Source organism: Physcomitrium patens, chromosome 14, assembly GCF_059467195.1.
Source record: "Physcomitrium patens ecotype Gransden chromosome 14, ASM5946719v1, whole genome shotgun sequence".
In the NCBI taxonomy this organism is placed as follows: domain Eukaryota; kingdom Viridiplantae; phylum Streptophyta; class Bryopsida; order Funariales; family Funariaceae; genus Physcomitrium; species Physcomitrium patens.
Genome location: NC_143423.1, coordinates 12,815,392 through 12,940,732, shown reverse-complemented (window position 1 = coordinate 12,940,732; position 125,341 = coordinate 12,815,392). Strand labels below are relative to the sequence as shown.

The window sequence follows — 125,341 nt, the reverse complement described above, 5'->3', positions numbered from 1 at the left end:
ATAAGATCAAATAGAAAAATTACAAGGTTAAATAACTAGTAAACTGATTAATTATCTAACATGTCATCTTAATTTTATACAATTATATTTATTCTTAGAAGTAAAGTCTACTATGTGTAAAGTATATCTTGCTTTACAATACCTCTTTTATATATTCTTATACAAATTCTAATGCTACATAAAAAAGTATGAGTTGCAAAACTTCTTCCTGGAAACAAAAGGATCATGTACATTGAGTGCTGTTGTGTATGTCAACAAAAAAGAAAGAGTTTGAAAAGTGGGGATAGACAGGCAGCCCCTGATCAAAATTCAGCACCCCATGTCTGTGAATGTGTATCAGTGCGGACCCAATCTGGAATGGCTTCTCAGTTCCCAACCTGCCCGCCCCCCTGGTTCCCCTACGTTCCCTCCCTCCGTTCCCAGAAATCCGATCAGCGGTTGCGATTGCATCTAAGCGGCATGTGCCATCCGACGGCGCACAATTGCGGAGCCAGTCGATTGAATAGAGAGGTTTTTGCGAAACAATTCTACGAGGGGGTGAAGCGCACTATTATTAATTGGAGATTCTGTGTAAGTTGGGGAGGAGGGGATAGTAGTAGTAGCAGTATATTTATATTTATATATTATTGGGGGGTGATGGCCAGCGAACGATAGTTGGGATAAGACTTTGCCACAACATGGATAGGACACTCCAGGCTTATAGCTATTCCAAGCCCCCCCTCCCACTTCCTTCTTTCCATATGAACGAACGAACGAATTAATTAATGGATGGTATAGACTATTCGTTCGTTCCAGTTCATTCATTCATTCGAATGGTGGTGAATGCCCATATTATTCGTCGACCCGCCGCGTACTTGGTACCACAGGTAGGCATTCCCAACGCCTCTCAGCCAGCCCACGTGGCAATCACCCGCCCCACCGCCCCAAGGCAGGGAGGAAGGTACCCTCCTCTTCTCATTACCCCCTCGCCTCCTTACTGAAATACAGCTATGGGTTCCCTATCTATCACCGTCCGATGGAACTTCCTACCCATGACCGCGCCACTGTGCGGATTCGGAAGCACCACCCGGCGACGAACGAAAGTCGGGTGGAGGGGACGGAGAGAGGACGGACAGTGGACGAGACGTCGTCGGTTCGAAGGGGAGGGAGGGAGCGTGGAGGAGCAGTGCAGAGAGTAGAGTAGAGTAGTATTATATAGAAGGGAAAGGGTGCGCGACGCAATGTAGTTGATGCTGCTGCTACCTCCACTGCTGATTGATGGTGAAGGGGGCAGGAAGAGACAGAGAGAGATTGATTGCAGAGGTTGTGCATATCCCTAAGCGGAAGTAAAGGGGATAGAAGCCTGCCTTCCTTAAGCATAAGAATCCATCGATCTTATCTGGAGCGTCCAGGAGGAGGAGGAGGCGGAGGAGGAGCAGAAGGAGCCGGTGCTGCCCAGTGCTGGAACTTCTACCGCTGGCATCATCGTCGCCTTCCCCGACCCGACTCGACCCGGCTCGACTCATCTCATCTCATCGCCATCCTCCTGCTCTGGGAAGTTTGACGATCGGGCGAGTTGCCCGCTAGAAAAGTGCTAGTAGTAGTAATAGTACTACTACTGTCTCTCCGGGTCTCGCTTGTCTAGTACTACGACTACTTCTACCCTTTACTCGGTTGGTGTTCATCTCCACTAGGGAAGGGCTCACAAGTAATCTGGGCGTCGAGGTGTAGGTGGGTTCTACTCCAGTCCTGCCTGATTGGTTCGCTGTTGTTGTCATCGCCCTCGGTTGTGGTAGTGAAGGGAAGCGAAGGAAAGGACAGGTAACAGGAAAGTGCAGCCCCCTTAGAACTGGGTTGGGGTTGTGTCATTGTGAGAGTGAGAGAGGGAGAGAGTGGCAAGAGGCACTGAACCAAAGCCTTGTGGGGTTTGTGTGGGGGTGTCGATCGACGTCTAGGGGTGTGCCGAGAGTGGGATCGGGGTGGTAGTGGTGAGACATTGCCGTTGAGGAGCTGCTTTTATGTGAAGGTTGCAGCTAGCAAGTGGGAAGTGTAGAGGTAGAGAGTGAAGAAAATGGCTACCGAGAGAGAGAAAGATCACGAGCGCATCAGAGCAGTTTGTGCACAGGTGCCTCTCATTGATGCGCATGCACACAATGTCGTGGCAATGGATTCCACTCTACCCTTCCTGCAGTGTTTCTCTGAAGCCCGCGGCCACGAAGCTCTCTCCTCGGTGCCGCACAGCCTCTCTTTCCAGGTTCGCTACCTCCACCGGCGCCCCGGTCGTGTCCTCTCAAGGCCTCAATTTTTGTTTACGTTAGGCGCCTTGAAAGCTGCGAAGAACCTTTTCTGTTCAATACCTTCCTGTGTTGCGATCATCGCAGGGCTCATCGCTTCCTCCCATGTTCAGATTCTAAGAGCTATTTTTACACTCTCATGGTAATGAATCTAATTTCAATTAGATACTACGGATGCGGGATAAATTCTACATCTTTGTGTTGGATTCTGTTCACAACGCCTGCCTCACACTAGGATCTGATCCCTGACACAGTCTCATGCAGCGAGCTACAGCCCCGAGAAATCGGATTGTTCATTGCAAGAATTATAAGAAAATGGTGGATTATCGACATTACGTCTTCCGATCTGTAGTTGTTGAATCTCCGGGAGTGGCTATTTGGTGGAGAGTATTTCCCCTTTGTAAGATTGGGCATGGCTTCTGGTATCTCTCAGAAGCATTGTCAATACGATGTGCACGTCGGTTGATTCGATAGCGCATTGAGTTCCCTTTGTCTGTATTTGCAGAGGAGCTTGAAAGACCTTGCGGAGCTTTACAGTTGTGAGCCTACCCTAGTGGCCATCGAGCATTACCGGAAAACCGAAGGACTAGCAGCAATCAGTGAAAAATGCTTCGACGCTGCCAACATTGAGTTTGTGCTTCTGGACGATGGCCTCACAATGGACAAAATGGTTAGCCTGGGTTGGCATCGCAAGTACATTCCTGGTGTCCACCGCGTTCTTCGAATTGAGACCGTTGCTGAGGCCATCCTCAACCAGGCAATCTCCCTTTCCACTTTCTCCTATCTTTCGTGCCACAGCTTAAATGCTTTCCTCCACAAAGTCTTTCCTCAACATGGTTCTCCCTTGATTGCCGTGTAGTCTGACAGTCTTTTGTGTGGACTGTGGTTGCGAGCAGGGCATTCAGGGTAATGTGAGATGGACCTTGGAGAGCTTCGAGCACCGATTCAGCTCGACTTTAGAATCATATCCTTAAGTATGCTTCGTACCGTTAACAAGATAATACAAGTTGTAGTATCTTCCGTATTGGGGTTATTTCATACCTCACTAACCTTCATTCTTACTCTGCTACCCTAATTCAACCACATGTGAAAATACCTTAACTTTAATGATGTCCTCACACTCTCTTCTAAGGTGGTCGCCTTCAAGAGTATTGCCGCATACCGCAGTGGGCTGCGCATCAATCCTTACGTGTCAGCTCAGGAATCCGAGAATGGACTCTTTGATAACTTACGTAAGTGATCGGGGTCGGCGGTTAGAACGCTGCTTCATTTTCGACCTATGGTGTCGTCCGCCCTGCTGTGCAAAGAATGATTTTTGTAGTAACTTCTCGATCACAGAGTTTTAGCTAATGGAGGAATTTGTGCTTTGGACACGGTTGAACTGGTAACAGGTGCTGGAAGCCCCGTCCGGGTTTCAAACAAGGCTTTGATCGACTTCATCTTTACACGAGCCCTCGAGGTAGCCACTACTCGAGACGTGCCGCTACAGATTCATACGGGGTGCGTGACCCGCTTTTGCATTGGCTGTCTGTCTTCTCAGCGAAACTAAGTAATGCCGCATTTGAATTGAACGATATGGTTTTGGGTAGTGGAGGAACGTCTTGCTGTTTTAAATTTACTTATCTCGTGTGTGAACTGAGCATGTTGCTCATGTTTTGAATCCCAGGTTTGGTGACAAGGACTTGCAGCTAGAGCTTGCCAATCCGTTGCACTTACGTGCTGTGCTGGAGTGCCCGCACTACGCCAATGCTCGCGTTGTGCTTTTGCATGGCTCCTATCCGTTCATGCGAGAAGCTTCATATCTCGCCAGCGTTTACCCTCAGGTGCATTTGGACTTCGGGCTGGTGGTGCCGAAGTTGAGCGTTCGTGGAATGAGGTGCGCTGTTAGCGACCTCATGGACTTGGCTCCTGTTAATAAGGTAATCTGTGTACACGATGGATCTGTGTCTTACAAATCCGTTTTTTCTCTCCTTCTTTTATCTCTTTGCATCATTTTCCCTGTCGTTGCATCAGATTTGTTCATCATGCTTGTTTGGCTTCGTCGACTTCAGATTATGTTCAGCACGGATGGGTACGCTTTCCCGGAGACTTTCTTCCTAGGTGCCAAGTGGTCGCGAGAGATTTTGGCTCGCGTCCTGATTGAGGCTTATGACAACGGAGACATGCCAATCAACGAAGCCCTTGCTGCCGCAGATGGAATTCTGGGACGCAATGCGTTGGACTTTTACAAGTTGGAGGGCAAGGGTGGATTCTCAGCCTCGACCGACAGCTTGAGTAAGTTGAACCAGCAAGCCACGCTGCAAGGTTTAGGAAGTGCAAGCTTGGTGTCAATGGAACGCACTCCATTTGCACCGAGGTTACCGCCATCTCTCCGCACGCTTCCCCAAGGGAAGTCTATGAAGGATTCGCAATCCCTTCTTGCGAGTCCCAGAGCTCTCAAAGTGGACGTTCTGGACGAGAAGGTGATCGACCCAGTGGCTGTGGAAGAGAAGGATGTTCATGAGGGCGTTGCGGTGAAGCACGTGCGGTTGCTGTTCTCAGATGGTTCGGGTCAACGACGTTGTAGAGTGGTTCCTGTGAAAAGGTATGAGGGAGTGGTGATGGACCATGGTCTGGGCATCACCCAAGCGTGCATGGCGATGACATCGTTTAGCGATACGCCTGCGCCGAATAGTGGATTGTCAGCCATCGGCGAGATCCGTTTGATGCCCGACATCTCGACAAGGCGCAGATTGCCTTGGTATGGTTCTGCTCCTTTCGCCTTTGTTATCGATCGATTCTCCTCGTAGCTTTTGTAATTGAAGAGGCTCCTCCACCAGATACGGGGAAAAACTCCAAGCTAGCTTATAATCTGTTGGATTTGTTTTTTATTTTTATCACAGCTTCTGGTAAATGAGGCACTGCAAAAGTATTGTGTCATCTCTACCCTATCTGCTTGTGACCGTTGCATATTTGCGAGATTTGATTCCTGAGAAAGGTTTGTGCTGCTTCTGCCAGGTTTCCAGAGCACGAGATTGCGCTGGTGGACATGCACAGCAAGCCTGGTGTGGCGTGGCAGTATTGTCCTCGCAGCACTCTCCGCAGCGTGACACAAACCTTAGAGAAAGAATTCGGTCTGGTGAGTTGCGTGATGATATTTTAACATCCTACGTTTCGTTTTGGGTGTTTCTCGAAGTCACGTGAAATGGGTTTTGATTGCTGTAAGTGATTGGTATTACAGACGCTGCGAGCTGGTTTCGAGAGCGAGTTCTACCTTCTGAAACGGGCCGAGGGGTACGCTCTTTACACCCATATGAGTTTGTTTTTGGTGTGAGCTGACTTTCTCTGGCTTCTGGTTCTTGTGTGGGATTGCGAGAGTGAGAAAGACGACTTTCAGTCTGATATTGTTGTTGTTCCTGATGCCCTTCACAGAGAGAAGAAATGGCAGGGAGTGGATGCAACTCCATACTGCTCATCCGCAGGCTTCAATGCTGCGTCGCCCATCCTTTCCGAAATCACAAGCACGCTATCAGCCCTGGGTATTCAGATTGAGCAAATGCATTGTGAGTCTGGAGGCGGCCAATTCGAGCTAGCTGTGGGTCATTTCCCATGTCTCGAGGCTGCTGACAAGCTTCTCTTGCTCCGGGAGACTGTTAGCGCCATCGCTGATAAGAACGGTCTCCGTGCTAGCTTCTTGCCTAAGTGAGTATCAATTCCCTTCCGGCGTCTTTCTCTTCAGTTTCCTTGGTGCGGCATTTCGAGCAGTTTTACTGAAGCTTGTCTCTGTGCAGATATTTCCCCAAAGGAGCAGGAGTCGGGTCACATGTGCATCTCAGTATATGGCAAGGCGATCAAAACGTGCTCATGGGCAAAGGCTCGGGTTCAAAGCACGGCATGTCGAAGCAGGGGCAAGAGTTCATGGCTGGAGTCTTGGACCACCTTTCAGCGATCTTTGCTATGACTTGTACAATTCCAAACAGGTCAGATACTCCTTTCGTTTGTTGCTTGAATCCTTGTCAGCTACATGGCAACGGTACTCGAGTCTGGTGTTGAATCGTGTTGTTTTGTGTGATTTACAGTTACTCCCGTATTCAGCCCAACACATGGAGCGGTGCCTTCAAGTGCTGGGGACGTGACAACCGAGAGGCGCCCTTGCGTACGGCTAGTCCACCCGGGTGTGATGCTGATATGGTTAGCAATTTTGAGTTGAAGAGCTTTGATGGATGCGCTAACCCACATTTGGGATTAGCCGCAATTATCGCCGCTGGAATGGACGGCCTCCGCAAGCACCATCAGCTCCCAGAGCCAACTGGTGAGTCCTTTTCGAGTTGGGTCTCGTAGTTGTAGTTGTTTGTAACATTAGACCTATAATTGGCTAACCCGATCCCATGATGATGGTTGCAGAGGTAAATCCGGCAGAGTTGGAGGATGGCAAAATCGAAGCCCTGCCCAGTTCTTTAGTTCAAGCAGTGGAAGCCCTTGAAGGCGACTCTGTTTTGCGCGAAGTTCTCGGAGAGCCGTTGGTGAAGGCCGTCATTGCAATCCGCAAGGTGCGTGTCTTTCAATCCCTCCCTCTGTAATTTCCAAGCGTGTGTTTCTGTGAAACAATCTTATTCAGTCGAGTTGGTCATGCAGGCGGAGGTGGAATATTACAAAGACAAGGTCGATGCTGAGGAGATGCTCGTCGAGCGTTATTGAGGGATCATCTACGCATCCACAGGTGTGTATGATGAATCGCAAGTTTCTTCTTATTCTTGTGATTCTAAAAAACTGTGCGGCATATTTTATGTTAAACAGCACGTCGAGGTAAGGTTTGTTAAAGATCGGTGTGCGTGATTGAGGCATTTACCGTAATTGTATCAAGATAGATTACTCAACCCTCTTGCTATGGCATAGGTTGCGTCACTGCATGCTAAAAACAGAAGCAGGAATCGAGACGTGTGTGCTATTTTGTTTGATTTTATAACGAATTAAAATATACTCCAGCAGTTCAACCCTCACATTTTGAAACTAGGTTGTTCATCTTAGGTCTTCACAACGAAGCAGATCCATTATCTGAATGAATTCTTTTGATAGTTTTGATTTACTTACATGGTGTTTGTTTGTTTGTTCAGAGTACCAACGACCAAGAAGAGGACCCACAATTATTGCGCTCCCATGCTTGCTTGTGTCGGCAACGACCACATAAGGTCTCCAGTGAACAATGTCAGACGGATCGAAAAAAATATATTTATGTCAGACATGAACTAGTTTGTGATGCTGGCAATCAATTTTCGCACAAAACTCTCAAAGCTCCGCTGCTTTCTTTGAAATTGGTGGCAGGCTCATACTGCCGGAAGTAAATAGTTACGATGCATTGGGTGGGGTCAGTATTGGGCGTGGATTTGCTTGTGCAATGCACAAACCTCGTAGTGACTCAAAGATCATCGTTGTAATCCTGCATCTAGATGATATTACTTTTTAGTGTTTATGTTCCTCACAGCGTCCAGGTTCTGCTGTTTATTGAATAGGTTATATATGTAACCTGCGTCTCCACAGAACCAAATCAATGGCGGGTCCTTTTTTTCTCTGGTATCTCTCAAGACCTCAGCAGCCTGAGAGCTTCAGCGGCTTCAGGGATTCATATCTTCCGTTTTCTTCATGAAGCGTGCACTCCGTTTGTCTCAAAATAATCCATTTTCAAGCTTTGCATGCACTGCAGTTTCGTTGTTGTCATCTTGTGTTTGGGGAGAGTAGTTTTGTTGCTATTTTCTTTTGGTTTGAGTATTATTTCCATTGTTGTAAAGAAACCAAAAGAAAATAATACTCAAACCAAAATATTTTACAGAATTTTATAGAATTCAGGTCTTTTGGTTTGAGTCAAGCTTTTATAGAATTTAGGTCTTCAGTTCCTTTAGGAGTTGCGTAGACTGAGCAGAGTCCTTGTTTTTACTGGGGTAGAGGCATGCAACTTACTGGGTTTGTTTCTACTGGGTTATAATTATTGTGCTGGCTCCTATGTAACTCTCAATTCAATCAATTTCTTGTTATAGGATGTTTAGTTTTTTCTGAATTAAGCACAACTTCTTGTCATCCTTGATTGTACATGACCATGACAACCATCCTGGTTTTGCTCTTCAAGCTGGATTGTGCCTTGGTTTACCTCAGAACCATCCCTTACAGTTACACTTTCAGAGTCGTTTGGTTGAAAAATTGTGCAGTTTTTGCTTTGATGATGTGGAATTCTCTGTACGAGCTGCCTAGCTTTATGGACCAGCCCTGGTTTTGCCAAGAATATTATACTTAATCATCCCATGACAAGGCAATTAATCAATCAATTTATTAATTTTTCATCAATCGGATCAGCCACAAAAATTTCCACCTCCTTGCAAGGTAGGCAAAATATTGGCTCTCAATGTTCATTGTTATCAAGCCTTTTGACTAAAATTGTTTCAATAGTATAAACAAATGTTGTGGTTAGTCTTACAACCGTATCCCAGTTAGAATTTTAATGATCCCTGATTCTTCTAAATTTGACGGATTCCTTGTAGCTTTAGCATGAACATTTGCATCTTTCATGTTGATCACTACATGCTTATCTCGCATTAGGCCTCTTTAGAGCTGACCGTCTTTCTTAGAAATATACCTGGTTTTATACAATTTGTATCAGTTGCCATCTTATTGTACACCTTGACCCTAAGCCTAATGTCAATTTGTTTTCTTCTATAAACCCACAAAAAACACAATGTTAAAATGGAAAAATGGCTTCTTTCTAGTATTGCATTGAATGTTCCATTGTGTGCAATATAAACATTTAATCTCCACAAATTATAAAACTCTTTAACAAGGCATTTACTTCCCTCCCTTCTAATATACCTGTGGTTCAAGATTTTCATTCAATTGTATTTCTCTAGTCAACTAATTATGCTTTACTATTATCAATTGGTGGTTGCAAGGTATCAATGTGCAGTTTGTTGCATGGTTTTCTCTTGTATTTAATATTAGTGCGTGTTTGAGTTTATTTATGGTAATATTAATATGCTTATGTAGCAATTTGATTTGAGGTGCTTTAATTTTACAATATTAGTTTAATACAATGTGGTTCTATGTTTCATTTTGGTGTCACTCTGCACATTTTTTTGGAATTTGTTGTGGTGCTTTGTTGCTTGATATTGCAATATTGGATTTGTAATGAAGTTGGTTTGGTTGTGCTTGATTTAGTATTTCATAATTTAATTTCTATTAGTAGTCATTATTGATTGTTGACTTTGGTAGTCAAAATTGGTGTACAACCTTAAAGTAATAAAATAATAAAATAAATATTTATAGAATTAAAGTTCATACTTTCAATTTTAACACCTCAACTTTTTTCAATAAAATCAGAAGTGAAGACTTTACAAAGGCATATTTTTTTTGTTGTAACACTTTTAGTATATGTAAAAATAAAGCTATTTTTTCTTGACACATATATTCTGTTGTTTCAAAATCAAGATATTATGTGAATTTTTTTTTAATGTTCTTTACTTTGTTAGTATTAAAAATAATATTTGACTAAGTAAACAAATTATTAATTTTAGTTAGTTAACCTTTTTTTAACAAGAAGTTGTGGATCTCTTTTATTAGGTGATTAATCTCTTATTAAGTAATTGAGCTTTCTGCAGTAGAAGAATATTTTTAAAAATTAAAAGAAATACTATATAAATAAAAGAAGACTCGAATTTATCTTCCTTTATTTGGTAATTATATGTTCAAATTATTGATTTTATTATAATTAATTCAACTTTAATATTAGTTTTATGTTTACCTTGATAAAATTAAAAAATATCATATATTAACTTATTTTTAATAGTATTTATTTTAAAAATGTAATAGGATTAAAGATATAAGTATAATATATTAATTAATAAATAGTAACATGGTAGCAAGTCTCTCATTCATGTAGATGCTGCTTTATTTAGAGTTGCACAACCAATGACCTCTAACAAAGTTTTGCATAACTTCTAACATTGTGGATATATTTTGTGACACTACCATTATTTTATATTATATTATATTATTGTTGTGTAAGAAGAACAAGACAACATTTTTGTAACTTTAGAAAGACAGAGTATGTGGATAAAGTAGCAATAATATTAGAAGAATTAAAAAAATAGCTATTGAGTAATGATCCTTCTTTGATTTGGTCTTGTATTGCAAAATTAGTTATAATGTTGAAACTATTGCTACATGTTTATTTTTTCTTCTTTATTCTTGTAATAACCCTAAGATTGGTGCTACTTCAAGAGACATCTTGCTTATTTAAAGTATTTGCTTATATGAAGTTTGAGCTATAAGTAATGTATACATAGTATATTAATGCCAATTTATATAATAAAATAGCACACTTCTTCATATAGATCTCTATCCTGTATTTTTTTAAAAAATTGTATTTCATGTTTAGATAGTGCAATAAATACACAATTTAAATACTTTTTACATGATATTATAACTCTAAAATAATGATTTAGTAAATCACATTCTTAAATTTTTTAAAATTTAAGCATTCTACATTAAAAAATACAATAATTTTAATTTTAAAAAAAGTAACTAATGTATTTTTAAAATTATAAAAACTTTGATGTGAAATTTTTTAGTGGTCACTAATGAAAGATTTAAAGACCAGTAAAAAATTTCACATCAAAGTTCACTGGCGAAACCATCTCAGTTTGTTAGCCTTTGTTGTGTTGATGTATCAGGTTTAGATATTAGAAGAATATATGTTAACTCTCATTATTAGAAAAAATAATGATGACATTTGACATATACAAAAGACATCTCAATTTGATATCTCAATTTTTTCATAATATAGTTTAATATCAATAGACAATGAAGTTTATTTTTAATATATAATTTACTTATTTCAACAACCTACAACTAACAGTGAGTATTAAGATCATACTTAGAAAATTGATCTTCACAAGGGTAACCCTTACAATCTTCTAAGTAGGTACTCGTTTTAAGTTTGAGAAAGTAATAAGATCAGCATATAATTATCTACCTTAACAATTTTAAATTGATTGGTGCATGTTGGTTGGAATAAAAAAATTGTGCTTAGTAATGAAGTCAGAGAACCTTTGTAGCTATGCTGAGACACTTAAGATTACAATATCTTACTTTGATCACAATAACTAATGGTGTAATTTCAGAATTATTCGAGATGTTGCATTAATTTGAGATCAAATTTTCAATTTAATATGTAGAAGTGTTGACGTCAATGGTCGTCTGGGTATGTATGTCAGTTCTCTTCATCAGATCAACAAAGAAACGATCTATTTTTCCAAACTATTCACAAACAAAACTCTTCCTACCAAACGATTGGCAAACAAGTTTTCCTAAATAGTGCCAACATCGATAAAAGCAACTAACAATACATGGACCAGCTACATCACGCACAAAATCGTACAGATTTCAGTAGGGCATTATCTTTCTCTCGTTGCATGGAGAGACTTCAAAATAGTTTATTTTAACGTCGTTGTAACTGTTTCTTGAAATTGTATACGCATCACTCTGTAGAGCTTCATTCTCGTTGATTTTTACCTGGAAGCAAAGTATGAGATAGATGAAGCGGTGGTTGAAAGACTGTCCACTCTATCGAAATGAAATGTGTCATTGATAGTCGAGGATGAAGTGAGAAATGTGACAAACGAACAGTTCTGCACAATAGCAAAGGGACGGAGACTTGTTTAAAGGAAAATGTTGCTTGTGTGGTGTTGTAATTGATTTGTGTCGACTGTACAAACTGAGCTGGTTTTGCCAATAGTGAGTTTACTGCTTTTCTATAAGAGATGGGATTTGTAGCAAAATGTCCACATCTTTCAATGAATGGCGTGGACAATCAATGTATAAACTATCTCATGGTTGCTGCTGCACATCGGCGAAGGAATGTGAAGAAGTGGTGGATGTGTCGAAGATGAAAGATTAGAATCAGCCATCGGGGCAGCTGAAGGATTCCGGGAACAGGTACCGAAATGCGAAGCTGAAAGGGGAAACTGAAAAAGTCGCAGGATTGTTGAAGATTCGGCGTCGATAGCGTTGTTGGGTGCACTCATATACAGCCGCGGCCTGCGGCGCGGGAAGAAACTGGGTCACCCACTGGGGCACCACATCGTCTTCGACGAACTCACGAGCGTAATTGTACAGGAGCTTGGGTAGCAGGACTCGGCCTTTAGATGTCAGACCCACCGTCGCACGCGCGTAGTCTCGCAATGCGCAATCGAGCTGGTCATGAACGTGCTCTGCTGTATATATTCGCACCATCGGGGAAGAGTGGCCACCGCAAGACAGCGCGAAGTTTACTTTCGGATCAGGCTTGCCGATCCCATACTCACTTTGTTCCTCGGTTAGCTTTTTGCTGTGAAGTGCCATGATCAATGCCTGCGACAATTTGGACGCACAAAAACGCAGGGTTAGGGATACATTCTGAGGATTGGCTTGAAGTCACCCACTCTATTAGTATTACTGCTTCGAATACCGTACGACTATGTTGGACTAACAGCAAAGGAAACTTGGACTCACAAACTGCGGTCGGTGGAGCATAATCCTGGCCTTGAGAAGATGGCACTCAATGGCGGCAGCATTGAACCAATGGCCTCCGACGCAGTATGCTGCTTTCTGCATGAGGGTGAAGAACTTAAGATCGCTTCTGGGAATTCCGTATGCGAGAAAAGCCTGCTCATATTTTGAACACGACTCGTATTAGACAATTGCGGTCAGTGTGTGACAACACTGCGTGGGAAAAATAACTCTACCGCAGGAACGAACTAGAGGCAACCGGGTGGATGCAGTGCTAGTTAACTTACATGCATGAGTAGGGCATTGTAAAGATTGATCCAGAACGCGAGTTTCTGCTCGTGTGTCATTGCCGAGGGGTTGACTTGAGATAATTGTTCCACCAGTATTCTGCACGACAATCCAATTTTTAGTGGGCATAGGTTCATTTAGGGTTGGGCAAAGCCTCCGATCGCGATGGCTTACAGATGCTCTCTGAGAAGACGAGGAACTCACCTGAATCTTCCAAGACTCTGCGCGACGCATTCAAGCTGGTCCATCCCTACGGTCAGCCATAACACCTCGTAAGCATTGGCGTATGGCCCAATGTCAGCCCAGGGAAGCTTCCCCGAGACTTTGTATGGATCCGGAGTGCTGTCGCATCCGATCAATTCCGCAAAAAGTCCAGTGTCCAAGCTTGGACTTCGGGCTCCTGATGGAACGAAGGAATCGGACTGGGAAGAGTTGGATGAAGAGGGGGAGAGACGGTCGGTGCGACAGGACGAGGCAGGCCAATCTTGGGATCCATGAGATTGGGAACTGGGCCCTGCTAAGTGGCAGTAGATGTTAGCCATGCAGCGCACCATCTCCTCCGACAGCCTGTTTGCGTACGATATGATCTCTAGTTTCTCTGCTTTGCTTTGACGAGGAGACTCCTTGCAGGAACTCCGCGGTGATTCCTGCTTGAGAAGCACACACACCCCATCAGCCATGCACCCTCTGGTGTAAACACCGATATAAATCTTCATAGCTAGCCATAAGCTATTTGAGTGAAGACACTCACCAACGAAGCATCGCTTTGGTTCGAGATGCTGGGAGGGGACGCTGCAGTAGGCGCGTTGTCTAGAGGAGATCGAGGAGATTGCGATTGTTCAGGTAGCCTCATTCTCCAGATTCGCCGTAGTTTTCTGATTCTTACGTCGTCGGTGAGAACCTGTATTCAGCACTCAGTAGTTCAGGTACGCAGCGGATCGGTTATGCTGACAGGGGACATCGGCACGAATCGGTTGGAATAGGAACTCCATGAGGAGCAGATTCCTACGAAATCTGTGCACGCAGAAGTAGTGTAAGGCTTCCCGACGAGCTAGACTTACCTCGTCAATTCTGGAGGGACAGTCGCGAGGCAGAGAAACAGAAGCAGCCTCTGTGTCAAACGCCGGCTTGACAGATCGTTCCTCGGAGAAGGACGAGAAGTTCCAGAAGGCGAGGCGCTTGGCGGAGGGGAACAACTTCACAGGATTCAATGACTTTCGTACAACTGGGTGATCTGGCTGGCCAGTGGGAGTGACGGGTGTGGTGTTCTGCGGCTCTTCCCCTGGTGTGAACGGAGACAACGATGCAGAAGAAGTTGGATTGGATGACGCAGACTCAGACGACGGGGCACTGGCACCCTCGTCTTGAGATGTACGCGGGTTCTTCTCGGCTGTGGAAGGACTAGCTGTCTGTGATCGATCCTGTGTGAAAGAACCATCAGAAATGTTTTTACTCATCACGAATGCAGCGAGGTGAAGATTCATGATTGCATAGCATAGGCCCAACGTGAACGTTCGGACGTGCCTACCTTTTTCGAGAAGGGTAAGAAGGACATTTGTGACTGCCCGTCGAGGGGGCTCCACAACAACCGAAGAGCTTGTCGCGGGGATTTAGGAGGAGTGCGAAATTGCTGGCTGGATTCTTGAGAGGGTTTACGCAAGAGATCTTTCAGGGTAGCACGTGCAGGAGAATTTGAGCATCGGGAACTGCATGTGACAAACCGTGATGGCACTTTCGAAGGGACCGGACATTGGGGGGAATCATAACTGGATCGTTGATGTGCAAGCGATAAGGCAGGTAGTGATTTGGCATCTTCGACTGGCGAAGGCACGTCGGAAGGGGAATTCAATGTCTGGTGCACCACTGCGCGCTCAGTCCTCTCGTGCGCCAGATCCGATTGAAGTGCGGACGCCTGCATTTCAAGTCTCAGAACTGCGACCTCCAGCATTGCGATGTCCGTGAGCAACTGCTGGACCTACACAATGAAAAGGAACATCATCATGAGCAATAGCTTGTCCGTGGACCTTCCTTTGGCTCGAGCTTAAGGGATCTGATCACACCGCTGGTGGGCAGTGGGCGAGTAGTCCCGAACTTGCAATCACATCCACACTAAGAGGGAGGTCGAGGAACTTACATTGCTGGGAAGGTGGTGCAAGTCAGGATTGGGCAATTGGGTGCTGGACAAATTCGAAAGTGCTCTCTCCAGGGCACTGTGAAGCTCAACTTCTTTGTCTAGCTGCTTGTGCAACTCGACCACCTGTGTTGCAAGAGCAAAACTGAATCATACATGCGCACTTGCAGTGATCATCAGAAAAATCACATTGGTCCAGGATACCTCCAAGAAAGTGGATGGATAGTAGATTAAAGGTGGAATGAGAGGCGCTTACCTCATTTTCGAGTTCGAGTCGATGGACGAATCTCATGAAGGTGGGACTATGGACAAGCTTGCGCAGCGCCGCGTCGCCAATTTCTTCTTCGGAAGATCGTGCACCATTCATGTATTCCCGAACAAGGCACTGTTCCGCCGGAGTAAGAGCATTTTTTTTATCCTCCAGTACTTGCTCTTTGGAAGAAAGCCTAACAAATCCAACACAAGCCCACGGTTGAAGAATCATCTCGTAGGTGCGTACAACCGAAAGCCTACAATCAGGAAACAATTCCACTCGCACTAAGATCTGAACATTCACGTACAAGTTCAAACTCTACGACCCAATCAACCTCTTTCGAATCAGAAGGTCTAGGGAGGTAATTCAGTACAGTGCATGTTCGGATCCCTTCCCTGTATAAGCAGGGAATACTCAGAAAGACTCCCAAATCATCTGCGCCACTGTTGCTAACGGCATTGAGTTCGTGTGAGTGAAAGCAAGGGTCAAAATCTCACATACCCCGCAGACTTCCCTAGTCCTGCAGGTCTGCTGTAGAGATCACCCGCAGGATGAACTGACGCAACTACAGATTTCGAGGGTACTCGACCGTGTAGGAGCAAATCGAGTGCCGTTTTCATGACTTCTGCTTCAGTTTCTGTCAAAAATCACCGAAACCCCCTGACATCCGTTGAGCCACATTAAATTTCCCGAGACAATCGAATTTCGAAAATTTTCGTTGTTCTTTTTCAGTGAACATCACTAGGATATCCTTTGAGAACGTGCTAGTCAAGACTAGAATGTGGAAGAGGTGCTCGCCTGCGATAGCACAAACCATACACTGAGCTCCAACCATGCATTGTCCTGAGATCCCAACCCGATCGCAACTCTAATTCTAATACCTCCACCACCGCTCACTCTACTGCCTGACCACAGCAGATCCTCGATGAATGTGACCAGCTCGCCGACACACCCCGCAAACCCAGTCCCGAACACCTCTCGCGATTCTCTACACCGGAATCTTAGCCCTATCCCAAGACCAGTTGAGAGAGGAATCCCCTTCCGTCTTCATGGAACGATGAAGTCGGAGAGCGACGCGGCACGTCGACGTCACCTGCAAGATCCGCCCATCACAGCATTTCTGGACGTGCTCGTTAGGCCTCCACATATACCCCATCTTACGAAGGGAAACCAGCACCCAAAGTACACAGTCCCAACACCCTGTCACCAGTCTCGATGGCTCCATGGACTTCCACTAGCCCCCAAATCGACAAATTCTGGTCTCTGCAGTGCGGAACGCAGTATTGATCAGAGCGAATCGACCCGCCATTGTAAGAGCGCGGCATTCGAGTCGAAGTGGCCTACTCCCAGCATTCTCCAATCTTAGTCTGTTGCGCCATTTATTCCGGAAAGGCGAGGGGCAATCTTTCGCCGTGCCATTCTGGTATGGCTCTGACACGCCGTAAGGTACTTTAGATAGACGGGAGACGGGGATGGCAGGGTATGTAAATACGAGGACCGAGTTTGGCGGTGGCGCGGATATGGAGGTTCTGACAGATTAGATAAACTGCATGGAGGATTTCGACGTCGGGGGGTAACTAATTACGGGGGAGAGGGGGCGTTGCAGTCAATCTTAACAGAATTTGGGTGGCAGTAAACTTTTGGGTACACTCGATTCATCGGAGTTGGCGTCAATCAGTTGCCGTTTCTGCTTCACATTCAAGGCCCGAGCGGCGGCGGGCTATAAGCTAGCTTCTGCTACTCGTACACACTGCACACCAACTGCTCTCAAATCACCATTTGTAAGTTATAGAAAAATTTCGTATAGTCTTTTTTGTTGTGGCCCGTCGCAAGCTCATCAATCAGCGTTGATGCCCGATTGCTTCAACTGAACTGTCGACTGTGACTGCAGACTGGCCATTGAAGGCGGCCAATATTGGTACACAATTTTTCTGTTATTCTTGTTGTATTCGCATGTAATAAAACTTCTCGAATTTTTCCTCTTGGATATTTTGGGGAAACACTACGTCCTATAATAAGCCAAGCAACCGAAAAATAAACAGAAAATAGCCTGTTGCAGCCTTAACCGCAGTTTTATTGATTTCTCTTTAACCTTTTTCCTTTTCAATTTTCCTCTTCTAAAATCCTATTTTTTCTTTTCCTCCTGCTTATTTAATTTTTTTTATCTTCCCCTTTCCCTTGTAGTATAAATAGAACGGACGGTTTGCGAGCAATTATTCTAGCAATGCCTTTCGGGTGAAATTTCATTTTTCGAGATCTTCTTTTAGGCGATGAATTACTGAAGTCAAGGCAGGTCAGGCGCACAACACCTGCGTGGACGAATCGGTGATACGGAAAACAACGGGCGACGTGACCACCGGAACACTCTCTGCTCAACACCGCTCCGCTGCAGCAACTATTCTGAGTGTGATAGGGTTGAGGAAGGATGAAAGGACTGTGTATCAAAGAAACACTGTATGTTGCAAAATTCGACAACCTAGGGAACGGTACAACAAATGACACTAAAAGGAAAAGTGGGAGGGGGGGGGGGGGAGACGGCTTTTAGAGCCGGCGCAGCAGCCAAGACGGTCACCTACCAGGGCATCGAAAAGAGCTCCGGCCCTTGGCTTGGCCACTAGTGCTACGCCCCAACTGTACCGAAGGACATTAAAGGGGAAGTGGGCAGGGGCCATCAAAGGAGCAGGCACTAAAACGATGCTGTGCAGCCTCCACTTGAGCTTGGACCCGATCTCGCCGATCTCCTCGTGGTTTGGCGTCGTCAAGGTTCAGTCTACTCCTGCGCATTGCCGTTGGCCTCTCTCTCTGGCAATCGGAGTAGCTCGTTCGATAGCTTGCTCCCTGCCCCTCCTCTTGGTTGCATGCGTTCCCCACGCCCCCGCGTCTGGCCAAAACCACCTCGATCGCCATCGCCATCTCGCTCTCTCTCTCCTTGTCTCGTCGCGACGATGACGACCACGTCGATCCCTAAAAGCTAAAAAGTAATTTTTCACTTCTCGACTTGTTGGGTGTGGATGATTGATCCTTTGTCCGTTCATATCTCTATATACATACATTTCATGTGGAGATCATCACGTAAAGGAAGGCAAGTATTTTGAGTATGAGGTGAAGGATGAAGATGTGAATATCTACATGATGTTGAGAATAATTCCTTTCTACTTACTATTATTTGAATGGGAATGCATTGTGAAAAGACTCTTTTAGGAGTATTCATTTTATAAACAATCTTAGAGTTTTCTCTACATTCAACTCACTCAAAAAAATTATTTTTCAAAAAAATAATAAAGATTCAATCAATGTAGTAGTAGTGGAATCTACACATTTCTTAAATTTGAACTAAGATTATCTACTCAGCTATTTTAACCCCATAAGCTTATATAAGATTAAGACTAATTTACAACCTTCAAAATAGATGAAAATTGTCCATATTTTGGGTGAGGACCCAAAGATCATTTAACATGATCTTCATCATTGCAAAGGCTTAGTAGTGAAAAATTTGTACAAAATTGAAATAATGATATACTTCCCTTAGCCTTACAATGTCAATAAAACTTTGTCTTTGTTACATTAAAACTTATAAATAACGTGTTAAAATATAATCTTCTAAGTTTAACTATACCACATTATAAAAAAGAAATTATATTCTAATATATAAGTTTAAATATTCATAATTATTTTTAAGCATTTTTTTCTTAAAAAAAGAAACAAAGAAAGATTTAAGGTGGCTATTGAGATTTGATTGCACTCTTTTAAAATAGTCAGTTACAATAATCAAAAGCAGAGTTGTTTCTATGTCAAAAATTTTAGAATATTGTAACTAGGAAATTGGCACTTCCATGCACTAAATTTGGAATTTAAGACAATCTTATGCTATGTAAAAGAATACATAAAACTCAAATGAATCAAAATTTTACCTTGTCTGCCATAACTTCTTTAACCTTTCAGAAGGTATTAAGGAAAAGAACTCAAAAAAGTTATATGAATAATTGAGAAATAAATCAAAGAGAGATAACAAAGTAAAAATAAGAAAGTAAATATATTTAATAAGAAACTAGAATGACTATTGCAAAAGACTACAAAGCTAGAGACTCTTGAAATTGGATTTGAAGCAAAAAAAGAGTTGATAAAAGTGAAGAAGGCTTTATTCTTGCCTCTATATATAGTATCTACCTAAAAGCTATGTAGCGACATTCTATATGACTTCCAATAAGTACCCAATTTGTAAGATACTTATCTAACTTATAACATAAGTTTCCTATATGTACCACATAATTAGCTTATTTTACAACCTATTGACATATGCGACACGTGGCTAACTTGTTGGTTAAATTTTTAACCTACTAATCACCTTTAAATATGTATAAAGATGAAAATGCATCTATAAAGCTTCTAGAAAGCTTTTCCATAAGTTATTATCAAATTAATTTATTTCTATTTATTTCTATTTATTCATATTATCTAAATAAATATTAAAATAAATGTGTCCATGATATTACTTCTTTTTCTAGGGACAAGTTTTACAAAAAGCGATGATCACATATTGATGAAGTCTATAATACAACAAATTATATTTGCCACATATTTTGATTGTTGTTCCCTTTGAAGGTAGTTAATAGATCTTCTCAACCACCAATAATGTCCCATTCTATGGTGAAAAACTAACCTTATTATTTAATCATTTTTGAGGCCTTCATAACTTCTTTGAAATAAAACATTGATTACACCATCAAGTGTCGTTTCTACTTCTAATAAAATCATCAAACATTAAAAGTCTCTTCTAAGGTTGTGATACCAAATGCATTGTATCTTGCCATCTATTCAAGAAACAACATCTTATTCTTGAAGGTATTTATCTCAATTACATCATTTTGAAGGTTGTAACAATTGTAATATCTCATTTGGTAAGTCAGCAAATGATAGTTCTTGAATTAAATCTATTTATTATAGATTTTTTGTTTTTATCTTACTGGCATTATTAAAGTACAAAAAAATTATAATAAAGGATAAAATATAGGATGTAATCTTCATTAAGCATCTTTTTTTTTTATAGCAAGAAATTGCATAATTCTTCATCTTGGTTCTAATAAATGTCATTGACAATTTTTTTTAATCTTCTCTACAATATTTGCAAGATTCATTATTGGCTTTCTTGTGCATTCACTAATATTATTTTTATGCCAATAAATAAGATAATCCAATTTATTTTTGTACTACCTTGAATCTAAGATTTCTTCTACCTTGAATTCTTGATAATTATCTACTTCTATAGAAGGCAAGGATATTTTTCTTCTTCTTGGGATATTTATTGTCTTATATGGCTAAAAAAGAAATATATGAAATATGAGATGCATCTTCATTGACTTCAATAGCTATAATTGATAAGTAATTGGATTGATTTGTTCACAAATAGAAAAAGGTCCAAACCTTCAATAATCCAACTTATCAAAAAGATAAATAGTCTTCATATTATAATAAAATATCCATACCTTATTATTCATGTTAACTTGAGATTATTCCTTAAAATAGGCATTTGTATTGATCTCTTATCAAAGACATGAATCAAAAAGAAAGAAAATTCAATACACTCTCATATCTCTTGAAAAGATTAGAAATATACTTAAAGATAGTAATATATTGAACTAGAATAGCTGTTTCCAAAGACATAGAGATTACAAAGTCTTAAAAGTAGACTAAAGACTAAAAATACATTGAAAAGAATGAAGAAGGCTTTATTCTTACATTTATATATACTATCTAATTGGAAGTTATATAGTAATGTTCTATATGACCTTTAATAAGTATTGACTTTGTAAGATACATGTCTTAACTTATAAGGCAAGTTTTTTATATATACACCACGTAGTTAACTTATTCCACAAGCTATCAATACATGTGACATGTGGCTAATTAGTTGATCAAGTTTTTTTAACCTACCAACCAATTGCAAATATATATAAAATTAAAGCCATGAATATGAAGCTTCTAGAAAGCTTTTTCAAAACATGTTATAAAATCAATTTACTTTTATCTATTTCTATATAATTATATAAGTAATTATTAAAATAAATATGTATGTCTATGATATTATTTTTTTTTCTAAAGACGAGTTTTATAAGGAATAATAATCATATGTTGAAAAAAATCTAAGATGTAACAAATTGTATTTGTCACATATTCTAATATTTATTCTCTTTATTCTTGACACCTGTTTTTCTTGTTGCATTCAAGCTTCAATATACCAAAGCAATTGAATTAATAGAGGTGGATTCGAACACGGGGAAAGACTAGTTATATGAATTGGATCTGTTAGTGTCACAATTGACTGTACTCTGGCTATCTGAAATCAATTATCAAATTACAAAATACCAAAGCTTACTACTTCCATCTTGATTCAATACATAATCCATTCTATGACTATCAATTCAACAATACTTCTCTCAATCACAATTCTTCATAAGTAAATAATAAAAACAAAGAAAACAAAGAGGTAGCACCAATCTTATCCCGGCTTACGACTCTCACAGTCTGGCTCTCGGCTTACTTTTCTCAACCTATTTATCCTACTAAAAAGATGATTCGTCGGCCCGTGAATTCCAAAGGTTATGACCATTTGAATTCTTAACCATTTATTCTACTAATAACCTACTATTACCAATTAAACTGCCTAATCATAAGTCTAATTCTCAAGGTTGTCAATAACCAACCAGTAACTTATCACAAAATTTATTTACCTATTCTACATAGTCCCACTCCTAATTATGCAGCATCCTCGTAAATATTATTTAGCCTCAACTTATAAAGACATAGCAGCATTGACTTCTTCAGTTAATGGCGTTGGCTTACCACCCTTTGAATTAGTGACCTTCTCCTCTGCTACATCTTTGTCGTCTGCCTCAGTATTCAAGGATTCTCCATCCAAACGTGCCATCAAATCTTCATTGAACAAATCCAATTCCCGTAACTAAGACTCACGTCAAGCAATTTGGTTGTCACGCTCTTCCAACATCTTTTGTCATTCTTCTGTCGATTTCAAAGGTATCTCCGAAGGTGTTATCATTGAAATTGGCGTATTAGTCCACACTAAATTATTGGCCTCCTTCGCTAATGTGGCTAGTTTAATCTGTAACATCGCAACTTCTACTTGCAGCTACTTTTGCCGTTCCTTCCAATCGGTCTCCATTCTTACTTTCTCACATACCATGTTCGCCATCTTCTCCTTAACCACAAAAGAAAATATGATGCTTGTCAAGAGCCCCCCTCTTACTTCTTACTATGGTCCAATCAATTAGATTGACTCTTCCTTTTGTAACAGAAAACTCGTCCCGGGTTTATGTATAATAAAATTTAAGCCGATTGCCATTGATCCATGTCATAAATTTAGTATCCATAAAATCTTTCAATTGTACTGAACCATTTGGAAATCCTTCAATAACTTGATATGGCCCATGCCATCGAACTTGAAATTTTCTTGAAATTTTTTTAAATCGACTATCATAAAGAAGTACCAAATCAGTTGGTATAAAAGCCTTTGGTCTAAGCTTACTATCATAATAAGTCTTCCTTCATTTTTGTGTAGTTTCCATTATCATTAATACATTGGCTCTAGTTTCATCTAATTTTTCCAATTCTTCTAAACAGTGTTGTAATGAATCCTGATCTCTCAATCTAATATCTATAGCAATTTGTAAACTTTGGACTTCCAATTCAATAGGTAATATTGCTTTCTGGCCATAAATCAATTGGAAAGGGGTAGCATTGGTAGTAACTTTATATGCATTATGGTATGCCCATAAAGCTGTGAACAACTTAGTGTCCCAATCTGTTTCTACTCCTGAAATTATTTTTGTTAAGATTTTACATAAAATTCCATTAGTCTTTTCCATTTGTCCATTGGCTCTAGGGTGATACGGTGTATTCTTTTGATATTTTATCTCGTATTTAGCTGTGAGTGCTTCGATTTTACTATTTATAAAATGAGTTCCTCGATGACTAACCAATTCTCGTGGACAACCGAACCGTGTAATAATATTTTCATACAAAAAAGTTACTACTATACTTGTACTATCGATTTTTGTAGCTATGGCTTCAGTCCATTTTGTTATGTAATCCGTTGCTACTAGTATATATTGTTTTTGTCCATTTCTCAAGGCTGGTGCAATTGGTCCTACAAAATCAATTCTCCATTTTTTAAAAGGCACTTGAGCTAGAATTGATACCAATAGCATTGCTGAAATTGCAGTAGGTCGACCCGTTCTCTGACATGGATCACAATGACAGACGAATTGGTGGGCATCTGCCAACATTATTGACCAGCAATAACTAGTTTGTAAAGCTTTACGAGCCATGCTGTCCCCCATAAAATGTCCACCACAACTGTCCAAGTGGCAACCTTCTAATATAGTATGTACTTCAATCTGATAAATATAGCATTGCAAAACTCCATCCTTGCCTTGTTTATATAAGGTTCACCAATCATCGTATAAGGTACACATTTTAATATTAAGCAACGTTTAAGCTTTTCATTAAAATTGGGTGGGAAGGTTTCAAATGTCAACTATTGAATTATTTCACTATACTCCGGAGTAATTATATCTACCGCAAACAGTTCTGCAACGGGTAGTGCATCGTTAATGGGTTCATTATCTAATATATTGGATAACCGAGATAAATGGTCCACATTGAAATGTCATTTTTATGGTCTTATCTAAATAGTAAAGTCAAATTCTTGCAAGAGTAGAACCCATCATGTAATACCACTACTCAATTGAGGCTTATTAATCATATATTTTAAAGCATCATGGTCGACATGGAAAAAAAATTTATAACCAAGAAGATAATGTCGAAACTTTTATATGGAATAAATCATCTCCAATGCTTCTCATTCGGTTGTTGTATAATTTCTTTCAGCTACTACCAATTGACGACTCACATAATAAATAGGGTGATCAAAATCCCAATCATCTTTTTAGCTTTACACAGAACCAATCGCGACATTAGGTGCATCCACATAAACTTGGAATGGTTTTGTCCAACAAGGTGCTATCAATATTGGTACTGAAACCAATTTTTGTTTCAATGTTTCGAATGCAATTGTACATTCTTTTGTCCAAAATGGATTGGTCCCATCGGTTAGTAGTTTCTTCAAGAAACTTGTCAAGGAAAGACATATAACTACAAATAGATAGATAAATCGCCGATAATAACTAACATGGCCAACAAATGCTTGAACACCCATAACAGTATCTGGTCACTTTAATTCTATTATAATTTTTATTTTATCCACATCTATAACAATGCCTGCCATCGAAACTATATGACCCAATAGTTTACCAGAAGGCACACCAAATTGGTACTTTTCTGAATTTAAAGAAATTCCATATTTGGCACATTGATTCAAATATTGATCAAAACACTCTAAATGCCTGACTCTCGTACTAAATGTGTAAAAATCATCTAAAAATATTTCCATTAAAATTTGTAGATAATCCTAGAATGCTTGTGTCATTATCCTTTGAAATGTAGTTGGTGCATTACAAAGCCCAAACGGCATAACCTTATAGGTAAAGGTCCCCCAATCCGTAGTAAAAGTAGTTTTTAACTGGTCTTCTTTTGCAATCTTAACTTGATTATAACCAGAGAATCCATCAAAAAATGAATAACATTCATGAACAATGACAACATCCAATATACTATCCATAAATGGTAAAGGAAAATAATCCTTCTTAGTAGCCGCATTTAATTTTCAAAAATCTTGACAGATGCAAACTTTTTTATTTTTTTTTGGTACCATAACTATTAGTGAAACCCATACACTGAAAAGAACTGGATAGATGAATCCAACCTCCAAGAATTTATCTAGTTCTTCTTTTACTATAAGTGAGTATTTTAGATTAAGTCGATGTTGTCTTTGGCATACTCATGTAGCATTCTCCTCCAATATAATTCAATGCTCACAAACTTCAGCTGGAATTTCTTTCAAATCTACATATGACCATGCAAAAGTGATTTTATGTCATAAAAAGTAATCCATCCAAATTTCTTTCTCCTTTTCTTTTATACCATCATAAATTTGAATGATTTGGAGAGCCTCTCTTGTACCTAAATTAATTGGTTGACATCATAAAATTTCAGGAGTCCCTAGACTGATGTTCTACTCAATTCCAAAATCTTTCATAAAATCCAACACATTAGAACTTTCCAACTCCAGTTCCATAGCACTAACGTGATTAACATCCTATCTATTCATCCAATATGCAATCATATGATCAGAATCGTCAATAATATCTAGAGGAACTAAGTACTTTCCTGGTCCCCTACACTGGTAGTTTATTCTAATATACTCGACAACTTACCTTGTATTAGCATAAATTGGGTCAAGTGCACCAATTTCTTCTTCTGTAGACTCATCTTCACAATTTGACATGAATTATGAACTGACAACTTGAGTTTTTCTATAATATTGGACAAGGTACATTTGAAGCACAATTTTATCATTACCTTTCTCAATTGTCAATGTACCACGACCTCAATCATTTCGTGTTTTAGCTTGATACAACCACGGTCGTCCCAATAAAATTGGGTATGACAATATAGAGCTTCGTAATTAGAAAATAATATAATCAATTTTGTAGGTAATCCCCGTAATTACTATATCAATACTTTGTAAAATATCCATTGGTTTAACTCGACTAGAGTTAGCTATTCTCAAAACTACTGTAGTAAGTAATAAGTGATCCAAACCCAACTCATCTATTGTAGCAACATTCATAAGATTTACACTAGATCCTTCGTCTATTTGCACTCCCAATAGTAATATTCCATCAATTGAGACATCAATCGTTGGTGCACCTGGATCGGGATTCAAACTTACTTCTCAGATTTCTTTATTTTGAGATTTGCGACAAATTAATGAGAAATTTAAGATAGTTCGGCACTTAGGTGCTATCGCCAATAGTTGCTTCATTAAAATCATGGGTTTTATGGTGCCCAAATCTTTTAGAATATCATATGGTTCTGTATTAGTGGTAATTCTCAATGTCCGTTTCTTCTTCCCATTCCTAGATATCGACGCAAGTAAATTGATTTTCTCTATATTGGAAATTGATAAAGCTATTGGAACTGAATTTGATGGAGCTTGTAAAATCGTTTCTTTCAATGAGTAAGATTGTTCTTCCAATTGGACTGATATTGGTTCCTTGGAATTCATGCCTCTTAGAAGATCTTTCAATGGAAAGGACGTTTTCCGAAACTGTGTAGAGGATGGAATAGCTCGACACAAAACCGAAGCCTCCGTAATTGGTACTTCATTAGGGTGCACAACCGATTCAGATCTTATACTGAGTAAGGGGCCTATGACAGGACTTGGATTGGATGTCTCTGTAATTGGATCCAATTGGCCCTTCGCTTTAGGATCACCCAAATATTGAATTGGTTCTTTCTTTTTTTGCTAATTTCTTGTATGGACAGCTTGGACTACTTCTACCATATGAATTGGTGAATCTTGAGGATCTTGATTTATCTCATCCATTGTTCCTTGGCTTTGGATCTATTGATCTCGATTATTCAAATTGAACGGAGCATTACATTACTGATAAGTATGTCTTGACTGCTTGCAATTCGCACATATTGGCACATAATCATCACTAGCTCCAGGATTGGGACATTCACTGGCATAATGACTAATCTGTCTGTAATGGAAACAACGAAGTAGTCTTCTTGTACCTCCATCTGGCATATTAGGTGTCTCTACAGATATATACCTACTAAGCTTGTTCCATGTAGGGTTAGAAGATGATCTTGGTTGTCCCATTGGTACAGAAGGTACTTGATTCGATGATGTCAGTAGAACATATTGTTGATATCTCTACTGCTCTTTTCCATAGTTCTGGGATTTGATGCAGACCCTTGATTAAAATTGGAATTTTAAAAGTTATTAAATACTCAATTTTATTGATTAGATCGATTTCTATTCCATCCATACATATTTTCCATTTGAACTTGATTCACTTCCCATTGAGTCGATGGAATCATGGTCTAATTATTGAATTGTTGTTGCCTTTGTAAATGCCAGTAATTTTGGGTAGGGTGCTTTCCTCCATAAAATATACATTGAACACCCGTTTTTCTGGGTGATGGACATTCCGTATCAAAATGACCTTGTTCCTTACAATTATTATACCATACATCAGATCTCGTATTACAAGGCTTATGTTGTTTCTCCTTGTCTTTAGCCAAATTCACGACCAATTCTTCCATTTTCTTTGTTAGATTTAATAACAAGGCTTTATTTGGATCTTTAATAATCGTATTTGTGAACAACTCCGATTGTTGATAGATTGGCGATGTAAAATAAGGTGTCATCGTTATTGGCGCTATTGCTTGGAGTGGTGTAGCATTAATTAGTTTTTGCAACATAACATTCTTCACATTGGAGGCAGCCATTTGTGGATAATTATCCATCGACACATTTTCCAGTTGTATTTGTTGGCTTCCTGAACTTGGAATCATCGTGGCTCCCACTGTTAACAATTGGTCATAATGACATTCTTCCTATACCTTTGCTCGTATTAACGCTGCCTCTACCATAGCTGGTCGAGCCTCTTTTACAAACATTTTCAATTCTAGTGGATGCAAACCATTGATTAATATCGACAATATAAATGCATCAAGCATTTGATTATTTGACCATTTACGAAGTATATCCGTGATCAGGCCATAATAGGACTCTACAGATCCCTCCGCAAACATCTTGCTATTCATAAAACTTTCTCGAAGCCAATCTTCAAATCTAATTGGTCTAAAATGGATTAGGAAGGCATTCCTCAAGGCCTTCCAATTGAAAAATCTATCCATTGGTTGCCGAATATACCATTCAAAAGCTATATCTTTTAAAGTTGCTAGCAACCATCTCAATCAAATGTCTTCAGTTCTACCATTATTAGCTACATAGACTGTCAAAAATTGAGATACATGGTAATCGGGATCAGAGCCCGGCCAATCATTAAAAGTAGGTAATGGTGCCACATTTGTAGTTTGGTCTCCTACTGCTCCCATTTGTATTGCAATTGGTACTTTTGGCACTCCTGCGGCCATTGGTGTTATCACTAGTCTCCTTACTATTTGAATCTAAATTTTTCTTCCTTTGGTTTTTCTTAGACTTACAATTCCTTTTTGTTGTTCCTATAGAATATTTCTTATGTGTAATCGCTCTTATCTTTCTTTCGCTTGTCGATTAATACTTTGATAATCCTCTCCTTCAAGATTATTACTCATAATCTTTCATTTTTCTCATACAATCAATTTCTAACATTTCATATCGTTATCATTTCCCCGACAGTGGCGCCAAAATGTTGTTCTCGATGCATTCAAGCTTCGATATACCAAAGCAATTGAACTAATAGAGGTGGGTTTGAACATGGGAAAAGACTGGTTATATGAATTGGGTCTATTAGTGTCACAATTGACTATACTCTGGCTATCTGAAATCAATTATCAAACTATAAAACACCAAGGCTTACTACTTCCGTCTTGATTCAATACATAATCCATTCTATGACTATCAATTCAACAATACTTCTCTCAATCACAATTCTTCATAAGTAAATAATAAAAGCAAAGAAAATAAAGAGGTAGCACCAAGCTTACCTCGGCTTACAAATCTCACAGTCTGGCTCTTGGCTTACTTTTCTCAACCTATTTATCCTACCAAAAAAATGATCCGTCGGCCAGCGGATTCCAAAGGTTATGATCCTTTGAATTCTTAACCATTTATTCTACTAACAATATACTATTACCAACTAAACTGCCTAACCATAAGTCTAATTCTCAAGGTTGTCAATAACCAACCAGTAACTTACCACAAAGTTTATTTACCTATTCTACAAGGCCTTTATAACTTCTTTCAAATAAAACATTTGAAATATTATCAAAAAAATTTCTTACTTCTATTAAAATCACCAAACATTAGGAGTCTCTTTTAAGGTTGTGATATCAAACTTGTTGTATCTTGCCATCTATTCAAGGAAAAATATATCAATCTTGAAAATTTTTATGTCAATTAAGTCGTCATGAAGGTTATAAAAATTGTAATATCTCATTTGATAAGTCAAAATTAATATTTTTTGAGTTAAATTTGTTGGTTATTAGCTTTCTATTTATTTAAAGCTACAAATACATAGAAGTTAGAAATAAGAATAGAAGGTAGAATGCTATTTTTTTTTAGTTTTTTTAGTTTTTTTAGTTTTTTTTTTTTTTTTTTTAAAACAAAGATTTTTTATTCTTTATTTTGATTTTGATAGATGTCGTTAATGAAAAACCTCAACCTTCTTTGATATACTTACAAGATTCTTTGTTGACTCCTATATACATATACAAATATTACATCTGTATCAATGAACAAGATATTTCAACCTATTTTGGTGCCATTTTGAATCTAAGACTTCTTCTACCTTGAATTCTTAATTATTATCCACTTCTATAGGATGAGGTGGTATTTGAATTTTTCTTGAGATATTAATTATTTAATATGGTTTAAAAAGAGGTATATAAAATATAAAATGGTTCTTCATAGACTCTAGTAGATGTAAACAATAAGCAATAAGATTGGCTTGTTCACAAATAGGTAATAGTCGAAACCTATAATAATACAATTTTTTATAAGAGCGGCTAATTTTGATATTGTGAAAAAATAATTATACCTTATTACCAACTTAGAATTTAGGTTATTCTTTAAAATAGGCATTCACATTGGTTTTTTGTCATTCTTAAGTTTCCTTTAATTATGCCTTCATTGTAGTTTATAGTTCAAATAAAAAATTTGTCAAATCTTTTGACACAAAATTATCAATTTTTGAGAAGTCAAAAGCATCAAATCCTAGATGGTAACCATAATTAATAAAAAAATATGTTTTTTGTATAGAATAATATATCATATTATTATAACTAAACTTTATTAATAAAAAAAGAGTTTTTTAATCATCTTATTATTAATTGATGGTATACCTTAAATACTACTCCAAAATTTGATTTATATATATATTGTTTGTCTAATTATTTGACAATAAAAAGACAAAGATAGATTTATATTACTTTTAGAATCTTAAAAAGGATTTTTCAAAATCTTGATATAAATTGAGTCTCTTTATGTAGTATAATATCTTTGGATAATCTAAAATAGTAGTAGATGTTATCAAGTAAAAACTTAGTTATTTTTTCACCTATAATAGATTTTGTACATGATATAAAATGTGCCATTTTGTTAAAACAACCTACTATCACAAATATAGAATCATACAAATCTAAGACTAAAAAATCCATGATAAAATCCATAAAAATAAAAAACCATAGTTGTTCCAGAATAAGTAATGGCTGAAGAAGTCCAAAAGATCTGTAAAAAAGAGTTTTTGATCTTGAAAAAATGTCACATGATTGTGCAAAGTTTTTAACTGCCTTCTACATTTAAGGCCACCAAAAATCATTAGATATTAGCTCCAAAGTCTTGTTATATCAAAAAATTTTGATTGTTGGAAAGTTGTAATAAGCTTAAAAAATATATAATCATACTTTATCTTCTAAAATATATAATTGTTCTTAAAATAATCAAATATTTTTTAACTTAAAATTAAAAGTTTAATGAGATTTAAAAAAAATATTCTTAATATCATGAATAAGAAGATCAAAGGACATATTTGATTAAACTTATTTGAAAAAGTTTGAATCAACAATCAATGTTGCTTTCATTTTTTAAAGATGAAAATGTTCTAGCTTTAAGAAAATTATTCTTTCTTAATCAAAAGCTACATCTCCTTACTTTAGAGCAAGATAAGAACTTTTAGAAAAGAAGTTTGATAAACTTTATTATTTTTTGGATTGATAAGTAATCTAAAAATCAAATCTTGATAAAGACATGATCCAATGGGCTTGATGAAAATTCAAAATATGTTGACATGAGGTATTCAAGGTTCTTTTGATTCATTTATATGATGATTAGATTCAAAGTGCCTTCTATATAATAACATCATTCTTAAAATGAATCTATAATTGTAAGAAGTTTTTTTTGTTGTGGATCTTGTAGTTAATCTTCATTGATAAATAATTTCTTAGAATGAAAAACTACCAAGTGGAACTTGTTATCTAATCCTATTTGTGGCAAAATTGTATCCATAGAAAAATCTGATAGATTTATTTTTATGAAGAATATCTTGAAAAAATTGATCCAATACAAGATTGGTTCAAAAATAAATGTTGTCTTCAAAGGCTTCAAAAAATACTTCAATTTCTTTATTCCACTTAATTTTGTCTTCACATGTTAGATATATAAGATGAATTTCAATTTGAAAAAATTTCTCAATGAAGATCTAATAATATTTAATAAATTCTAAAAAATATTGGACATCTTTAATTATTTTTGAGATCTTCCAATCCATAATAGTCTGGACCCTCTTAAAATCTATCATAAGACCATTATTTGAAATCGTGTATTCTAAGAAGTCAACTTAAGCAATATAAAATATACACTTTTCCATCTTTATACATAATTCTATATCTCTTAGATTTTATAATACATGATAAATATGAACTTTCTACTTTTTGTGTTTTTAGAATAGATTAAGATTTTGTCTAAATAATAGATGATAAAATCATCAAAAAACTCACAAAATACATCATTCATTAGATGTTAAAAAGTAGTTGGTGCATTCTTGAGTCTAAAAGGCATGATATTATATTTAATATATCAATACTTGATTCAAAATATATTTTTTTATTCATTTTATTCTTTAATGCATATCAGATTATATGTTTTTTATAGATCTATTTTTCTATAGATCTTTACTTGATTTAGTTGATTAAAAAGTCCTACTATCAAAAGTAGAAGATACCTATTTTTGATGGTGATCTTCTTGAGTCCTTGATAGTTTATACACATCCATATAGATTTATCTTTTTTCTTTACAAATAAGATAGCAACCTTATCTAGAGATTTAAAATGACATATGAAGTTTTTAGCCAAATTTTCATTAATATACTCTTTAAATGCAACCAATTCATTTTATATGCTATAGGCTATAAATTGGTCCAAATGGTGATTGATTTCTTTCTTCAAGATCATTAAAACAATCATAGGAACAATACTTTGGACGAATATTTGTATATATATTTTTAGAAATATCTTGATAATCTTGATTTTAGCTTAAAATGCTACTTGAAATATTTTTTCTATCAACAATAGGTGTGGCATATATAACAAAAATTGACCTTACTTTTATAGCATGCATGAAAGCTATCACACCTATAAATATTAGTCTTCTGGGTTTTTACTTACTTAACAAAATCTTAGGCTAAATTTAAAAAATAAATTAAGGTTGTAAGAAATCTAGTTTATTTGAAGGTTATACTTTTTTAGCTATAATAATTCTAAAATAATTAGATTAGAAGGAGATCTAATCAAATTAAATATTCCTAAATTATTAATACCATTAGTTGCTACATTCAAAAGAACAGTTTTATATGTAACATCTCTAAGAGACAACAACTATCTATAATTTCTATATATACAAGTTTGATAATCTTAATTAAAGATGTTTCTAATTTTTTAACAAAGACTTTGTCTATTAAATAGACAAAGACTTTTGAATCTAATAAAGTTAAGTGAAACATGACTAGTCTATTTGAAGATTCTAAGACCCTTTTAATCTACAACAATATAAAATTTCATCACAAAGTAGGATAAAATAGACTAGAATAAAATTGAATAGAATTAAATAGAATAGTACAAGAAAGACAAAAATAAGCAAATGGAAATAAAACAAAACTGAACAAAACTGAACAAAACTGAACAAAAAGATGAAAATCAAATTTTACTAAGAAAAAAGGTCTAAAATCATATTTGACCAGATACCACCAATGGCCTTAGCCAGTTCTATTTATATTTTATTCTACCACCTTAGACTTTCTAGAATGTTCCTAAATGATAGATCCCACTTAGATAACTATCTTAAATTCTTTCTAAAAGATTTTATGGTAGATTCCATTCAAATAATCCTTTTAAGCTTTTTTTAGAAGGTTCTATGATAAATTCTACCTAGATAATTGTCCTAAATTCTTCCTAGAATATTCTATAATGGATCCTATATAGTCCAATAATCTAGCTCCAATTCTAAAAACTTTTATAACTTCTCAAATATGGTTTCAATTATCTATCTTTATGTATCATCACTAGAAATATCTTATTTATGCCTTGTTATAATTAATTTTCTTCTACTAATACGGAACGTCATTATTTTGCTCCCAATAGTATCTCCAAATTGTCTCTTAATAATGACTGAGGTTCTATGTAGGTTATTACTTTGCATCATGGATAGGATAATCTTTTTAAAGAACTTCGTATTAAAATTGTAGATGTCTATTGTGACGATGAAGGTAGCAATGCTCCAAAATACTTCCCATTTTATATTCTTATTGGTCATCAACTATAACTAGTAGTAGTAGTAATTGGTATCAATCCAAAAAGTGCTTTGGTTCGGTATAAAATTCCCTTAATTGCAAAATATGGAAGACTGCATAAACTCAAATATGTAGTAGAAGCTTAAAACAATATGTGACATTAGAAATTATTGCAGAAATGTGAAAAGGTCCAAGCCACTGAAGTGCCAGTTTATAGATTTGATTTGATGTAGTAAGTAGCAAGTTAGCATTGGAGAGTAATACATGATCATCTTTCCAAAACATCTTGTTCTGTCGTTGGTTATTTGTATACTATTAATATCAATTTTGTGTGATGTGGAGGTGATGCTGTGCTTCTTGTAAGGCTGTTGTAAGTTGTTATATGAACTCTTCTATTCTTGAGTTGTTAGTGTTAATGGATGATGGAAAGTTGTTGGTGTAATTGAATACTAACTGGTGTTAAGAAAAAATGGTGAATAACTATTAGTTGCTTGAATACTATTATTATAAGAAAACTCCAAGGGCATCAAATATTTATCCCAATTATTATGATGAACTACTACAAATGTCCACAACATATCTTTTAAGGTTTTGTTTATCCATCTGACTATAAATATGGTAAGTCGTGTGCCTAGTAGCTTAAACAAGGCTTATCAAAAACTTTTTGTGAAGCATGAATCTCAATCTAAGACAATGACACAATGTAATCCATAGTGACAAAAGACAATATCAAAGAAGATTTGTACAAGCATTGGGGCATGAATATCCAAATGCATTGTAGCCAAGGAAAGTTTTGAGAGTCAATCCACAAAGATGGCAACCATGATATGATTATGAGGCATTTGCAACAAATATGTAATGAAATCCATATTTACTTGCTTCCAATATGCCATAGGTAGTAGAATTAGTTGCAATAGTCTAAAAAATGATGCATTGTGTACTTTATTACATTGATATGACTCGCAAGAATGCACAAAAGTTTAAACATCATGATTCAAACTTGTCCTAAACCATGTCTTTGAGATCCGTTCTAGAATCTTCTCTTATCGTACATGTCTAGATATTGAAATGCCATGTTCCTCTTAGAGTATGCGATTCTAGATTATAACATTGTTAAGTACATAAATCTGCTTCTTGAAATAGAACAAGCCATTATTAAGACAATAATCTTAATATTGTATATTATCCACCTTCAGCCAATTGCTAATAACTTTGAAATAAGCATCTTAATGCATAACGTTCTTCTATTCTACTTCTTTTGAATAAATTTGAAATGATACTACTAATGGTAGCAACTTCCATCTTGACTTTTAATTTGACCTTCAAGTCTGGCCTCTACGATAAGCTTTCTAGCACATTATGTTGTTGTCCTTGCTTATACTCAAGCTGGATATCAAAAGCTACAATTGTTCTTTCCGATAATAATATTATGATTTCATATTTTTTAGATGCAAATAGTATAGCAAGGATTGATGGTTAGTCTCACCAAGTACTAGTTTTGCCAATAAATAGTATTGCCACATCTTTGTGGCATGTACAATTGTTAATTGTTCTTCATCATGTACAGAGTAATTGTGTTCTATCCTTCTAAGCTTATATGATTTATATGCCATAGGTTGAAGGTCCTTATCAAAGTCTTGTTGAAGGATTTCTTCAATAATAAAATCGGAAGTATCAATGCCAAGTATATAAAGAAAATTGAGATCATACAGATGTAATATTAGAGTAGTAATAAATACCTCCTTCAACCTATCAAAGGCGCTTTGCTGCTCTAATTTCTATTCAAATGGGCTATCCTTCTCTAATAGATTTATCAATGAGGTAGCAATGTATGCAAATCACTAAACAAAATGGCGATAATATCCAACAAGGCTTAAAAATAAGCAAACTTTAGAAGCAATCTAAGAGGTTGGCCAATCCTCCAAAACTTTCACCTTATCTTGCTCTATATGAATGCCTTTGAAAGACACCATATTTCCCAAAAAAATAACTTTTGACTTTCAAAGTTCAAATTTTGATTGCTTATAATAAAAGTGACTATCTTGTAGCCGACGTAGTACTTCTTATAGGTGTTGTTCATGATCCTCAGGGATTTTACTATATATGAGAATATCATCAATGAAGACAACTATATACTTTTTTAAAAGATCCCAAAACAATATGTTCATATTATCCATGAAAGAGGCTAAAGCATTGGTGAAGCCAAAAGGTAAAATAAGCCATTCAAAATGTCCATAGCGTATATAAAATACCATCTTTTCTATATCCTCTTTTATAATAGGTATCTGCCAATAGCCACTCCAAATTTCCAATTTGTTAAAGATGGTCACACTTCAAAGTTGATTAAGAAGATCATCCACGCATGGAAGTGGATATGCATTCTTAATGGTTTGTTTGTTGATGCATCAATAGTTGATGCAAAGTCAAAGTCTACTATCCTTCTAGACTGCAAAGAATACAAGTATTCTTTATGGTGATGAGCTTTCTCAAATGAAACCATTTCCTAAGATTTTATCTAATGTCTTTTTTAGCTCTTTAAGTTTATTTGGTGCTAGGTGATAAATTGCCAACTTATTAATTTGGCTCTAGGCAAAAGTTCTATTTGAAAAGAGGCACCACAAACAAGACACATGCTACTAAGTAGATTGGTTAGAAAAACATCTCGATATTCTCGTATGAGTTATTCTATTAATTCTACTCTTTTGGCGGTCTTTTCCTCCATTGATGCAAGATTTGGAACCACTATATATATATTGATTGCTTATGCTATATTTTTCTCTTCATAAAAATCATCTCTATAAGTAAGTCTTTAATTACAATTTTTCTTTTCTTTTCTTCACTTAATGCAAAGATACAAAGAATCACCTTGCGTCCACCCTCTTTGAAGGAGATTGTCCTTGCTATCCAACAAACTTACTTATTTTCTACCTCTAGCTATAGCATACCAAGAATAACATCATATCTTAGCTTTGTTACCTTGAACCTCTCTCTTAAGACATAGGTATCATTCAATCTCAAGGTTTTTTCTTCATATGTCTCATTCAATATATTTTTTCAATCATCTCTAAGGTATATACTTCCTTCTTTAATTGCCTTAGTTTTAATTCTAAGTCGGTTGGTAATTTCAATTGACATGTAATCTTTTGTAGCACCACAATCTAAAAGCACTCAACATGGTTATCATTTTAATAGTCCCATTAGATGCATCAGTTGATTCTTTTTGTAGTTTTTCAAGGCCATGCCATTTGACTCTAAAAAATAGTAGCTATATCTAATTTTGGCTCTCAATGCCTTTATAAGGGATCCTCATTTCCTTGCTTTATCTCATTATTGATTTGGTGTGTCTTGAGATTGTAAACTAGCCTTGTTTGTCTTTTCAAGTCATATGTATAAGTAGAGTTTCAACTTTAAAAATATTCTTAATAAAGATCCGATAGTAATTTACAAAGTCCAAAAAATATTACACATCTCTTATTATTCTTAGAACCTTCTAATCCATAATAGATTGAATATTCTTAGGATCCATTATTAGCCATTTGTTAAAAATGATGTATTCTAAGAAATCAACTTGAATAGTGTAAAATATATACTTTTTTTATCTTGGTATGTAATCTTGTATCTTTAAGTTTTTGTAATATACAAAAAATATAAAATTCATATTCTTCTATGTTCTTAGAATAGATTAAAATATCATCTAAATAGCATATGACAAAATTATCAAGAAATTCACAAAAAATATCATTTGAAAGATGTTAATAAATAGCTAGTGTATTTGTGAGTCCAAAAGGCATGACATTAAATTCAAAATATCAATATCTAATTCAAAAAACAATCTTTCATTCATTTCTTTTTTTGATGTGATATCATAATATAAGACAACTAATAGGTAAAAAGAGTGAAGAAATTATTATATTATAGAAGATCTTTTTTCAAATATTGTAGCAAATTATCTTTAAAAATAGATAATAGTCCAAAAGAAAGTAAAACTAAAGCTATAAATATTATTTTTTTTTTCAAAGTAGGCTTCTATTTACTTTGTAAGGACATGAATAAGGCAAAAGAAGATAGATCAAAAAAATAAAGGATATAAGCATATATAGGAATTGATTTGAATAAAAATTAACTCAAAAAGATAACATTTGATATTGAAAGAGGATCAATTATTAACTTGGATCAAAATCAGATCCCAAGGCACAAAATAGAGCACCTATGGTAACTTTGAAATTCTTTTGTAAATCCAAAAGTAGAGTTTGAGAGAAAACTTGATAAGATTTTTTTGGGCATTGATTTTGACTGATTTGAATGAATAATAACTTTGTAAGAGCTTTGCAAAATTACAATTGTTTTGGGTGATTCTAAAATTTGTGAAATAAAAGAAGTATTACGTTTTATAGAATTTCATGAGTTTGATAGTAGATCTACAATTCAAATTTTTAGAACTTATGTAAATAGTTGTCTAAAGTGTATGCTGTAAGTTTGAGCTTGATCTAATGGTTGAATTGAAGATTATTGAATTTCAAGTAGGTTGAGGTCTTAGAAATTAGACTTTGAGGGGTAATTAGGATTTTTAAGATCTTCAGCAATTTTTTGGTTGGATTGGAGTCAAATTTGTATGTGAGGGTAGACTTGATTTGCTACACATATGTAAAATTTGAAAATAATTAAATATTTTGAAAAAGAGATATTGGCATTGGAAGTTTAATATTCAGATTGGAATAGGAGGCCAATCAACACCCAAGTAGATTTTAGGATTTTTTTTCCATTTGATAAGTATAATTAGCTTCAAATTTTGTATGTTTGTTGTTAACTTAGTATATAAAATTTTAAATAAAATCAATAGTTTAATCAATAGATATTGAGGTTTTAAATTATGTTAGGATTAAATTGAATTGATTAGATTTTAATAAGGAATTGATTTAGGATTAGAATTAAATTAAGATTTAAGATTTTATTTAGGATTTATTTAAGATTTTAGATTTTGGATTTAAGGTTTTTTTAGAATTTAAAGTTTGGCCTAGGGTTTGATTGAAGTCCATTAGGATTTTAATTAAAGTTAAATTAGGATTTAGTTGAGATTTATTTAAGATAAATTTGTGATTATTTTAATATTTTTTTAGGATTTCTTAGAAATTCTTTTAAGATTAATTATAGATTTTTTTTAAATACCTTTAAGATTTCTTATTGTTTCTTTTGTAATTTCTTTAAGGTTTTTTTTGAATTTGATTAAAGCTTATATAGAATTTTTAAGATTTAATTAGAGTTTATTTAATATTCTATTAGAAATAGGATTTTGTTATTTCAATTTCTATTCTACCTTCTACAACCAAGTACTCAATGCATTCTTGAGCAAGATTTCATGTAATACAACAACGAACTAGGTTGTATGTTATTTATAGATCTATTTTTATCTAGATCTTTTCTTGAATTAATGAAGAAGTCTTGAAATTAGAAATAAAGAATATATACTATAGATGGTAATCTTGTTAAATCTTCAAATAGTCTATGCACATCTATAAAGATTAATTGTTTTTCTTTACAAATAAGATAAAAGCTTTTGCTAGAAATTTTAAATGGCATATGAAGTTCTCACTTAAGTTTTTATCAATATATTCTTTTATTATAGCCAATTTGTTCTATAATAAGTTAGATATTGGTCCGAATGGTGGTTGAATTTCTTCTTAAAGATCAATTGAACAATCATAAGATATATGCTGAAAAAAAATATTTTCCTTTTCTTTTAAAAGTATTCTAAAAATCCTAATATTGGCTAAAAATACCACTTGATGTCATGGATATATTCCTATTGTAATCATTATCTAAGTAGATAGAATTAAGTTAAAATAGATTAATTTTATAATACTTTCTAAAAAAGCTTTCTAGAAGTTTCATAGATGCTGTTTTGACTTTATATATGTTTGTAGTTTATTGATAGGTTAGAAACTTGATCAACAAGCTATCCATGTGCCACATGTATTGATAGCTTGCAAAATAAGCTTAACTATGTGGTGACGATATAAAAAACTTTCCTTAAAAAGTCAAAATATGTCTCATACAAAGTCAACACGTTTTTGGAGGTCCTATAGAACATCGCCACATACATCTTAAATAGATAGTATATATTGAGGCAAGAGTAAAGCTTTCTTTACTCTTCTCAATTCCTTTCTTGCTTTTAGTCTAGACTAAAGAGTCTCTAATTTCTTTGTCTTTTGGCAATAGCCATTCAAATTTTCTTTTAATATACATACTACTTTATTTTTATTTTGTCACTTTTCTTTTTACACAGATTTTCTAAGTTTATACATCTTCTTGTAGTTCATGTCTTTGACAGATTGACAAGAATGTATTTACAATATTCAAGCTTTGTCTTCTCTTGATTAAGAATAGACTACCTCTTTTTCTTGATAAGACATAAGTGTATTAGAAGTTGAAGATTATTCTCTTCTAAAGTAATATTATTCTTAGTATCATCTTTGTTCTCAAGTTCTCTCTTCTATTTGTCTTGAGTGATATTAGACATTTTTTTTTCTAAGTGTCATCATAATAAAGCTTTTTGAAATGAAAAAGTACAATGGTATAAATACAAGAGCAATTAAAAAAGTTGATGCTTGTAATACATCAACTGAATTTATCGCTACTTGGAGCAATAAAAATAGCAAGAAGTGAAGATACAAACATCATTGAAATTACTTCAACATCTACATTGGATCACATCCTTTCTCCTATAGTAGAACATTCTTCCAATGTTAGAAAATCTAGAGTTGCTTTAGTTAAGAAGTTTGATGGTACAAGATCTAAGTTTAGATGATTTATCAATTAAGTACAACTTGTGATTGAACTTCAATCTCAAAACTATCCAATTTTGAGATCAAAAGTTTGATTCTTTAATATACTTCTTTCAAGTTTAGTATTTTCATGGTTTTTATCTTTTTTTGAACAACAAGATCTAATATTGAATAATTTCGAGGCTTTTTTGATAGAGTTTTGATCTATGTATGGAGAATATGATGCAATTTGTGTTGCAACCAATAAAATTTGTATCTTGCAACAAACTCATTAATTAGTGATATCATATGCTTCACGATTTTGACAACTAGCGAGTGTTGTGAAGTGGAATGATGCTACTCTTATTAGCCAATTTCTCTATGGATTACAATATGAAGTAAAGAAATTGATGCTCAACTTACTTAATCCTCAGACATTGAATCAAGCAATTGATTTTGCTATAAAGTGTGACCATTGGCTTTTTGAGTTTTAATCTAAGAATGGGATAAAAAAAACCTTCATGCTATTATAATTCAATGACAACACTAACAACACTGACAACCTCTCAATCTAATCCTATGAAAGTAGAAGATATGCAAATTGATATGGTACGTTTTAAATCTCTTATTGAACAAAAAAAGACTTGTGGTTGTCAAAAAAGACTATGTGTCAAGGACAAAGACTCGATGAGGGAAAATATACACAAAAAGGCTATCTCGATATAATAAGTCAAAATATAAACAAGTAGGTATATTAAAAGGAAACTGGAATGGCTATTGCCACAAGACAAGAAACTAAAGACTCTTGAACCTGGACTAGAAGCAAGAAAAGAGTTGACAAGAGTGAAGAAGCCTTCACTCTTGTCTCTATATATACTATCTAACTAGGGGCTACGTGGCGACGTTCTATAGGACCTCCAATATGTGTTGACTTTGTAGGACACATGCCTTGACTTACAAGGCAAGTTTTTCTACGTGTGGGCTACATAGTTAGCTTGATCTTCAAGCTAACAACATGTATGGCACATGGCCAACTTGTTGACCATGTTTCTAATCCAAAAAGTCAATTAAAGACACCTATGAAGTCAAAGTAGCATCTAAGAAGTTTCTTGGAAGCTTCCATATTAAATATTATAGAATTAACTTATTTTTATCTACTTTTACTTACTTCTACCTATTTCTATATGTAATTATTAGCTTACATGATTATGGCCGTGACATTATCCCTCCTTCTAGAGACGAGTTCCACGAGGAGCAGTCATCATATGTTGAGGAAATCTATGATGCGACGAATTGTATTCGCCACATATTCTGATCTTTGTTCTCTTCAAAGATGATTTATAGGGCCTCTCAACCATCGGTAGTGTGCCATACCAGGGCGGGAAGACCACCCAGTTATTTGATCATTGTTGAGGCCTTCGTAACTTCCTTCGAATAGAATATTTGGAACACCATCAGGAGTTGTTCCTACCTCTAGCAAAATCACCAAACATCGGGAGTCCCTTCCCAAATCGTGATACCAAACGCATGGTATCTCACCATCTATTCGAGGAAGAACATGTCGTTCTTGAAGATCTTCATCTCGATTGCGTCGTCTTTAAGGTTGTGACAATCGTAATGTCTCGTCCGACAGGTCAGCAAACGAAGGTTCTTGAGTTGAATCCGCTGGTTGTTGGCTCTCCATCTAATTAGCATCACAAATGTAAAGAAATTACAAACAAGGATAGGAAATTGAATGTTATCTTGCCTCAATCTTGTCTCTTTTATAACAGAGATTTTCATCTTGATTTTGATGGATGTCGTTGATGAAAAACTTTGACTTTAGCTGATGCATTTGTTAGATTCCTGGATGGCTCCCATGTGCATTCACTAATATCATATCCGCGCCAATGAACAAGATATTCCAGCTTATTTCGGCGCCGCCTTGAGTCTAGTATCTCTTCGACCTCAAATTCTTCATTATTATCTACTTCTGTAGGAGGCGATGGCATTTGTCTTCTTCCTTGTATATCCACTATCTTATATGGTTCAAGAAGAGACACGTGGAATACAGGATGGATCTTCATTAACTCCGGTAGATGTAACCGATATGCAACTGGGTTGATCTATTCAAAAACAGAAAAGGGGCCAAGCCTACGATAGTCCAACTTGTCACAAGGTCGAGTAGTCTTGATATTACGACGAAGTAGCCATATCTTATCACCCACGTTGAGTTGTGGTTGCTCCTTACGATATAGATCTACGTTTACCTTTTGTCGTTCTTGAGCTTCCTTCAATTGCGTCTTCATTATTGCATGTAACTCTGACAACCGATTTTTCATATCTTCTGTTGCAGGATTATCAACTTTTGAAAAATCAAAAGTAATAAGTCGTGGATGATAGCCATAATTGGCAAAGAAAGGTGTTTGTTGCGTGGAAGAATGTACCGTATTATTATAAGCAAACTCTGCCAATGGCAGAAAGGTTGTCCAATCATCTTGTTGGTAGTTGATAGTACACCTTAAATATTGCTCCAAGACTTGGTTTACGCGCTCTGTTTGTCCATCAGTTTGAGGATGGAAAGCCGAAGATAGCTTTATGTCCACTTTTAAAATCTTGAAAAGGGTCCTCCAGAATCTTGACACAAATTGAGTTCGCCTATCCGATATGATATCTTTAGGTAATCCATGATAGCGATAGATATTATCGATGAAAAGCTTAGCTGTTTCTTCACCTGTGATAGATTTTGTACATGGCACAAAATGTGCCATCTTGGTGAAACGATCTACTATCACAAATATAGAATCATAAGATCTTGAGCTTGGAAGATCTGTGATGAAATCCATAGAAACAGGAGACCATGGTTGTTCTGGTATAGGTAATGGTTGAAGGAGTCCGTAAGGTCGATGATGAGGAATTTTTGATCTTGAACAAATATCACAAGATTGTACAAGTTCTTTGACTGACTTCTACATTTGTGGCCACCAAAAATCTCTTGATATGAGTTCCAAAGTCTTATTATATCCAAAGTACCCTGTTGCTAGAAAGTCATGACGTGCTTGAAGAACACGTAAACGTGCTTCTCCTTCTGGAACATATAGGCGTCCTTCAAAATATAATAGATTATTCTTGAACTCGAACTTAGAAGGATCATGAGACTTGAAAGAATTATTATCGATATCATGAACAAGAGGGTCTGAGGACATACTGGAGTGGATTTGCTTGAGAAAAGTTGAATCAACAGTCAGTGTTGATTTCATTGCTCGGAGATGAAATTGCTCCGATTTCAAGAGGACCGTTCTTTGTTGCTCAAAAGCTACATCTCCTTCTTTTGGTACAAAATAAGAACGTCTAGATAGGGCATTGGACAAACCTTGTTGTTTTTCTGGCCGATAAGTGATAATGAACTCGAATCTTGACAAAGACATACTCCAACGAGCTTGACGACGATTCAATACGCGTGCTGACATGAAATACTCGAGGTTCTTGTGATCTGTATACACAGTGACTGGACTAGAAGCGTCTTCTAGATAATGACACCATTCTTGAAAGGAATCCACAATTGCAAGAAGTTCTTTATCGTGGATCTCATAATTGATCTCGGCTGCTGAGAATTTTCTTGAATGAAAAGCTATCGGATGAAGTTTGTCATCTGATCCCATTTGTGATAAAACTGCACCCAAGGCAAAATCTGATGCATCTGTTTCCATAAAAAATGCCTTGGAAAAGTCAACACGATATAAGACTAGTGCAGAGACAAACGATGTCTTCAAGGCTTCAAATGCTACTTCCGCTTCTTGATTCCATTGGAATTTATCTTTACTAGTCAAGCGTGTAAGTGGAGCTGCAACTCGTGAGAAATCTTTGATGAAGATCTAATAGTAATTGGCAAATCCCAAGAAACATTGAACATCTCTTACTGTCCTTGGAATCTTCCAATCCATGATTATTTGGACTTTCTTAGAATCCATCATGAGACCATCATTTGAAATGATGTATCCTAAAAAGTCAACTTGAGTAGTGTGAAATACACACTTTTCCATCTTGGCGTACAATCCTGCATCTCTAAGTTTTTGTAATACTTGACGAACATGTATTTCAGGTTCTTCGACGTTCTTAGAATAGATCAGGATATCGTCTAGATAGCAGACGACAAAATTGTCTAAGAATTCACGAAATACATCATTCATGAGATGTTGAAAAGCAGCTGGTGCATTTGTGAGTCCAAAGGGCATGACATTATATTCAAAATATCCATACCTGGTTAGAAACGCAGTCTTCCATTCATCTCCTTCTTTGATCCGTACTAGATTATATGCTCCTCTTAGATCTATTTTTGTATAGATCTTAGCTTGATTCAACTGGTCAAGGAGTTCTGATATCAAAGGTAATGGATACCTGTTCTTGATTGTGATCTTGTTGAGTCCTCGATAATCAACACACATTCGTAAAGATCCATCTTTTTTCTTTATGAATAGAATTGGAGCTCCTGCTGGAGATTTTGAATGGCGTATGAAATTCTTTGCTAAATTCTCGTCAATATATGTCTTGAGTTCAGCCAACTCATCTTACGATAAACTGTAAATTGGTCCAAATGGTGGCTGAGTTCCTTCCTTGAGGTCGATTGAATAATCATATGGGCGATGCTCAAGAAAAATATCTGCATTCTTTTTCTCAAAAACGTCTTGATACTTCTGATATTGACTTGGAATGCCACTTGAAGTCTTTACGTTTTCAGAAATAGGTGCAGCATAAATAGCAAAAGTTGATCCTTCTTTTGCTGAGTGTATAAATACTTTTGCACCTATCAGTACGGGTTTTACTATACTAGACTTATAATTTTTTACTTGATTGGTAGAACTATTAATAACGCTCTGGAAAAAGTCAAGTTTACGTAAATTCCAATCTATTCGAGGGTTATATTTTTCTAGCAAGGTAAACCTAAAATAACTGGATTAGACGGGGATTTAATTATGTTAAAAGCTATGTAGCTATCATGACCGTCTATTGTTACTTTTATAGGATGAGTTTCATGAGTGACATCTCCAGAAGACAAGGGATGACCATCTATGACTTCTACATGTACTGGTTTAGGTTTCTGTATAAAAGGTATTTTACGACTTGTAACAAATTATTCATCTAAAAAACATGCTGAGGCTTCCGAATCTAATAAAGCAGAGGCTTTGTAATTCTTAGGTCCTAAATATAAGTCTATTATAAAACAAGAAGAGGGTTCTGAGGAGAGGATAGGACCTTCATTAGGAATTGTACAAGGTTCCAGCTGCACGGTCCCTATTGTAGCTGGACGAATCCGTTTTCCGACATGTTGTCTTCTTTGACCGCCGTACCCCTCATTTTATAGTTGCGTCGTTTCTTTGAACAATGTTGAGCAGTGTGCTTAGGTTCTCCGCAATATAAACATAATCCTTCTTGACGACGACGAATCTTTTCTTGCTCAGTTAGGGGTTTAAAACGTACCGCGTCAATTTGCATGTCTTCTACTTCCGAATGTACGTTTGGCAAAGATGTTGATGTTGCCATTGAGTAATAACGTTGAGGTTCCCGTGAATGATTTTCGGATCGAAATTCGAAAAGTCGATTATCACATTTTATCGCAAAATCGATTGCTTGACTCAAAGTTTGAGGATCAGGTAAGTTGAGCATCAATTTCTTTACTTCGTATTGCAATCCATAAAGAAATTGACTAATGAGTGCAACATCATCCCACTTGATGTCAATTACAAGTTGTCGAAATTGTGAAGCATATACTGTTACAGAGCGATTTTCTTGTCGCAGAATTCGGATCTTATTTGTTGCAATACAAGTTGCATCGTGTTCACGATACATAGATCGAAACTCCACCAAAAAAGCTTCCAAATTTTCCAATATTGGATTTCGTTGTTTAAGAAAAGACGAAAACCACGATAATGCAGAATCAGAAAATAGAGTGCCAATAAACTTGACTTGTGATCCTGGAGTTGGATAGCTTTGCAGTTGAAGTTCAATTGCTAATTGTACTTGATTGATGAACCCTCAAAACTTTGAACTCGTACCATCAAATTTCTCGGGTAAGGCAATTCTTGGTTCTCTAGTACTTATAGGGTGTTGTACAATTGGGGAAGGAACGTGATTTGTTGTAGATGTTGAAGCAGCTCCGATCATCTCTATATCTCCACTTTCTGCTATTCTTGTTCTTTCATGTGTTGGTGAATTGAGTTGATGCATCGCAAGCATTAACTCCCTCATTTGCTCTTGCATTTGTGCCATTGCATTCTTCATTTCAACAAGTTCTGCCATAATGACACTAAGAAGAAAAATTTGTTTGATATTGCTCAAGACAAAAGAAAAGAAAGACTTGATAACAAAGAAGATACTAAGAACAATATCAGTTTAGAAGTGGGTAATCCGCAAACTTCTAATACGCTTATGTCTTGTCAAGAGAAAGGGGTAATCCACTCTTACTCAAGAAAAACAAAGCTCTAATATTGTAAGTGCACTCTTGTCAATCTGTCAAGGACAAAGACTCGATGAGGAAAAATATACACAAAAGGCTATCTCGATATAATAAGTCAAAATATAAACAAGTAGGTATATTAAAAGGAAACTGGAATGGCTATTGCCACAAGACAAGAAACTAAAGACTCTTGAACCTGGACTAGAAGCAAGAAAAGAGTTGACAAGAGTGAAGAAGCCTTCACTCTTGTCTCTATATATACTATCTAACTAGGGGCTACGTGGCGACGTTCTATAGGACCTCCAATATGTGTTGACTTTGTAGGACACATGCCTTGACTTACAAGGCAAGTTTTTCTACGTGTGGGCTACATAGTTAGCTTGATCTTCAAGCTAACAACATGTGTGGCACATGGCCAACTTGTTGACCATGTTTCTAATCCAAAAAGTCAATTAAAGACACCTATGAAGTCAAAGTAGCATCTAGGAAGTTTCTAGGAAGCTTTCATATTAAATATTATAGAATTAACTTATTTTTATCTACTTTTACTTACTTCTACCTATTTCTATATGTAATTATTAGCTTACATGATTATGGCCGTGACACTGTGTTTACATTATGGAAAAGCTAAGCACACAATTCAATATTGTCCAAAGAAATGATGCTACTACAAAATGAGGAGTATGACTATCAAAGATAAGAAAATGTCAAAAAATGAATTTATTCAACCACAATAAGGATCGTACAGCTAAAATCTTATGCAAATAAAGGTCCTATCTTCTCTTTGGAACTCTCTTCTTGTTTTACAATAGATATACATTTAAGACCTAATCATCACAAAGCCTTTACCTTGATAGATTCAGGAACCTTATTTTATTTCTTAGATAAAGAATTTGTTAAAAGCCATAGAATATTATTAGTACAAAAAACTAATCCATATATTTAGAATTCATAGATGGCCATCCATTATCTTTTGGAGATATTATTCATAAAACACTTCCTATAAATATAATAATAAATGGTCATAATAATTACATAATTTTTAATATAATTAGGTCTCTATCTAATTTAGTCATTTTAGATTTATCATGGTTAAAAAAGTATAATCGTCTAATAGATTGGATTTTTTATAAACTTGAATTTCTTCAAAGCATTATTAAGAGTTTTGTAAAAAGCCATGAGTCTAATGTAGCCAAACTCATATTTGTAGGTGCAAAAGCTTTCTTACATGTTGCAAAAAAATGATTATCTTTTGTTATTTATGCCACACCTATTTTTAATGATGGAAAGATTTCAAGTGGCATTTCAAGTCAATATCAAGATTTTAAAGATATTTTTGAGAAAAAAAATATAGATATTCTCTCGGAGCATTGTCCATATGATTGTTCAATTGACCTTAAAAAAGGAAGTTAGCTATTATTTGGTCCAATCTACAATTTATTACAAAATGAGTTGACTGAACTCAAAAAATACATTGATGAGAACTTGGCCAAGAATTTCATACATCATTTAAAATCTCCTATTAGAGCTCGTATCTTATTTATGAAGAAAAAAGATGTTTCACTACAAATGTGTATAGATTATTAAGTTCTCAATAAGATTATTAAAAAAAATAGGTAATCTTTATTCTTGATATCTAAACTTCTTCATCAACTAAATCAAGCTAAGATCTATACAAAAATAGATATATGAAGAACATATAATTTGGTCTGCATTAAAAAAAAAAGATGAATAAAATAGTGTATTTTGAATAAAGTATGGTTAGATTGAATATAATGTTATGCCTTTTAGTCTCAAAAATACACTAGCTTGTTTTCAACATCTTATAAATGATATTTTTTGTAAGTTTTTAGATAATTTTATTGTTTGTTACTTAGATAACATTTTAATCTATTCTAAGAACATAAAAGAGCATAAATTTCATATTTATTATGTATTACAAAAACTTAGAGATACAAGATTGTATACTAAGTTGAAAAAGTATGTATTCTATACTACTCAAGTTGACTTCTTAGGATATATCATTTCTAATGAAGAATATTTGATGGATCTGAAGAAGGTTCAAACTATTATAAATTAGAAGATTCCAAGAACAGGTAGAGATATGCAATGTTTTTTGAGCTTTTCCAATTACTATTGGATCTTCATTACGAATTTTTCTCAAGTTGCCTCTTTTTTTACATGTCTTACATGCAAAAACAAACTTAATTGGAGTAAAGAAGCTAAAGCATCTTTTAAAGCCTTGAAGTTGACATTTATTTCTATACCAATCTTATATCATGTTGACTTTTTAAAGGTATTTTTTATAGAAATGCATACATCAAATTTTGCTATGGGTGCTATTTTATTACAAAGAGGAGAAGATGACAAGTTCCACCTAGTAGTTTTCTATTCCAAGAAATTCTCAATAATCCGGATTAACTATGAGATCTACGATAAAGAACTTCTTGCTATTATGGATTCTTTTTAAGAATAGTGTCATTATCTAGAAGGCGCTTTCAATCTAGTCAACATATATATGGATTACAAGAACCTCAAGTATTTCCTATGAGCACGTATTTTGAATCGTCGCCAAGCTCATTGGAATATGTCTTTATTAAGATTTGAGTTCAATATCACTTTTTGGCCAAGAAAACAAGGTTTGTTTGATGCCCTTTTTAAATATTCTTATCTTATACCTAAAGGAAGAGATGTAGGTTTTGATCAATAAAAGATAATTTTATTGAAGCTAGAAGAATTTCATCTTCGAGCAATGAAATCAATATTAATTGTTGATTCAACTTTTTTCAAACAAATTCAATTAATTTTGTCCTTTGATCTTCTTTTTCATAATATGAAGAATATTTCTTCTAAATCTCGTGACTTTTTTAAGTCCGAGTTCAAGAAAAACCTATTTTATTTTGAAAGACGCCTATATATTTTAGAAGGAGAAGCAAGCTTAGATGTTTTTCAAGCATGTCACGACTTTTTAGCAATAAGATATTTTAGATACAACAAGGTCAAAGAAAGCTTTGTATCCACCTTTAGAATCTAGGTGGATTCTAAAGATTGATATAAAGCTTTCTATGACCTTTCATCTTCAAAGTGATGGATAGACAAAGCATATAAATCAAGTTTTGGAGCAATACTTAAGGTGTACTATCAATTGACAACAAGACAATTGAAGAACCCTCTTGCCATTGGCAGAGTTTGCATATAATAATATAATACATTCTTCTATACAACAAATACTTTTTTTTGCCAATTATGGTTACCATCTATGATTTGATACTTTTGACTTTTCAAAAGTTGATGTTCGTGCAGCAAAAACTTTGGCAAATTGTTTATCTCAAATAAATGCAACAATGAAGATGCAATTAAAGGAAGCTCAAAAATGTCAAAAGATCATTCTGGATGCCTATCAAAAGAAATAACCACAATTCAATGTAAGTGATAAGGTATGGTTACTTCATTGTAATATCAAGACTACTTGTCTTTGTGATAAGTTGGACTATTACAGACTTGAATCTTTTTTTATTTGTAGATAAATCAATCTAGTTGCTAATCAATTACATCTACTGGAATCAATGAAGATCCATCATGTCTTCCACGTATCTCTTCTTGAACCATACAAGATTGTGAACATACGAAGAAGAAAACAAGCTCCACCTCCTTCTATAATAGTAGACAATAATGAAGAATTTGAAGTAGAAGAAGTTCTAGACTTAAAGGGGTGTTGAAATAAATTAGAATATCTTGTCTATTGGCATGGATATGATATTAATAAATGTACATGAAAGCCAATAAAGAATCTTACAAATGCAGCAAAGATGGTGGAGGCTTTTTATCAAGAACATACATCAAAATTAAGATGAAAGATAGCAAACCTTTGCTATAAATGAAATACAATTAAAAAAAGATTGCATTCTATCTTCTATCTTTGTTTGTAGTTTTTGTATAATTGTGACATCAAGGAGATAGAAACTAACAACTAACGGACTCAATTCAAGAGCCATCATTTGTTAACTTATCAAACGAGATATTACAATTATCACAACCTTCAAGACAATGTAATAGGGATGAAGATCTTCAAGAATAACATATTTTTCCTTGAAAAGATGGCAAGACATAACACGTTTGATGTCACGATTGTAAAAAGACTCTCAATGTTTGGTGATTTTATTGGAGGTAAACATGAGACATGATAGTATTGCAAATTTTTAATTGAAGGAAGTTATGAAGGTTTTTACAATGATCAAATCAAAGGGTAGTCTTCTTGCCATAAAATGGGACATTACCAATAGTTGAAAGGACCTATTAATTAGCTTTGAAGAGAACAAATATCAGAGTACATGGCAAATATAATTTCTTACATCTTAGACTACTTCAATATATAATCAACGCTCCTTGTAGAACTTGTTTCTAGAAGAGAGGGCAATGTCACGGATATATACCTATTGTAATCATTACTTAGATAAGTAGAATTAGATAAAAGTAGATTAATTTCATAATACCTTGTAGAGAAGCTTCTTAGATGTTATTTTGACTTTACATATCTTTGTAGTTGATTAACAAATTAGAAACTTGGTCAATAAGCTATCCATGTACCACATGTATTGGTAGCTCGCAGAACAAGCTAACTATGTAGCAACCATATAGAAAATTTGACTTGCAAGTCAAGATACATGTCATGCAAAGTCAACACATTTTTGGAGGTCCTATAGAATGTTGCCACATAGATCCTAGATAGATAGTATATGTAAAGGCAAGAGTGAAGCCTTCTTCACTCTTGTCGATTCTTTTCTTCTCCTCGTCTAGATTCAAGAGTCTTTAATTTCTTTGTCTTTTGGTAATATCTATTCAAGTTTCTTTTTAATATACATACTATTTTATTTCTATTTTGTCACTTTTTTTTGACATAGATTTCCCAAGTTTATGTATCTTCTTCTAGTTCATGTCCTTAATACTTAATGTCTTTTTACTATCAAAAATAGATGTGGCATAAATAGCAAAAGATGATCGTTCTTGTTTTGCATGCATAAAAGCTTTTATACCTACTAGTAAGGTTTTGAATATACTAGAATTATATATTTCTACTTGACCAAAGGAATTTTAGATTAAATTACAAAAAAAATTAAAGTTACAAAAAATCTAATCTATTTGAGGATTATGATTTTTTAATCATGATATCCCTAAATAATTAGAATAAAGTGAGATCTTATTATATTAAGTATCATTATACTATTATAATCTTTAACTGTTACATCTTAAAGAATAATCTCTTCAGTAGCATCTCCAAAAGACAACAAACAACCATCTATGACTTCTATATTTATGGATTTAATCTTTTTGATTAAAAATATTTCTTATTTTTTGACAAAGTCTTCATCTATAAAATAAATTAAGGCTTTTGAATCTAATAAAGTAAAGACTTTGTGATTTTTAGGTCCTAAACACATATCTATTGTAAAAAAAGGTAGGAGATTTGAGGAGAGAATAGGACCATTACTAGATGTTGCACATGATTCCAATTGCACAATCTCTATTGTACTTGAAGAAACTTGTTTTTTAACACGTTGTCTTCTTTGGCAATTGTGCTCTTCATTTTGTATTTATATTACTTCTTTAAACAATATTGAGTAATGCACTTAAGTTCTCCATAATATAAACTCAAATCCTTTTAACAACATCAATTCTTTTCTTACTTAATAAGAGATTTAAAATATATTATATCAATTTGCATTGATTTTAGCCTTTATGAATAAATTTTTGAAAACTTAAGAATTGCTATCATTATTTGACTTGTTTCTTTTTAGCCAAATTTTTATTTTTGGCACCTTTCAAAGAATGAAGTACAATTCATAATCAACCATATCAATCAACTTCCCTCAAGATCTTTCATACATCCACATCTAAGGATTTTCAAATTCTCCTAGCTCTGATTCTTGTAGCCTCAAATACATATCATCATAAAAGATGTGTCAATCATTGAAAATAATTATTACATCAACAAAGACATATAATGATACAAGATAATATTTAAAGAACTTAGGTTGTTGCATCAAGCAAACATTTTTCCATTCATAATTCAAACCTTGTAGTACTTAAATTCCACTCATTGCCAATTCAATCCTTATCACATATATATTTAACCTTTATACTCTATCAATGGAAAAAACCCTCTTTCTTCAAAGAAAAAGATGTCCTCATATACATACATGGCTATGTTGGTGTAGCCAATTATCTTGTCATAAACTCTGATTTCCACAAAATCACAAGCTTCATAATCTTAGTAGACAAAATTGCTTCTTGTAGTGTAGTTGACTTAAAAATACCGCCATCAGTAGTCCACTTGTTCTTTGTGGAGTCATAGACTTCTACACTTGCTTTTGCATTTTGGTTTTGAAGGTGGTCTACAACAATGATGGTGTACTGTTTGGTTGGTTTGTCAACTACTAGGTGTACAAGGTTGAAGTTACGCACGTGAGAAGGAAGAGGAAGCTTTTTCCATATTTGAGTGAGTGGATCGCACACATATAGCTGTAAATCCTGCATGGCAGCAACCTATTTGCACAGACGCAAATAAAGAGGGCTTGTCAGCAACCGAGAGCCAAGACTTAATTCAGAATCTACATGTATGAACATTAACTAAAATCCAACATATGCCAAACAACACCAATAAGTACAAGAAATCGTCTTCTTTGATAAGAAAAATAACACATGAACAATAGTAACAAAAAATGCAACAAATAGAACGCATCGTCACTTATGTTTCTCAAGGTGATCATTCTTGTTGCTTGATTAGTGTATGGATACTAACCCGGTAGTCTCTGCTTGCCATGGAAACAGGACGCTTACAATATATTAATCTTCCATTTCCAGCAATTGGAACATTGTAATGCAGAGGAAGGAAATAAAATTGACTCGAATATCGTACCCCCTCCACGGGCCAAAAACACCACAAACTTTTTCGTTCCGTCTCAACTATCAAAGCAAACTTGCGAGGCTAACATGCATGCCAATGTGAACATCCTTCATGTTTACGCACCTAAGTTACAAGAGATAAAATCCATTCCAAGTCAAGTGTTAATAACTGACATCAATATAGCAAGCATAATGGGAAGACATGAGCTTAAAAAGACCAATATATGAGGACTTACGTGATGCAATAGAGCCAAAAGCGATTTGAAACCTAGCTGAGGTAATTGAAGACCGCCAATGCTTTAAAAAAAACACGCAACTGGAAAATTTGATGGAGAGCTAGCTGCGCAAACACAAATTCTTAAATAGTCGGTGGTAATTTATGCCAAAGAGTGCTGTCCATTTCGACCTTCACATGTACACATACACGGTCGCACCACAAGTCCTCGTCCTTGACGACAAGTTTCTGTAGGTGATACCTCTCAAGCTGAACAACTTCATCTTCCCGCTTAGGTGGATCATTGGAATCCAAAGAGTCCACAAGAGTGGCTTCAATCTTACTGAGGGAATTTTGAAGCACAAATTCCATAACATTCTTGATTGAATCTGCTACATTTTGCCTTTTACATGTAAGCATAGACACACTCGGCATCCACTTCCAGCATTCTTCTTGTGTTGTGTATCGTCTGTAAGCAATTCCAAAACAAATTTAGTACCTCTTTGAAATTTTGTCTTGTTATCTGGGTAATTCTGTCTACCTCTTCCTCCGCTTTGGCCAAATCCACGTATTTTGGTGCCATGTCTCTTGACACGATTGGCCTTAGAGACGATGAGCATAAGTTCCAATGATAACCCTATTCGACACTATGATGACTAACCAACTTATGATTCCGTTGCATTCTTTGCTACTTCCAACCCTTGAATCAACACTAAAGCACAATGTAGAAAAGCACATGCAATTGCAATGTTCTCAATAATAATACACAAAAGAATCCATTTGATTGGGGACCCAACTAATTCTGTTGGTTACATTTATTTTTATTATTTTCAAAAAAGAAAAAGAAAAAGAATAAAAAAAAGCATCATTCAAGCATGTGATTTCTGATTGTCCAGCTCTACGCATGTAACTAAACCCTAAGAAACAATGCATAATGAAAACATGTCTCAAAAATTAATGCTCATTATATGATGATTCAAAATCAGGTCACGAGAGCAGAAGGCACACATGTTCAATGGCATCTATCGCATTGATAAAAGTATCAAGATGTTCCTTCGACAGAGGCTTGTACCTGGTTATCAAGTGGAACTCTTCCAAGACCTGCTTCGTTAATTTGGCTTGAATACTTGGAAACGTACAATCCCAGCATAAAAAGAGGCTTGTTCACAGCTGCACTCGTTCCACAAGCAACTACATGCTACAATCACAATCGAGCAGCTAAAAATATGTAGTGACACTAATTGCTACACAATGAAGACAGTACTCTTGACGTGGTAGCAGACCACACCTTTGACATTCATGCTGCACAAATGAGACACATTCTCTTGAATTGAGGTATATCTCTCTCTAGAAAGAAGTCTCTACAAGGCCTAGCATGATATTTAAACAAATTCATCAAAAGAATGCATACTTCAACAAAAACAACTTTATCTTCTACCGCTCTTCACAAATTAGTTCTTCGGACGTGTAACCCTTCCTCCATTAAAACCTCTAGACACAAGCTTCTTCACAATTCATTGAGGATTTCTTCTCCCGCTCAATCCTCACAATTAAGCCCGTAATGGTATCCTTCACCTCAATTCTGCGACCAACAATCGACATCTCGCATGCGAGGTCTGACAAACCTCTTGATGAATATTCATTCACAACCCAACTAAATGCACTACTTTAAAATCAGCCAAAATTCACATCCACCTCCAACCGCCCGCCACTCAACAACACACGATCGTAGGTATGAGAATCGCGATGGCTTGCGCTGTAAAATGGAGTACCCACCATCCCCATTTATTCGAACCCAAAATCTGCCAGCAAGACAACGATTCGCTCCAATTGAGCTTATCACATACCACAAAATTACTTCCAACCGAAAGGCATTTAGTGACGACAGGGTCATTGTGGAGGGCCATGAAACCCTAAAGCGCCATTATTACATCAGGAATAGTTTTATAAAATCCCGATTAAACTAATGGGTCAGCTCCGTGTTGGACAATTTGCAATTCACGTTCAAATTGGAGGGGAGGTTGTCTTTGATTTTTAATGTATTCTCTGGCCTCTTGTGTTGTTAAGTGACAGAGTCCACCTTGATCACGGTTCAAGAGCATCCAAATTTTGAGGCAATACAATTGTAAGTCAGTTGGACATTGAAACCTCGTCTGTTGAAGACTACTTCGTTTGTGGTTCAATTGCAAGCCTCTGAGCATTTCTTTCAACGTATTTTTTTGATGCCATACACCTTGGATACAGAACTTAAATGGGTTGAGCTGATCAGCTGCAGTAGTTGGAAAACCTCCTATGGCAATACAGTGCTTCCAAATCCAGAATTGTAGTATCAACACCACCTTCTAGTGTCCAAAGCCCTCAACGAAATGACTGAGACAAACTTTAGCAAAATCTATATCGAAAAGGCCTCGGATTCTTCTGCATGTTGTACAGAACAGTAGCGTCCAATTGGTATCCAAGTGGTTGAAGGGATTTCGACCCTCGATTGCCTATTTTCAGTAATTGGCCTGGCTCACCAATTTAGATTCCACAAGAGAATCTGACATAGTTTTATACAGCCACGCCAATAATGTATGGTGAAGTTTCGTACGAATCTAGCTTATCTTAACAAACCCAACGTGCAAAATTTCAACCATTTCTTCCGTATTGCAGCGAAAGCAGAAGATGAATCCTTCTCTTAAATTTGCTGCCGGAAAGGTACCGAAATCCTCTCACGGTGTCGCCAAGGCCACTGCATCTTCAACTCCACCTCTGGGTTAGTTCCATGCTTTCTCGACAGCCTCTTCAGAAAGGTCGCACAGCGTAGCGCGTCCACAACGTCAACAACACCGATGTTTCGGTACCTATTCACAACGACGTATGTTTATGAAACCACTGTCTGGATCGGCAATGTATCGAATCTGAACCCAGTTCCAGGTGTCAGCGAAGCTATCCGAGTAGCAAGCACTAGCTGGAGCACTCTTCGAAATCTTGCAGAACATTGCAGCGCTGCACAAAAACTTCCTACCAAAATCGAGAGGGAAAAGGCTTTTTCTACTACCTATTGTTTCTGGGTTCGGATTTGTCATTCCTCTCGGTGCGTCGCGACGGGTTCTCCTCTCGTGATCACAAGATTGGAGCGACGAAACTCATCGCTTTTGCAGCTTCTTCGTGAATGCGTGTGTTATGTGGGGTGCCAGAAAACAGCATCAAGGTGGGATTGTGCATTGTGGGTACGATCTGTCTACGATTCCGTCGCCTCGCCTCGTTCAATTCCTTCGCTCTCAGCGCCGCGTTTTTGTAATCCTCCTCGCGCGACGGATGTCGGTGATTCTGCGGCTGTCGGTGCTTGCCTGTCGATAGAAGCCATTTACAGGGTTTTGATTATGGACTGACTTGCTCCATTGTTCATTTTACACATCAATGCGAGGTAATTAACGTTTCGATTAGAATACTTTATTGTATACTCCCCCATATTAATTCACTGTCTAGTATAAAATCATCTAATTTCAATTTATTACTGAATGTGCTGTCTACCATAGAAGAGTCGGTAGAATCACTGCGACCACTCTTGGTTGCCAAATGTTATACCTTTCAAGCACAAAAATATTTAATTACACCGTGTTTCTACCAAAGTATACAGTGTTACAGTTCGGACCCGTGAGGATCTCAAATTAATTCGGAACAAAGTACCTAAAGATGTAAGATATAAATATAAAATCGCACAAGCCAGTGCCTTCTTAGCTCACGCTAAACATTGCACAACAACACACATAACACATTGGGAAGGTTAAAAATGTTACACATATGTAATGAATATAAGTCAATTTACATATTATTTTATTTTAACTATTCATCTAATAACATGAAATCATTCATCCTAGAACACAGTGACACCCATGTTTCATTCATTCAGTAACGCATGAATGAAGGGGGAGTGAAGAAGAAGAAGCAGCAGCAGGGGAGAAAGAAGGGCGTGTAGGTTTTGGCGATAGAGATCAGATGCTGCTCCTGGCTATGGTGGACCATTCATGGCTGCCATTGCGCTCTTCCTGCGCTCTTGCCGCAGCTCCGCCCCCCGTCCTGCTGCCGAGCGCTTCGGAAGCTGGGCTGTCGATGGAGCTCGGCACGTGCACACACTTGGTGTGTTGACAACTAGAGGCTGCAGCAAAGCTGCATCGGAGCCTTGTCTTGAATCCTCAGTGGTATTCGTAAAAGGACTAGGGTCTGTTGGCTATGGAGTTTGTGGAGTCCGTGGACTTAGAAATGGATTGCCCAAGGGGATCGGGGATGGGGGTTCGAAGTCGAAGAGTGAAGAAGTGCGGAGGTTTTTGTGTAGGGGTACTGCAAGTGCCGCGCTTGCATGGGGAGGGAAAGGCGTGGGGAATGGAGGCGTTGGGGCAGTGTCAGGGAAAATTGGTGGAGTGTTGCAGGGGGGGAACGTTAAGGAGCCGTCGGTGGTTGCGAAATCGCTCAGGTGTTACTATGAGATTTCCAAGTTCCGGTTGAGTACGTTGGTGGTAACCACGGCAGGGTTAGGGTTTGTGGTTGGAAGTGGGGATGTGGTGGATTGGGTGGGATTCGCCTGGACGTCTGTTGGAACCATGATGGCTGCGTGCTCTGCGAACGCATTCAACCAGATTATGGAAGTCGTGAATGACTCGCGCATGAAGAGGACCATGCGCAGGCCGTTGCCCTCCGGGCGCATGAGTTTGCCTCATGCGGTGGCCTTCGCGGTGACCATGGGGGTGGCTGGAGTCGCGACACTGGCGTACCAGACGAATACATTAACAGCTGAGCTTGGAGCTGCTAATCTTTTGTTGTATACTTTGGTTTACACACCTTTGAAGCAAATTCACTGGATCAACACGTGGGTTGGGGCAGTTGTTGGGGCCATTCCTCCTCTCATGGGTTGGGCCGCTGCCACAGGGCAAATTGATGCAGGGGGTTGGATCTTAGGCGCAGCTTTATATTTTTGGCAGATTCCTCATTTTATGGCCTTGGCATTTCTTTGTCGTCAAGATTACGCCGCTGGTAGATACAAAATGCTATCTCTCGGAGACTTATCCGGCCGTCGAACCGCTCGTGCGGCATTACGCAATTGTATATACCTCGCTCCACTGGGATTTTTAGCGCAAGACTACAATGTGGTTTCCAGTCATTTTGGGATACAGAATTTGGTGCTCAGCGGTATCTTTGGGGCTTCCGCAGCTTCATTTTACTTTAATCCGACCTCCGTTACAGCCCGCAAAATGTTCCGAGTAAGTCTTCTGTATTTACCAATATTCATGGGTGCCATGATCTATCAGCGCATTCCGAACTCTAATTTGAAGCGTCAGGAGTTGTCCGAGAATGATAGAGCTGTGAAGCATCAGAAACAATTGGTGTATGCAGACCTGAAAGGTATCGGGAAAGACATGAAACAGCCATGGTCGCTTATGCCTCCCATTGCTTCTCTCTCTGCTGCTCCTTTTCCCTTTCTTCCAGCTCCCGAGGATAGGACTTTCCAACAGGCCTGACAACATGTTTGAGACATTGTGAACACACTCACTGCTATGGGATACACTCGCCAAATCGAAGTTGAACCTCTACGCTTCTCTTGATCATCTGATCTCTCAACACTACGACGATTAGCAGTTATACATTTGCTCACGTAAGGGGAATGTGACTGGACAGCAAGAGGTGGCGCTTGTGCGTGCGTCGAGGCAACCATCCAATATAGTTTGTCAACTCTCGTTTCTCAAGTTATTCTTCGTTTTCTTTTTCAAAATCTATCTAAGTTATGTCTGCCAACCCTTGACCCGATTGGTCCTCTGGTTCGGTGCTCGGGAATTGAGGTTACTTGGAAGTTCAGCTTACCAGAAATAGAATATTAGGTGTGCGCAAGGATTATCTTAGTTGTGAGACCACTGGAAGCTAGGCGTCATGGATATCCTTTGAAGAAAGATTGATGGAGTGTTTTTATCCAGGTAACGTCTAAATTGCAGTAAGATGCGAACTGCAGTACTTCTAGGTTTCTGGAGAGTTTTGCAAGTTTGAGGAGTGTTTACTGAAGCGCATTTTGCATCGACTTGTTCAATACTGATGCGTTGTTGAATAAAAGCAGACATAGTTTGCAATAGCATTTGTTGCCGTGTGGTAACGCCACAAGTTTTAGCAACAAAATTTCACTCTTTGTTCGATGGCCTTCTGCAGTGCATACATGCCCGCAGGTTTACAAATTAGATGATCAGCAGCTGTGTGGCCTTCTTTAGGGAAAGCACCAAGTCGAGGCGGCTTCTCCTTCCTCATTCTTGGCAAGGTGCTTATTTGTTTGGGATCTACTCACACAGAACTCGATCAACGGAATGGATATAAGGATGAAGATTTACATGGCTCACAAGTTTTGAACCATCCCTCATTGTCTCTCGATCGTTTTGTCTGCATCTTGTTTGGAAAGAATTCTAGTTACAGATGCAGACTCGACATTTGACCCAAATAATCAACTCCTTCCAGAAAACTTGGTGTTGGTAAACGCAGAAGTTTTCCTGTGAATTCTTCTGCTGTTCTCTGCAAGGACTTCAAGAAGTCATCTTCTTTTGGTGTTGATTTTACTCATATTTGGGAAGTGAATGTTTCAGAAAGTTTATTTTTAATCTTGATGGAACCATTATATATATATATACAAAATATTGTTGGCATAGAAAGGAATTTTCAATTGCTACGGAGTGACTGGTGGAGCAAAACAAGGGTCTGAATTATTGTTGCTTACATGCTTCAATTATTTGTGGTTGATTGTGAGTTTAAGCAAAAAACTGTTAAATCTTTTTTTTCACATGAAGCCATCTAAACTTGAAGAATTTGAAACAGAATAATGAGTCCAACATCGGAATTGAGTTTAAAACTCGATGCCAATCTACAAACATTCTAAACATTAAAGTTGAAAAGTTTGATGGTGTATTGTACAATCTAGAAGAGTATGTGAATAAGCGTAAAGACTTGTAAATGGACTTGTTGACATGTTTCGACTTAACCATCTGACGAAAAGTAATGTCTGCAATCTTGATGTATCTACAAGGGAGTTAAATATTAAATTGACTTCAACATTTACTAGCATATATGCATAGAACACACATGTGTATAATACGAGCTAGGTGAATCTAATTATGTAAATATTAGATGAAAAATCATAGAAATAGAATACCATTTAATCAGTAGCATCTAGAGATGACTTTTAAATATATTTAATCTCTATCGTGTTAGTCGTTTGGGCATAGAGCTTCAACTAATGATTGTTAAACATAAGTTTTAATTTTCAAGAAAACGTCATTGAAAAATATAAAATAATAACATATGCACTGTAAGGTGTAAAAAAGATATCAGGGAAGCATGTGTAGATTGACAAAAGAAGATATATCTTATGTTGAAATATATAGTCCAGTAGCATTATGCTATTATCACTATTTTCAGGTGATAAGCATGTAAATATGCCAGGCTTTTACTAGATTGACCCACTTCTCTTAAGCAACTGGTGTACATTCGCTACATGTTCGTGTGTTCGTGTGTGTGCTGGATAATGACGACGTTTTTGTTCTGTTTCGTAGCCACATCTTGTAGGGATGTGGGTGAGACTGAGGAATTCTACCAGTTGCAGGTGGGCGTGGTGACTCAGCCAAGCACAGTAAAACACCATTCCTCGCAGAAAACACCCTCTCCCTCCGATCCCTGCAACCCCATGGATCCCTGCAATCCTTGCCTACTTGCAAAGCATTACAAAAAAAAGAGAAAAAAAAGAACATGACAAAATCAGAGGGGCAGAAACTGTGGATGTGCTGCTATTGGCCTCCTAGACAAGATCTCATTCCCCTCGCAGGCAAAACGACAAGTTTCGACGACGCTTTTGGGCTAGTGGCCCTGCGGACGGCGAGTAAAATTTGATGCCGGAGATTGCCTTGCCCTATCGATTGATTCCTCGTCCTGATGGGATCGAAAAGTTAGCAAGCCGAACATTGTTGAGAATCGAGCTTTCCGGAGGAAAGTGTCCCAAGTTACCGATCTGGGTCAGGATGCTTTCGGCATATGGTTGGTGACGGCACGAGCTTAATTCATGAACCTGGTCAACCCATCCAGCGAGGACCGGTTGAACGTGCAAAAAGAAAATGTGAATCGAGAATTGCTGGTTCTTCTCAAATTTCTGTTCTTATCTGAGCATAGTCTCAACAGGGTTGTGCGCCCGTTGATGAATTCGCATAGCTTATTGAAAGAGCTGCACGATTCTGCAACAGTATGTTTCCTTGAGCTTGAATCAACATTCATGAAGACGTTTTGAAGTGGGTGGGTGTTTTTAATTCCGTGTTTGAAGCAGAAGGATTACCCATGAGTTTATCTAAATTTAGTCGGGGCGAAGGATGCAAGGTCGCATAGCAAAAATAGGTGTGAAATCAAAATAAAATCGATGAGTCCGATTTCCCATTTGTGTCTGAGAAAAATGGATTCCTGTACTTGCACGGCATCGCAGAGCTGGTGCGCATCACCTCTAGGTTCCTCGCAGCGCAAGTGGATCCGCGTCGAATGCCTTTTGAACCTCCTTCCCTCTCCCCGAGCAGATCACGCCTTTCGCCCCATGTGTAATTAATAATGGCCCACAGTTGCAGAATCTCTCGCGCACCGCTTTCCTTTCTCGCTCATTCTGCTGCAATTTGCTCTATTTGTACTCTCGTATTCTGCACTCCCTACTTTAGCAGAGCAGTCCACATCTTCATTGTCTTGTAGCGCTCCGTCTAGATCGTCGCTGTTTAGCTGTTCGTTCAGCACATTTCGTCTGCAGAACTAGCTCGGGGAGCATTGCGGGTGGATCTTACAACAGCAGCAGCACTTGTTACTGACGTAGGGAGCATCGAGCTTTGTTAATTGAAACCTCTGAAGTCCTCCGTTGTTTCACTGTTGACACATTCTGACTACTCCGCCCCCGTAGCTCACCGCAAGCCGCATCCCCAATATATTCCTCACGTTTTCTTCAAAGTACTACATGCTTGGGCAATATGCATTTCTTTGGCTGGACATTGTGAAAATTTTCACGTTCGAGGGCGCATCTCCTTGGCTTGATTAACGATGAGATTTGTGTAGAATGTGGCCACGCGAGTTGTGAAGAAGCCAACCGGTGAGTTTTGTTTCTCGCAGAAATGCTGTAGCATAAGCTATTGCAGGAGTTTACGCATCATCACATTCTTTGGCAGTAGCAGTCGGTTGCTCCGTGAGGGGGCAGATTAAGCGATCGAGAATGGCAGCTCCCGCCGCAGCTATGAGCTTGTTGCCCAGTCACAGCCCAGCGAGACTGCATCGAAGCAATGTGGTGCCATGCTCTTTGATGTCAACCCCAAGAAGCATGAGAGCCACACCCTTGGGCAACTGCGCACTATCCGTGCCGTTCCCTGCCGCCATGAAACCGAGAAGCACGAAATTCTCCACAAGTCGAAACTCGAGCGATTCGGCCGAGAGTGACAGCGTGGCGGAGAACTTCAGCGAGAACGACGAAGACTACGCAGACTCCACAATCGTTGAAGCTGTGGAAGTCAGGAGTGGTCCCGAGGGCTGCACTATCAAGATGCGCAACGGCGATGTGCTCAAGTGCGTGCACAACTCGAACGAGGCAGGAACGCTCCCCGTTTACGATCCGCACCCGGCCATCGTCTTACACCTCAACGACAGCTCCAACCTTCTCCTCCCCATCATCGTCCTCGAATTCCCAAGCGCAATGCTCTCCGACGCCATCCGAAACGTCGAGCCCACGCGCCCAACGGTGTATCAAGTCATGAGCAACATCCTGGAGGTGTCGGGATACAAAGCCAAGCTTGTCCGCGTGACGAAACGCGTCAACGAGACGTATTTCGCGAGGGTGCATCTCGTCAAAGAGGGAGATGACAGTGCTCCTCCCATGAGCCTCGACATTCGCCCCTCCGACGCAATCAACCTCGCAGTCCGGTGCAAAATCCCCATCCAGGTAACGCAACTTGTTCTAATCTCCTCTCTGAATCGCTCCCTCCCTCGCTGCAGTTCGTGCTGTGCTTCACATGTTCCGGGATAGAATTCCCATACTGTCCTGTGCATGCAGGTGAGTAAGAATCTCGCAATGGGAGATGGGGTCCGGGTTGTCACCGATGTCGAGAAGCTCCCCTCCACCATCACCACTAAGGACGGGCTAGTCATCACCGACTTGGACACGCCGCTTCCTGGGCCCTGCCTAGACGCCGAGGAGTTTGTAATGGTGCGGGACATGCACATCGCCGCTGTGGAGGAGAGGTTCATAGATGCGGGCAAGCTGCGCGATGAGCTCGAGCAGTTCAGGAAAGCGGCGAGCAGCGAGAGTTTGGAGCAGAACAAGCAAACGGCAGAGACTGAATGGCCCCCCCATCGATCAGAACCCCCCCAATCCCCTGTCTAGCTTCTTCTTCTTCTTCTCCTTCTTCTTCCTCCTCCTCTTCTTCTCGTGTTCCACAATTGCACACTCGCTCACCTCATGGCTCTGGATTCCGCTTCGATTCTGATGCGGCACTGTGTACCCAACTCGCGCAACCGTCACCGACAAGGACCCTACTAACTCCTCGTCACGTCATCGAAGTGCCGCTACTGCTCCCATTTCGGCATTCGATCCACTGTTCTGCACCTGTTGCAGCAGCTCACGTTGTTGTTGCAAATCCCTCACACATGTATCATATATATATATATATATATATACAGCTGAAGAAAAATAGATAGAAAGTTGGTTAGTTTGATAGACAGATTGATAGATGGATAGATATTGACACATTAATGTTGTGCAGAGAAGAGCACATTCATTTTAACGCAGTTATGAATCAGCATTTGATTGACATTCTATTAGTTAGTTAGATTGAATTATTCCACATCGACGGGGTCTTGCAGCTAACGCAAGAGCGCCGATTGCTGATCGCTACTAATCCGCCGACATTTCCACAAGGAAACCAAAGAAATATCAACATAAACTGGTTCTGAATTTGAATCTTAACTCCGGTGTCTCCGACGGAGAAGCCTCACCGACACGATTTTAAAATCCTTCTTGGAATAAAAAAGTGATTTTTAGCAACTTTTTTTACACCATTTTTTCCATGACGAAGTGCACCATGTATGCGTGCAAGGTGCAAATATGTTCATTTATTTTTTTGGAATTTTCGCAGATGTTTTGCAGCAAATAATTTAGATGTTTTTTTAGATACATCATTTCGACTAGTCACCAACTACTATGTGTAAAATTATGAAATAATACATAAATTTATTTGATAGACTTACAGCAAAAACTATCATGGTTTTTCAGTTTATTGAATAGACGAGTATCTTCTTAACAGCTTGTAGACTAATTATAGAATAATTATTATATGATTCTTTTTCATTGATTTTAATATTTAAGTATTGTGAATGTTTTAAATTTTTGAGAATTTCATTACATTAATAACTTTCAGAAATGGATATAATTTTTTTAATAAAGTATTAAACTGTTAATATTATTCTTTGTTTAATATATATATTCAAAATTATATTAATTTATTTATGATATGAAAATAATTTCTGATGAATTTTTATTTTGAAATTTGAAAAATCAATATACTAATTCTACTGAAATATGTAATTAAATTTATCAAAGTAAACCTTACATTTTTTTTAAACATATTGCATGTCAAAAGTCTTCTTACCAATTGACATATTTCAATAATTAGGAGTATGATTTAAATTTTAATCATAAAAAAAATAAACTTGTTAAAAGTAAACTAAGAGGTCTGAAGAATCAAGTAGTTACTGCTAAGATACAACAAGTTCTATAAAACAAAATAGCAAGACTTAGAAAAAGAAATCTACAAAAATAAAATAAAATAAAATAAAAAATGGCAGCAATTTTGTCGTTGCATATAATACTTGAAAGGCTAAAGATTTGTAGTCAATGCTTCTAACATCTAGCCATCTTAGGTATTAAAAGAAATTCTTTATAAGATTCCTAACAAAATGTGTTTGTCATGCTAATAAACAGGCTTTGAAAGAGATATTTATAACATTATTTATTTTTAGGATTTATAATCAAAACTATTAGGAGGTTATTACAAATATTAAAATATTCTAGAAGTTTGTATATATAGTACATGTCATAATTTTAAATTAGATCAAACTATTACTAAATGATAATTATTAAAAAAAAAATTCAAATGTAATATTCTTATAATTAACTAAATAGATTTAATTTTAATGATAATTTTTTGTTAAATTTTTGATATGAAAAAATAGAATAAATTACTAGAAAAAAATTATAATTGAGTTTGTAAAGTAAAAGTTTTAAAACACACACACACACACACACACACACACACATATATATATATATATATATATATAAGGTATTGTACCACATTGTTTTGTTATTGCCACCACAATCTACTATCCACTAAATGTCATAACAGTTTTTACTATTGCCACCACAATCCACTATCTACTATATGCCATCTATATCCTTTGTCAATATTAAATAAAAAAGCATATTTATTTATATTTTAATCTTAAAAATAAAAATATTTCTTTGAGTTTTTTTTTTAAATTTTTAAATTTTTATATTTATTATTATAAATAAATAAATATTTATATATGTATGTATTGGAAATATTAAAAATAGACTAATTAAAATAACAATAAACTAAAAATTAAAAAAATATTTTGAATGAACAGAGAATTGTAGTGTCAATAGCAAAAATTATGATAGCATATAGTGGATGACAAATTGAGGAAACATTAGCAATATTCCATACATACATGTATATAAAATATACTTTTATTATTGAGTAATTAATATAATTGAGTCTAAATAGTATTTATCTTGTAGGATTTAAATACATTGTAAAATTTGTGTCATTTTAGAATGAAATGATTATGAAAATAAGAATTTTTAAAACTTTGCATAAAAAATTTAGAAAATTTATAAAAAATAAATAAATTAAAGAGCTGTGTAGTTCAATTCTAACTCCAATCTCAAAATATATAGTTCAGTAGGCCATCTTATTTAATTTAAAAACTAATATTAGGACTTTTAAATATATCAAAGTACCTAAAATATATATATAAAGATGGCAAACTTTTTAATTTGGCTACATATTATCTTTCAACAAAATTCTAAGCTTATATGATTAAAAAAACATAACAAATGAAATAAGAACAACAATTTGTTTCAACAATAATAGAAACCATATACAAAAAACTTCTAATCATAATTTTATAGATTTAATTAAGTTTAAAAAATGTTTATATATATATATATATATATATATATATATATATAATCAAAAATACTTTTTAAAATCTAAGCTCTTTTACAAAAATAAATAAATAATAAAGATAAATCATGATTCTTAAGAAGAAGAATTAAGATTTTAATCTCAAGACTTAAACTTGATTACAAAACTAAAAAAGATAAAAACATTACTCCAAAGATATAAAATACATGAATAAATTAAAAGATTCAATATAATTTTAAATAGACTATAAATACTATAAATAATTCAAAATACTTATATACTAATTTTTATTATATTTCAAAAAAAATTATATATATATATATATTCAATTTTATATCTTTAAAAGTATTATTATTTATTTATTTTTAGTAAAATATAGATTCCAAAATAAAATATAATTAAATGAATTCAAATAAGTTTTTTTTTTTTTAATTCTTTTAGAATAATATACTAAAAAAAAATCTATCATTATGGAATTTCAAACATGGTGCCATTGCAAAATCAAATAACTAAGATTTAATACTTGATGTTTCTAAAATCATTCAAAATATCAAATCTAAGATATTATTATTCAAATTTCAATATCCATTGATATTTTTTAAAGTATCACTTAATATTTTAGTAATGTATCAAGTTATATTAAGATGATACAGTATATCAATTTAACATTTTACATCTGTACTTTTTAACATGATTTGATATTCTTTATGCTTTCAAAAAAGATCTCGAGTACTACAGATAGTAGTAAAGGATGTCATTTTGGAATAAATTATTATGCCACAATTGTGTGCTCACTAGAAGACATAAAAGAACTTTCAAAAGTTGCTTAGTTTAAGCAAGATTGTGTTATACAAGAAGTAGATGTCTAAATTTGAAGCTTTGATGTTGGGAGTTGCCAAAATAAACAAAGCATGAAACAACAAGTTTAATCTTTCTATGACCAATATGATAGGTCAACTATGTACTTTCAAGGCCAAATTTGTGGCCATGTATGAGTGATCAAATGGTACTAGCATTGATATCAATGAAAAAGATTGGAAGTAAGGTATATACATTGTGACTACAAAGATAGAAGACACCTATCTTCTCTTTAAAAATATGTGTATTTTCTATAATATAAGGCCAAATGTGATTTCTCTCTATTACAAGGATTCCACTAAGGTAATGAATACAAACTCACTAATACCCCTCTAAGACTCCACATTGGTATTGATGAATAATTCATTGATGCTATTATCCGACTTAAATTTGTTATTTGAGGAAATATTACTTGATAATACTTGGGAGACTTTATTATAAGACAAACTTGATGGAACCAAAAGAAGTGTTTAAGGAAGATCATAAATTCTTTCTCTTCTCCATTTTTCTTTAGTCTCCATCCTTGTCACAAGCATCACCTAAAGCTTGATGCAAATTCTAGATATACTTGCAATACATGTTTTTACTTCTAAAATCTATAGCTTAATATAAATTTTAGAGATAAATGGTATATTAAAACAAAATTATAGCACACAATTCTGAAATATCATGGATGAAATATCATGGATAAAATTTTTATGAAAAAAAAATATAAAATTCATGCATAACCATGAAAAATAATAGTTACAATAATAATAATAATAATAATAATAATACTAAATAATAGTTATTTTATCATAGTATCACGGACCTACTCATGTAAGCTAGTAATTACATATATAAATAGATAGAAGTAAGTAAAAGTAGATAAAAGTAAATTAATTCTATAGTATTTGATATGAAAGCTTCTTCGAAGCTTCATAGATGCTGCTTTGACTTTATAGGTGTCTTTAATTGACTTTTTGGAATTAGAAACGTGGTCAACAAGTTGGCCATGTACCACACATGTTGTTAGCTTGAAGACCAAGCTAACAATGTGGCCCACACATAGAAAAACTTGCCTTGTAAGTCAAGGCATGTGTCCTACAAAGTCAACACATATTGGAGGTCCTATAGAACGTCGCCACGTAGCTGCTAGTTAGATAGTATATATAGAGACAAGAATAAAGCCTTCTTCACTCTTGTCAATTCTTTTCTTGCTTCCAGTCTAGTTTCAAGGGTCTTCATGTTTTCTAGGCTTTGGCAATAGCCATTCCAGTTTTTCTTTCAATATATATACTTGTTTATTTATATTTTGTTACCTTTCTTTGAGTGAAGGCTTACTTATTTGAATTGCTTTTTCATCGAATTCTTATCCTTGAGAGAATGACAAGAATACACTTACAATATCAAAGCTTTGTCTTTTCTTGATTAAGAGTAAATTACCCCTTTTTCTTGATAAGACATAAGTGTATTAAGAGTTGTGGATTACCCTCTTTTAAACTAATATTATTTTTAGTATTATCTTTGTTCTCAAGTCCATTCTCTTACTTGTCTTGAGCAATATTAGATATTTTTTTTCTAGGTATTACTATGGGAGAGCTTATCGAATTGAAGAGTGCAATGACACAAATGCAAGAACAACTAAGGTAATTAATACTTGTGATGCATCAACTTAATTCACCAACAGAAGAAGGAGCAAGAATAACAGAAAGTAGAGATGTAGAAATGGTCAGAGCTGCCTCAACATCTACATCGAATCATACTCCTTCTCCCATGGTGGAACATCATTCAAATGCTAGAGAACCAAGAATTGCCTTACCCGAGAAATTTGATGGTACGAGATCAAAGTTTTGAGGATTCATCAATCAAGTACAATTGACAATCAAACTTCAATCCCAAAGCTATCCAACTCCAGGATCAGAAGTCAGGTTTATTAGAACAGTACTTTCTGGTTCTGCATTATCATGGTTTTCATCTTTTCTTGAACGACAAGATCCAATATTGGATAATTTCGAAGCTTTCTTGGTAGAATTTTGATCTATGTATGGAGAATATGATACAGTTCGTGTTGCAACAAATAAGATCCATATCTTGTGACAAGGAAATTGATCTGTAACAACCTATGCTTCACAATTTCGATAACTTGTGATTGATACCAAGAGGGATGATGCTGCACTCATTAGCCAATTCTTTTATGGACTACAATATGAGGTAAAAAAAATTGATGCTCAATTTATTCAATCCTCAAACATTGAGTAAAGCAATTGATTTTGCTATAAAATGTGACAATCGACTTTTTGAATTTCAATCTGAGAGTCACATAAGTAGGCCTCAATATTATTATAATTCAATGGCAATACCTACGTCTTCTCAACACATATTTTCAGAAGTAAAAGATATGCAAATTGATGCAATACATTTCAAACTTTTTATTGAATAAGAAAAGACTCGTCGTCATCAAGAAGGATTACGTTTATATTGTAGAGAACCAAAATACACTGCTCAACATTGTCCAAAGAAATGACTCAACCACAAAATAAGGAGTATGGCTATCAAAGAAGACAATATGTCAAAAAACAAGTTTATCCAACTACAACAAGGACTGTGCTGCTGGAACCTTGCACAACATCTAGTAAAGGTCTTATTCTCTCCTCAGAATCCTCTCCTTGTTTTACATTAAATATTATTTTAGGACCTAAACATTACAAAGCCTCTACCTTGTTAGATTCAAAAACCTCGATGTATTTCTTAGATGAAGAATTTACTAAAAGACATAGCATATCTTTAAAAAAGAAAACTAAATTTGTTCATGTCGAAGTCATAGATGGTCGTCGATTGTCTTCTGGAGATATTACTCACGAAATCCTTCTTATAGAAGTAATAATCAATGGTCATAATAGCTTTGTAGTATTTAATATCATTAGATCTCCCTTTAATCTAGTTATTTTAGATTTATCGTGGTAAAAAAAATACAACCCTCAAATAGATTGGATTTTTCGAACTCTTACTTTCTCTAAAAGTATAACTACCAGTGTAGTTAATGAAGTAGAGAGTCATAAGTCCAGTTCAAGTAAACCCTTGTTTATAGGTGCAAAAGCTTTCTTGCATGCTCCTATGAAAGAATCACCATGTATTATTTATGCCACACTCGTTTCTAATGGTGCAAAGACTTCACGTGACATTCCAAGCCAATATCAAGAATTTTAAGATGTATATGAAAAAAAGAATGCGAATAAACTCCCAGAACATCGTCCCTATGATTCCTCAATTAACCTTCAAGAAAGAGCACAACTGCCATTCGGACCAATCTACAGTATATCACAAAATGAGCTGACTGAACTCAAGGAGTATATTGAAGCAAATCTAGCCAGGAATTTCATACGCCATTCTAAATCTCCAACAGGAGTTCTAATTCTATTTGTGAAGAAAAAAGATGGATCATTGCGGATGTGTGTTGATTATCGAGGACTCAACAAGATTATCATCAAAAACAGGTATCTACTATCTTTAATATCTGGACTTCTTGATCAGTTGAATCAAGCTAAGATCTATACAAAAATAGATCTTCGGGGAGCATACAATCTAATATGCATCAAAGAAGGAGATGAATGGAAGACTTCGTTTCGAAGTAGGTATGGACATTTTGAATACAATGTCATGCCTTTTGGACTTACAAATGCACCAGCAGCTTTTCAACATGTAATGAATGATATTTTTCGAGAGTTTTGGACGATTTTGTAGTTTATTATCTAGACAACATCTTAATCTATTCTAAGAATCCAAAAGAACATGAACTTCATGTTTGTTGTGTATTACAAAAATTAAGAGATGCGAGACTCTATGCCAAGATAGAAAAGTGTGTATTCCATACTACTCAAGTCGATTTCTTAGATTACATCATTTCAAATGATGGATCTTAAGAAAGTTCAAACTATTATAGATTGAAAGATCCCAAAAACGATAAGAGATGTCCAATATTTTTTGGAATTTACCAACTACTATCGGATCTTCATCAAAGACTTCTCTCGAGTTGCAGCTCCACTTATACGTTTGACTTGTAAAGATAAACTCCAATAGAATCAAGAAGTGGAAGTTGCTTTGGAATCTTTAAAGACAGCGTTTGTTTCTGCACCAAACTTGTATTGTGTTGATTTTTCCACAGCGTTCTTTATGGAAATAGATGCATCAGACTTTGCTCTAGGTGCGGTTTTATCACAAATAGGAACAGATGACAAACTTCACCTAATAGCCTTTCATTCAAGAAAATTCTCAACAGCAAAATTCAATTATGAGATCCATGATAAAGAACTTCTTGCAATTGTGGATTCTTTAGAAGAATGGTGTCATTATCTAGAAGGCGCTTCTAGTCCAATCACCGTGTATACGGATCACAAGAACCTCAAGTATTTCATGTCAACACGTGTATTAAATCATTGTCAAGCTCATTGGAGCATGTCTTTATCAAAATTCGAGTTCATCATCACTTATCGGCCAGGAAAAAAATTATGTTTGTTTGATGCCTTGACTAGATGTTCTTATCTTGCACCAAAAGAATGAGATGCAACTTTTGAGCAACAAAGAATGGTTCTCTTGAAGCCAAAGCAATTTCATCTTCGAGCAATAAAATCAACATTGACTGTTGATTTAACTTTTCTTAAGCAAGTCCAGTTAAGTATGTCTTCAGAGCCTCTTGTTCGTGATATCAAGAATAATTCTTCTAAATCTCATGATCTCTCTAAATTCGAGTTCAAGAACAACCTACTCTATTCCAAAGGACGCCTACATGTTCCAGAAGGAGAAGCAAGTTTACGTATTCTTCAAGCTCGTCATGACTTCCCAGCAGCATGACATTTTGGATACAATAAGACTTTGGAGCTAATATCTAAGGATTTTTGGTGGCCTCAAATGTAGAAGGCAGTCAAAGATTTTGTACAATCATATAATATTTGCTCAAGATCAAAAACTCCTTGTCATCGACCTTTTGGACTTCTTCAACCATTATCCATTCCAAAACAACCATGGTCTTCTGTTTCTATGGACTTCATCATGGATCTTCCAATCTCAGGTTCTTATGACTTTATATTTGTGATAGTAGATCGTTTTACCAAGATGGCACATTTTATACCATATACAAAATGTATCATAGGTGAAGAAACAACTAAGCTCTTTCTTGACAATATCTATTGCTATCATGGATTATCCAAGGATATTATATCAAATAGGGGAACTCAATTTATATCAAGATTTTGACGAACTCTTTTTAAGATTCTAAAAATGGATTTAAAACTATCTTCGGCATTCCATCCTCAAATTGATGGACAAACAGAGTGTGTTAATCAAGTTTTGGAGCAATATTTAAGATGTACCATTAACTATCAACAAGATGATTTGACGACTCTTTTGCTATTGGCAGAGTTTGCTTACAATAACATGGTACATTTTTCTACAAAACAAACACCTTTCTTTGCTAATTATATTTATCATCCACGACTTGATATTTTTTACTTTTCAAAAGTTGATAATCTTGCTGCGAAAGATTTGGCGATTCATTTGTCAGAGCTACATGCAACGATGAAGGCGCAGTTAAAAGAGGCTCAAGAACAACAAAAGGTCAATGCGGATGTCTATCGAAAGATACAACCACCATTCTACTTGGGTGATAAGGTATGGCTACTTCGTCGTAATATCAAGACTACTCGTTCTTGTAACAAGTTGGACTATCAAAGGCTTGGACCATTTTCTATTTCTGCACAAATCAATCTAATTGCATTTTGTTTACATCTATCGGAGTCAATGAAAATCTATCTCATATTCCACGTGTCTCTTCTTAAACCATACAAGACAGTGGACATACAAAGAAGATGACAATTTCCACCTCCTCCTATAGAAGTGGACAATAATGAAGAGTTTGAAGTAGAAGAAGTCTTAGATTCAAGGCGGTGCCAAAATAAATTGAAATATCTCGTCCATTGGCACAGATATGATATTAGTGAACTCACATGGGAGCCAATAAAGAATCTTGCAAATGCAACAAAGGTGGTGGAGGCTTTTTATCAACAACATCCATCAAAATCAAGATGAAAACCTTCTTTATAAAAGAAACAATATCTAGGCAAGATAACATTCTACTTTCAATCCTTCTTTGTAGCTTCTTTGTAGTTGTGACGCTTAGGAGATAGAGAACCAACAACCAATGGATTTGACTCAAGAGCCTTCATTTGTTGACCTACCGGATGAGACATTATGATTGTCACAACCTTCAAGACGACGAAATCGAGATGAAGATCTTTAAGAAGGACATGTTCTTTCTCGAATAGATGGCGAGATACAATGCATTTGGTATTATGACTTAAAAAGGTAATCCCGATGTTCGGTGATTTTATTAGAGGTAGGAATAATTCCTGATGATGTTCCAAATATTCTATTCGAAGGAAGTTATGAAGGCCTCAACAATGATCAAATAATTGGGTGGTCTTCCCGCCCTGATATGAGACACTACTGATGGTTGAGAGGCCCTATCAATCATCTTCAAAGAGAACAAAGATCAGAATATGTGGCAAATACAATTCGTTACATCATAGATTTCTTCAACATATGATGACTGCTCCTCATGGAACTCGTTCTTAGAAAGGGGGGTAATATCATGGACCTATTCATGTAAGCTAGTAATTACATATATAAATAGATAGAAGTAAATAAAAGTAAATAAAGATAAATTAATTCTATAGTATTTGATATGGAAGCTTCCTAGAAGCTTCATAGATGCTGCTTTGACTTTATAGGTGTCTTTAATTGACTTTTTGGGATTAGAAACGTGGTCAACAAGTTGGCCATGTGCTACACATGTTATTAGCTTGAAGACCAAGCTAACAATGTGGCCCACACATAGAAAAACTTGCCTTGTAAGTCAAGGCATGTGTCTTACAAAGTCAACACATATTGGAGGTCCTATAGAACGTTGCCACGTAGCTCCTAGTTAGATAGTATATATAAAGACAAGAGTGAAGCCAATTCTTTTCTTGCTTCCAGTCTAGTTTCAAGGGTCTTCATGTTTTCTAGTCTTTGACAATAGCGATTCTAGTTTCTCTTTCAATATACATACTTGTTTATTTATATTTTGTTATCTTTCTTTGAGTGAAGGCTCACTTGTCTGAATTACTTTTTCATCGAGTTCTTGTCCTTGACACAAAGTTAGAAAAAAATTAATAATATTATTGTTATCATAATATTTACATATACAACAAAGCAAAACAAAAGTTCAACCAACAGAGTTGTGAGCAAGGCATGAATTCAAGCACAAGAACAAGCAACAATCAAGAGCCAGCCCTATCAACACAAAAAACTCAACCTTAACATAATAGCAATAATCAAACGGAACACAAGAGACCAAGTAAGTGGATGATTCCCAGAACCTCCGAAACCTCAAACCCTAACTGGGGATCTGAATTTGATAATATATATATATATATATATATATACAAAAAGCACAAGACAAAAACGATCCCCACGCCTCAGAAACCTCAAACCCTAACTGGGGATCTGAATTTGATAATATATATATATATATATATACAAAAAGCACAAGACAAAAACGATCCCCACGCCTGAGTTTCTCGGAAGCAGAAGCTTCTTTTGCGAAGCCTTTCTCCTTCCTTCCTTCCTTCACTGTCGATTGCTGGTGGTGGGTGATGTTGAAAGCTTCCGGAGATGGGGACCCACAGTCACCGCAATCGAGGGTTGGCAACGAGCCAACAGATGGGGGATCATCAAAAGGATCCCCATTTCCACGAGAGAGAAAGCGAATGAATCCGTGCGCCGGTGGGACCCAATTACTTATTCTCCCCCAACAGGTCGAAGGAATAGCTCGCACCGTGTTGAGAATCATGGCGATTGTTCCGGTGAATTGCGATGTTGCGGGTTAATGATCAGAGCGGTAGATTTTTTTAACTCGTGGGGTGAGCCTCTGATACGACGAGAAGATATCTGGCCAACGCGGCACTATCCCTCCCTCTTGTGAACAGGGACAGTAAATCATGCAGAGCTGGGAGTTCACCGGCGTGGGAGATGATGCTCCTACACCCTCCCCGTCCCAGTTTACCGGTGTGATCTGGACGAATTTGGAGTCATGCGCGCCGCATTGATGAGAGTTTTAAATTGCTTGTGACAGTGACTGGTTTTGAGTTGTGGGTGGATACGTCAAAGTGAGGTACGAATTCAGCTGCTGGACACACTTATGCCTTTTCCCTGAAACTATGATTGGGGCTCTGTAGGATTTACTCTGTAGCTCGGTTAACCAGCAGAAATTTTCTTCATGAAAAGATATATATATATATGGAGATATGTGTAGTAGCTGTAGAGCGGTGGATCGAGTCGTAGACATTGACTGGGGAGGAGCACCTCAACCGTACATGAAGGAAATAACACGCATGCGATGCCGTATTACGCTGCTTTTCAAAAGCATTCTTTCGAATACATTTTCGTAGAAGAAGTAAAAAGATGATGAAGAAGACGGTGTGGATGGAAGTTGGAGTTCTATGAGAGATGGGCTCGAAGTGGAGAAGCATTGGAAGCAGCGAAAGCGTTCCTCGACGATGAGATAAACGTGGCATGTAGTGTGGTCCAAAGCCTGCTGCGATCACGGTAATTTCGTTGTGTTTATTTTTTTAAGAATAAAGCAACTGTTAAGGTGTTGTCACTCGTGCAGTAACACCGCAACCTGCGCTTGTGGCCAACTGAATCAGGGGATGTGTAATCCAGAGCTCACGCATCATGTCAATTGGCCTCGGAAGGAAGCCTGGTTCAAGTTTCACTGTGTTTGCAGCGTGATGTCGTTGAATTAGTGGGTAAAAAGCAGATGCGGAGTGATTATTAGCAAATTGTTAAAAGGGTTGGAATGGTTGGGGACCTTTGGTAGGGACAGAGGAAGGAGAGGTGAGAGGCGCCGCGTGGGAGTCTGGAAGGTGGCCAAGTGCAATCTGTGGAAGCTGGTCATGGTCGGTCAGACCCTCCATTATCCGATCCGCGACAGCTGACACGGGCAAAGAGGCGTTCGGATGCTCGGAAATTCGACAGAAATAGTGTAAACCGTGGTCTCTCGCGACGGATACGTAACGTAGAACATGGGACCGATATAATGACTCAGTAGGACCGGATGGGAGCTGGAAGATCTTGTCTAGGTATTCGTCTTTAGCGAACAGGGTGTTGCTGCATAGGCGGGAAGTAACCCAGGGAGGGGCGAGGTGCGGGCCTTAAGTAGTTGGTGGTAGCAGAAGTAGAGTGTGTTGTGTGCACGTATTTATCATTTCTGGTTCCAGGTTGACAGAGTGCTTGGGTGTCGTTCGTGTGGCGAAGGATAATCTGGGTGGTCAGTTTGTGGGGCAGTGCTAAGGTGAGGATATGGAGGCTCTGATTGTGTACCAGGAGGGTATTGCCTCTTACGCTGGAATTTGCGAATTGTGTGCTTTTGAATCCCGCTGGTTCTTCCGCCCCTGCTTTCGCTTTCGTTTTTCTCGTCCTGGATTGTAGGGGAAGCGTACACTGGAGGTTAGTAGATTGCGTCGCAATTTGTGTTACTTATAGAATGGGTTTGTCTCGTCTTCGTACCCCGTCTGCGTCGCGCAAGGAGATTCCTCGCAGGACATGTGCGACGGGTAAGGGCACTTGCTCTAACCGTAGTGACGTCGTTGTCCACTGATTTGTATCTCGTGAAGCAGTTGAAAGAATGACGGATTTGAAGGATCTCCTTCAGAGGTCGAGCATGGGCAGGAGTTGCCTGTGTTGCAGCTATGTTTGTTTTATTCAGCTGTAGCTCTCTGCACCCCCACGAGAACCCTCGCCCTGCTCGAAATTCTTATTTGGGCGCCATGATTTGGCTTGCAAATGATGTCGTCTAGTTGTAACTCTCTGTCTTCGATGCACACTCATCATTCCTTTCGTATTGTTTTTGTCTTTTGGTTTTTGTGTTTTGTATTGTTTAATCGTGCCTACATCTATGACCTTCCTGTGCCACTCAGTCAGACTGAGATCGAAAAGATTTTAGCAATGCGACATGGTCGGGAGTTTGAGTTGGTAATGAATCGGGGTGATTTTAACTTGTTTTAGAGTTTTGGCGGGCATTCATCTTCTTCAATACATTCATGACCCAACAACCGGTACTCGTTGGTTTGGCTCAATAATTATATTGTGAAGCTGGAATGGTTCTGAGCCTGTGCCAAGATTCCCACCCGCGATATGGTGCTGTATTTCTCCGAAGTTGTTCGTTTCTCATTGGTTTCAGTGTAGGCACACTTATCTCCTTGTGCGCTTGTGCAGGTGCTTTTAGTTTGCAAGGGTCGAGGGTTTTCAGCAACTTTGTAGTGTGCTGGTTGCTCATTTGCACGACAGTAATGGCGGAGACAGCTCAGCCAAGTGCAACGGGTATGTAATTTATGTCGCTATCTCTTCTTGAATTTTGTGAATTTTTTAGAATATGAGTTAATAATCGCTGCGCAATTAGCATCTCGATCCTACAGTCAAAGTGGGAAGGCTTAACGTCCTGGCGTGCAGCATTGAAAGTAAGAATTTCGTGAACCATCGGTTCGATGAAATGAAGTTCTATTCTCGTAATTCAGGTGTTGGTCTAGCACGGGATTCTATTATATTCTACAATTATCCGCTTGCGTTCAACCCTGCGAAAGCAAAGCTTGCTCTGGAGGAGAAGGGTATTAAGGTGAGACAGTTCGTTTACTACATCCAGAATAATTTCTCACGTTAATTCCACACTATGTATCATGTTGCTACGGTCGCCTAGTAAATCTGTGGAGGGTCTCTATCAGTAAATCGTGTTTCCCTTGGATTGTCTGGCTGTTGTATGCATGAGCTCCAACTTCGATCATATACGATCATTTTCGATTCTCTAAGATGCGATTTGTCTGACTGCAGTATACTGAGAAGAAGATCGACCTCTTTAATGGCCAATCCTTGGAGCCTTGGTACCTGAAGCTGAACCCGGCGGCATCATCCCCGACTCTAGTTGTTGGCGATGAGAAAATTGTGGAATCTGCGGACATCATTAGATGGGCAGACAGCCAGGGTGCTCCTCTTGGCGGAGATTCTGTGGACAGGGCCTTCGTGAAGGAGTGGCTTGAGAAAGTGGATGCCTGGGATGGCAATCTGTTCGCGGCAGCGAACTCTTCATCTAGCGGTGCAATCAAATTTGGCACGAAGCACAAAATAAAAGTAGCTGAGGCGAACATGAAGCGTAACCCTGACATGGCTGAGCTGTACAAGAAGAAGATTGCAACCATGGAAGCACAACTCGCTGAGCCAGACAACCGCGAAGCGGTCGAGCAGAACCTCAGGCAGCTTGCAGGTCTATTAGACGAGGCAGAAGCAAGGCTCTCAACAAACAAGTTCCTGGCTGGGGATTCTTACTCGGCCGCCGATTGCATCTTCACTCCTGTCATATACCGATTGTTCATGGTGAAAAAAGACAAGGAGTTTCTCGAGCCTCGACCGAACATCCAGCGCTACTACGATGAGTTGAAGAAAAGGCCCAGCTACAAGAAAGTATTCGGCGTTGCAGACAGTGGCTTCTGCACTGCCCAGACCATCTTGCCTGCTTTCGGAAAGATTCTTCTCCAGAAGGTCACGGGAAAATACTAGCGATTGCTACAGTTTGAGTGCGTCCCCATTTCCTTGCGTCTGTAATCTTCTGTACCAGTACTTTGTAAATGCCGTTTATTTCGCTCTCTCGACGATTGGATATCTTCACTTCGGTTTCGGATCTCTGTTAGTTTTGGGCTTCTGTGACATGGCCACCTGAACAATCTCCACCGAAATCCACGAGTTAGAAACGTGCTACGGCTGTGCAAATTCCGAGTTGAGACCGAATTAGGATTTGCATGGATTCGAGTCCTTTGCTAGAAGTGGTCAAAATGCTTCGCATCGCTTTTCATTAGTCCTCGTGGCAAGATCTAGGGCCTTTTAAGTTGAGAAAGCTACTTTCTTTATCCCAGTTCTGTTCAATTTGAGCTCTTGTTCGCTGGATGATAGGTTGGTTGTCAATTTCAGGACGCGGCTTGTTGAGGAATACATGAATCTACAAATTTTTTATTTTTTTGTTTTTTTATTTTTATTAACTAGCTTGCGTGATTATAGACGCAATGTGACGTACCTGTTACATTGTAACTTGTTTAGTGGTACTTATTCGATGGTCTGTCCCATGATGCCATGATTTGAATGTAATATCTTGCCAAAGTTTTCATTACTGTGCAAACATCCATTGTCATATGATACTTTTTCTTCTGCTGAAATTCATGGTACATTCAAATAAAATGCCAAGATGATGAGTTATGACACACTGCCTTAATATATGTTTGACAATCTGAAACTCAAATTAAACATCCAGTCAAGGTTTAATGAGGAAATTGTGAACAACAGTTCTGAAAATTACACAGAAAAATAATATAGTTTGCATGCCAGTTCAAATCATCAACAGCATCAACAAAAACAGTGGGTGCGAACCAAGTGCAGTGTAGGATCACGGCGCGCGGTCATAGGCGAGGGAGGGGGGAAGCGCTACTCGAGCGAATCGAGGTGGCAGTTCCACCTGGAAGGGTCGGGTTTAAGGGATCGATGATAAGTACCACGAGTGTGAGCGTGAGTTTGTGTCCGTGGCATCCATGACCGCCCCTCCTGCAAACAAACGGGCCTCGTAGGTTGCACCTCGAATACAGCCAAATTGGGACCTTGGCGATTGCCGCCGTTAACTTCCAACCGATTGCAACCTTTGTGATCTGGAGAGGCTCATCCATGGGTTCTGGATTGAAACCAAGCTGTGGGACTACATGGCGTGGGTGGTGGTAGTGATTGAGCTCAGCGATGGTGAATGCCCTTGAGAAGGAGGAGGAGAAGACGAGAGGGAGGAGGGAGTGCTGTGGCGTGCGTGCCTCGCTTGACGCCCTAATTTGGAGTTGGGTGGGTGGTGAGAAGCCATGGCTTCCGCTCCCTGGATGGTTCCACGCGGGCTGGGCCCGCGGAGGAGCAAGATGGAAGAGTGCGTGCAATGTGCCGTGATTGGTAGTGGCAAGACGAGGAGGAAGGTGGGTTTGCAGAGGACGAGTTTGATGGTGAGGAGTGAGAATAAGGTGAAGGTTCGGCTGCGAATTGACCACCAGGTGCAATTCGGTGAATCGCACGCCATTTTGGGTTCTTCGCAATGTACTGGAGCGTGGCGGGAGAGGGTGCCTTTGCAATGGACGGAGTCGGGTTGGGTGGTAGAGTTAGAGGCTAATCCTGGTGAGACATTTGAATACAAGCATATCATCGTCACCCATGGGGGTGATGTGATTTGGGAAGGGGGTCCGAATCGCGTCCTGTCGGTGCCCGATGAGGGTGAATTCGAGGTTGTTACCCATTGGGGTTGCACCCATGAGGAGCTCCAGTTGCAAGGAGAGCAGGTGATAGATGGACCAGTAGATGTGGGCAAGGGAAGTAAAGAGGAGCCAGGTCAAGCTTCTGAAACTTCAAGTGGTCAGCAGAGGGAGCGTTCAGTGTGTGAGTTGGGAGAGATTTCGACATCGTTTGTACATCAATGGCTGGGAGGTGCGGCGAAGGATGGACAGGAGAGAGCATGCAAGTGGGACACCACTGGCTTGGATGGGCCTGCCTTGCATTTAGTAGAAGGTGACAAAAATGCGAAGAACTGGTGGCAGAAGTTGGAGGTGGTGCGTTCGCTTGTTAGTGGTGAATTTGGGAATACAGAAAGGCTGAAAACGCTTGTATATATCTCAGTGTACCTGAAATGGATCCGTACAGGGCAAATCGCTTGCTGCGAGGATGCTAAACACTACAGTCTCGACCAGCACGCTGAAATCTCCAGGAAAATCTTTGCGGAGCTGGAACGCATCATTGATGATAGAAGTGCGAGTTTAAGGGAAATTCTGGTGGTCCGAAAGATTCTTCCTAGCTTGCCCGCTTTTAAGGTGCAATACACAGCATCTGATCCTCTGACCAGAATACGGGACATTGCGCATCGTAATGATATCCCGCAAGACCTGAAGAAGGAAATTGAGCATACGTTACAGAGTAAGTTGGATAGAAGTGCAGGACCGGAGGATTTAGTGGCCACGGAGGCATTGCTTTCTCGTGTGAATCAGAAGCCCGGAGAGTACAGTGAAGTGTTTGTGGAAGAGCTCAAGTTTTTCTATACGGAGCTCAAAGATTTCTTCAATGCTGGAAGTTTGACTGAACAGCTGGAAGGACTGCGTCCATTAATTGATGAAGATACTCAAGCAATTTCAGCGCATTTTCTTTCGAGCAAGGACAGGTTGGAGACATTGGAGAAGACAAATGTTGCAAGTATCATTGAGCCGTTGTTGGATACGATACATGCATTGACTAATTTGCGTGGGACATTGGTGAAGGGGCTTGATAGCGGACTTCCAAACGACGCTTCTGATGAGTCCATTGCCATGCGGCAAAAATGGCGTCTGTCCGAGATAGGGTTAGAGAAGTACTCGTTTGTTTTGTTCAGCAGATTGGTGAATGCGTTTGAAAACGCCGGAGGAGTCGAATGGTTTGTAGGGATGGTCAGAGATGGGAAAATAGGGCAATGGACGCCTGCATTGACTAGTCTCGCAATGGGCGCTCAGCAGCTAGGTTTTTCAGGATTGCACAACGCCGAATGTATTGCAATAAACAACGAGCTACTGGCATGGTCAGCGACAGCGGTTGTCGCTGCATTTACTGTCAAAGATACAAAGGTATGGGCATTAAGGCTGAAGGCAACCGTAGACCGTGCTCGTCGACTAACTGAGACTTACATTGACTCCATGTTGCAACTCTTCCCTGACTGTACGGACAAGCTTGGCAAGGCTTTTGGTATTCCAGAAGACACCGTGAGAACCTATGCAGAAGCTGGCATACGAGCAAGTTTGGTGTTTCAAGTTGTAAAATTGTGTTCGCTGCTTCTCAAGGCCATTCGAAGGACGGTTGGAGGGGATGGTTTTGACGCTATCATGCCTGGAAGAGCTGCAGGTCGGTTGGTTGAAGTTGAAAGAATTGCACCGAGTTATTTGCCATCTTCCGACAGCGGTCCTCTCATACTTCTGGTTAAGAAGGCGTCCGGCGAGGAAGAGATCAAGGCTACTGGCCTAAATGTGGCGGGGGTGGTACTACAACATGAGCTGCCACACTTGTCACATTTGGGTGTCCGGGCTCGTAAAGAAAATGTTGTGTTCGTCACATGTGACGACGAAGCCAAGATAGCCAGTCTACGTCCTTTGCTGAATAGGAATGTTGAAATATCGGGATCCTCTGAATTTGTTCATGTTAGACCATATGAAACTCCACCACCCCAAGCACAACAGTATGTGGGGGCTGGTTTGAGTTTGAAAGAAAAAATGGTTAACGATGAGTTGGGGCCTTCTTACATTAGGTTAAGCACGCTATCGAAAGTCGCAGACCTTAAACAGAGCAAGATCGTCCGAAGCCCACTTGGGACAGTGTTTGATATCTCTAAGGCTACTACTGAAAAAGCTGGTTCGAAAGCAGCTGCGTGTGGTGTGCTGGCTGTGTTGGCTGAGCAGGCGAAGACGGTGCACAGTGATCTAGGTGTGCCCGCAACGTTTCGTGTACCCAGAGGAAATGTTATTCCGTTCGGAGCTATGGAGGATGCTCTTGAAAGCAGTAAGTCTGTGAGAAAGTTTAATGCACTCGTCGAGAAGATCGAGGCTGCTCCGCTAGAAGGTGGGGCATTGGACAATGTGTGCGACGAGTTGCGATCTCTTGTTGCAGAACAACGAATTTCTCAGGCCGCTCTGGATGGGCTTGCATCAGGAAGTTTCTCTAAAATCTCCAGGCTAATAGTCCGGTCGAGTGCGAGTATTGAAGATTCTACAGGATTTCCTGGGACGTGGTTGTATGAGTCAATACCGAATGTCAGGCTCTCAGAGCCTGAAAGTTTTAGTAAAGCTGTGGCTCGAGTTTGGGCTTCTTTGTACACAAGAAGGGCAGTATTGAGCCGACGAATTGCTGGAGTCCCTCAGAAGGAAGCCTCCATGGCTGTCCTAGTCCAGGAGCTCTTGTCTCCAGAATTAAGCTTTGTTCTCCATACGGTGAATCCAATTGACCACGATTCGACAGTAGTACAAGCCGAATTAGCTGTTGGATTAGGTGAGACATTAGCGTCTGGAACACGAGGTACTCCTTGGCGACTTGCTGCTAACAAGTTTGACGGGACGGTGAGGACTTTGGGTTTCGCTAACTTCAGTGAGCAGATATTAGTTCGTCACGAAAGCAAGGTAGCCGATGGAAGTGTTATGCGCGAAGTCGTTGATTACAGCGGCCAACGTCTCTCCTCTGATCCTGCTTTCCGAGAACGAGTAGGACAGCGTCTTGCCACCATTGGGTTTTTTCTGGAGCAGCACTTCAAAGGCCCTCGAGATATTGAGGGCTGCATCATTGGTGATGATGTTTACATCGTGCAAGCTCGGTCTCAGCCATGAACAAAGCATGCAACGTTTTGTTCTTGGATTGGACTGTCAAGGTCTGTCATCTTGTTGTATAATACTTGTACTTGTAGTGTAGATAATTTTACATTGGGAAACAATTGTGGACCTCTGTTTGGATGCATTGCTCCAATTCTGGCACGTCTTTAAAACTTAGCTCATTGTAGCCCGCAGCGGACACTTTTAATAACTTAGATGTAGAGAAACAGCGGTAGCAAATGCTACCATCTTAGTTCCCTGGTGTTGTTCGTAGCAGGTTTAGGTGTATGTACCTCTTGCAATCGGATGTGATTGTCATATGCAAGCCTTTTGGGCTCATCTTCTGCGAAGATCATGTGAAATGCGCCGCTCATGGTTGCTGAGCAGAGTCCCAAAGTGGTGGGACAATGATACACTGTTAGTGGTTTTGCAGCCTGCTTCAGGAATGTGGATCAGTGCACTCCGTGATGCCTAATGCGTATTGACTCATTCTTTACAGAAACCAGCCACTGCTGCATTCCCATCGGCGTCTTGGAAAGGCTCAAGTTAGGAGACCAGAACTACTCGTGAAAACACCTTTGATGAGTGCGATGCCTGTATTTTCTACGCCTGTTTGTCACTTCCTTCGTGACTGAGTGATTATGATAAACGATGAACGGAATTTTTAGGAAATTTGCGAAATGGGAGACGGTCTGTTGGAGCATACCAAGTGTTCGTTGTGTTGCACACGTATCATTTGCACCTCTACAGGGCACGTCAGCTTGTGCCCTCACATCTAGCGACGTCCAACTATTTCCAGCTTATGTTTTCTACAGCTCCTTCGAAAATCCGGAGTTCAGTGCATGTGAAATAAGCTCTATTGGTATTTGGATTCTTCCATCCGAAGAGCGGTCAAATCCTTGATGGTTTGTCAAGCATTACAAGGTCCTGATTACGTTAGAGCTGTCACGTATTTTGCATCTCCAAAATAATGCATGACGCTTTTGAACGTGATCACCTAAATCTTTCTCATTGCGGCTTACAGGATCACTTCTGTAGCATTTTTACAAGCTCCATTTTTTCGCAAAACAGTCCAAAATCGGTTTAGGTTTCATGATTTGAAAACCTTGTTATAATGAATAGGACAACTGAGCAACCGGTTTTTATGGACGCAACAGAGCGAAACCTACCTCGAATTTTTCACCTGGTAGTTGAATCTCGTCTGGGCCAAGTAAGTCGGTAGACTTGTTGCCTTTGACCGTCCGGAAGGGGTGCGGTGGAGTCCCAAATCGGAGTAAGTTGGTAGCAAATTTGGAGGGCAGAACCAAGTTACTCCGATTTGGGACTCTGCTCCTTCAATTCGCCGTCCTCGCGCAATTTCGTGCAGGAGTATCTGCACATTCGCTTTGTAACGTAGCATTTGCGAGAATCTGTTGGGCTTTCTTACAAGCTATCCTCATGAGTGCCTTCACACGCTGCCGCAGAGTGCTGTCTGCGTACACGCCCCTTGCGCACCGTATTGCAGGTGGCAAGCCTTCAGGTCTTGCACCCCAACATTTGGAGCGATGTCTCTCAACCACTAGCTTGTGCCCTCGGGAGGATATTGGATCAGCACAAGAGCGGTTATGGAGTCGTGCCAACTTTGCCAGGTCCAAGTTTGCCAGCGGTTACACAGCACTAGCGCCAAAGAAACTGGAGCAGATTATGAAGATTGAGAGTGTCATTTTCTCGCCGCCAGAGGAGATCACTCAGATTTGGAATGATGTACGTCCGGAGTTTCTAATCCCCTGTGACTTTCTCTCGACTGTCGATTTCACCGTTCAAAGTTCTTAGGATTCAATCGGAATTTTGGGCACTAATGGACCGCCAATTTAGAGCTAGTATGGTGCAGGATTCCTAAAGCTAAAATGCTGAAATCAATTTTTCAATTGCCGTTCACTCTATGTAATGTTGGGGTTTAAGGCTAGGGTTTAGGGTTTCAAGCGGTACCTTTCAAAATATGGATATTCTTCATTAAGCGTCGCCACTGAACACAACAATGCAGTGTGACCTACTCCATGCTTGATAGATCACATACCTACCTAGATCTTTGCAATATTAAAATTATCTGGATGTGTTCCGTATGCTTTGGCTTCCTGATAGGTTTGTGTGTGCATATAAATTGTTTTATCCGTTGACATACTTTAAGAGGTTTTCCTTTTGTATAAACTGTCACTAGCTTTTATTGCGCTAAGTCTCGTCCTACATTCTCTTCTCTTTGATAGAGAGATCAGCCTTATCGGATTCTTCGTGTTTACTTGGCTTGTTCAGTATCACATTGGACGAGGGCATATAAGTGCCGTCATGGGCAGTGAATTGTACAAAATTTTCGAGCAACGAGCCAACGAATGGTACGGATCTCGAACTTAGCACCCTAGAACATGCTCTCTGGTTTTTTGGTGTGTTTGTTGCGATGCAGTCATTTTGTTTGATTTCTTCTGTACTTGGCAACCGTGTGGCTGTAACAGTAACTTTGTTGAAAATAATACAAGAAATATTACAGAAGTCCTCAACCTTGTCGTTTCACATTAGTGATTTTGGTTCGATATTTATGCAGCCCAATTTTTGTCCTTCCTTTGAGGAAAGGCAATGGCTTCATCTCAGTTGTTGTACAAGGTACTCTTCAAATCTTTCTCACAAAAAACCGTCAACATTTTGATGTGCAAGTTTGTGCACAATGTACAAGCAACTGTGTCCAGAATGTTGTGCAATGTCAGTCTTGACTGCTGAGAAGCTGTGTTATTAAAGTTTAGAGTGAGATTCGGCTTCAATGTAGACACTGGTCATCCTCCTTTCTGAAAAGTATTTAGGACTACCTCAATATACTGCAGTCGCTTTTTTATTATTGCGGCGCTCTTATGTTCTACGCTGTTCCTGGCGGCCTTAAATCTAACAATCATGGGTTGATATCTTGTAGCACAGATGCCCTATCTACTCTTTACAGCTTTAGAGGACTACAGAGTTCGAGGGAGTGAAGCTGCTCCTTACTTCACCGTGACCCATTTCACTGAATTAGTACCTACCAAGAGTCTAGTGCTGGTAAGGGGCGACATTGTTTTCACCAGGAAGCTTTCTGATGACGAGGTACTTTTCCTGGTATCCTTTCTCTACTTGCAAAGTTCTGCTACTGCAGTTGCTTGGATGTACTGTATCATCAACCCTCCTGTTCAGAACTAAACACTGTGCTCTTTTACCTTTACACATGAAACTGAACTTTGAATGTCTATAACAACTGCAGGCGGATACGCTGTTGAAAACAGCACACTCTTTCTACATCAACGATGAAAGATATCGGAAAGTTAGAAAATTCAACAAAGACAGTCGAGAATTTGACTTCAAAGAGGTTTTGCAAGAGCTTAATATTCCAATGCCCTGATATAGTTCATTGTTGCAACTTCAAAGTTACGGAAGAAAGATTTATGTTTCAAGAAGACGATTTTTATGTTGATGCCCTCGAGTATCGTTCTTCAGGCGAGGGCTCATTCCACGCTTACATCATTGCACCTACAGTTTTAGAGCATTGCTGTCTACAAGGTTCTTGACCCAAGGACATGCTTTAGTGGCAAGTGATTACTAAGCTCATTGCCCAGTATTGAGGCATTTATTATTCACGAATTTTGCATGAAGTAAAAATTTCACATGCAAATTTTTAGTTGTTTTTTTCCATGCGTGACACGTTGCACAACTTGTATTGTTCTAAATGTTTTTTGCACAGGCTTCATGAATGACTTGGCACAGGTTTCGAAAACCGTCTGTGGTCCTTTTTGAAGATTACGTTTCTTTGCTGAGCTCTCGTAGGCTGGAAAATTTTCAGATTAGAATCTGTACCATGGATTTTCTTAATGTTCAAACCTGGTCCGTTCTACAACCTGGATCCAAAATCCTTTTTCATAGTAGTGGCATCTAAGCGTCATTCACCCCCGCCTAAATAGCACATCAAACTCCTTGACTTACCCTGGATATGTCAGATCAAACCGCTCTCACAGCACACTTAGCATTCCCGTAGTCCATAACTATCAGCTTCTTTCTGCTCCAATAGTCTGTAAAGTTGTGCTCAGTAAAGGCTAGGAATGCGGCTATACTCACTACCACTCAAACTGTCCTTGCAGCATGAGCAAGCACACATCCAACTCTCCCTTAACGAACCTTCAAAAATCCTCTTGCAGAATTAATATCCTCTATTGCAACCACTTTGTGTTTTGAATTGGAATTTGGTTTTTAATAGATAACCTTCACCTCCTTGAGGAACAGCTTCTTTCCTGGATTCTTCATTGTCTGCTTCGTCTCCCTCACAGTATATTAGCCTTTTATCATCGACTTTCTCAAACTCGGAAGTAAATCATATTTCAGTTCTGCAAGTATTGGATTCTTTTCGACTCTTTGATGATATTACTATTCCTGAGAGAAACCACTTTAAGTCTTTCGAAGCTAAAAGAAGAAAACCGCACGTAACGTATTTGATCGCAATATTCCGAGGATAACGATATCATGCGGGTAGAGCTAACTCAATCTCGATTCCAGAAGAGTATGTCCAAAAAGCCAACTTCGAAAGACATGGTCTTCCCTTGATGTGCAAACAACCAAGGCCAACTTCTCAATTGAAGACAGCCTTGCAGGCTACGACGGCACTTCAGAACCAATAATCCATGGCTCAAGAAGAACAGACCGCCCAGGTGACAGGAAAAACTAAACAAAAAGAAAAAAAATCGCCGTGTTCCGGAGACTGACAAAACAAGAAAAATTGCCAAAATACTTTCATGACAGTCTTCCCAACCGAGCGAGAGGTGCAGAACGCTGTGACGAGGACGTCAGGTGGAGGTGAGACTGAAAATAGATCAACGAGAAGACAGACTGCGGTGTCCGTTTCAAGTGGTGTTTCAAGCGCTTTTGCTTGGAACGCTCATTGACGAATTCGTACGTTGTCAAGTTCATTGCCAGAATGATAGTGATAACATAATATAATGGTCTCAGTTATCAAAAACTCGGAACAGTGCGATTACTCTACCAAGTCAATCGAAAGTTTTGGCAGTTTAACTGTCGAGTAAGCTCTCAAGAAAGGACATTCTCAACTTGTAACAATAATCACCCATGAGTCTGATTCGGATTCAGATATGGTGAGATTGTGAAGCAGAGGGTATTCTTCAAGACATAAGTAAAACAAGTCGAAGAGCAGGGAGCAAATGCACTGACATGCTCCTGTTTGCACATGACTCTCAACTGAAATGCTGAGCATAACTTGCATTAATTATAATCTGAATGATAGCACAATTCTGCACTTTAACGCCCTCAGTCAAAAGCTATGAAATGCAACACACTTTTAATCACATTCAACATTCCAGTCTACCAACAGCCATCTCTAGACAATGATGAGAGGCGAAATGATCTAGCGAGTAATCTGCCTGTTCTGGTATTTACAATGTAGTATTCGCTACGACAGAAACACATGCGGATCACCATAGCCAGAGATCATGGCAACCACAAGCCAAAGTAAGAAAAGGCCAGTAATGACCACTCGAAGTGTTCCTGAATACGATTCGTATGTAGACTGGCGTATACAGAGGGCTTTCTCCTCCAAACTCATGTTCCGGACCCTCATTTCCTCGACACCATTGTGAGCGTTGAGAGTTAAAAGTGGAATATTTCCTTCCGTTTTCTGAGTCGAAACACCCTCACAGTAATCACATGAGCATTTCCCTCCTAACACAACGGGCACATCAAAGATCCCCCCAAGATAAGATGCAAGCTTAATCATGTACCTATCGCCTTCCATGTGAACTTTCTCCTTCGTTGATGGCTTTATCACCTGCAGTTACCAGCCACATAACAATTGCTTAGAACTTCACCCTAAAAAGTTTATATTGAAAAAATATAATACTGTCTAAATTATTGCTACTCATTCAGAATGCATATGAACACCTAAAAATAAATGTAAATACTTCGAGAGACGAACAATTTCACCTAAAAACAATCAAAACAAAAAAAGCTAAGGTGAGCGTAAGAGAAAAGAAGGAAACCTGAAGAACCGCATTTGCAAGAACTTGCACAATCGGTGGAAGATTAATGACAAAGAGAGCAGCAAGGCGTGTGGGGTAGTGTTCCTGAACTAACACCGAGCACGACTTTATTAAGTTTAAAGGGAAACCAAATGCAGAAGTGCCCCGACAATCCATTACAACGGTGAGGCGCGGATCATCTTTCGGCATCTTGTTTCGTAGTCGATGCTCAACCTGAGACACTGCACCCACAATATTCAATTTTACATATGAACTGAGGTATACCTCCAACATCATCATTGTGAAACTACCCACACAATGGATGCCAGGGTAGACCTTGCATGGCGTTACCTTCAAGGCTAGAATCCAAGATTTCAATGCTCACTGGTCACCACTTTTATAAATCATGATTCCATCCACAAAACGATATGGATCTTTACGAACAATATTCGTTCTGATAATGATGAGAAAGAAACGTTATAAGAGTTTAGAGACACACCGATAGCTTGAGCAAACAGAGGACGCTCTGATGGTGTTAGAGCAGTGTATGCAAGACCAAGGCGAATAATGAGAGTAGGCCGGCCGTGAGCATCACTCTTATGCCAAAACACCAAATGCTTCCACACTTTAAGATCAGCTTCAGACAAGAATTGGTAGCGTTGACGCCATCCAATTGTGTTTCTCACACTCCTTACAAACTTCGCTGTGTCTCCATGTGCTGCACTCCAAAACCTCTGTACTTCACCGTCGTCAAACCTGAAAAAGTACAAGCGGTAAATTTGTAAGAATCTCAACCTATTTGGTTCCATGACCAATTTTTTTCACTTGACTGAGTCCTCAATCCTATATAATAAATAAATAAAACGGTGGAAGCTCTTTAATGCCGTGAAATGCCTAGATGTTCATCGATTCCTAGTCGTACAGCCCCCACCCGCATAAGCGTAACATAAACACTGCAGAGTCAAATATATCCAGAGTATTCACCACTCGGGTAGAGCGACATTGTTCTTGTCCAACTCTTCTTTCAACACTTCCACAGTCAATGCCTGTCGTTCGGTTACTAAGATGTCTTGATCCCTGACTTCACCAGTTCTGCCCACTTCACCAGCTCTGACATCACCAGCTGCAATATCATCCGCAGAGACTGTATTTGGAAGCACAACAATAGTCCTATGCTCTGAATCTCTTTGAGGAACTTCATTATGCCGTAAACCGTTGCGTCGTGAGTCTCTGTGCTTGTATGCATTTGTGACCAAACCTGCAAACGATAAGAAGAGGATGGGTTTCGCAAAACCCTGCAAAACAAACAGAAAGAAGCATGCCATTGAGATACGCCATAACTGTCATCTTTCTTGCGCAAATTATTGTTTTCCTGCATTGTACATTGCTCGTTCCATAAAAAAACACTGCTAATACATCAACAGCAGTTCTAACACCCCACTTTTCACTAGAAACCATTTGAAGCCCAATCATCAAGTTTTTTGAAACGATTCACGGATATTTTAAAACAGAAGGAATGAATGTTAAGTCCAAACGTTTGATATCATCAAAGTGTGAAAGGTGAAATGAAATGAGACAAAACAAAACAAAACCAGTACCTCAGTGGCACGTGCAAGGAACCGAATTGGGGCCCATCGCTGTAACCCGCTGAAAGGAGGCGCTGGGATAGTAACGAGACAATTCAATCCGGAGAGACCTTGTAAGGTCCACATTAGAGGGCGATGTAGGCCATACAAGTTAGTGTGACCTACTCGTCGCAATGCTTCTAAAACTACTACCTTGCCTACAAACAAGACAGCTTGAGCTGTTTTATTCGTCACATCTCGACCTTGTAGTGCATTAATTGATCTTTTCAGAACATAACGTGGGCTAGTCCGACTAGTCTTTTTACTTGTGATAACTGATTTTTCATCCTTCTCCTTGACTGGCCTCACTACTTTCACCAACTTGACCTCCTTATTCATGGCTGCTGTATTCGAATTATCCATCGCGATCATCTAGCCCTACGGGCCATGCCTGTGGACCAGGGTGTTTCCTTCCCTGGAATTACTGGAAAAAATTTACGGCAATCTAGATGCGTATATAGTTTTCAGGTCAATTTAATCCTAACTTGTGCCACTGCTGCCTACATTCCAAAAGATGCACAAAACAAGGGTCTACACTGTAACTGCTACTCCAAAACTTCCACAGCATCAGACGATTCCACCACCTGCCATTCCAACGACACATGTTAACCAAACGATATCACGTAATTCGCGTGCGGCAACGTAAATTGCATTAGCAGCTAAACCTAACATAAACGCCAATTCCAAAAATGTAAAGAAAATAGTGTCCATTTCTACATGAATTGTACTAGATGGCCTTCACTCAAAACGTTCCAAATACATGCCGATTTCCCATTAGAGGAAATTCTGGGAGATGGCATAACGATGATCACCCATTTTCTACTCCCAGCGATCAATAAGGTCTCTAGCAACCTGAGAATCCATGGACCACTTTAAAACCACACTGTACGAAAAAGATAAAGGCTGCACGAGCAAATACTTGCCCAAACAACAACGCAAAACCGACTTTCACAGAGTAATCGTTGAGAAATCATTTGAAAAATCAAAACTAAATGAGCTACAACTAGGATAGAGCAAGAATCACACTAAGAAGAATCGGAGGAAACCACCCACGGGGGGTTGCTTTTGCGAGACCAACCCCCTGAAACAAACCCTGTAACGAAACCCCTCCTCTCGACTTGTATTCGACAAAAACAAACAAACAAACAAACAAACAAACAACAAATACAACCAGAAATTCGAAACAACGACCACCACACACCAGCATATCCAGTGACGCACGGAAGCGCACGTATCCCCACCCCAAACCTCCACAATCAATCGCAACGCGACCTCCGCTAAAAACACGATTGTGGCCCCTACTTCGGGACCTCATCACCGCGACATATACCACCTCCGGACCAAGTTAGTACAGGGCAGGAATCGCATCACGAGAGGCACACCCCATCCATTACCACCTGCACTCTCAAGACCTTGCGCGAGAAGAAGCGAGACTCCTGTGTGCCCCGATGACACCAAGCTCATCACATCACAGTGTGTTCTCCTCGTCGATCTCTTCGACAATTGGAACAACAACAACAACAACAACAACGGATTGCCAAAGGACCACCACACGATTGCTCCTCCTCAGGCCAATTGTCATCTATCTCCCGAGTCTGGACCGCGGGAGATGATGCCACCATGAATGCCGTCGCTGTGGGACCGCGTCAGGTCCGACGTCAGAGGAGGCCTTGTTCGCTGCTGCTTCAGCGAGAGAGAGCCAATTAGGGTTTGGATCGCCATAGCCAGCATTGCATTGCAAGAAAAAACAAATGACAACCAAGACAACTTTCATAATAAGATTTATGAAAGTTCTATGCACAAGGACTGGGTTTGTTTTGCATTTAAATAGTTTTTGAAATGGATAAATTATTTTCTCTATTGCATGTGGGGTAATACTTTTGTAACTTAATGTCCAATAACTCCATGACATCTATTGCATGATATCTTTTGCCCTCACTAAGTTTGTTCTACATAGGTGAGTTAATATTTTTATTTACTTGATACATATTTGATATAGTTGTTGTGATTTATTAAGATAGTAGTTAACCATCTAACAATATGTAGCCATGAATTAGAGATGCATAGACAAGAATTGGTAGTGGTCCAGACAAAAGATACTCTACACTATATTATTATTGTATTATAACCTATAACCTCAAATATTTGATTAACATAAAAGTCTCCATGAGGTGATAATTTCTATGTCCACTAAGCTTACATAGGGATCAAAGTGTGTGTATATATATATATATATTAGAAATCTCATCTAGCAAAGATGATGGGTTTATATTTTAGAATTTTATTTTTATATATATCAAATAGATTATAAAACAAAATAAATTAAATTTTATAATCTAAAAAATTATTTCTCACTATAAGAATACAACAATAATAAAAGAATTAAACTCTATCTTTTCAAGAATTTTTGTCAACTTTTAGTACACGGATTAGAAAAAAGTGGCAATCAATTTCTTTTTAATATGGTTTTTTTACAATTTAATACTGTTGTTACTTGATAATAATACAATATGACAACAATTGTGTATGAAAATAGTCATGTGTTTTAATATAGTTTAGTTTTTTAACAACTATTTTCTCTGCTTTTGATGCCTGACATTTGTAGTACAACAATAAGCAATTGAATTGTCTAAGAATATATAAATATTTTTTTATTATAAAATAATAATAATCAATAATAATACCAACAAACTTTTTTCATTCAAGAAGCTATTTTTCTCAATTGAACTTAAGTTTTATAATCCAAATACAAATTTTTTAGATTTATTTGACTATTTAATATTGTAATGCATTTCCATAAAAATTAAAATGAACATTCTGTATTTGTAACACTATTGAAGACTAGTTGAATGTTAATTATTATGAGTAAAATGATTGTTTGCATTAAAATAACTATTAAAGAAGATTGTTGATGCAAAATCATACATTATACATGCATAATAATGATAATAATTATTATTATAGTTATTATCATTAAGACTCAAGATATGAAAGAAAAATTGAAATGTAGAAATAGTGGAGACCATTCTTTAAAAAAATATGCAATTTGTATTGCTTCTTTCAAAAGCATATGAATTGGGTTTGAAAGATGTTTGTTCTAAATTATTTTACGTATCATCAAACAATCTATGATTGTAAAAGTCCAAAAGTAGCACATAATAAAATTGGTAGTTCTAAATTTTTAGAAGCAAGTAAAAAAGGAATATTTTACACTACTTAAATTTTGTTTGTTTTATTTGCACTTAATCCAGTTATATATTTTTTTTGAAAAAAAGAAAAGAAAAGTGTGTAAAAATATTTTAAACTCAACAATCAGTATTAAAAAAATGAAAATGAAAATAAAAACTTCAGATGGCTGATCCAAAGCTAGTTTTGGATATTTTTACAAACTTATTAATGGAGAAAAATACGCTTTCGAAATTAATGCACAGAAAACCAATTTGCAACTACGTAAGTACTGTAATACTCAAAAACCGAATATTCATTGCAGAATTTTTGAAATCATAGATTAGTGCAAATATCAAAATCAATTAAAATTCAAATCGTAAATGTTCATGATAGCATCCATGTTGAAGCTTTCTATAAAATTACAAGCAATAAATGCACTATTCATTAGTTTATTCAATTTGAAACTGATATTTAAAAAAAAAAAAAAAAAAAAAAAAAAAAAACTCACAATTCAAGTAACATGAAATCCAAATATTTTCACATTATCACATCATTTTTCTGGAAAAGCGTAAATTTCAAGAGTATAACATTTGATTAGATTTACAAAAACTTTACATACAAGCAGAAAACATCAAAAAAAGTATCGTGCGAAGGTTGATTGATTTATTTGAACTCACGAATTGAAAAGAATTTAAATTCTCCAGTAATTCCATTCATTCCAAGAGCATCTTAAGAAAAATCTTTTTCTTCTGAAGGTGGTGCTGTACTGTCCGGTTCCAATGCAAATATCGTTTCCTCCAGCTTCAAACAAGCTTGGCTAATCATACTTGGATTTGACCTAATATTGAATATTTCCAAAAACATTGTCAAATATCAAATTATCAAACTATAGAATTTTTCTTTTACAATAAATACACACACACTTATATATATATATATATACACACACACACACACACACACATGTACCCACATGCCTATAATGCAATGATTTACATAACAAATTATGGGGGCTTTCAAATATTTGTGAATAAACCCTAAGAGAAAGTAAAGGAAAAATAAGAGATAGGATTTATTTTTTTCAGCGAACCTGACAAGGTCAGCAAGTTGGGCATGAATTTTGATGAATTTGGCCAAAGGATCTTCTTCTTCAACAGGCAAGCCAAGTGCTTTGTTTTTCTCTGCTTCTGCAATTAATTTCTCTTCAGCCCGTTCTTTCTCAATAATCGAAATGCGGTTTGAGAAAAAGCCCATCTTCTTATTACAATCAGCACTGAGCTTTTCATGACCATTTCTTATGATCTCACGAATGGCAAGTATGTCAGCCTATATTCACAACCCACCCAGACCAATTAAACCATTTCAAACACTTGTTATTATTATTATTATTATTATTATTTACTGCAAGCGAGAGAAACACTGTTTCAAGGGGGAAAATAAAGAAACTCAGAAGAAAAATGAAGGAATTTCATGTTTGAGATATGTCGTGAATGTTTGAGGAATGGGTTGAGTTTTGGTTACATTGAGTTGCATTGTTGTGGCAAATAAGGCATTTAAATTGGTGGCCAAGTAATTTCCTTGTTCGGCTAATTTTAATTGAACTTCAGATGGCATTGGAACTTCAGCTGGGCCAGTGGATCCTTCCTCTCCTTCAATTTCTTCTTCTGCTTCTGACATTCTTTTCTATTCTTTCTGTAGTTTCCCAATTGGTATTACTGTTTGTTTGATGATCATTGCCTGACAAAGTGGATTTTTAATCATGTGAATATATATTTCAACGCATTTACTTTTCTTATTCTGTTAAGTGTTGTTGGTATTTCTTTTTATAGAAGGCAACATCTACTGGCACAGTTCAAATTTATTATTATTACAGCAATTACTTCATTAAATTTACATTTACTATTTGTGGAAATAATTCAAGAAAACTTTTAAATTATTTATATATATATATATATATATATATAGTTTCAAAATAAAAATGTGATCATTAGATGATTATTAACATAATTGCAATAATGAAAATTTCAAAAATTGGCACTAACATATGTAGTGAATTGTTAACACTACATCTCCAATTGATATTTCAACACTCCACGTGACTTCCTTGTAGACAATTAGCTAATAATGTGTCTCTTTCTTTTGTATGTTTTCTCTTTTCTTTGCTTTAAGAAAGGTTGGTGGTTTAGAGGGAGACAATGAATGATTTATGAAAAAAATAATCTTTGAGATGTTTTTTTAAAAGACATTCTATTTTCTCTGAAAGATTTTTAATTCAAAATTTTGTTTTGATTTTAATATGGCTGCCAAAAACACAAAAAAAAAAAAAAAAAAAAAAAAAAATGGTTTATTTTTATATAGGTCAATACTTGGATTAAATATTGAGCTACTAAATACTTTTTAAACATAGAAGCGTGCTTTTCAATCAATTTAAGTTGTGTGGAGATCAGGTAGAGTGTAGCAATATTAATTGGAGATGTTATATTATATTATAGCAAGATATTCTCTCTCACTGTGGAGTTATTAAGGAACATCTAGTTGAAGAAGATAAAGAGAAAACATACAAATGTTGAAGAAATACAAATGAAAACATTTCTTCTTCAACTAGATTTCAAATAAAAGCAACAAGAGTAGACCAAAGTGATAGATATTCTACCCAAAATTTATTTCAAACCTCATTTTTACATCTTAATATCAAACAATTTACTTATTAATAAGTAGGGTGAAGATCATTAAAGTTATCATTTACTTCCACTGCTTCAGTTTACAAAGCATTTACAACAGGGGTGTCACTTGCCCTTTTAAATCACTATTTTTAGAATATACCCACATTAGCTATCTCTAAAGATTTCCTCCATGCAATCTTCCTTATTTGAAACCAAGAATTACACACTGAATTGACACCCAAAATTGACATTTTCTTCTCTCCCATATAACACCCAGTATCTGATAAGCTATCAGAAGTTGGATCCCGAATCCCAGTCAGCTCGTGAGACCATCCACGTCAGCCTCTGCGAAAGTGGCAGTTGGACATTCACGGTGATAGGACCTCCACGGTAGCTGTGGATGCCACTTCCTTGTGGCGCGGCATCCCGCCACTGCCTTTCTACTTGCTTGCTATTTCTCGTGAGCCTTGAATTGTTGTTGTTGTTGTTGTTGAGGTGAAATTAGGGATATCGTTGCTGAATTGCCGGGGAGCGGCATGGCTACGGTCGCACTGGGACAACAGGCTGGGCCTGCGAGCTCAGCCATCACCTCGTCGTTCGCTTGCTCTTTGCACCGGGCCTCGCTACGCTGTGTTTCGGTGCCATGCTTCACACAAGGCGTTGCCTGCGCGGGGAGTGCCCTGTGGGGCCTTGCGTTGCGGCTTGAAGTGGAGAAGCAGAGGAGTCAGGGTGTCGTTTCTAATGCTGGCAGGCTGCGTGCCCTTGCTAACGAGGCCGACGCTGTGGTCGACAGTGAGTCGGGTCGTGGGTGTCGTGTAATTCATGGAAAATGCTTCGTCGTCGGGGATAACATAGATACGGACCAGATTATCCCTGCTGAGTACCTTACTCTGGTACCATCAAAACCTGAGGAGTACGAGAAGCTTGGCAGTTACGCTATGATTGGACTCCCTGCGCAATGGGGCAAATTCATCGAAGATGGAGCAATGAAGACCGAGTACAAGGTCATTATTGGTGGTGGCAATTTTGGATGCGGGTCCTCCAGGTAGGTGCCATTCTGACGGCTTTTAATCGATCTCTCGCTCGGAACTGTGACACTCCGTACATGGTGAATTTTTCACAATTTTTGCATTGTGAACACGTTGATTGGGACAGAGAAACCACATTTGTGTTCTGTCCAGCATGTATTAGCATATTGGGGAATATCCCTGTCTGGTTATGTATGGGCGACCTCGTCTGAGGATTCATTTTGATTTTGTTCAAATTTGCAGGGAGCATGCCCCAGTGGCCTTGGGTGCTGCCGGTTGTCGTGCTGTGGTTGCCGAATCTTATGCAAGGATTTTTTTCCGGAATTCAGTAGCTACAGGGGAGCTGTACCCAGTTGAGACCAATGGGAAGATTTGGGAAGAGAACCACACTGGAGATATTGTGACCTTGGATATGGATAATGATGTTTTGGTGAATCACAGCACTGGAAAGCAATACCACTTAAAGCCTATTGGCGAAGCGGGACCAGTAATCGATGCCGGTGGCATCTTCTCTTATGCGAGAAGTACTGGCATGATTGCATCGACAGCACAGTAGGTGCTTACATTCGAGTAATTTGAAGTGTGCCTCACCTTTGGCTTCATCTGATTGCACCAGTAGTTATCTTTAGTCCTCATGCTTCTGTCGTATAAGCTCGACTAAAATTTTGGATTCGCGTTTAATATTTGAGTTCGTTTAATGCTGAAGTTGTTTAGAGATGGTGGTTTACAAGGATCATACGTTGTTAAGAATCCCTTTCCTCTAACAAGAGGCATATGACGGATCTTTTGAGTTCAAGTTTCACCCGCATCCTATTCTGGAGCATAGTTCGCTTTCACCGAAAAAAGTTATTGCGGTTCTGGATTTTTAAATATATAGTTCAGGACTGTTGCACTTATTGAGTATGTGAGTGTTCTGGAAGACCTTACTAGAATATCAATTGTTCATTACTACTCATGTTTGGCGCAAGTTGATCTGATATTGTTTCCCCGCCATTTTCATAACGTAATTAACACACCTATTCCGCTGGTTGCCATTTCATCTGTTGATGAATAATGATTTTCTTATTCTACTAAAGTAGTAATCCTGGCTAGGTTCTATGTGATCATGTTCTATGGGATTTTACAGCCTAGCGTCTCGTTATCGATCTCTTAAACGATCGATGGAATATTGTACACCGAAGAATCTATGGTCGTGGAAAATACGTGCAACTTAATAGAAGTGAATGCACTTGAGGTTGTGGTGGTCTATCAATCACATCTCGAGTTCAAACTCGAGTGATCGTGGTATGTGTGCCCCTCACCGAACAACTACACCACTCATTTCTGCAGACTTGCTGAATGACAAAGGAACTTCGAAGTTGCAAACGAGATAGGGAATTATGGGGGTCCCTGCTTGATACCGTATGCAAGTGAAGCTTAGGTTACTAATACATTGACCGTTGAGTACTGAGAATGAGTAGACGCTTTGGCTCGCGTCGGTTGGCTTCACATGAACTTGTCATAGGAAAGGCGGTTAATACTGGAAGTCCAAACAACCAGGAACATCCTAACATCTCTTCCTCTTGATGCGCTCTGAATTCTCTTTTCTAAATGCAACGCTTCCAGTCTTTCATTTTCCTTTTACCAACCCTTTGTTGTTCTTCCTTAATTGCCCTCAAACCATCGCCACTCTTGCATCGCCCGAATTTTCTTTGAACTATGCAGCCGGTTTTGCGTAAGCCATTCTGAAGCTTGCCAGCTTGGAAGTTGTCTTGCCTGTGGCGTGAGCAACGAATCGACTTTGGAACTTATGGTGTAGCGTCCATGATGGACACAGTGGAGGACCTCTGGATTCCAGTCATAGTTGTGACATGGGTTCGGTCTGATTTGATAAGTGAGAGAATGAATTTCTTAATGAGTGGAGGGAATTGAGTAGTCTACATTTCTGACGGCGGCGAAGCTTATGGGAAGATCGTGCCTGCCGCCACACTTGGAGTAGCTGCATCCGTGGTAGACGATCACTCTAGGGGTAAAAGAGCCTGAATTTGGTCTGCGGAGAAGATTGCAAACCACCTTGAATTAGGGCTCAGCATGCTGTTTTCATGTTGGCAGTTTACAGTGAGGCACGCGATCAAGTCCACGCTTGGAAATTGCAGGTTTCAATTAGAAGGAAACAGAGTACTGCATTACGAATGCACATGGAATGTATGAGGTAATTATACTGTAGTGATGTATTCTCTTATTTTTCGCCCTTCTTAGCTTGTTAACAGATGTAGCTCTTCAAATTGTTTTGTGCGGTTTTGAGAGCAGGTGACTCAAGCCGTAGAAGTATATCATCATGCCGTTGCAGAAGACTGAAGGTCCAGTATACAATCCGAATGCTAAGAAAGATCCTTCACAGCAAGTTCAAAAAGATCCTTCACAGCAAGGACAGAGAGATCCGTACGATGTTCTTGCAAAGAAAGCCCTTCAGAAAAGTGCCCAGCTGCCTGTGCGAAGTGATGCCCCACCGAATGCAATTGATCCCAAGAAGGAGACTAAAATGGATGTTAAGGACAAAAAGAGTAAACGAGTTGATAGCAAAGTCAGCTCCAAAAAGAAGAAAACTGGACCAGAAGGTGACTGTGATGCTTACTAAAACATTTGTCGATAGTTTGGTATGGATAAACGCAATGGCAATAGTTTTGATTTTTGGCGCTGAACTCTAAGTATTAGAGCATGCTTTAGCTCTTGTTCAGTGATCTACGCCGGCTACTGACTCTCAATATCCACCGGAGACCTTCACAGAGCGCGCAGTGCCACCTTGGAGTTTAGCAGGGTTCACAATCTCACCCGAGGAGATAGCCAGATTCGAATCAAACCCTGAGTCATTGAAAGCTTTTGGAGGTATTAAGGGTGTTGCTAATAGCTTGAGAGTCGATCCGGCTAAGGGAATTGAAGGCTCTCCTGCTGACATTAACTTACGGAAAGATGCCTTCGGGCCAAACACATATCCAGTCAAGAAGGCTAAAATATTTTTGGTAATCTTTTTAAATTCTTTAATGTGTAAATTTTTTATGAGTTGTTTTAACAGGAAAAAGAATGTGGAGTAACCTACTATGTGAGGATGAAAGTGAGCATTGAGTACTGACCTGTACATTACTGCACAATGAAGTTTGTTGGTGATTTTTTATAATGACCTGTGCATAGGCTTATGTTTTGGAGACTTTTAGAGACGAGACACTGTTGATATTGGTATGCTGCGCCATTGTGTCGTTGGTTGTGGGATTGACCACTGAGGTGCGTTTACTTTGAAGAGATGTCTCCATGGTTATTGGGTCGGATATGGTCCAATATATTGGTGGACTAATAGTGACCATTACATCCGTGTAGCTAAACTGTTAAGGTGTTGGGTGCAGGGTTTGGCAACAGGCTGGTATGATGGAGGTGGTATAAGCTTTGCAATCGTCCTGGTGGTCATGGTTTCATGTTAAGTTTTAACAGCCTTTTATATGTTTGTATCTGAGTCGTAGCAAATAGGGAGTAGTTGAATGGTTCATATGTCACCTACATTGACGCTTATGGTGCAAATCCTTCTGACATTTTTGCTGTTGGGTTATGATATGAAGTGCAGCCGTCAGTGATTATCAACAGGCCCAACAGTTTCGACAGCTTAGTGCTCAGAAGCGGAAGATCTTAATCAATGTAGGAACTTCCTCAAAACCTCTAAATGATCTGTTGTTTGTGTTAGATTGGTCGATGTTATGGTAATAGAGTGAGTTGCACGGACTTTTATTTTGGTTGTGTCAATGTGCTAAAATAAAACATTGTGTCTTATTCAACCTTCTAGTGGGCACATTAGATTCAATAATTTGTCGCAAAAGATTCTTTCTTTACTAAATATTGAAATCTTTTGCGAACAGGTAACCAGAGGTTCAAGGAGGATGAAAGTTTCTATTTTTGATCTTGTGGTGGGTGACATTGTACAGCTCAACATTGGTGATCAAGTAAGTGTCAAGTCATTTCGACATTCTTTTGTCACTTTTATAGAGAAATCAATGAATCTTCTTTCTAATTTGTTAACCTGTGCAGGTAATTGTTATGTATTGCTTGTCATACTCAACTGGAATTTGGAGGTTGAGAGTTCTAAGCAGAACACAACTGCTTATTACATGATCACCAAAAATGTGTTTTCGATGACTTGATATATGATGTCACAGTTCAAGTCGAAATACATAACGACTGCTTCTATGTGTAATGTGTTGTGTGGGAGTTTTCGATTGAACGCAGATACCTGCTGATGGACTGCTGATTGAAGGGCATTCAATGCTTGTGGATGAATCGAGTATGACTGGTGAAAGTGAACCTGTCTGTATATCTCATCATCTCTCCAATTTCGATTGTCTTCTGCTTCGGTGTCATAATGCTCTTGCGCATAATCAAAGACTTTAGTTGAAAAATGTTCAGTGATGGAACTAACTTGGTTCGTGGGATCTATCTATCTATCTATCTATCTATCTATCTATCTATCTATCTATCTATCTATCTATATCTGTAAGTGTGCCAGACCTTCCTTATGAGAACCTCTTTTGGAAGATGACAAAATGGCTGTGTGCAGATGGCTAAGGATGAAGAGGAGCGTCCCTTTATGCTTTCAGGGTGTAAAGTAATGGATGGTTTTGGCGACATGATGGTTTGTTCCAGATAAACCTTATGCCTTGTTTTATACTTATAAAGAAGTCTGCGTAGTCACTTTTAATTGCACAATGCATCACAAGATTATCGCGCTTTCTCAGGAAACATACGATCCCTATCATGTTTACTTGAGAAAATTCTGGAATATAAAATGAGAATGCATGCATAAAAATCTCATGTTTGTACATCTTCTGTGAGGATATAATTATTTCTGTGACATGTTTGATCAAGTGGAAGGAAAACATGTAGAATGGATCATAGTCATGTGTGACCTGTGCAGGTTACAGCCGTAGGCATGGCAACTGAGTGGGGGAAATTGATGGCGACCATTAGTGAAGATAACGATGAGTTAACTCCTCTGCAGGTTTGCAATGGTTTGCCTTCTAGAGTCGATCATAGTATTATGTAAACCACCAAGAAGACAAAGACCTTACATTGCCCTTGTTAAGGATACGTTTTAATCTTGCACAGCTGCTGCTGGTGAGGTAGTGTAGAGCTGAAACAGTATCCATTTTGGCCCTCCCTGATAGACTCCTTTGTTTCAGAACGCCATGTTTTTTGCTGGAATTTTCTCTCTTGCGTCAGGTTATTCACTCATGTTTTAGGTGATCGATTGCAGTGTTATGCAGTATTAGCATGATTATGATTTCCTTTTGTATGAGGTATTTCCCCATATTCAGACGTATTTTGCAGGAGCGCCTCAACAGCCTCGCTACGACTGTTGGCAAAGTTGGCGTCAGCTTTGCTGTTGTCGTCTTCATTGTCCTCGTTTGCCGGTGAGAACATAGTGAGCTCCAGAGATGGTTTTGAAATAATACTGTTGAATCGTCAGAGGAGTTATGTGTGTAGGAACGCAACTGCGCCACATGCATATGTAAAATGTTAATATTCTTGTGCGCATTGCACACGAACTGTCGATTTCACGCTCTCAAATGGCCATCAGATGAAAATCAGATTTTCATATACATTTCGTTTCACCACAGATTGCTTTGTTAATTTAGTGAAGCAGATTCTTTCCTCAGAGGTAAAGTAGACTCATTATCGCCTCTTCTACCTCTCAAAGGTTCCTGGCGGTTGTTGATTTCAAGAATTTTTCTGGAAGTGATGGAAAACAATTTGTCGACTATTTCGCAATCGCAGTAAGTATTCAGATTTTCCTGGTCTCTGGTATTTTCGCCTTTTTCCTGACCAGCTCTAGTGAAAGTTCTTGCCCTAAAAATGCTATTTATTTCTGTTTATTAACTCCGTAGTTTTAACGTGAGGATGAGTTACACGGAGTGTAATGTGGGATAAACGCAGGTGACTATTGTGGTGGTGGCTGTGCCGGAAGGACTGCCTCTTGCAGTAACTTTGACGTCAGAACCTTTGACACCCATACATTTAATATAAATCTCTTGATCAGATAATTCACCCTTTCCAATTCAAAGTCCTTTAACGTTCTGGTTGGTTCTCTATTCCTTTCAGAGAGGATCATGTTGTAGCCTTAGCTAGGTTTGGTGTAGGTGATACTTTCAATGTTGTACTGCTTTTAAACAGGTTAGCATACTCAATGGCAAAGATGATGGACGACCGAGCTTTGGTAAGTTGTATCGTAAGATTTATAAAGCTCTGGTCTGTTAAAGTAATATACCAAAACATGTGCTGTTGCCTGTAATCTTTCTTTGAAGACTTACCTGCAACTCTGAAACTGCATGAATATTGCTCAGGTCAGACACTTGTCGGCATGTGAGACTATGGGTTCTGCAACAGCTATCTGCAGTGACAAAACGGGAACTCTTACAATGAACTTGGTCAGTTCATGTCCTGTATGTGAAATTGGGTCAGTATCAAGGTTGTATTAAGCTTGGTTTTTGAGGGTTCTCATTTTTTATGGGGGTGGTTTGACCATGACATGTTTTAAGTCTCCAAATTGATTGTACTCACTTGCACGAGCTCAGGTTTAGCTTGTTTATATTTTTCTACTTTACTTTTCGAAACAAGTAGTACGGTTCAGTGCCTCAGGTGATTCATATTATTGGTAAGGTGGTAGCTTGGTTTGACTCTCGTTCTGCGTGTCATTTGCAGTGTATTTACCGATTCATCTTTCACCCTTTGAACTCATCATGCTCATGCTTGTGCGCTACTAATCGGGAGTTTATTTAAATGTTAAGAATTTCCTTTGCTCGAATTTCATGTTCAGATCATTTGCACAGCTTATGTACATTTTTCAGTCCCCAAATAACGTATGCATTTGATATACACTTGTTTACTTGACATCCTCCAGATGACGGTCGTAACCAATTGGATTTGTGGACAACTACGTACATCCACTTCAATCGACCAGGAGGTTAACACGCAAGTTACTGAGGTAGCACTGATTAACTTGTCCAGGGACAATTAATTTCTAATGAAAGCCTTCAGCTACTATGTGGGACCAGTGGAGCGACTTACTTAATGATTTTACCTTGTAGATAATCTTTCAAAGTGTCTGCCTCAACAGCAACGGAAATGTGTTCTTTCCCAAGGTAATCATACTCGATGTACACTTTCAGTTGTCGGCGTAAGATGAGGGACAATGTTGTTGTAGTTCTGTTATGCGATCGTTTCTTATCAACAAGCAACGTGCATCATTCGATGCGGAGCTCTTCGTTAGCGATACATTTTTACTTATCCATGTTTCTATTGTAGGGGGGGGGGCCTCCGGAGGTGAGTGGGAGCCCCACCGAACAAGCTGTGCTCTCTTGGGGAGTTAAGGTATGATATTTCCAATTGTAACGCATTTAATAGTTTATTAGCTCACAACCTATCTAAGATTTTTGCAATTTTGTTGACAACAATATCACCAAATCTTCGAGGTTGGTGCACGAGTTTCTCAAATTTGATCATAGTTAGAAGTGCTCTTTTCTTTCCTGAATGGTTCCATAAATAATTCTGTTTGAAGTGATGTATAGCGTGCAGCTTTGGGTATACCAGAGCAGAAAATTGCGCATGTCAAGCTTCTTTCACAACATGTCGAGTCTTTTATGCTCACTCTTTATTATGAACTGCTGATTTATTTCTATCAATCTGATCAGTTAGGTGCAAAGTTCGACGAAGTCAAGAAAAGTTGTACTGTGAAAGGAGTGGAGACCTTCAATTCCACTAAGAAGAAAATGGGAGTCTGCTTTAGTGTGAGTCGGAATTGTAATTTAGCCCCAATTTCCTTTAATTGCGGCAGGAAACGAAGCCATTTATAGAAAATAAGTTTGTGCAGATTATGTTCATCTTGGTGTTGCATCATCCATGTTGATCTATCTGCGAGGAAGAGCATCCTTTTAATTGGGAACTGCTTCAATAGTGTCTTCCTGGTGCAGACACAAGAGGGGAAAACGTACGTGCATTGGAAAGGGGCAGCTGAGATCGTATTGGATTTTTGCTCTAAAATACTTCAACCGGATGGCACAATGATTCCACTTGATCCTGAGAAGGTGTATCCGTCGCACTCATTCGATTAGTAATAATGGTTCTTAAAGTCTATATTAAAGTCCATTTTAAAACAGTAGATTCTGTTTGTTTTGTTTTCATTTGGGGAGTTTAGTATGCTTGCGACTTTCGTATATCGAACAACTCCTGTCAATTAACCTCACATTTCTAAAATTAATTTGTCGCAGATGCTCCTAGTCATGTAATTTGACCGTGGGTTGCTCTTGTGACTTTTTGGAATGCCTACTCACTTTTTTTTGGTGAGACATGAAACAGATGGTTGAATTGAAGTTGATAATTAGCAGTTTTGCAAACTCTGCGTTGCGTACCTTATGCTTTGCTTATAAGGAACTCACATCTGAAGAGGTAGCGGGGTTGACTCCTGAAAGAATTAAAGAAAATGGGTTGCCTGAAGGAGATCTTACGTGTATAGCTATAGTGGGAATAAAAGACCCCTGCAGGCCTGGTGTTCCTGAGGCAGTAGCGAGATGTCAGGCGGCGGGAATCAAAGTATGACGCGTTTAAAGGCTCGTGTTTTCCTTCCTAAAAATGGTCTTGAAAGTAACGGACACACTTGGTTTCACTAAATACATGTTATGCCCAACTTTTGCAACCAACCCCTGTGGAGTTGTTTGTCAGAGGTTTTATTCGAAGTAACCATATCTTCTTTTGACGCTTAATTCCCTTGCTCTTGCTTTTTTCGAAGCTCAAATTCAGGTCAGAATGGTGACCGGAGACAACATTCACACTGCGAAAGCTATTGCAATAGAGTGCGGAATACTGACTCCTAATGGCATAGCTGTAGAAGGAAAGGATTTTCGAGTCATGACTGTTGAAGAACAGTGTGAGTTGCTGCCAAATGTAGACGTAAGTTTGCAGATCTTTGTCTACTTTACACCTTCTTTCCTCTGCTTTACCACTCTTCTATAGGGAACATGCTGAGCCTTGTCCCACTTCAACTTCTTCCTCATCACATTAGGTTGGCAATGTCGATGACTATATTGATACCTCACAGGTATGATTAAATTCCAAAAAGTCGAGGCAATGTAACCAGATTGTGCACGTATTGTTTCATTGACCATTTTTTGATATTTGACTTGTATCAGTAAGAACTTTGCATCAATTTTAGTAGTCATAACTGGCAAATGCCAACGAGGTCTTTTTGAACATCTTTTTATCTTTTAATCTGCTGCAGGTTATGGCAAGATCCTCTCCTACTGACAAGCACACGCTTGTAAAAAGGTTGCTGGAGATGGGAGAAATAGTTGCAGTGACTGGGGATGGTACAAATGATGCCCCAGCTTTACACGAGGTGCAAATACTGCGATAATTGCATTGGTTGCCCACTTAAATCCGTACTGTCTCGAGAACAAGTATGTTACACTCAAGTTCTAACTTGTGCAGCTTGCACAGTCTTCCATCGCTTTATTGCTGCTCAGCGAGCCTTTAGACGAGGGTACTATTAAAATTCCCCTGACTTTCCGCTTGTTTTCTTATGAAGGCATCAATTGGACTGGCCATGGGCATTGCTGGTACAGAGGTGGCAAAGGAGAGCTCCGACATTATAATTTTAGATGATAACTTTGCCTCCATTGTTAAGGTATGTGAATATTGTGCACCCAGGCTTTTAGATGCACGCTCATCAGAAGATTGGACAGTGTCTTGCTTGGGTTTCAGACGTGCTATTTAGAGAAGTGCATGCATCCAAAGACGGCTTTAGGAGTAGATATTACAACTTCTTTTCTTAAAGTGCGATTTTGGTTGCAGGTAGTAAGATGGGGAAGGTCAATATACGTGAACATTCAAAAATTTATTCAGTTTCAGACTACAGTGAACGGAGTGGCATTGTTGCTTAATTTCATCACAGCCTTAGCCAGCGGTGAGGCTCCTCTTACGGCTGTGCAGGTATGCTTGAACTTTACCTGGCTTTTGATTTTCTTTAATCGATACTGGCTAGATATTTAGCAATGTGGAATGCACCTTAACTTTTTTCTCCAGAACAGTAGTTTCCATAATACCATGAGCCACAAGTAATGGCTCTAAGTGATTATTTTGGCAATGTTACTTGGACTTGACCGCAATGAGGACCGATAATAATGCTCTGCTTCTGGAATGCCGCAGTTGCTGTGGGTGAACCTGATCATGGACACTTTGGGTGCGTTGGCTTTAGCTACAGAACCTCCAACGGAAATCCTTATGCAAAGACCACCTATACCATCCACGTAAGCAAAGTGTGTACTACTCACATGCAGGCTTATAAAATAACGAAGTGGTCTATTTCATTTTCGAAACGTTGACACTCTATCGGGGGTTCACGTTGTAGGACTCCTCTGATAACCAACGTCATGTGGCGCAACATCGTTGGTCAGGTACATGGTTCCCTGGTCATATATTATGTTCCCACTAAAAATTGTATGCTACTATTTCATCTGGATCTCACTCTCAATGTTTGTAATCCTTCTTATATTTCAACCACTTCCAGCTTCTTGCAAGGTTCTGGTATGTTGCTGTTAAGGTTTAGGTTCTGTTCGAAAGGATTTTTCAGGATTCCTTGATGTAACAAAGAATGTTCACCGCTGTTCTATTATCTAATAAACTTGGCTGTTTCACACGCAGACACTGTACCAGCTGTCTATGTTGCTTGTGCTGCATTTTAAAGGCTATGAGATTCTTGGTCTCCATGACGAGACTGTGAGACTCCCTCTTATCATGATTCTGATTACATGATGAGACTGTTATCCTAGAAGATACAAAGCATCATAGTGTTTCGACGATCGTAATAGATTGCAACAGACAGAAGCGCCATTTAAGCACAGCACATTTGTTGATGCCTTGCCTTGAAGCAAGCTTCGAAGTCTCCCTAGTTCTTTGTTGCATAAACTAACTCTGGGTGGGCGTGTCACAGTGGAATCCAGTCACAGAGAAGACAGAAAGAGAGGAAGAGCTTCAGACTATCATTTTTAACGCCTTCGTGTTCTGTCAGGTGTGAATTGTTACAATCTAGACAGAGCAGACATTATGCTAATCTGAAAATGCTGATATGAAAGTCCGTATATTTAGAGGACTGAGTTATTAAACATTCCATGATCATTTGTTGAATCTTTACACCATAAATGAAGCAGATATTCAATGAGATAAATGCAAGGAAGCCTGATGCGATGAATGTCTTCGAAGGGTTATATAATAATCATCTCTTCCTGTACGTCACGTTGTTCACGTGTATTATGCAGGTTCTCATTCATGTGCCCTTACGTTTTTAAATATACCGCGTGTTTTTGAATTTTATGTTGTAGTAATCAGTCATTAGAATTCACCTTTCACTTTCAAATAATAAATGAATTTTACTTTTTACGGTATGTCGTTTACCCAGTTTTTCTCGCATGTCTTACTCAGGTTGGATATTGGATCATCTTTCTTTATTAGTTTCTTTTTCTGGTTGATTGTTTGATTTAATTAATTCAAATCTGTTCTGATAGTGCCTCTGTTTTGGGGGCTTGCGTTGTCAGGCTTTGATTGTGGAATTTGCAGGCGACTTTGCTTCCACAGTGGGATTGAATTGGCAAATGTGGATATTATGTGTATGCTTGGGCCTACTCAGGTATGTTGTTTCTTTTCTATATCTGTTGTCAACTGATCTTTCAGCCCCTTCATTTTCGATTATGTCTTAGTACATGTAAATGAACTTGCGAATTCCTTGTATAATGTCTATACGGCATCCGTTAATTAAAATGGGAAGGGTGGAGGATTATTGCAGCATGCCTTTCGCTGCTGCGGTAAAACTTATTCCAGTACCAGATGAACCATTCCACACATATCTCTTCTTTTGGAGGGCACAAGAACACCATATCGTACTCAGCGAAGGGGGTATATTCTCATCCTTTATTCTCTGCTTATTTGATGAAGAATTTGTTTCTTGAAGCCGTTTATTGAAGCTTTGCACCTAGAGCTCGACCTCCAAAGATACATAAAGCTGAATATTTGTATACTTGCCAGCATGTAACACGCTGCATTGGAATAATAAGTCAATTCCCAAATCAACACTGGATATTCTCCTGGTCGGTTGGGCTGGAGCTAGGTAGCTGAAGTTTTTCTTCAAATCTGCAGAGTTGTGCCTGCAAGCATAAGGAACTTCTGAAAGTGATTGTCATGATTCGCAGGAGCTATCACCGCGGTGCTGGTTGGGCAGAAGGGCAATGATGAGGGAGTCCAGTATCCGGAAGGGACCAAATTTTTGGAAGCTGTAATTGGTGGAGAAACTGTGCGGGTGCCTATGCCCACATACCCGTCTCCTTACCCACCTCCAACTGAGCCATTTTTCTCTAGGCTCAGGTATGCCTTTTTCCCCAACACTCATGCCAAGGCGCCCTCGGCGACACGCGCAGCCCAAGTACCCAAGCCTGGTGTAGCCTGGTCGGATAAGAAATAGCTTCGCTTTTATACATTCTGTACAATTCATGCATTTTGGTGAAGCCGTTTCAGTCGTAGACAACCATCAACCCTCAGTTGTGTTGCATCTTCTCTCCAAGTTCCTCGGGCACCTCAGTTGACCACTCATATCGAGCACATCCTCTCACATCAACTTTTTTTGAAAGTCGTAGATGTGAGACTGCATTTTGTCTAATCATTTCAAACGAAAATGTGGCGTCACAACGAGAGGCTTTGAGGTTACATCACCAAGTAACTGTGGATCTGATTTCTGGCTGCAATCATGGTGTTGCATTGTTTATACATGAGACCGGTGTCAGGCTGACACTCAGGTGGAATGTTCTTCTCGCACCCCACATGTTGTAGCAAAAGCGAACATACTTGTGGTTTGGAATATACGGCAGGAAGTTCTTAATTTGAGAAGAGCAGTCCGCAGGAACCATGAACATTAGTTCACAGGAAAGCATTCTCTGGAATTCTTAGAATATACCTAGTTACTGGATGGCAATGGATCAGGAGTTCCTTCAGGAATTTGTCTTAAAGATTTTAGTGATGTGAAGCCCTTATCTAATAACCTAGCCTACTACTACCTCAGCTCCAGACTCAAATTTTTCTATGTGCCTACGAAAGTTTTTAGTCTCAAATCGTATACCCGAAACGATTTTTCTGATCTGCTGCTGAAGTAAAACTCTACAGTTTTCTAGACTTCTACACAATCTCCAGGTCATTTGTGTATTCTACTATTACAACTTCTAAGTGATGTCATGAGCCAGCCTCTAACTGGAAATTGCCTTAAAAGCTTTGTTTTTTCTCAATTCATGAAATTTTTTAGTTCAAAGCTCTCACCTTTTGCCTGTTTTGACACACAAAGTGGTTATTGCGTCCCAAATATGCAATCCAGCGTCAACGAATGTGATCAGTGCAGTAGAATTGTGAAGAGTAGAGTGCGGACAGAGGTTACAATGGAAATTGACCTACAAACGCACAGATGAATCTCTGGGTAAAACATGTAAAACTGTTGATGAAGGTTGTAACATATTATTTATTAAACTTCTTGAATAGGATGTAAAGAATAGCCTATAGCTAATGTGATTTTAAAAATGTCAAGTTATTAAAATTCATATAATATAATCCAAACCACAGTTTTAGTGCTTCTGAAAAAATTGAATATGCATATCTGCGTAATCACAACTCTTTAAATAGCTTATAAACATTTTGAAATCTTATTTGTAAATTTCCATCATTAGATGTATCGATAGTAAAACTCTCTCTCACAACCAAAAAACTTTAAGAAGCATAAACCAAACAACATTTTTATTTTTTATTTTTAGTATTCAATAAGACCTACCAATCTGATCAATTTGAAAAGACTTTGTAAGAATGCTTACTTATTCAAAAATACCTATTTATACATACTTTGGAACTAATGCTCATCCCCTTACACTTTACAAACAAACAAAAGTAAAAATAAAATACACACACATGCACGCACACTTAAATAATTATATATATATATATATATATTGTATGTATTCCCATGATATTGATATTGCAAATCCCTCCACGTGGTATCAAAATTCCAAAAGTGTTCAAACTACTTCACGTGTCAAGACGGCGAACGTTACAAATAGTGGCCATCAAATAGTATCTAATGGGGGTTCAGCATTGACGCGTACTACCGCTTTCCGCCGCTCAAAAGTGACGAATCGGTCACAGCCCGGGCTCCCTGCGTTTCTTGGCGTCAGCTCCGCTGTGGATGACATCTCTCCTCTGTGCTGCTGGGAATCCGCCGCTTGCTTGCTTGCGTGCAGCTGCAGATGCTGGATCCTTACACCGTGGGATATCGTCATCCACAACCTCACCTCCTCCTCTTCCTCCTTTCTACTCTACCAACATCTACTGCAGTGTCGCTTGTCCGACCTCCCCTTTCACTCCAAACAACGCACCAAGCAAATACTTCCAGCAATCGGCAATGATGATTTAGGCACCACCCAATTCGCAACGACAACATCGCGGAGTCTCTCCTTGCTCCACTTCTTTGTTCACTCCTCTCTTTCCCTTCTTGCTGAACACCCCAGCACCTGCATTGTCTCCTTTTCTCCCTTTCTCCTCGTAGAAACCCGAACGCAATTCTCGCAATCCACCCTATCTCGCCCCCAATTGTGTCGTAACGTCCTCTTCATCTCCTCTCCGTCCTCCCTCTCCCCTTCTTCTTCCTAGTCTGTGTGTGATTTCGGTTGTTGGGTGTTTCTCCCCCCGTCGTGAGTTTGTTTCAATTCGGCTCTTTCTGTGCTACGCGTTGTCTCCTTCCTTGCTGTTGGAGAGGTTTATACAACCGGGTCCCTGCGATGTCACTACTTTCGACTGACTTGGTGCACGAATGGCGCACTTCTCTCCCTGTCCATGCCTCCCCCGTTGTTAGCAGCAACGTTCGACCCAGTTCTTGGTGCTTACTACGCTCATTCTTCAGCAAATTCTACTCAATTTCTCTTCTACACGTTTACCACTACGCAGCCTCGTGTTCAGTATCCATGTTCTTCAGTGCTCAGTATCCCTGCTCAATCGCTGTTTTAATTCTTGTCCTGAATAGGGTGTAGGGTTTTAGGAGTGTATTTGTTTCTGGAAGCGCTTTCTTCCATGTGCCCTGATTGTCCTACCTGATTCGACCACTTTTTCTATGATAGAATCTACGCAGAGCTCTCGTGGGAACACGGCGCTGATTTTTTTGTAGATACCGATCAGGATTCTCGATTCTCATCGAGCAAGAAAACAGGTACAAGTAACTGATTATTATTGCGGATTGATGTGCAGCGGTTTCAGATCCAAACTGAAAGGCGGAAAGGTTGGTCCATTAAGTACCATGCCGGTGCTGGGTTTGGTTGGGTCAAAGCGTTCGGGAGTGTTGTGCGCTGCAACAAAGGAAGGGAAGGAGAAAGAGCAGGACACCAAGGATATAGATGCTGAGACCGTGACAAAGAAATATGGACTTGAAGCAGGGCTATGGAAGGTCTCTATTTCATTTTGGATGACTTCTTAGGTCAAGGGTTGATGTGCAAATAATTCTAATGACAAATAATTCTAATGGAACGGTCTGTTGCTTGTCTCTGGATACTTTCATTCCCATGTTTTGACAGCTAATCTGGCTTAGGAGGAGTCCAAGCCAGTGGTTTACATTGCAAGAATATCGATGTTCGGTAGACACCAAGCTGAACCTGGCTTAGGGCAATGCTGTTGTGTTGTACCTGGAGCTACTTTCGGAATCTCGAATGGGAACGACTGTCAGGAATTAAATTTCAATGTTCACAACCATGTCCTACTTCTTCATGCCAACCGTATGATGAATTGATTCCACTGTTTGTCAAATTCTCTCGCAGATCTTCTCTTCGAAGGACAAAGAAAACAGTCCAGAGCAGGGGACCAAAACTAATCAAGCAAAGGAACTTTTGAAGCGCTATGGAGGAGCCTATTTGGTGACATCAATTTCACTGTCTATAGTTTCATTCTCACTGTGTTACGTTCTTGTACAAGCTGGGGTGGACGTTACCAGCTTGTTGGACAAGGTACGTTTGAAAGGGAAAAAGGTATAAAAGTAGAAATATAATGTTGTATGTTAAGATAATGCCTGAGACTAGTTAAATGTCTAGGATTGCTGTTGTTATGAGTTTGAGGAAGTGGATTGGTGGGTTTCTGTTTGCGAAAATCAATTATTATTGTAACTCAGTAATCGTATTTTTATCATATGGCAACAGGTTGGCATTCACGCGAATGACACTGGAGAGAAAGTTGGAACATTTGCACTGGCCTACGCTGCGCACAAGGCACTGTCACCAGTTCGATTCCCCCCAACAGTAGCCCTCACTCCTATTGTAGCTGGCTGGTTCGGGAAGAAGCCGGAGGATGATAATGACAAGACGTGTTCGTAAATCGGTCGTTGGTGATTCTCCTCTGCTTTTGTATGTACAGTAACCTATCCACTTGGAAGTAGGGTGTGAGGAGACGTTTCCTAATATTGAACAAAGGCAGACATACATATCTAGTGCCCCACGTTGTGCAGCAGTTCATATTAAGATACTGATTGTAATACCATTTAAGTTAATGAAAACAAATTATCGCGATATTGTACCGGCTCTCTCTAACTTGACTTGTGTGTTCACATTTTAGGTTTTTTGAATTAGAAGGTCAGTGTTTCTGACCGTTTTTGAAGTTTGGATCAGTCTGTTGGCGAACCTTATTCCTTACTTTAAAGATATTGTCATTTTCTTTTAACATGAGTATAGTTCCAGATTGCAATAGGGTAGGCAAAACAAAAACATCAAGTGTACAAATTGATTCAATTGCATGCCGATTGCTCCAATGATACAACTCATTACTAAACATATAATTGAGTTGTGTAAAAATTATATACCATTCAAAAGAACAGATTCGTTTTATTAGGCATTGAACTAAGGTAATATATCGGCTAAACAAGTGTAATCTTATTGCTCTTATTCTAGAACAAATAAAGAGTATGGCATTATGAAATGGCATCAGTACAATAATGAGTGGATATTTAGACCGACACATCTCCGAAATCTTACTCCTCAACCTCAATGTACATCTTTAATGGGATTGCATGGGAAGTGCCCATGCAGGTGTCACCTTTGCTAATCAGTGCTGCAGTTGAAGCGATTGCAAGTCGACACCATCTTCAATGCAAATCTAATATTTTCCGTGTTCTGAACACTGAAGATGGTGCCGACGATTAATACACAACCGCATTATCAATCTGACAGGTACTTTTTTTAGCAAGACTCTACATCTTTTTCAAGCATGTAAAAGACGCATCGTCTCACAATTTGCAATGATTGTGACACGCTATCTGAGATCCTACAAATACATTTACTTCATCATCCGAGTTCTGTCTACCAACGTAGATCACAACTGCATATTGCTCGGACATGAGCCTATAAGACTTGTTAATCTGGCTGCTCCATGTGGAGAAGAAATAGCAGGTATTCAATTGGCACAAATAAGCTTGAAGTTAAAACAAGAATGCTTCATGAACTTATCTTCTTCCTCTTTATCTCCTCAAGAATAGATTGCGGCAGAGAAAAATCCTCTTTGTGGTTTACAAGTTCCAATTCTTCGTCATCCGGTTCCTGTCCAAACGATCAAACCTACATTATCAAAATCCACAAATTTCTCTCGACTACACGTTTTGGAACTGCTAACCACGACACATATCAACCTCAAAATTACACAACAGACAGCTGTAGAACTGTCGCAATTTCAGTAAAACAATGAGATGGACACAGCATAATCAGAGTTTACGCAAGCAGGCTCTGGAAGCTGATTTAAGCACACGAAGAGCTTCTTGGGTGAGAAAAAGCCACATACCAGAAGGTCCAAATTGAAAAAACGATCTAGAAGTTGCAGGACCTCATCAGGTGAAAATCGTTGATTTAATCTGTATCCAGAAAAGATAATCACTAACCAAATTGTTGTATGAGCAGGTATGAAGACTTTTCTTTGGCACATCTACGAGCTCGAAGGTTATCGAACAAACACCATGGTGGTACTGACCTTCTCTCAAGATGATGCATAAGGCCAAAGAGGATGAAATGACGGTGCATCCCTGCCATTTCGAGTTTATTAGTATAAATCTCAACTTTAGTCTTACCGCTAGTTACGGGGTTTTTTTGTCGCTCCGCAGTCTTGCGGAGCAGGAAAAAAGACTTAATTATGGTGATACTCCACACCATTGAACCCTCTTTTCTGCAGCCCTAACAGGTTGCAGCAGCTGGGAAAATAAATAAGACCTGGAGACATTGATTTCCTTGAAAACAAGGCAGAAGCCACCTCTGACGAGTATTTAAATAGACACCCAGAAAAGAAAGACCACTCCCAGGTTACTTCATACACCATCGTCAAAAGAAAGGGATTTGGAATAGATCAAGCAATACCGGCTAAAAGGGAGGGACGGTAAATTGCGAAGGCTTCGAGCAGACGAAGTTCAAGCTCAACTTGTTGCGTACCCTTCTACATCCAAGAGACCAAAACGCAGGATCCACACAATTTCAGAGCATTGACAGCCAATAAATCCCAGATACTCTATTCATTACAAAGTGCAAAAAAGTGGGTTCCAGCCAGAGTACGTGATTTCCGATGATTATGTAAGGAAGAAAACATTGAGAATATGGTGTCATGAAAGAGAGGAACGCACAGATTCTAGCCTTAGTACTAGGCCGATAAACATTAAGTGACCAGTTCCATGGGAGATTGCTTCCGGCGACCAACACCTAACACAATCAGGCATGGCGAGGTTGTGGGAGCCATGTGAGGTTTTTCCGTAGGGCTGCAGGATTGAATTGGATGGGAAGGCGAGAGAGGATAAGTACCTTTAAAGGCGAAGAAGCGGAAGAGGGAGGAGTTGCAGCAGGTGTAGATCTGTGCGACGAAGTGGTTCCGTCACGGGGTTTCTGCTGCACATGGTCGCCCATGGCTGGAAGATTGGAGTGAAGCTCACATACTGAAAGTCCCACTGGCCCGGATCGAGCGCCAGGAGTGGTGCAGGTCTCAATTGGTCGATTGCATTTGTAATTCCATACACTACTCCCTTCGAAACCCTAATTCGAGGAAGACGAAGACGATGACCAAAGAGGAGGGGAAAATCGAGTCTCACGAACACAGTAAAGCTGACGTCCCCCGTGGCTTCAGCTCGGTGTCTGGAGCAGGGTCGATGGGAACCTCTCGTTTCCTGTACACACGTGATGAACTGCATTATCTTTGTAAATCAATCTCCATGAGTGTAGATTTTAGCTGATCAGAAGGAACAATAAAATCTTGAACTGTAAAACGCATTAAATAAAAAAAAAAATCTGATGTGTGCATGTTTCTCACGGTTGGTTAGAATCGTAGCTAATATAATATGATGAACATAAGCTACAGAAGCTTCAGTGCAGGCAATCAACGTAATTGTAAGAAGAAGTTGTTATGCTACATTTACACGGTTTTGTAAAGATCAACAACTAATGAATGAGTTCGAATTTTTTTCAGGTTGCAGGTGTCTTTTCTGGAGCAACAAGTGTACATTTATTTATCTTTTGCATTCCAAATTTCTTTTTAAAAAAACAAAGATTATTTACAATGAACCAATAGTAGTGATGTTGAGAATCGAAGCAGGAATCAAGGAAACAGTTAATATGTTAACCGACTACCAAAATCTACTACCATAACTATTATTCTAGCTGCAATGAAAAAGTTGGGGGAGAAGCATCTTCGTGACATGAAAGTTGGATGATAAGGCTCGATGTGCCCCTCCCCATGAATTGAATTGGAATTTATAGTAAAATTGTAGTCTTTGCAATAATTTGTGTTTTTGCAGAATGGAGAAAAATAACTCATCGACTACTCTGAAGTGGGCAAGCCCCCAATCCACACAATGTCAAGGGTAGAGGCTCTTAAAAAAGAGACCTGTGATGCGATGAGCCACTGAAGCAATGAACTCATTCAACCTGTGATCGCAACAACAAACACGTCTCATGGAACTAGTTGTCATGAATAACACGCTTTCAAAAATCTAACAACCGTCATCTCGCGAGGAGGAGATGGCACAAGAAGATCGATCCCAAAAATCTAGAAACTGGGTGCGGTGCGTCGGATGGACTATGAGAAGAAGAATGGTGTCGCTTGTTCGGGACTCGCGATCCGGCAGATTGTGTAGAAAAAGCCAACTCAGCAGAATAAATAATATTCGCTCTCGCCTCAGCCCCCGCCCCCTCACCCCTTGAACAGGGAAAACTAAGGGTTGTATTCGAAGTGTCGAGAAGGACAAGGTCGGCTACAGTTGTGGAGTCGCAGAAAGGGGAATCTGCGGAAGCAGCAGTGGAACTATTTACAGCAATGCACGAACGTCGCACAGAAGAATCGCCTCAATACATTCTCCAGGCGCCGCCAATCACCAGTGGCACTGGAGTCTTGATTGGATTACTCTGCGCCCATTGCCTGCGACTCCTCCTGCGATTTAGAGAGGATTCCCTACCAACTCTTACCCGCTTTTCCGATTTGCCTCGCTGAGCTGGGTAAGGGTATGAGCGCCATACAAATTATCCTCGGCCATGGACACGAATGAACCAATCTCAATGGAACATTTTCAGGAGCCAGCAAATTACACCTAGAGTCCAAATATTTAACTGCATTAGAAAGTGATAGTGTGGGTTAATGACCAGAATCTGCAAATCACTTCGACGAACATACATCTGTGCGAGGTTTTTATCAAACTATGCGGGCAGTAACTGTGACACATTTGATCTGTGGTAATCGTGGTAGTTTGAGGGCAAATTCTTGATGGTTCACTCTTCCTTTTCTTGTCTGTTTTTTTTCTCGAAAAGACCTCAGTTTTGTTCACGCTTTCTCCAAAGACCAACACGTGTGTTTCATTTGTGTTTTCCCTTGGAAGAAACTCCACATTCCTATCCGTTGTGGAGTAGCTATTCTGAGTCGGGTCCACCTCGCTGCAAGACATTCACTACCTGGAATGCCATGCAGTGCGAAGGTGGCAGCGAAGCTGCTGTGGACAGGCATGCTTGTCTGCTGGCCGCTTCGTTGTTTATATATCCGACCACAGCATGAAGCACGCAGTCGACGCTCATCGCAGGCCTTGTATGAAGAGTTACGCACACTGCCCTACACAGCCTCCTTAACTGTTCCTCCTTTGCCAGGTAAGTTCGTTCTTCACAATCCTTCCGACATTCCCTGATCTACACAAAATGTGCACTTCTGAAAACTGACACACAGGTGTAAGCAATAGCAAACATTGTGATAAAATGTGATAGATGGCAAATTATGGTGGAGACAACAAAAACTACGGAAGTATTTGTAACATTCTAAAAATATCATATATAAAATATTAAAAATGATAATAACTAAAATCTATAGCTAATGTTAGCTAAAATCATATATGTATAAAATAGAGAAATATTAAATCAACCTACCTATTATTAAAAATTGGCACATAGATTGTTGAGTTCATTTTCATCATCATAACCATCATCTACATTTGAATTGATAAAAACATGGTTTTTTAAAAAATAGAATTGATATAATTATAGATATATTAGTCGCAATAACAATTAACAATCAACATGTACATGAATTAATCCCTTCATTTTGTTGTGCCTTGTCAAGACTATAAATTCTTATATATTCAACCATCTTCTTTCTCACCTTGTAATATAGTCTTGCAATTTTTTTACATTGTGCCTAGTCTTTAAAGAGAGAGAGAAGAAATTGTCTACTCTAAGATTATTTGCATTTTGATATGAAAAATGTACTACACATTTCTCCTCTATCAAAGGGATCTTTTGAATATTTAGAAGACATATAGATAGATAGATAGATAGATAGATAGATAGATAGATAGATAGATAGATAGATAGATAGATTTGCGTATACTCAATGATATGTACTTTACAAACAATGCTCTAAAAAGCATTGCACAGATTTCAAATGAAACAAGAGACAAATTTATAGTCACCAAAACAACTCCATCTATCAAAAAAATGTTTCAAATTAATTGATTGGATGTCTAATTGAGTTGCATGTATGTTGTTTGCAAGATAATATACATTGACACCTCCTAATACAAAATAGTGGCCATAATTACGAGTCTTCAACATCACTTATAAGTTATTCTATTGCTTAGCATTTTCAATTAGCAGAAAAAGAAATGAAAGTTTAGATGCTTGTTGCAAAGATGGTACCAAAAAATGTAGTAATTGCACTTCACAAAAGAGATTCTGAAAAGTCATCTAATCACATGTACTATTTATTATAAGAGCCAATAATTGCATCTTATTATGTTTGATGGTTGTTTATCTATTGTGTGCCATAGATTATTAATTTACTTATTAAAGCAATAAAAATAACAAGGTAATTGTTTTCTTTTTTGTATAATTCAAATGTATTGAACTTACAAAGAAGTATTCATCCTTCATTGTTATGGATTGTACATATAAAAAAAATTGGTTTAGAATAATATATTATGTATTGTAAAACTTACCAATTTTAATATGTCTTTTATTATTAAAATTATATTTTCTCTAAGAAGAAACATAATTTTTTTTTGTTTGGTATTAATCCAACTAAGTCAATTGTATAGAAATATTGATCCACGTGCATTGGTGCTAATCAAGATTTGGCATTAATAAATGTCATTAATATTATCTTTTTAAATTTAGTTATCTTATTCTATATCACATACATCTTGAAGAATGTCTTAATCAATTGCAAGAAATATTTTATAATCAAGTTGGAAGCAAGTTGGTTGTTATTTCTTGGAGATTTGACCAGTGTGATGAATTCTACTTTTAAGGAGCTTTATGATATAGAATAGTCCACTCTCTCTACCAAGTATATATCCACAATTGCATATATATAATTAAATACTTACAAAATACATAGATACCATACAAGAAACATTTTGTTAAAGCTTAGTCAAACACATATTTTCACCTTGGAAGTGTAGCTACATTCCAAGTTGAAGTTCAAAATTTGGTGTTGAAGTTTTATTTAAAAGTGTCTAAGAAAGATCTTTGAAAGATATAAATTTGTTTCTCATTTTTTTGAAAATAAGATAAGAGAAATCAAAGCATATGAGAGTTTGAACAAACATATATATGTCATCAACATAACATTGGTTTTTTCACATATGTTGTAAATTATGTGTCCATGTATGCTTTGAATCTTATATTTGAATAATTTAAATGTACAAAAGTTCTAATAGATGTTAAGAATTTTTTGTACATATATTATTATGAACAAGAACTTGAAGAATTTAAATAAATAAGTAAGATATTTCTCAAAAAAAGATGATAAAAAAAAAAAAAAAAAAAAAAAAAAAAAATGTGTTTAAGAAGCAAAACTAAACAGTCTTAAAACTAAACTAGAAACATAAAATGACTTAATAAGAATGAAAAAAGTCTCATTCTTGCCTCCATATATTTTATCTAACCTAAAGCTATATAATGTCTTATAAAACCTCCAACTTGTATCCAACTAATAAGATAAGTATTTAATTTGCAAAGCAATCTTCTTACATGTATGGGCCATATTCAATTTGTACCATAAGTGGCCAACAAGTGTTATACATAGCCAACTTATTGACCATGTTTTCAACTTAAGAAATATATATAAACATGTATAATGGCAAAGCCATATCTACGAAGCTTCTAAAAAGCGTTGTCATATGATAATATAATTACATGGTGAAAGAGGAAAGAAAAGATTATATTATAGAAGAGCCTAAATGAAAATACTTAAACAAATTATCTTAGAAATATAGATAATAGATAAGGAGGTACTAAAAACTAATAAATATTAATATTACTTTCTTATAATTGTATTTGACTTGAATGTGTTTGAAAAATTTGATATTATTCAAATGATTAGATTGATGGTTATGAGAGTTTTTGTGGATTATGGTCTCACATAATTGAAATTTAGGATCAGTGAAGGTTTTTGTGATCTTGCAACATCCACCAATTTAATTGAAGCACAAATAGGTGAGAGCAATTTAGACTTATAAATCTACATATAAGCCAATTTTTGAAATAATTTAACAATGTAGCAAACAGAAAATAATGTTGGAAGATCAACATTTAAATTGAAAAAAGAGGGCAGCTAACAACTGAGAGGTTTTGGGAGCTTTTCTTTCAATTGGTGAGTTCAATTCTCTTCAAATTTTGTATGCTTGTTAAATGCTTATAGATTGAAATATAAGTAAAATTAGTTAAAATTAATAATTTAATTGATATTTATTGAAATTTTAAAATAATTTAAAAAAATAATTGAAATTTACTTAGGATTTTATTTGGATAGTATAGGATTTATTTAGGATTTAAGACTTGGTTAAGATTTCATTAAGATTTGATTTAGGATTTAGGATTTTATTAAAATTTAATTTAGAATTTAGAATTTTATTAGAATTTTATCAAGATTTTATTAGGATTTGATTAGGATTTTATTAAGATTTGATTAGGATTTGATTTAGGATCTAGGATTTAAAATTTTATTAAGATTTGATCTAAGATTTATTTAAGATTTAATTAATATTTTATTAAAATTATATCAAAATTTGATTAGAATATACTTAAGGTTTACTTAGGATTTATTTAAGATTTTTATTTTTAATATTTTTTTAAGATTTTTTTAAATTTTTTTAATATTTTTCTTTGAAATTAATTAATGAAATCTTTATGTTTTTTTTGTAATATCTTTTAATTTTTTTTGAATTAGTTAAAATTTAATTAAGATTATTAAGAATTACTTAAAATTTAATTAAGATTCTATTAGACTTCATAGAATCTTGTTGTTGCATTTTCTATTTATCTTCCACAACTAGATGTTTGGTGAATTTTTAAGCAAGAATTCATATTATTAAATATCATCTTCACAATATATTATCGCATTTATCTAATTTCATTTATATCTACTTACTCATATTATCAAGATAAACATTAGAATAAATATGCATATCCATAATAAAGATACATTAAAAAAGACAATGGAGTTCTTATGTAAAGATCAAATCAAAAGTATAATATATAATAGTGGTATTTTGATATTTGATGATTTTCATCATTATTATCATTTGGTGAATAATCTTATTTTTATGGATGCATTATTGCCACAAAAAAAAATTATTTCTTTTAAGGATCTTAATCCTATCTTCAATGTTATATGTCATACATTTTAGCTTCTATTATTTTACGAACAAGAAAAGATTTATAAACAAATGTTGGAGCTTGCATTGTTAGTCATTCAAAAAGAAAACGGCCTCGAAGTAATGAACCATTTGAAATAATTTGGTGCACATATAGAAACATATATTCAATATTCTCCTTCATAGTTTGAGATTATCAAAGTAGTAATTAATGTACATCTTTGTAAAATTACAAAAGCCCTAAATATAATGTATGCACTTATCATTTTTATTTTTTATTTTTTTATTATTAATTATAAGAAAATTTTAAATACAATCAAGTTTATAATTGAAATCTACAAATGCTAATTTGTACATGTTTAGAACTTGACATACTACTACAATAACTTAATCTAAATACTATTTTAATTTTTAGTATAATGAATTAAAGAATTTTGATTTTGTTAATGGATGATGGTGGCAAGGTGGTAGAAGTAAAAAGAATAGTTGAAATGAAGATGGATAGGAATTACATCTTAGTCTTCTATAGTTATAATGGTTGTCATTAAACCAAAAGTACTATAGATATATCTCAATTTTTGATATTTTTTATTCTAAAAGTAAATAATATTAATTCCAAAAATAAATCTATTATATTTTATCTTTTTTTTTAATTTATAAATAATTTCAAAAATGCTAATTCAATTGCCTTGATTCTTAGATTATTAAGCAACTTATAATCTACAACTAAATCACAAGTAGTTACATAAAAATAATTGTTAAAAAAAAAGAATCTAAAAGAATCAAATTAAAAATAAAAATATTAATAGAATTTTATTTCAAGCTATGTGTAATACAACTTAGTAGAAGTAGACAATGGATACATTCTGAT

General features: G+C 37.7%; 14 protein-coding genes across 40 annotated transcripts; 9 read left to right on the top strand and 5 right to left on the bottom strand.

Annotated features, from left to right (window-relative positions):
* The first annotated feature begins 1,197 nt into the window (after positions 1–1,197).
* LOC112291400 (protein fluG) lies at positions 1,198–7,826 on the top strand. 2 transcript variants are annotated; one of them, XM_073538456.2, is made up of 15 exons: positions 1,198–2,233; positions 2,779–3,030; positions 3,170–3,238; positions 3,394–3,505; positions 3,665–3,773; positions 3,940–4,192; positions 4,325–5,013; positions 5,271–5,391; positions 5,494–5,546; positions 5,685–5,954; positions 6,044–6,232; positions 6,332–6,564; positions 6,657–6,802; positions 6,888–6,972; positions 7,367–7,826. In XM_073538456.2, exons 1-14 carry the CDS (start codon positions 2,051–2,053, stop codon positions 6,948–6,950), a joined length of 2,742 nt encoding a protein of 913 aa, XP_073394557.1. In that variant the 5' UTR covers positions 1,198–2,050; the 3' UTR covers positions 6,951–6,972; positions 7,367–7,826. The 2 variants fall into 2 exon arrangements, with proteins under 2 accessions (XP_073394557.1, XP_090112054.1); XM_090255928.1 differs by having other exon boundaries at positions 1,209–2,415.
* Positions 7,827–11,949: 4,123 nt separating this feature from the next.
* Positions 11,950–16,801, bottom strand: LOC112291191 (uncharacterized). Of its 2 annotated transcripts, none has more exons than XM_073538569.2 (10): positions 15,956–16,801; positions 15,458–15,647; positions 15,205–15,327; positions 14,599–15,045; positions 14,132–14,491; positions 13,822–13,971; positions 13,275–13,717; positions 13,070–13,169; positions 12,786–12,938; positions 11,950–12,644 (listed from the first exon to the last, which is right to left on the bottom strand). In XM_073538569.2, the coding sequence occupies exons 1-10, from the start codon at positions 16,072–16,074 to the stop codon at positions 12,195–12,197; spliced, it is 2,535 nt and encodes an 844-aa protein (XP_073394670.1). In that variant the 5' UTR covers positions 16,075–16,801; the 3' UTR covers positions 11,950–12,194. The 2 variants fall into 2 exon arrangements, with proteins under 2 accessions (XP_073394670.1, XP_073394671.1); XM_073538570.2 differs by having other exon boundaries at positions 14,132–14,479.
* Positions 16,802–53,198: 36,397 nt separating this feature from the next.
* On the bottom strand, positions 53,199–56,019 carry LOC112291789 (uncharacterized). Of its 4 annotated transcripts, XR_016506400.1 has the most exons (5): positions 55,276–55,805; positions 54,466–54,672; positions 54,226–54,329; positions 53,886–54,113; positions 53,199–53,629 (listed from the first exon to the last, which is right to left on the bottom strand). XR_016506400.1 is itself a non-coding variant. In XM_073538644.2 (4 exons), the coding sequence occupies exons 3-4, from the start codon at positions 53,904–53,906 to the stop codon at positions 53,306–53,308; spliced, it is 345 nt and encodes a 114-aa protein (XP_073394745.1). In that variant the 5' UTR covers positions 53,907–54,113; positions 54,226–54,672; positions 55,276–55,950; the 3' UTR covers positions 53,199–53,305. The 4 variants fall into 4 exon arrangements, 3 of the variants coding, with proteins under 3 accessions (XP_073394745.1, XP_090112053.1, XP_073394747.1); XM_073538644.2 differs by having other exon boundaries at positions 54,226–54,672; positions 55,276–55,950; XM_090255927.1 differs by lacking the exon at positions 55,276–55,805 and having other exon boundaries at positions 54,466–54,605.
* Positions 56,020–58,136: 2,117 nt separating this feature from the next.
* Positions 58,137–60,357, top strand: LOC112291787 (protoheme IX farnesyltransferase, mitochondrial). Its single transcript, XM_024539677.3, has one exon. The coding sequence runs from the start codon at positions 58,214–58,216 to the stop codon at positions 59,699–59,701; it is 1,488 nt and encodes a 495-aa protein (XP_024395445.1). The 5' UTR covers positions 58,137–58,213; the 3' UTR covers positions 59,702–60,357.
* Positions 60,358–62,361: 2,004 nt separating this feature from the next.
* Positions 62,362–65,262, top strand: LOC112291788 (bifunctional nuclease 2). Of its 2 annotated transcripts, XM_024539680.3 has the most exons (3): positions 62,842–63,182; positions 63,342–64,161; positions 64,273–65,262. In XM_024539680.3, exons 2-3 carry the CDS (start codon positions 63,442–63,444, stop codon positions 64,600–64,602), a joined length of 1,050 nt encoding a protein of 349 aa, XP_024395448.1. In that variant the 5' UTR covers positions 62,842–63,182; positions 63,342–63,441; the 3' UTR covers positions 64,603–65,262. The 2 variants fall into 2 exon arrangements, with proteins under 2 accessions (XP_024395446.1, XP_024395448.1); XM_024539678.3 differs by having other exon boundaries at positions 62,362–64,161.
* Positions 65,263–77,576: 12,314 nt separating this feature from the next.
* LOC112290949 (glutathione S-transferase TCHQD) lies at positions 77,577–80,380 on the top strand. 3 transcript variants are annotated; one of them, XM_024537822.3, is made up of 4 exons: positions 77,577–77,675; positions 78,599–78,703; positions 78,898–78,995; positions 79,208–80,380. In XM_024537822.3, exons 2-4 carry the CDS (start codon positions 78,673–78,675, stop codon positions 79,928–79,930), a joined length of 852 nt encoding a protein of 283 aa, XP_024393590.1. In that variant the 5' UTR covers positions 77,577–77,675; positions 78,599–78,672; the 3' UTR covers positions 79,931–80,380. The 3 variants fall into 3 exon arrangements, with proteins under 3 accessions (XP_024393590.1, XP_024393589.1, XP_024393588.1); XM_024537821.3 differs by having other exon boundaries at positions 77,577–77,711; XM_024537820.3 differs by having other exon boundaries at positions 77,577–77,937.
* An 881-nt stretch (positions 80,381–81,261) lies between these two features.
* Positions 81,262–84,774, top strand: LOC112290947 (phosphoglucan, water dikinase, chloroplastic). The gene has a single exon (XM_024537812.3). It carries the CDS (start codon positions 81,262–81,264, stop codon positions 84,772–84,774), a length of 3,513 nt encoding a protein of 1,170 aa, XP_024393580.1.
* Positions 84,775–85,765: 991 nt separating this feature from the next.
* Positions 85,766–88,438, top strand: LOC112290950 (uncharacterized). The gene is made up of 5 exons (XM_024537824.3): positions 85,766–86,499; positions 87,046–87,125; positions 87,332–87,390; positions 87,692–87,858; positions 88,013–88,438. Exons 1-5 carry the CDS (start codon positions 86,194–86,196, stop codon positions 88,148–88,150), a joined length of 750 nt encoding a protein of 249 aa, XP_024393592.1. The 5' UTR covers positions 85,766–86,193; the 3' UTR covers positions 88,151–88,438.
* Positions 88,439–89,987: 1,549 nt separating this feature from the next.
* On the bottom strand, positions 89,988–94,168 carry LOC112290948 (phosphatidylinositol/phosphatidylcholine transfer protein SFH8). 7 transcript variants are annotated; one of them, XM_090255918.1, is made up of 6 exons: positions 93,594–94,168; positions 92,366–92,976; positions 91,752–92,062; positions 91,267–91,523; positions 90,789–91,009; positions 89,988–90,577 (listed from the first exon to the last, which is right to left on the bottom strand). In XM_090255918.1, the coding sequence occupies exons 2-6, from the start codon at positions 92,762–92,764 to the stop codon at positions 90,203–90,205; spliced, it is 1,563 nt and encodes a 520-aa protein (XP_090112044.1). In that variant the 5' UTR covers positions 92,765–92,976; positions 93,594–94,168; the 3' UTR covers positions 89,988–90,202. The 7 variants fall into 7 exon arrangements, with proteins under 7 accessions (XP_090112044.1, XP_024393584.1, XP_090112043.1 ...); XM_024537816.3 differs by having other exon boundaries at positions 93,790–94,168; XM_090255917.1 differs by lacking the exon at positions 93,594–94,168 and adding an exon at positions 93,205–93,549.
* A 1,908-nt stretch (positions 94,169–96,076) lies between these two features.
* LOC112291732 (uncharacterized) lies at positions 96,077–98,497 on the bottom strand. Of its 6 annotated transcripts, none has more exons than XM_090255923.1 (5): positions 98,214–98,355; positions 97,603–97,860; positions 97,082–97,297; positions 96,651–96,886; positions 96,077–96,398 (listed from the first exon to the last, which is right to left on the bottom strand). In XM_090255923.1, exons 3-5 carry the CDS (start codon positions 97,235–97,237, stop codon positions 96,290–96,292), a joined length of 501 nt encoding a protein of 166 aa, XP_090112049.1. In that variant the 5' UTR covers positions 97,238–97,297; positions 97,603–97,860; positions 98,214–98,355; the 3' UTR covers positions 96,077–96,289. The 6 variants fall into 6 exon arrangements, with proteins under 6 accessions (XP_090112049.1, XP_090112050.1, XP_073394921.1 ...); XM_090255924.1 differs by having other exon boundaries at positions 97,628–97,860; XM_073538820.2 differs by lacking the exons at positions 97,603–97,860; positions 98,214–98,355 and adding an exon at positions 98,388–98,497.
* Positions 98,498–98,619: 122 nt separating this feature from the next.
* LOC112291731 (3-isopropylmalate dehydratase small subunit 1) lies at positions 98,620–100,154 on the top strand. Its single transcript, XM_024539556.3, has 2 exons — positions 98,620–99,268; positions 99,495–100,154. Exons 1-2 carry the CDS (start codon positions 98,760–98,762, stop codon positions 99,805–99,807), a joined length of 822 nt encoding a protein of 273 aa, XP_024395324.1. The 5' UTR covers positions 98,620–98,759; the 3' UTR covers positions 99,808–100,154.
* A 243-nt stretch (positions 100,155–100,397) lies between these two features.
* On the top strand, positions 100,398–112,613 carry LOC112291730 (calcium-transporting ATPase 8, plasma membrane-type). 6 transcript variants are annotated; one of them, XM_024539551.3, is made up of 34 exons: positions 100,398–100,535; positions 101,343–101,442; positions 101,541–101,848; positions 102,018–102,250; positions 102,420–102,509; positions 102,629–102,698; positions 102,844–102,914; positions 103,133–103,216; positions 103,500–103,577; positions 103,828–103,902; positions 104,185–104,268; positions 104,598–104,680; positions 104,968–105,043; positions 105,204–105,259; positions 105,441–105,483; positions 105,611–105,694; positions 106,168–106,251; positions 106,355–106,408; positions 106,572–106,637; positions 106,958–107,053; positions 107,237–107,350; positions 107,622–107,855; positions 108,063–108,212; positions 108,541–108,657; positions 108,847–108,945; positions 109,113–109,250; positions 109,467–109,567; positions 109,669–109,714; positions 109,962–110,036; positions 110,251–110,328; positions 110,468–110,575; positions 110,852–110,943; positions 111,100–111,209; positions 111,503–112,613. In XM_024539551.3, exons 3-34 carry the CDS (start codon positions 101,569–101,571, stop codon positions 111,769–111,771), a joined length of 3,438 nt encoding a protein of 1,145 aa, XP_024395319.1. In that variant the 5' UTR covers positions 100,398–100,535; positions 101,343–101,442; positions 101,541–101,568; the 3' UTR covers positions 111,772–112,613. The 6 variants fall into 6 exon arrangements, 5 of the variants coding, with proteins under 5 accessions (XP_024395319.1, XP_073394918.1, XP_024395321.1 ...); XM_073538817.2 differs by lacking the exon at positions 100,398–100,535 and having other exon boundaries at positions 100,577–101,442; positions 111,421–111,562; XR_012218943.2 differs by lacking the exons at positions 100,398–100,535; positions 111,503–112,613 and having other exon boundaries at positions 100,576–101,442; positions 110,468–110,544; positions 111,100–111,157.
* A 1,084-nt stretch (positions 112,614–113,697) lies between these two features.
* On the top strand, positions 113,698–115,885 carry LOC112291567 (uncharacterized). The gene is made up of 4 exons (XM_024539156.3): positions 113,698–114,216; positions 114,582–114,777; positions 115,145–115,330; positions 115,520–115,885. The coding sequence occupies exons 1-4, from the start codon at positions 114,119–114,121 to the stop codon at positions 115,691–115,693; spliced, it is 654 nt and encodes a 217-aa protein (XP_024394924.1). The 5' UTR covers positions 113,698–114,118; the 3' UTR covers positions 115,694–115,885.
* A 433-nt stretch (positions 115,886–116,318) lies between these two features.
* On the bottom strand, positions 116,319–118,523 carry LOC112291568 (uncharacterized). 3 transcript variants are annotated; one of them, XM_024539159.3, is made up of 6 exons: positions 118,148–118,523; positions 117,973–118,048; positions 117,713–117,788; positions 117,333–117,384; positions 117,147–117,216; positions 116,319–116,908 (listed from the first exon to the last, which is right to left on the bottom strand). In XM_024539159.3, the coding sequence occupies exons 2-6, from the start codon at positions 118,003–118,005 to the stop codon at positions 116,807–116,809; spliced, it is 333 nt and encodes a 110-aa protein (XP_024394927.1). In that variant the 5' UTR covers positions 118,006–118,048; positions 118,148–118,523; the 3' UTR covers positions 116,319–116,806. The 3 variants fall into 3 exon arrangements, with proteins under 3 accessions (XP_024394927.1, XP_024394926.1, XP_024394925.1); XM_024539158.3 differs by lacking the exon at positions 117,973–118,048 and having other exon boundaries at positions 117,713–117,785; positions 118,148–118,520; XM_024539157.3 differs by lacking the exon at positions 117,973–118,048 and having other exon boundaries at positions 118,148–118,512.
* Between the last annotated feature and the right edge of the window lie 6,818 nt (positions 118,524–125,341).

What these genes read in the sequence shown, in the direction of transcription:
- LOC112291400 (XM_073538456.2), top strand. Translation starts at nt 2,051, where the DNA reads ATGGCTACCGAGAGAGAGAAAGATCACGAGCGCATCAGAGCAGTTTGT. An exon ending in CGCACAGCCTCTCTTTCCAG is followed by an intron (nt 2,234 to 2,778) that starts GTTCGCTACCTC and finishes CTGTATTTGCAG; the next exon opens with AGGAGCTTGAAAGACCTTGC. An exon ending in TGGACTCTTTGATAACTTAC is followed by an intron (nt 3,506 to 3,664) that starts GTAAGTGATCGG and finishes AACTGGTAACAG; the next exon opens with GTGCTGGAAGCCCCGTCCGG.
- LOC112291191 (XM_073538569.2), bottom strand. Translation starts at nt 16,074, where the DNA reads ATGAAAACGGCACTCGATTTGCTCCTACACGGTCGAGTACCCTCGAAA. An exon ending in GACTCGAACTCGAAAATGAG is followed by an intron (nt 15,328 to 15,457) that starts GTAAGCGCCTCT and finishes CTTGCAACACAG; the next exon opens with GTGGTCGAGTTGCACAAGCA. An exon ending in ACCAAAGCGATGCTTCGTTG is followed by an intron (nt 13,718 to 13,821) that starts GTGAGTGTCTTC and finishes CTTCTCAAGCAG; the next exon opens with GAATCACCGCGGAGTTCCTG.
- LOC112291789 (XM_073538644.2), bottom strand. Translation starts at nt 53,906, where the DNA reads ATGGCAAGCAGAGACTACCGG. An exon ending in TGGCAAGCAGAGACTACCGG is followed by an intron (nt 53,630 to 53,885) that starts GTTAGTATCCAT and finishes CTGTGCAAATAG; the next exon opens with GTTGCTGCCATGCAGGATTT.
- LOC112291787 (XM_024539677.3), top strand. Translation starts at nt 58,214, where the DNA reads ATGGCTGCCATTGCGCTCTTCCTGCGCTCTTGCCGCAGCTCCGCCCCC.
- LOC112291788 (XM_024539678.3), top strand. Translation starts at nt 63,442, where the DNA reads ATGGCAGCTCCCGCCGCAGCTATGAGCTTGTTGCCCAGTCACAGCCCA. An exon ending in GGTGCAAAATCCCCATCCAG is followed by an intron (nt 64,162 to 64,272) that starts GTAACGCAACTT and finishes CTGTGCATGCAG; the next exon opens with GTGAGTAAGAATCTCGCAAT.
- LOC112290949 (XM_024537820.3), top strand. Translation starts at nt 77,868, where the DNA reads ATGGGTTTGTCTCGTCTTCGTACCCCGTCTGCGTCGCGCAAGGAGATT. An exon ending in TCGCAGGACATGTGCGACGG is followed by an intron (nt 77,938 to 78,598) that starts GTAAGGGCACTT and finishes GCGCTTGTGCAG; the next exon opens with GTGCTTTTAGTTTGCAAGGG. An exon ending in TGGAGGAGAAGGGTATTAAG is followed by an intron (nt 78,996 to 79,207) that starts GTGAGACAGTTC and finishes GTCTGACTGCAG; the next exon opens with TATACTGAGAAGAAGATCGA.
- LOC112290947 (XM_024537812.3), top strand. Translation starts at nt 81,262, where the DNA reads ATGGCTTCCGCTCCCTGGATGGTTCCACGCGGGCTGGGCCCGCGGAGG.
- LOC112290950 (XM_024537824.3), top strand. Translation starts at nt 86,194, where the DNA reads ATGAGTGCCTTCACACGCTGCCGCAGAGTGCTGTCTGCGTACACGCCC. An exon ending in TCACTCAGATTTGGAATGAT is followed by an intron (nt 86,500 to 87,045) that starts GTACGTCCGGAG and finishes TGGCTTGTTCAG; the next exon opens with TATCACATTGGACGAGGGCA. An exon ending in CATCTCAGTTGTTGTACAAG is followed by an intron (nt 87,391 to 87,691) that starts GTACTCTTCAAA and finishes GATATCTTGTAG; the next exon opens with CACAGATGCCCTATCTACTC.
- LOC112290948 (XM_090255918.1), bottom strand. Translation starts at nt 92,764, where the DNA reads ATGATCGCGATGGATAATTCGAATACAGCAGCCATGAATAAGGAGGTC. An exon ending in TCCTTGCACGTGCCACTGAG is followed by an intron (nt 92,063 to 92,365) that starts GTACTGGTTTTG and finishes TTTGTTTTGCAG; the next exon opens with GGTTTTGCGAAACCCATCCT. An exon ending in TTGCAAATGCGGTTCTTCAG is followed by an intron (nt 90,578 to 90,788) that starts GTTTCCTTCTTT and finishes TGGTAACTGCAG; the next exon opens with GTGATAAAGCCATCAACGAA.
- LOC112291732 (XM_073538820.2), bottom strand. Translation starts at nt 97,237, where the DNA reads ATGTCAGAAGCAGAAGAAGAAATTGAAGGAGAGGAAGGATCCACTGGC. An exon ending in CCACAACAATGCAACTCAAT is followed by an intron (nt 96,887 to 97,081) that starts GTAACCAAAACT and finishes TTGTGAATATAG; the next exon opens with GCTGACATACTTGCCATTCG. An exon ending in CAACTTGCTGACCTTGTCAG is followed by an intron (nt 96,399 to 96,650) that starts GTTCGCTGAAAA and finishes ATTCAATATTAG; the next exon opens with GTCAAATCCAAGTATGATTA.
- LOC112291731 (XM_024539556.3), top strand. Translation starts at nt 98,760, where the DNA reads ATGGCTACGGTCGCACTGGGACAACAGGCTGGGCCTGCGAGCTCAGCC. An exon ending in TTTGGATGCGGGTCCTCCAG is followed by an intron (nt 99,269 to 99,494) that starts GTAGGTGCCATT and finishes TCAAATTTGCAG; the next exon opens with GGAGCATGCCCCAGTGGCCT.
- LOC112291730 (XM_024539551.3), top strand. Translation starts at nt 101,569, where the DNA reads ATGCCGTTGCAGAAGACTGAAGGTCCAGTATACAATCCGAATGCTAAG. An exon ending in TGCTCTCTTGGGGAGTTAAG is followed by an intron (nt 106,638 to 106,957) that starts GTATGATATTTC and finishes CAATCTGATCAG; the next exon opens with TTAGGTGCAAAGTTCGACGA. An exon ending in ACGCCTTCGTGTTCTGTCAG is followed by an intron (nt 110,329 to 110,467) that starts GTGTGAATTGTT and finishes TAAATGAAGCAG; the next exon opens with ATATTCAATGAGATAAATGC.
- LOC112291567 (XM_024539156.3), top strand. Translation starts at nt 114,119, where the DNA reads ATGTCACTACTTTCGACTGACTTGGTGCACGAATGGCGCACTTCTCTC. An exon ending in TTGAAGCAGGGCTATGGAAG is followed by an intron (nt 114,778 to 115,144) that starts GTCTCTATTTCA and finishes ATTCTCTCGCAG; the next exon opens with ATCTTCTCTTCGAAGGACAA. An exon ending in TTACCAGCTTGTTGGACAAG is followed by an intron (nt 115,331 to 115,519) that starts GTACGTTTGAAA and finishes ATATGGCAACAG; the next exon opens with GTTGGCATTCACGCGAATGA.
- LOC112291568 (XM_024539157.3), bottom strand. Translation starts at nt 118,249, where the DNA reads ATGGGCGACCATGTGCAGCAGAAACCCCGTGACGGAACCACTTCGTCG. An exon ending in CCGTCCCTCCCTTTTAGCCG is followed by an intron (nt 117,385 to 117,712) that starts GTATTGCTTGAT and finishes TCGAAATGGCAG; the next exon opens with GGATGCACCGTCATTTCATC. An exon ending in TTTTCAATTTGGACCTTCTG is followed by an intron (nt 116,909 to 117,146) that starts GTATGTGGCTTT and finishes TCGTTTGGACAG; the next exon opens with GAACCGGATGACGAAGAATT.